The following is a 123952-nucleotide window of genomic DNA, read 5'->3' on the forward strand; positions in this document are numbered from 1 at the left end:
CCCCAAGGAGGTGTACCCCAAGGGGGGTTTCTGTCCCCCAAGGTGGAGGTTCTGTCCCGCAGGGATTTTGCCGCCCCCCCAAGGAGGTTTCTGTACCCCAAGGGGGGTTTCTGTCCCCCAAGGTGGGGGTTCTGTCCCCAAGGGATTTTCGTGCCCCCCCAAGAGGCTTCTGCCCCCTAAGGGGGGATTCCTGTCCCCCCGGGGGGATTCTGCCCCCCTAGGACGGCGTTGCTCCCCCACGGAGTTGTCTGCCCCCCAGCCCCTGTCCTGCCCCCCCCCGACCCCACCCCACCCAGCGGGGCGTGGCCGTGGGCGTGGCCAGGCGTGGCCCGTGACGCAGTGGGCGGGGCGGGGCGGGCAGCGGGAGGCGGCGGCGGCGGCGGCGGCAGCGGCAGCGGCGGCTTCCAGCGACTTCGGCGGTCGGTGAGTGCGGGCGGGGCCGGGCGGCCCCACGCTGCCCACGGGGGATGCTTCGCCCCCCGCGGGGCCGAGAGGAGGATGCTCTGCCCCCCTGGGCCCCCGGTGGGGCCGGGCAGGGGGTGCTCAGCCCATCTTCTGCCCCCCCGGTGGGGCTGGGCTCGAGGGGGCTTTACGGCTTTTGCCCCCGCCGGGATGCTCTCCACCCCCCGGGGATGCTCTGCTGCCCCTGTGGGGCTGGGCCGGTGGGGCTTTGCTCCCCGTTGCCCCCCGGGTGGTGCTGGGCTGGGGATGCTCTGCCCTGCCGTGCCCCGCGGGGATGCTCTGTCCCCCGGGAGGGGGTGCCTCAGGCCGGGGGTGCTTTGTCTCCCACCCCGTTACCCTTTGGAGGGGGTGTCTGAGCCAGGGGGTGTGCTGAGCTCCCCCGTTTCCCTTGGGTTGAGTCTGGGCTGGGGAGATGCCATCCTCACCCCGGAGCTGTGTTGTGGGGGGGGCTTGCTGTCCCCCAGCATTAGCCCCAGGCCGGGCCTCTGAGCCAAGGGGTTGCTGTGCCCCCCACACCACTGGCCCCAGACCAGGGGGCTGAGCCAGGCAGATGTGTTGCCCCATCCCCGCTGGGGTGCAGGCAGGAGGGGTGAAGGGGTGGACGTATCCACCCTGCTGGAGGCTGCACGGTGTGGGGGGGCAGTGATTCCTGTCACCCAGGAGTGGGGAGGGGGGTTCATTGATGTTCACCTGCTCTCCCCCTGGCAGCCCCCCAGTATGGTTCCAAGCTGTCCCTTTGCACCCCCTACCCCCATGCTTCCACCTTACGCTGCGGGGGGGGGAGGGCAGGCATCCTGGTGAGACTGGTCTTACCCTGGCCTTCTCCTGCTCCTCTGATTTCCCAGTGCTGAATCCTCCCGCCTCCCTCAGTACTGTCTCCAGCCCACGAGCATCTGCCCTGCGAGCATCCACCCAGTACCAAGCTCGGGGCTGGATCAGCCCCATGAGCATCCGCCCTGCGAGTGTCCCCCCAGCACTGAGCTCTGGGCTGTATCAGCCCCAGTGAGCGTCTGCCTGTCACCGAGTTCTGGGCTGGACCAGCTCCTGGAGATGCTCGCCAGACAGATGCTCGTGGGGCTGATTCGGCCTGGAGCTTGGTACCAGGTAGTTGCCCACCAAGCTGGGCCAGCTCAGAACTGGGCAGGTGCTCACCAAGCTGGTCCAGCCTGGATGTTGGCACTGGCTGGATGCCCATTGTGCTCGGGGCTGGACCAACCCAGTGAGCATCCAGCCAGCCTGGCTAGCTCCAGCTGTGCTCACACTGGTTTCCATCCTCTGTCGGCTGGTGCCGTCTCGTCACGGCTGTGGCAAGCTGCCTCCAGACACCATGATTTTCTCCTGAATAATACCAGTCTTAAAGGGCTTGTTTATCCCCTAAATTGCATCATTATTACAGCAATTGGCTTAGGAAGCTGGGTTTTGTTAAAGCTGTGCAAAACCTTCTGGGGACGCCCTGGTTTTGGCCAAGTCAGGGTTGGCAAAGTATTCATTTAAGCTTGTTTGCCACCATCTGCTCATACACTGGAATGAGGTTCTGCTGGTGGGTTTGACACCACCATGCCACTTTGCGAGCACGAGCTGGTGCAGAGGAAAGGTGTGAGCTGGAGTTTGGTATCTGGGTGAACGTGCCTATGCGGTTCCGGAGTTTCTTGGTTACAGTGCTGCCCAGGCTTTAGAGGAGATGGAAAGTTGATGTCTTTGTAGCTCTGATAGTCCGGGAGTCTCCCGTATCTCTGCTCTTGGGGATGCCACGATGTGCTGCTCCCTGTGTCTGTGGATGGTGCTGGCTGGGGAACAGGACTGATTTCTGGGGACTTCCCTGGAGATTTGTCAGGGAGCCGCCAGCACAGGTCGCTGGTGCTGTCACCCCGGCACTTGGAGGTGCTCAGGTGCATGGTTGACTTCCCAACTTTGGTGCTCCTCCTGCATCTCTTTCCCAGGAGGCAGACGAGAGGTAGTTTGGGTCCTATATCACTGGCTGGAGGGTCAGGGGGACCCCCTCAAACTGGCGTGTTCCTGAGACACCAGTGGTGGGACTGAGGGACAAATCTGGCTTCCCGGGGTGGCCAGCTCAGCTGTGGCTTGGCAGATGTGGGATTAAATGACTCATCCATCTCCGTGCAGCTTTCTGGCTTCATGGTGAGGGTGAGTGAGTCTTGCTGTGCACCGGTGGCTCGGTCCAGCTGTGCCTCGGCACTCGCCAGCAGTTGAAGTGCAGATGCTGGGGGATTGAACTGGCTGAAGATTTGGGTTCCTGCCTGTCTCAATTGTCTCAGAAAGTGATGGGAGTAAAAACCACCGTGAAAAACTCCTGGTCTGTGTCTTTTGAGGGCCCTTTTTGCAAGCCTTGCCCTTTCAGACAGCTCCCGCTGGGGTGTGGGGGATAGGGACAGGGACGAGGGTGCTGGTGTGAGGAGGAGGGGGCTGAGTGGGTGTGAGCTGGGCGGGTGATGGGGTTGTGGTGTGCTGGCTGTGATGTGATGGTGGCTGTGAGTCAGTGCTGGGTAAGAGCCTGACACTGAAGCTGTGGGAGGCAGCCCTGGAGCCTCAGAAGGTGCTGAACCCAAACTGGGACCCAACTGGAAATGCTTCTGGAGGTCTCCACTCTCTGGGGACAGGGAGTGACTTTGGCATGGGTGTCTGTCCACTGCCTGGGCAGTGCCATTTCATGTTTTCCAGCAACGCAGAAAGATACGGGATTCTTTAGCAAACCTTGAAACCTTATTTTACAATTCATTTCCTCCTCGAGAATGGTTTAGTGAGTCTGAGGTTTCCCAGACAGCTCCCAAAAGTGAGCTGGGAGGTCTCCGGGCTATTAACTGGAGGGGAAGGAGATGTTGGATCCATTGCCCGTCTCTCTTCCCAGACAGGTGTTAAATGCAATAACAAAGCCCCACTTTACAGATGCTTCCTGTGGAATGCCAAGCGCCAAGGCCAAGTGTGGAGGTGACGGTCCTGAGGGAGGGTGAGGGCTCTGGCGTGGGCTCCGCAGGTGGGTCCAAGCCCTGGCCAGGCTCCTGAGGGACGCAGTTGGGAATTATCAGTGCTGAAAGGGCTCCTCTGTGAGCAAACGATGCCAAAAAGCTTGGAGGTGGGTGCACGTGTGGGTGTGCTCACACGAGTTGGCATTTGGGAGGGAGGAAGGGAAAATATCACATGAAACAACTGCAGCGTTGGGGGACAGGTCTGCATTTGGGCCCATCTGGAGCAGAAGTAGTGAAAAATGATTCAAGACTCTTTGCTAAAAAAGGTTCCGCTGATATGATTGGATTTTGCTTCTCTTTGTGCTGTGGTCAAGCAGGTTAAAATCCTTGTGGGGACATCATGAAGTGCTCTGTTTAATTTGCACACAGAATCACAGCATGGCAGGGGTTGGCAGGGACCTCTGGAGATCACCCAGTCCCAACCCCTGCCAAAGCAGGGTCACCCAGAGCAGGTGGCACAGGAACGCGTCCAGGCGGGCTTGGGATGTCTCCAGAGACGGAGACTGCTCCACCTCTCTGGGCAGCCACCCTCACAGCAAAGAAGTTCCTCCTCATGTTGAGAAGGAACTTCCTATGGTCAAGTTTGTGCCCGTTGCCCCTTGTCCTGTCCCCGGGCACCACTGAGAAGAGCCTGGCCCCATCCTCCTGACACCCCCCCTTTCAGTATTTATAAGCGTTGATAAGATCCCCCCTCAGCTGTCTTTTTCCAGACTGAAGAGACCCAAATCCTCCAACCTTTCTTCATCAGAGAGATGTTCCAGTCCCCTCAGCATCTTGGTAGCCCTTTGCTGTCCCCTCTCCAGCAGTTCCCTGTCCCTCTTGAACCGGGGAGCCCAGAACTGGCCCCAGTGCTCCAGCTGTGGCCTCCCCAGGGCAGAGCAGAGGGGGAGGATGAACCTCCCTCCACCTTCTGGCCACGCTCCTCTTGATGCGCCCAGGATGCCATTGGCCTTCTTGGCCACCAGGGCACATTGCTGGCTCATGGGCACCCTGTTGTCCCCCAGGACTCCCAGGTCTCTCTCCACCAAGCTGCTCTCCAGCAGGTCACCCCCAACCTGTCCTGGTGCAGGGGGTTATTCCTCCCCAGGTGCAGCACCCAACACTTGCCCTTAATGAATTTCATAAGGCTTCTCTCCGCCCAACTCTCCAGCCTGTCTGGAGGTGAGGATCCCCTAAGGAATGAAGTGGGTGTTCATCTCTCATTTTTGTGCAGATCCGTGTGTGGAGCCACCCCCCTGCCCCTCAGCCCCTGTGCAGAGCTGGTGGTGCAGCGAGGGGGTGGAGGGATCCTGGAGCTGGGTGCCAAACCTTTGCCAAAAGACAGGGCCAAAAGTCACTGGCCAGGAGGGGACTCACCCTGTGTCCTCCAAGTTGCCCTTCCTTTCCTCAGTCTCCACCCTGGTGTTTTAAATCAACTCATGGGTCTCTTGCTCCAACGCTGTAATCCTGCAGGACTGACAAGGCTGGAATTTATCTGAAATGCAGATATATTTTTTTGCAGCTCCCGGTTTCCAGTTTCTGCCACGCTTCTCTTAGCAAGTGCGAGGAGGCACCGGCTGGGTGGCTGCCTTTAATTGCATTGGGGAAAAAAAAAAAAAGGAAGAAAACAAGTGGCAGATGAGAGCTCATTTCCCCCATCCTCATGTCCGTTGCGGCCGATTTCCAGGAGAGGGCAGTTCCCAGGGTTTTTTGCTGCGTGATGCCTCTCTCTCCCGCAGCCTCCGAGCCGCCGTGCCGAGCCCCTGCCGCTGTGTGCCTGCGGGTCGCGGAGGCAGTGCCATGCCAGGGAACGCCGGGGCACGGGCCCAGCTCCTCCGCGGGGAGGTGAGATGTTGACAGTGTGCGGCCGATTTCTTTAAATAGCGAGCACTGTGCTGCGAGGATGTGCGGCAGGGAGGGATGCTCTTCCTGCTTGGACTCTACATCCATCCTCTCAGAGGGGAGAGGATCCATCGCCAGGGAGGGATGGCACAGCAGGGGAAGGGACCTCCTCCCAAAATCACTGCCCATCCACCAGGCACATTGATTTAAAGCTCTCGTTTACACCCTTTCCTGGTAGAAATGAATTTTCTCCATGATTACAGATGGGTTTTACCTCCCTGGCTAGCATCGTTGGCGGTGCGGCTAATGTGCCGGGACAGAAGAAACGCGCTGCTGTGGGGCTGGCGGCCGCGTGGTGGCCTGGGGGGTTTGATAGCCAGGAGGTAGGAGCTGGGCTGCACATCGGATGGCCGGAGCCTGGGGAAAGGGGGATGTTCGGCCGCGCTGCCAGCCCGGTGCTCACCTCTCAGGGAGTCTCGTTAGTGCAGTGCATCCTCAAACGGATCCTCTCCTGCCAAAGGCTGGCCTTTCCGGCTTCCAAAATCTGGAAGGGTGTTTATAGCCTCGCCGTGGCATTAACACAGGTGTCATAAACATGATCTCAAGTTCTTAATCGTGAATAAAATATTCACGATTTTATTGGCTGGTGGTGGTGCCTACTACTATTCTCCATCCAGAAATTCGTGGTTCCAGGGGCTGCAGACAGTGAGGGGAAAGATGGGCTTGTACAAAGTTTACAGCCTCAATAATCCAGTTAATCTGCCCAGTAATTCCGTGCCCGGCAGCTATACTAACTAAATCTTGGCCTCTTTCGAGCATCCCCCCCAGACTGTTTTGCAGGAAGGAGTCAAAAAAGGTCCAGAGATTATTTTTGGCTGTGGCTGATTTATTCGCACGCTGATCAGCCAGGAGAGGAAGTTATTCTGGTCCCAAACTGTCCCACATAACGCGCAAGTACCTTGTGCGAGTGCGATTTCTCTGGGCGAGGTTGCGAGATGACGTTCTCCTTTGAGGGACTGAGCTCTCATAAAGCACCTCGTTGGCTCGCTGTCCTGCGAGCCCACTCGGGGAGCTCAAATCAGGCCAGAGCCCCACAGCCAGGGGATACGGGCTCTGCGCCCTCCTGTCCTTGGGGACAGAGCTGAGCCCTGTGTCCCTGGGGTGACGGAAAGCACTGTGCCTTGACATTCCTGCTCCATCCAAGGGAGCACCCAGCTAGATTGTGGGTCTCCCTGGGTGAGACCTGGGTTTGGAGGGTGCAGGGCAGCGTGTCGAGGCTCGTTTGGGCACAGCATTGTTTCGAGGCTCGTTTGGGCACAGCATCGTTTCGAGGCTCAGGAAGCACCGCGGTGTCTTGGCCAGTTTCTCTGCAGGGTGGGGTAGCCGTGGTGCTCTGAGTATCTTCTCCCTGTGTTTGCTTTCCCTGGCGTGCTGCGAAGCTGAGCTCCCCGCTTTTGGGAAGGGGTGGTGGGAATGAAGTGTTGAGGGTGGGCACGGCCAGATCCTGCTTTTCTCCTGTGTCTGCACAAGCAATTGTTTCCATGGGGCTTCCCAGTGTCACCAGAGCTGGTTTCTGGACAGGGCTAGTGGGGGTCAGGCAGGGTGGGCATCACTGGGATGTGTTGCTGCTGGTGCCTTTGCCATCCTGTTGTGCCAGTAACGTGTTTACCTTCCAGCTGAGGATGCGTCCCCCTGCAGAGGTGCTGGTTGCAGTGGAGATCCTGTCCCCATGCCACCCCTCATAGTTGCTGTGGGGCTGGGGGCATCAGTGGTGGCGACGTCCGACGGATGCACTGCTGGCATGGGCGAAGGGGGACCGGATCCCCACATCTGCAGTGCGGAGGCAGGCAGGGCCGAAAGTGAGCCCGACATTTGGGCGAAGGCAGACCGGGGAGGATTGCAGGAGGCTTTGTGGGTAGAGAGGAGCTGCAAACCCAAGCCCCTAAAGGACCCAAGCCCCTAAAGGACCCATGGAGGTGTTGAGCGAACCAAATGCTGGCTGCTGCTTTGCTGCTTGGAAAACCTGGCTGTGCTAGAGAGCAGATGAGTGGAATTCCTGGAGATTCCCATCTGCCTGCTGAGAGTTGCTGTCCTCACTCCTCGCCAGCATCAAAGCACCTGGAGGCAGGTGCTCGCGAGTTTCTTTGGGACACCGGGGATGGAGTGAGGTCTCTAAGGTCACTGCCAGCATCCCTCGGAGAGACCCCTCCCTGAACCTTTCTGGGGGCTTGGGCTCTCCAGTCACCATGTGCAGAATAACATGGCTTAACTCATTTTAACCCATTAAGTGTTTAATTGGAACCAGAAGGCTCATCTCTCCTCATCTGAGCTGTTTTTCCTTTGAGCCCAGATCCAGAAAGGGTTTGCTTTGCTGCTTTTACCTGTCTGATATCCAGCTGTGCCACCCAGAGAGCAGCTGGTGTTTGAGGGAGAGAGAACACTTCCCTTTGCCCCTCCCCAGCGTCAAAACCTGGATGATAACCACTCGATTATTAACAACACTTTGGGGCTGCCATATAAAAAAAAGAGCATTTCCCCCCCCTTTTTATCATCTGCTTCTAGTTAATTTAGTTACAAGACTTTTGCAGTGGCCATTTTTGGAGATGGCGATCAGAGCATCTCTGCAAGCAGAAATGGCTTTCATTCTGCGTGTCCTTTGTGTTTACACATATATAAAGAAATTTTGTCCCTTAAAATGAAGCTGAAATAAGCCCCAGCATTGCTGATCACTGCATGGCTCTTCATGAGCGCTGGTGTCGCTTTCAAATCACACGTCGTCAATAAATCTAATTCTAACTGCCCTGCAGCAAATGGCATCAGCCTGCACTTTGAGATCTCTCCCACACGCACTCCCGCTGCCTAAAAATACCAGTGCTTTAATTCTCAAATGACTTGGCTATTGTACAGCCACCATTTTTTTATTTAAATATTGCTGCATGGCTCAGTGCAGGACATCTGTTACACTACAAGGGGTGAAATTGTGCTCTTGAGATCTGGTCCTTAAGTAAGGCAGTGGCTGTGTCGATCTTTGGGGCAAATGAACGTTTATTACTTTTACTCTCTGTGGTGTGAGGTGTGTAAATCAGGGGTGCAGCAATGTTCAGGGAAGCGGGATCCAGGAGGGGAAACTCATCCCTGATACGGCATCAAGCGAAATACCCCACAAAACTCATCCTTTCCCCAAAGAGATGGAGCCTCAAGTGGCTGCCAAAGAAAATGCCATCGTTGCTGGTGACCTTCCCGGGGAAGGACTGGCACGTGTGCTGGCAGTGGCCAGCGAGGGCTGTTCCCATCTCAGTACAGGATGTGGGAAAGCCACTTCCAAAATCCCTTCCGGAGCATCACCAGAGCCCTCCAAGCCCTTCAGCTGTCCACGCGGCGAGGAGAGCGGAGATGAACGGGCCCGTCTGGCCAGCGTTACCCACAGGATGCTCTTGTGTCCAAATAGCTGCGTGCTTTAGGAGCTGCCGAAAATGCAGCCTACTGCGCTTCGTCCCTGTTAACCCTCCGTGTGTGTGTCCCAGGTGTCTATTCCATCCTCTTTGCAGTAAATATATAATTTACATTTACGTGTCTGGTTTTGAGATGTGCAATACAGGGAAGGGGACTGACTGCTTTGGTTTGAGCAGCTGGGTCGCCCTTTAGTGGGCGAATGCAGAGGACGCGCTGGGGTTTTCAGTTCATACAGGGCACTGGGCAGACTGGTGTGTAACTCACAAGCAAGTACACTTTTTTTCCCTGCGGATTTCAGACTCTTGACCTTCCTGCGCTGCTGGCAGGGCAGGGAGAGCTCATCAGTCGGTCTATGAATGAAGCCAAGGGCTAATGTCACGTTCTGTGACCTTGGGGTGAAGTGGCAAACTGGCTTTGAGGCATCGACTGGGGGATTTTGGAGCAGTGCTGGATGCGACGGATGTGGAAATTTGAGTTCAGCATTGCTGGGAGGTGCTGAGGCTATAAAACATGAGCGGTGCTCTAAACGGATGTGTTTCTTTAGGAGACTTTGGATTGAAGGTATTTGGATTTTCCTCTCTCGATCTCCATGCGATAAACCCTCACGCTGCTGGAGGAGTTGGTTTCTGAGCTGTAAACGCAGCCTGGAGCAGTGGGTGAGCACAGGCTGGAGGCACACACAGCTGACGGGGCTGGCTGGTAGCTGGGAGTCCTACACCCTGCTGCAATATCGTTATCATTATCAGACACAAGCGTTGATAATTCCCCCTGTCTTGCAAAAACCAAAAAGTATATTTTGGAGGCTGAAAAGGTGAGGATACGGAGGATGTCTGCCCCACGGAGCTGGCAGACACTGGCTGCTTGGTTTCCTCCTCTCTCCACTGCAAGTAGGAGGAAATCCAACCGCTGGAGATGCCAAGGAGGTGCTGCCATTGCCCTAGGGTGGGGACAAGGGTAGTGACCCATCAGGAAGAGCCACCCTGTCTGTCAGACCAAGATGTGGCAGGTCCTCCATCACTCAGTGCCTGGACTTTCTCCTTCCAAGGATTCTTGCCTCCACACGGGTTGACCTGCTGTGCCTCGAAATGCCAAAAACCTGCTGCATAGAAGGAAGCAGAAGGACCTTCCCATGCTGCTGCCTTCACCCTGAGCTTTTTTCCCCCTCTTTCCTTCAGTGCAGGTGTGTACACAAGGAGAGCAATCATGGGTCAGCTCCCGCGTAGTCACTGGTGAGCTGGAGGCCTGTTCTCCCAAAAGCATGAGATTTTGCAGGATTTATCCCCAAATGATCAGGAACTGCTTACAAACACCCAAGTTAACCAGTCTCTGGGACAGCTGTGACCTTCGTGGTCTCCTTTTGCCCCTCTCCGTCCCCATTGGCTTGGATTGAGGCTGATCTGCTTTGAGGCAGCTGCCAAGTTCACTTGGTGGCACCTAAAGTTTTTGTAAATCTGTGAGGACTCATGGGCACAGGCTGGGTGCTAATAACACCAGTAACCGGGGCAGGCTGGCCGTGGAGAGCTGGTCTGGACTGGTGGTGGTAGGAGGAGGATGCTAAGGAGAAGGCAATGGTGGCCACTGTGGTGGCTTTATTGCCTCCAAGTCTTCCTCCGAAGATGATGGTCTGGTTTGAAAGAGTCCGGTCTCTGCACAGCCACAGCTCCCGGCTCCCCGCTGGCCTCGACCTTGCTCCGGCAGGGAGATGTGTGCAGTTTGGCTTTCCCTTCTTGTTGTTTTCCAAAAAGCAAATATTGTCAGCTTCAGAGCAACTCTGGCCATATTGTGTGCATATTAATGCGGAGCCAGAGCAAGGCTCGGCACGCGTGTGTCTGCCTCCGCCGATAGCTGGGGTGGGAGCTGGGTATGTCACATCGGGGTCTCTGCTGGGGGGGCGTCGGAGGGATGTTATCTGCAAATGCAGCTCACGGACGGCTGGGGAAGCGGTGGAGAGAGATGCCAAGAGGGGGAGGCTGCTGCAGGGAATCTGAGTCCCTCCTGCCTGCAAAACCCTTCGCGCTTGTGAGATGCCGGAGAGGGAGATCGGCTGGGGACGGCCAGCTTGTCTCCGTGCTGGGAGCAGGAAAGGGCCTTTGTGTCAGCATTGGAAGAGCAAGAGCAGCGTGGCTTCAGCTCAACATCTCGGGCTGGGCTGGAGCTGCCTTTGCTCCGGAGAGGGAGGCAGAGAGCCCGCAATGCTGCGTGACACTGAGACAGCCCAGACACTCCTCTCCCCGCTGTCACCGCAGCAGCCTGGAGAAGCCGGGGCCGTGCGAGGCCGCGCCGCCTAACGTGGGCATCGGCTGCTGCCGGCTGCGGATGCCCCGGCTCAGCTCCTCTGAAGGTGGGATGGTCCCTGGGGGGTCGGAGGTGTGGGTGTCCCCTCGTGGGGACGCTGGAGGGACTGCTTGGTTTACTTTTCCACTGGGGATGCTGGCAGCTGGCTTCCCACCGCGCTGATGGTGCTGCAAGTACCCTGAGGAAGCAAGGTAGCATCCACGCTCCTCCCCTCAAGCAGAGCAAGGACCTGTGACGTGGTGCAGCGGCAGCATGGCCCAGGGCTGTCAGGAGAGCAGGATGAGGCCCTCTGTAAAGGATGCTTCAAAATATGGAGGCAGTTAACTGCCGCTCCTAGGGTGGTCGGCGGTGGGGTAGCCTGGGGCTGCTGTCTCCTGCAGCTGCTGTCACCCTCCTGGCCGGCACGGGCTCTCAGCACCCCAAATTTCTCACAGGTCACCCCAGGTACACCTCCAAAAGTCAGCCCACCACTGTAGTCTCCCGGATGGCTTTCAGGGGTGAGCAGAGCCATTCTCAGGTGCTTGCTCTCCATCCCGCTTGTTCTCCAGCTGTTCAGCTTCCCCCATCATATCTGTGTTCTCATCAGTCATTATTTCTCTCTAAGGGTGAAGGCTTTTTAATAACGGCTGACATTTCAGCCATTTTTGAGTCATTTCCTTTCTTCCACTCCAATTTTCATCCTCTTCTTCATAACTAGGAAGCCTTTCTTTGTCCTCGGCCAGAGGGCAGGTGTCTGTTATTGCCTCTGTTATCATATTCCAGGAGGTTTGATCGGGTTAATGAAAATCCTTCTCTCTTTCTCTTGCGTGTCGCTTCCAATCCTATCTTCTTTAGCCTGGTTTCTTAAGGAAATTAAACTAAAGGGCTTTTGTCGTCACGGCCTTTTCTCTCCCTCCGTTTCTCTTGAGCGTGTTGATCTCTCTTAGCAAATCCGATGGGGTGGAGAGCTCGGAACGCTCGGGGGCTTGCGATGGCTGGCGGGGACGACAGAGCGAGGCGATACCCCAGAGGGGCACGGTGCAAGGGGCCGGTGGTGGTCCAGTGGGCTGGGGCTCATCGCCCAGAAAACAGGGCTGCAGATCCCACCGGCAACACGAGGGGTGCTGGGGCTGTATCCCCAAGCCCGTTAGCTGGGATAACGGGCTGCATCACCTGGGTTTTTTTGCTGCCCAGCTGCTTTTTTCTTGTGTTCAGGAAGGGAATCAGAGGAGGAGAGTCGCTCTGGCCTCGCAAATGGGGTGTTAGTCTGGGTTTCGAGAGACCTGGGCTGTGTTTTCAGCCGCAGACTCGCGCGTGGCTGCGCTCGAGGGCTCTTCCTGCAGCAGTAGGAGCTGCAGCTGCTTTGAGCTAATCTGTTGGAGTGTGAACTGCAGTGACAGAGGAGCCGGCGGAGATTTTCCGCTGCTGTCCATGCTACAGCAGGGAGAGGCGGTAGAGGTTTTCCAGCGGTTGCTGCAAAATCTCATTCCCTGGTAGTGACGTGGGGATTTCTGGCGAGGGAAATCTTGGGGGTCCTGGGAGAAGCACAACGTGCAGTCGGTAGTTCAGGTGCATCAGTGGAAAGGGACCAAAGTGCTTCTTGGTGTGTCCTTGGAGCTCATTGCCCTTTGCAACAAGGGATGGACTACCTCATGGTGTGTCCCCTCCTTTCCCAGCCTAGCGTGGGGACAGGGATCGTGTCAGGATGGGGAGGGGTGTTTGCTGAAGCCCTGCAGTATGGAGATGCTCTGCCCAGGTCTCGCAGTGGGGAAGCAACCTGTCTGCTTGGCAATTTGGCTGGAGACTTGGCTTTTCTGTGGATAAGTTACTGCTCATTGGCACTGAGTCGTGTTGTAGATCTGCACTCTGAAGGTTTCACCCTTGCTGTGCTGTGTCCTTCACTTTGCATGTACATCTGGTGTTTCTTTTGGGCAACCTGTTCTGCTGTTCTCACTTCAGCATTCATCCCTCAGGCATGGACCCTTGCTGGACCTCAGCATGGCCCACTGTTGGAGGAGGAGATCAGGCTTGCCAGCAGGAGCTGTGCCTCGTCCTCTGCCTGGTCCCACCAGGCACCTTCCTCTTCCTCTCCCTTGAGGTCCTTCCCAACGTGGGGGGCTTGCTGGGTGGCACCAACCCTTGGCACTTGTAGCCTAGCAGTGAGCAGTGTCCTCACCAGATCCCCATGTGCTCCCTTCTCCTCAGAGATCCCCAAATATGCAATCCCATTAAGGGGGACGCACAGCAGCGGCTCTGCATCCCAGCATATAGTGCATCCCTTTCACCTTGCTCAGCTCCTCCACATACTTATGGTCTGCTGGGTGAGAAGGCTTGATGGTAGGAAGACAGGACTAGCCCTGATGCCACCATGGTCATGCATGATGTGCATGTTTGGGGTGTGTTTCAGAGCTAGGTTTCTTAACCAAGTGTGAGATGTGGATAAAGGTAGAAGAAGGGCTTGGCAGTGGCCCCTGCTCAGGAGCTGGGTGCTTGCACGGTTTCTCTTTCCAGGGAGGGTTTTGGTTTTCCTTTGCTCTCTCCAGCCTCTCTTTTGATGGTGGTGAGATGGGCTCTGTAATTGAGGAGATCCCAGCTGAATAATCCACTGAGGAAGCTGCTAATTTGAAGACATGTCTGTAATAATTAAATCATTATCTGAAGGGAAGTAGAGAACAGATACCAAAACGGGGCTAATTAAAATCCAAACCCAGGATGACTTGGGCCCTGGGCCAGAGCACAGCATAGTCTGTTGGGGATGTCTTCATGTGTAATTGCTTTTCAGAACATCAGTCCCACCAGAAAACCCATCTGTTCCCCCTCACGAGACCAAGACTGACCCAGAAACTGTCTTGTCTTGTCCTGTCCTGTGTTACCCAGACCAGACACAGACAGAGGATGGCCATATGCTTCACAAAGGGCAGAAAGGGTGGTGAGACCCAATTTGGGAGAGCATTTGGTTCTTAGGCCTCAGGAACTAGATTCTTCTGTATCTCTGGAAGATTTGGTCCTTATCTTTCAACCCTCAGGCTTGGCTGATGCTCCTTGGAAATACCTTGAGATCTAGAAGCAGGGTAGGCTCGTTATCTATGCCTACTCCATGCATGGAAGGATTTGGACCTGGGAAGAAGGTGGCTTTGACTGTAGTGGGAGATGAGTCTTGTTCAGGTTGACTCCATGTCAGGGGTGGGAGCACGTTGGGAGAGGTTTTTATGTGCTGCATCACCTGTAAGGATGCAGTGCATTGGCCTGGCCCTTGAGTTATCCTCGGGTGTCAGCTCTGAATAGGTCCAAGGAGGTGGAGGTGTCTCTGCCAAGCTGAAACATAGTGGCCGGCAGGTGTGGTTGTTGATGTAGGAGGTGAGAAGGGGTCCTCGGACAGCACTTCATGTTATGCCATGGCGATGGCAGATCTACAGGGTGAGTGTTAATGTGCGTACCCAGAGGTGCCATGAATGCTTTGCCTGAGACTAGTCAAGCTTGAAGTCCACCATGTCCTTCAGTAGGGCCAAGCCCTTTGCAAAGGAGAGTGCTTAAAAATCTCACCTCCCATTTTCAAGATTCGGGGTCTGGGGTAAGTTCAATCCTCTTAATTTCCTGCACTGGATGGATTTCTGCATCAGGGAGATGGTACTGCACTGTCTGCCTAGGCTGAAGGTCCTCCTGTGGGTGGTAGCAAGGTGAAACCCAGCAACAAGCATCGCTTCAGACGAGCTGGCCTTGAATCACTGTATTTTGGCAGGGAAGGGCTTGCAGCTGTCCGAACCAGGCCCCTTCCAAAACTGGTTGAGATAAATTGGTGCATTTGCCTAGTGGAGACAAGGTCAGGGAGCTCTGTCTATCAGGTGTGCGCATCCTGAGCATCGCTCAGCAGATGCCACTGTGTCGGCACGGCAGATAAAGGTCATCTCAGGTAGCCTGGTGGAGAGGAGGGCATGGCACAGGGCGCCAGGCAGGGAGCCACTTCTGCTTGGGTGAGCATCCCACCAACCCCTGACACATGTTCTTTTATTTCCCCTACGTTGCCCTGGAGGGACTGCAGCATTGCAGCAGCGCAGCGCTGGCACTGCGACGGTGACGTGGTGGGTCTCGGGGATGGGCTGCCTTGGGCTGAACCATCCCTAAGCCAGCGCTGGTGGAGCTGGGTTCTGCTTGGTCTAACGTCTGCAGGAACAGGGCACTGTAGGATGCTCAGGGTCCAAAATTGCGTCAAAAAGAAGCCAGAAATTTAAAGCTGTCCGCAAAAATGGTCACTAAACCTAGAAAATGTTGGCTCAGCTTCTGTGTTTGAGTTGTGTGTGGAGAGGGGCTCCCAGTCCCGTGTGCATCCTGTCGGCTTGTGAGCTTTAATATGCTGCTTGCTTTTAATAGAGAGGGCGCACGACATTGTCGTCTCAGGCAGCAGATGTGTTGCCAATGCATTGGGTTCATCCCCTTCCCTTTGTCCCCCTTCCAGGGATTTTAAGGTTTCCTGGCCACCACGGTTTTGAGTGCCCACACAGGAGAGCTGCTCAAACAGAGGGACCAGGACGGAAACTACCGCGCCTGCGTCTCTTCCAGCCAGTAGTGCACCAATGTAATTACCTACATTTAATTTCTTTAAAAGCCTGCTGAGCTGCAAACATGGTTCCCCCTTTCCCTGGTGATGTCTTACAGAGGTCGGCCAAATCCTGCTCTCGCCTCCTGCTGGGGTGGTTTGGGGGATCGTCCCTGCTGCCAGTGCTTGGCCGTGGGGCCACTCGCTGCAACCCCATGTGTGCAGGAGCTCCTCGAAGTGCTGGGGGGGGACGACTGCAAAGTGCTGTGACGAGGGGCTTTGTGCTGTTGGGGAGTGGATGCTTCTTGGAGCCCCTTTGGGACGGACGGAAACACAAGCCAGGCTCGATGATGGCATGGTCGGGGCCACAACCTTTGAAGTCTTCTTCGGTGAGCTGGACTTGGCCGTGGGACCTCGCAGGAAGCTCGGTGGGGACAAGGGCACGAGCTCCTGGGGCTCTTGGTGCCGGGTGCGGGATCTGCCCGAGGTGCACTGGGTGCTGCCGGCAAGGACGCAGAGCTCACCGCATTAGCGTAGCTCCATGGAGCTGACATTTTAAGAGGGAAGGAGTTGGAAATTGAGCTGAACTAATGCCCAGCGCTGCTTTTTGTGACAATAAATGCTCGGATGAGAGCTCTGCCGACACAGGGGAAAGCTGCCACCCTGCCGCAAACCACGCCACTCCCCACGCTTTCTGGAGCAATTTCCTGTTAGTTCCCTCAATTTGAAGCTTGCGCTGCTTTTTCAAATCCCCCGAACCAGAGGAACAGTGCTGGGTCACTGCGTTTCTTCTGGCCAGTCTCTGCTCATCCAGCCCGGCGCTGAGCATCCCTACACCAGGTGCTGGTGCAGTGAAACAAGGACGAAGGCAGCACTGGCTATGCACTGTTGGGACCGTGGCAAGCAGGATGGGTGCTGGGATCTCTGAATTGGGACCGTGGCAAGCAGGATGGGTGCCGGGATCTCTGAATTGGGACCGTGGCAAGCAGGATGGGTGCCGGGATCTCTGAACTGGGACCGTGGCAAGCAGGATGGGTGCCGGGATCTCTGAACTGGGACCGTGGCAAGCAGGATGGGTGCCAGGATCGCGGAACAGGCATGGCAATAGCGTGGGCTGGAGCATGCTCGCTTATCCCCAGATGCCCTGTAGTGCCGGCACCTTCTTGGCCTCTTTGGGGACATCTCAAGGGGCTGTTTGCCCTGTGACAGCCCCATCCCTCCCCACTGATATACCCAGACTCCCAACTGGGATGGGAACCGGACACGGACCTGTTGGAACGGGTCCAGCAGAGGGCCACGAAGATGATCAGAGGGCTGAAGCCCCTCTGCTGTGGGGACAGGCTGAGAGAGCTGGGGGGGTTCAGCCTGGAGAAGAGAAGGCTCCAGGGAGACCTTCCAGCCCCTTCCAGTCCCTGAAGGGGGCCTACAGGAAGGATGGGGAGGAACTCTGGATCAGGGAATGTAACGATAGGACACGGGGTAACAGCCTCAAATTGAAAGAGGAGAGATTTAGATTGGATATCAGGAAGAAATTCTTTCCTGTGAGGGTGGTGAGGCACTGGAAGAGGTTGCCCAGGGAGGTTGTCAATGCCCCATCCCTGGAGGGGTTCAAGGCCCGGCTGGATGAGGCTTTGAGCAGCCTGGGCTGGTGGGAGGTGTCCCTGCCTGGGGCAGGGGGTTTGGAACTACATGATCTTTAAGGTCCCTTCCAACCCGAACCAGTCTGTGATTCTGTGAACCCTGTCCCCACTGGGACCATGCCGGGTAAGGAGCTGGCTGGTGTCTGTGGCTGCTCTGCCCTCCCGGCCACCTGATTCTGCTCTGCCTGCCTGAGCTGCAGGAGGTGGCCTTTCTGCCCCATAAGCCATGGGGGTCGTTAGCTGGGGTAGGGGGCTGCCAGTTAATGAAGAGATAGGTGGAGGGGACTGGTGGACCTGTGTGAAGCCTGTGGGGGCTCTGCTCAAAGCTCCCTGCTGAGTCTAACACCGCTCGTGACATTCACAAAAAGCTTGATTTATTCTTCCTGGTCTTCTCCAGCACTTGAGTTCTCCAGAGGGAACTGAACTTACAAATCCCTTATATCTTCCTTGTGGACTATATCTAGGACAAATGAGCTCCAGGTGGAGTTTTTTCCATGGCAGGGTATTTTTGAGATGCTCTCTGTGGTTTCTCTGATGGCTAACAAGGGTTGAGCTAATTCCACCATTCTCCTAAAGAGGAATGACTTGGATTTTCCTCCTCAACTCAGTTCTCAAAGCATAGCATCTTCAGGACCTCCACCTCGCTGGCGCAGTGAGCTGGGAACACAGTCCTCTCCTTCATGGTGTTTTGGGGACGTGCAAGGGCAGAGTGACTACCAAAAACTCCTTCTTGCAAGAAACGAGGCTTAAAACGCAAGGCAAATTCAGGAGAAGGCTTCCTGAAGAGCTGTCTGGCCAAGGCCGGCGCTTGGTGCTTTCCTGCTGCTATGGCTGGAGGCTCTGTGCCGGGCGAGCTTCAGCTGGAGGCTAATTTTGTATAACGAAGAGGGGGGGTTGAAGATGTGGACTTGCTCGATGGCGGGTTAGACAGAAGCAGACAGAGCTCTAGTGTCTGCGCCTTGCCCCCGGCTGCCTTTTAAATGTCACTCTCCTCGGATGTCCCCGCGCGGCTGCTTCTGCCATGCCGTGCCATGTCCTGGAGCTTGCCATGAACCGCAGGGGTGAGACGCCAGGAGATGACATGGGAACACGTGGCACAGGGTTAGTCCAGCCTGGGCTGGGGGCGGACGGGGGCCGTTCTGCAGTTTGTCTCCATCTCTGCCTGCTCCTTGCAGGGACCAGTCCTGCCTTCTGTCCCCCTCTGCCGGCTTCATCCTCCCCTTCCAAACCACACGGGGACAGCCAAGATGCCAAAGGACCACGACTCAGCCAGGGAAGGCTGTGGTTATCCCTGGCATGAGGATGCTTGGGAGGAAGAGCAGGTTTCAGCCAGGTGGGGATTTAACCCCACAATCCTGCCTTGCCCTACGCGGAGCTGAGCAGCCACGGCTCTGAGATCCCATCCACCCACGAGTCCCAGGAGGGGTGGAGATACATGGGGTACGTCTGGGTTTTTTTCCCCGTGGGTGTTGCAGAGCTGTCCTGGCACTGGATCTGGTCTGATCACCCTCGGAGCCTGACTGCAGAGAGCTGAGAATCGCACTGGTGTCCCGCTCCCCACCAAGGCACCTCTGCTGCTGGGCGAAAGCTGTTTAGTAATTAGCTGTGCCATCAGCAAAGGGATTAAATAAGTTGCTTAAGTTACTTAGCACAAGGAAGGGAAAGCAGAAGGAATACCCCCCCCCATCTCTTGAGTTACCAAAACCATCCAAGTTGCCTGTGGTTGGGGGTCATCCACTGCCCAATCAAGATGTTGCCGCTCTTCTTGAATAGGAAGGGCTAAAACCTCCCGTGTTTTGGTAGGGAGGAGGAAGGCGATGTCCTCATGCATCTGGGGAGTCCCTGGATTGTCTGCAAGCGGGACGGGGAGGGCTTGGGGCGCCGGTCTCACCGCCGTTGTCTCTGCTTGTGTGCTGAAGTGGTCAGTGGTGAATTGCTGAGCTCTGGAGGCCTCCCCATGGCATGGGTCCTGCCCCAGACCATTGCTTTTCCCTCTCAGGTTGTGTTGGCCACAAAACCTCCCTGAGCGTGATGCAGGGACGTGTTCCCGAGTCTGCCCTGGTCCACGCTGGAGCCAGCAGCACTAGGCATTTCCGCGGTCTATGCTCAATGGCTCTGAACACCCTCTAATACTTCCCAAATTTCACATTGAAAGCCCAGTCTGCCTCTTCTCTGGCTCCTTCCTGGGCTCCTCCTCAACACCACTCAAAATTTGGTGAAGGAGAGTGACAAAATGCTTCAGACCTGCCCCGGCAGGGCAGGGAGCGGGGTGCTGCTCTGGACCCTGCAGAGCTCACTGAGCCACGTTCCCTTTCCACCGTTCGTGGAGCTGGCGGCCAAATTTTGTGATGGAAAATGGACAAATTGGCAAATTATTGCTGGGGCTGGTTGCACGGAGGGCTGTGCCCAGGGTGCGGGTGATGCTGCTGGCTGTGGAAGAGATGCCAGCGAGCTGGGCAACGCGGTGGAAACGCGGGATCTTGGGCAGACGAGGCACGCAAGCTGCTCAGGGCGAGCGTCGGGATGCCCACGGTGTTTGCCGTGGGGTTTCTTTACCACCAGCAGCCTCCTGTGTCCCCTGGGCTGGGCACCGAAGCCCGAGCTGCCCCGGGGGGCCGGGGTGGGTGAAGAGGCGCCTCTGCATCTTTTCACAGGGCTCGGGTGCACCCGCGGCGCAGATTTCAACAGCCCCCCTTCGTGCTGGTGACTCTTCCCCTATCGCTGAATAAATTAGCACCAGCAAGTGCTCACGGTGTGTGACTAAAGCAGGGCAGGGGCTGGTTTGGCAGCGAGGAGGAGAGGGCCCCCGGCTCCGGGGCGTCAGGCTCCCAGATGAAATAACTCCTCGTCAAAAGTGTCACGGGGGTGGGAGGGATGTACCCGTGGCAAAACCTCAAGTGAAATCATGGAAAATCACCAGCCGTCCCTCCCTCCGAGTCTCAGCGACGGCTGAAGTTATGCCCTGCTAGTGGGGAAACTGAGGCACAAAGCCCCACTTTCCCAAAGCTGAGGGGACTTTTGCAGTGATGCCGCCTCTGTGACAAGCGCACGATTTTCTCCCCATGGTTTTAGACTGCTCCCCTCTGTCCTGTTGCCTCTCAAAGGAGTCTGCATCCACCTTGGGCTGGAAACCAGCCTGATTGCTGGGATCCCGGTGCTCACCTTCGCTTGCAGATTCATCTAGGGGCTGGTTCACCCTGACGTGCTGCTTCTAGAAGAGCCGTGGCGATTGCATTTCCCTCTGCTGCTTGTTTAAACTCACCTTGAATGAAGCCGAAGTCAAAGGCTTTGTCCTAACAGGGGAAAGGACGTAGGGTTTGGTTGCAAAGTTATGGAGAAAAAAGATGAAACAGCCGCATGCACGCACAGGGATGGCGAGCAGACCAGCTATTGAGAAAGGAAATGATTGTAACCAGCGTTGTGGCTTTTTTGCGTCGGGTCGGTTGCTGTTAATACCCGTCCTTGTCTCCGTGGATGGGTCTGAGGGCAGCCCACATCCCGGAAGAGGGATGAGTTCGGTGTTGTGCATCAGGCGCATCCTTCTCCTCCCTTCCAGGGAGTCGGGCTCGCGGCACAAAGTGGTTTCCCAACCACTCGCCCATGGAAGGAATCGGCATTTCTCGGGTGTTGCCAGCAGTCCCGTCGTCTCAGTGATGCGGCCGGGTTTTTGTGGAAATCTACTACAAAACATAATGAGTGCAGGTGACTGGAGTGGAACTGTGGTGACCGGACCTGGGGGGTTTGGTTTGCGTTTTAATGGTTTGGGGTGACCCCTTTTGTCTGCTGGGGCAGGTCTGCAGCTGGCTGAAGTTCAGCTCAGGGGCGTGTTATGGTGACCACGTGCCCTGGTTTCACCAGCCACGCTTGCTGGGCTCCCGCCTGAGCTGGGATCCTCACTGGGATCCTCATGGCTTTACCAGCAACTTCAGGCCTGTGGTCCTCTCTCCCCTCGGTTGTGTTTTTGGCTCTTGACAACCCAGAGATGAAGTCTGAAGGTGAGCCTGGGCTTGCTGAGTCTCTTGGCCAGGTGTTGGGATCCCACTTGTCAGAGGGATCATCCAGTTTGGAGCCCCTCCAAGGCTCATTCCCGTCTGCCATCTCACCCCAAAGTGCAAAGGCAGGAGGTTTGCGGGTTGGTGTGTCTTTACCCCAGCAGTCCCTTCCTGTGCCAGATTCCTCCTTGCAATAAACTGAGATTACACCTTCCTCTGGGGTCGGTTGAGGACGCGTAGCCCATTTTGGAAACAGGGAAACTGAGTCAGGAACCATAACATGACCAATACAACACTCCAAGGGGTGACACGGTCCGGTAAATTGGTGTACGTGACCGAGTTCAGGTGCCAACCCCTGCTAGGGGTGTTCACCGTCCTCTGCACTGTGCACCCCGTGTCTGCGCCGGAGGACCCGGCAGAGATTTCGGCTCATCGTCTGACGAGCTTTTTGTTGCAGAACAATCGTGTTTCTGCACAATGGCGAGGAGCAGGTGGCTTTCTGAAAATACCCACTGGAAGTTGTGTGTAATGCCTCCCCTCCCACTGGGAACTATAAATATCAGTTGAATACTAACACTTACTTCTCCCTGCAAAGAAACAGCCAGATCTGGACATTTTTTCTCCCGGTTTCTCCTCTGGCTTAGCGGCTTGGAGCGAGCAAGGGCTCAGGATGGGACCTGCTCTTTGGTTTTGGAGCAAGCCTGTGGGGCAGAAGCGTGCCCCTTAAGGTAAGATATTGGGAGCAGCTGTCTTTTGTTGCTTGCAATCTCCTCTGTCCGCATACTTTAGGGGCACCCATTGCTTCCCTGAGACCTCTGAGACAGGTCCAAAACCTGGAGATGCTGCCCAAACGTCCTGTCTTGCCAGGGTTCCATCTCCAGCAAGGGACAAGTTGGGCATTGTCCCCTGGAGAGCGAAGGACACACTGATGAAGGTGTGGGGACGCCGGGTGACTTCCTGGGCCTGGACGGGAGAGGAGGCACCGCTACATCTTTTTTCAGGTCTCGATCACATCCATAATGCAGATCTCCGCAGCGGTGACTCTCCCTCTGCGAATCCATCTCACCCTTGGGTATGTGGATCTAACCCTTTGCCGCTAAAAATTGGCACCTTCTTTCTAGCCAGAATGCCTCATTTCCCTTATTATCCCTGGGTGTCCTGGCCACGGGCTGTCCCTGGCATCAGCCGGGTACCATCTGCGCGGTACCCTGCCGTCGGCGGGGCTGCGTTAGGGAATGTGGAGGCACCGTCACCATATGGGCCCCATAGTAAATTGGATCTTCCTTGTCCTTCTCAGGGGACTGGAGGTCTCCAGAGGCCACAGTGCATCCCGGAGTAAATGGAAGGACTCAGGAGAGATGCTGGGATGAGGCTGTATCTGCTGATAGGTTTTCTTATTGAAATGCGGCTTTTTCCCTGTGGATCGCCCCCAGGATGGAGAAGCCAGGGTGCATGAGCTTGCAGACAGGGCTGCTCAGGTCCAGGCTTGTAAAAATAAGAAATCTGTGGATTTAGAATACAGAAAGGGTGTGTCACCGAGCATGGGGATGGGATGAGGAAAGGAAGGGTGAGGAGGGACCCTCGGGGTCTGTGGGGCTGTAGAGAGGGATGTGAGAAGCTCCTGGCGCACGTGGAGCTCAGCTGGCCATCTCCGGTGCAGACAAGCCCCATCCGGACACGGTGACACGAGCAGCAGCTCTGCTGCGGTCTCAGGGCACAGACGCCTTGGGAGGTGAAATCTCAGCCCGTGGCCCACACAAGCGTGTGGCAAAGGCATCTCCGAGACTTGCCGCGGGTGAAGATTTCCATTCCTAGGCTCTGCAGTTTCCACTGTTGGGTCAGGGCGCTTCAGCATCCTCTTTGTCTTGTGCACAGGAATAATCTTTCATTTTCTCAGCCGCTAATTATCATGTCTCCCACCGAGGGTAAAATGGAAAGCGGGCTCTGTGGGTCGGTGGAGACGTTGATGATGTTCCTGCTCTGCCATCCGCATGCCATGCCACGGCTCGGTGGGTCAGGACTGACATTCCCTGGGGCACATCAGGGGGGATCCGTGTTCCTAGATCTCCAGAGTGGTGTCCAGCTTCGATGAGGGTGGGAAGGACTTACACTGGCTCCATCTGCCTGAACGGTGACTGGGACAAGCTTGCTGGAAATGTCGGGATACAGCAGTCGTGCGGCCTGTCCGTGTAATCACATTTAGTGCAGCATCACAAGGAAAAGGTGAAAAAAGAAGTCCTGCAAGGAGAAACCAACAGCAAAAAGGCATCGCCCTCCTCCTTCCTCCCAAGCCTGGCGGGGATGAGGTGGGCGCAGGACGCTGGGACGCCGTCCTCAGCTGGTTCAGCGGAGGGGAAGCCGTCCCGGCGCCGCTGAGCTGCAAGCAACAGCCGCTGGTGTGGGCTCTGCCGGCCTGCCTGCGCCGCTCTTTGGAGGCCAGGTTGGGCAGCTGACGAGGATTTTCGAGGAGCGGAAAAGATCAAACTGACGTTTTTATGGGATGATCAATCTCTGCGAGCTTGTTGCCTCCGAGGTGCGCGTTAAACCCTCTTTGCCAGCTGCCTGCTGGGGTGATGATCTTGCTGACAGAGCCGTGGAGGTTTCTTTCTTTCTCTTGTCAGGGCTGAGATGAGAGTGAAGCTGTTCGGAGAAAAAACACACGCCTGTCTCTGCCTCGGCGCCCAGGCTGGTTTGCGTGTGGATAAATGCTGGGTGTGCTTCTCGGCCTGGTGGAAAAGGGAAAGCCAGGGTGCTCCTTGGGACTGAGCATCCCGCAGGCAGCGTGGCTTGCTACGGAGCCGTGCCGAGCAAATAATCAGCTCAAGGGCAAAAAAAACCCAAAACCCAAAACCCCTCTGCTCCACGTCTGGGCACCGTCATTGCAAAGCGGCCTCTCCAAGCAGGCAGCGCGTGACTCTGCTGTTTTCCATCCCAAATTGTGGGGAAAGCATCGTTTTGAGGGGGGGGCTGGGGCGGGGCGGGGGGAAGGGATAGTAAAGCAGGCACGTTTTCACTGGCAACAAACCTGCTCCCAGCGAGTCTGTGCCTGGCAGCCCCGCGGGACTAAAAATACCCAGCAAAGGGCTAGAGCTGCGCAGTGTCTGTTTTCTCAGCTCGCCAGCTGTCTCCTCGCATCCTCACTCCTCTACCCAATGATTATCCCATCAGTTAAGGCCCTCTAAACCCAGGCAGCAGCATTTACATAGTTTTACCAGATACAGTTGAAAGGTTGAGATTCACGGGCAGCGTTTTGCTGCTAATTGGGAGCAAGCTCAGACCCCGCCGACATCCAGTGCCTTCAATCTGCCCTCGCTGCTGCTAAAGCCGCCAGCAAAGCGTGCGATGCATTCGGGCTGTCATCCACCCTGACATCCCCAAGGTCTTTAAAAGCGACCGCTTGGGCATGTGGGTCTGCGCGAGAAACGCTGAGCTTCGTTATGCGGGGATGGCGTCTTGTGTACGCGACCGCCAGCTGGGCTCCCGGGGGAAGAGCTGCGTGGGAATGGGTGATTTTCTGCTGCTTTTGGAGAAGGGAGAGAATCCCGAGGTTTGAGGTGGTGCAGAAATGAGGGGATGCTGGTGCCGAGGGGAGCTGGACGTAGGCGGGAGCTTCCTGCACGTGTCCCTGCACCCGTGCGCATCCCTACTCGTGTGCACGTCCCTGCATGCATGGACGTCGCTGCATGTGTGCAGGTCCCTGCGTGTCCGCACACCCCTGCACGCTCACCCTGCCCGTTGCTCGCCAAACACACTTCCCGCTCCAAAATGCTGGGTATCAAACCCAGTCCAGTCCTGGCTTCCTCACTTGGCATCACCAATAAAACCTTTGCAGCCGCCCTGATGCCGGGTGATGGTCCTTCCCATTAACTGGGCGACTCCTGGGGGTTGTGCTTTTGCTGTTGCTCTGGTTTCGCAGCACAAGCTGCAGTGTTTGAATCCAGAAATAATTGCTCCCATGTCCACGGGGTAGGAGAGTTACCCAGTGGTTGTTGGCGGGACGGCTCTGCGACGTGGACGCTAGAGGCTGCTCAGTGTCTGTCCGTAGCGATTATGGATGTGGATGGTGCTTCTGCTGTGCAGGGAATGTTTTCCACCCTTGGGGTCCTACGCGGTTTCAGCCAGGAGATGGGGACACGTGGCTGAATTGTCTCCAGAGCCATGCTCAGAGGTGGCAGAGCATCAGCCTGGATTTACCTGCCAGGGACCTGCTGGCAGAGGGACCCTCACGGTGCAGCAGCGTCATGGGGAGTGTGGAAAGCCCTGAAAGCACTGGGCTGGCCGCCCACCAGCTTCCTGGGGGCTTAAGGCCAGGACAAAGCGGGCTTTGGCTGCTCTTTCTGGTGGTTTGGAAGTATCACCCCTGCTTGTGGTGCTTCTCCAGCTGCAGAGCATTGTAGCAGCTCTCCTTGCCTTATGCCACAGCACGTATCCTCCATGCTACCCACGCCTGGTGGCCCGGGGTGCGAGGGGATAACGTGACCACCCTCCAGTGAAGACGTTCCCCAAGCCCTGGTCATGGAGGAGCTTTGGGTCACTGGGAGACAAGCGTTGCCTGTCACGGGAGGACAGTTCTATGCTGTATCACGCCTCTGCTGAGCACGCTCAGGAGGGCAGAGCACAGATGCTTTTGGGGACCAGCAAGATGGGATGAGTCTGTCCTGGACCAGCATCGGTGCCGTGCAAGGTCCCCATAATCCTGTTATCACCCTCCCCAGGCTGAGGTGTCCAGGCTGGGCTTATCACCCCCAGCCTCCCTTCCCAAGGGCGGCGGATGTAACGGGATATAAGTGTGTAACAGGAGCAGGTTGCAGTGAAGCGAAGTAGCTCATGGGCTTACGCAAACCCCCCCAACCACCCGTCCGTGGGGGAAGCAAAAAGAAAAGCAACCCTTGGGTGATGCGTGGACTAAATCTGTGCCGACTCCTGCACCGTGTGGGTCCAGCCCCTTGGATTACCTCCACGTGGTGTGGGGAGACGCCACGGCCCCGCTGGGACCAGCGTCTGCAGCATCTCCTCATGGTAAGCGAGTCTCTCCTTTGCAGCTGGGATAAATTTCCATCCCATCATCGCTCCCGTCAGATTTATGTCTTGGCTATTCCCTGCAGCATTTCCCCTCCCTGAGTGCCTGCAGGGCTCTTCCCTCGGTGCCTTGATTGATATCTCTTAAATCACCCGCTAATTCGTTCAGTTCCTCACCAGCAGTGGAGGTGGGGATGTGGCCACGCAGCTGATTTTGCCATTCACGTCCTGCTCTGCCGGGGGGGGGGGGGGGGGCGTCTGGGTTTGCGCGGCGCGGACGGGCTTTCTCCACGCTTACCCCATGAGCAGGGGCACAGCAGTGAGATGGGGCATGAAAGCCGCTTTGGTCGGGTTTTGCACCCAAATTAACAGGGCTTTGCCGTGGGGTAAGGCTGATTTCTGCTCCTCTTGGCCCCCAGTCTCCCTAGAGCCTGGGTCGTCTGCCCTCCAGGAGGGCTGGCAGCGCGGCCGTGCTCCTGTGTGGATACTGCTGGGGCTGCTAATTAGTGGAAGGAGGATCGGAAAACGTTTCACCTGCTTAATTACAGGGATGGGACTCATGTCTGACTCAACCCAAGGAGAGCAGGGGGCTGGAGTGGTCCATCGCTCTGTGCCTTTTCCTCCACCAGCCTCCTTTTTGCAGGGATGCTGCAGGGACGGGATGTCGGTCACAGTTATCCCTTGTCCATGTCCTAACAGCCAGAAAAGAGCGCGAACAAGCCTCAAAGGTTCAGGATAGCGTTATACGCCCGTAAGAGGTTTTATCCCGCTTGAGGAACGCGACTTAAATCTGTAAAGGGGGAGGAGGTGGGACAGACACCTGCGGGACGCCCCGTCCCATGTCCCCGGCGTGCGGGAGCCGGCTTTCAGCGTAATGCGCTGGATGCACATGGAGGACCTGGTGGTTTTGCCAGAGCTTCTCTATTTTTAGAGGGTTTTTTGTGTCAAACTTCCCATCAGCTGATGAGCCAATGTCATCCCAAGAACGGAGCTACGGTTCCCCCGGCCCCGGCAGCGTGTGTGTCTGCGCATCTGGGTGTGCACAAAAGCGTCTCTTTACGCAGGCCGCCTTTGAACGGGGGAGAAGAGCCCCGCTGTGACGCCGAGCTGTTTGAGACACGAGCTTTTATTCCAGTCTGAAGGGCCAGAACGGGCTGATCTGGCCCATGGCTGCGTGCCGGGTCCTTTTTGTCCGTGTGTCCGTTGGTTTGAAGGGCGGGTGATAGGAGGATGCTCAGACCTAAGCCTCGAGCGTTATCTGTCGTAAAGACTTAAAAACTTACGGGGGACTGCCCCATCACCGGTGTTAGACCAGCAGCCCTTGTCCCAGGTTTGCCGCGTTGTGTTTTGCTGCTTGGCTCCAGAATTGCCCCGGTTTATCCCCTTGCAGACAAAGCCTGGTAAAGGTGGTGATAAGGGGTGGGCAAGTCCCCAGGGTGGCTGGGGTGACAGCAGCACACCAACCCTGGCTGCTGGGGACCCTCGTCCAGCTGTAGCGGGCTGAAGCTCACCCAAAGGGCTGCGTCAGGAGAAATCCTCCTTTGGCACCTTGCTTGCGGCCAGGAGGGGAGACATCCCAGCCTCTCGTCCTGGTGGTTTTGGGCTGTGGAAACGGAGGTGGGGCTGGAGGTACCGGCATCACCTCTGGGGTCAAGTCCCTGGGTCCACCCATGTTTTAATCCAGCCTAAATCCAGGCTGCTGCCCGCATTGGCAGCTCTGCCTCTGCTCTCCTGCCGCTCATCCCTGGCACCGGCAGACAACAGTTCTTGTGCTCGGGGAATAATTCAGGAATGCTGCTGCCTCCATCCCCTGGGTAGAGGTTTCACCGATGGAGGATGCGTTCGGTTAACACTGAACGGACAGTCCCACTGCGACTGTTCCTGTTGACACCACAGGGAGGGGGGGGGTGACCGTTAATCTCATCGTTCAACTCATTTGTTGCTGTGACTTTGGGCCAGGTTTGGGCCAAACTCTGCTTTGAGCCTGAATTTCTGCAAACAGAGAGTTTCTGCAGCTGGAGGACACTTGAGCCATGGGGTCCCTCAGCAGCCAAGGCGCTCCACAGAGGGGACAGGATCCTGACCCGGGATGTGTGACTGCCAAAAACCATTGCAGGGATTTTGGTCCCGGGATGCTATTCGCTGCAGCTTGGTGCCATACTGGGTGCAGTGTAGTGACCGCGTGGGTGCAGGGTGGTACGACTTGACACAGCCCGTTCCTGTGGGTGCTGAGCCTGTTGCAGCCTTCCAGGGTTTTGATGAGGGGCAAAGGGTGCTGGGCAGGTGCCCTGGGCAGTTTGGACGCAGCAGGAGGGATCTGATCTCTCTCCCCTCTCCTGTAGGTCACCACTGTGATGCCAAACGGAGACACGTTCCTGGAGCAGCAGTGACCATCTCATCCAGCCTTGGAGACGACAGCCCACCGCCACCAGACTCCTTCTCGGCATGCCCGGGCAGCCCAAATATCCCCTGGATCCTCCCTCTACTGCTGCCAGCTTGGGCTCCCTGTCAGGACAAGTCCTCAAGGGTCGCTTTGTCCCCCTCTGAACATCCCCATGGCTCGTTGATGCTCCGGCCCCTCTGAAAGGCATCAGAGAGGTGACACAAGGGACCCTGGCAGTGACAAGCAGCCGACTGGGGGGGGTTAAGACTGCAAGGGCCTTGTTAATGCTAAGACATCCCTCCATCCCCACCGGAGCGATGCCAGCTTCTGTTTAGCACCCAAGAAGAAGAGATGGGGATCCCTCCACCTTCACCACCCAATCGCCCCTTCCAGCGCTGGCTCCCCTGACCTGCAGGAGCCCGTAGCAATGTGATCGGGGTCCTGCAGCTCGACAGCACCTACCACCCCACCCACCGGGCGCCTCCAGGACCCTTGCCTGCCTGTCGCACCCCGCCATGATGTGCGAGGTGATGCCCACCATTAGCGAGGGGGACCCTCTGGGTCCCCCGCAGGGCTCCGAGGCGGATGCCGACTTCGAGCAGCTGATGGTGAACATGCTGGATGAGAGGGACAAGCTGCTGGACACCCTGCGGGAGACCCGCGAGACGCTCTCCGTCACCCAGAGCCGCTTGCAAGAGACCCTCCGGGAGCGTGACCAGCTCCAGAGGCAGCTCAACTCGGCCCTCCCACAGGTAAGGATCTGGCCCTGGGATCAGCAGGAGCCTTCGTCGAGACATACAAGGGTGATCAGCCGCTCGGATGTGATTTTTAGCTCATGCCTTTAGGACGACCAGCTTGGTGTGATAGCGGTGATGCTGCGGGGTGTGCTGCACCTCATACTCGTGGTAGAACCTGTAGGTTCTCTGAGGCCAAGCCACAAACAGCTGGAACATCTCCCCTTCTCCTCTCTACCCCTCGTTGATCTGCGAGGGGCTGGAGCATCAACGAGCCATCGGGATGTTCAGAGGTGGTCTGTGAGTGGGGAGGTGTGGGATTGTAATCGCCCCACTTGCACAGGGGAATGGGTGTGAAGAAGGGGCAAAACCTTCCTGAGGACACCCCAGGGCGATGGGGAGGCAGACGCAGGGTCTGTGCTCGCCCGTTGACACCGAAGGGTGCCTAGGGAGCAGACAACACATTTTGGGTAGCAGGTCTGACTTGCTGCCTCCAGCGTGCTCCTTGGGACGACAGGCAGTCCTTGGTTTCATGAGTCCCCACCGGTACTATCCCTGAAGGGGGACATTAACCATGTTCCTTCCCCAGTGCTGGAGGGAAGCCCCTGCTCCCTGCCCCTTCCCTTGCTGGGAGGGATCCTTTCCATCAGCCTCATCACCCGGTGGGGCAGTGGTGGGTGATGGGATTTTCTTTGTCTCGAGCTTCTTCCTGAGAGGGGAGGCTGGAGGCAGAGCTGGGCACAGAGCGGGGATCGGGATGTCGCAATGGGGCCATTTGTTCCCTGAGGCAGAGCAGCCAGACAGCGGGCGGGGGGCTGCCAGGGGTCTGTGCTGAGCAAGCAGCTCAGGGCACGGGGAAACCGGCGCTTGCCATGGCTCCGCTGGGGTTTCTGGCTCCGCTGAGAGCCTGGTGTTGCTCTGCTCCCGGCTCCTCCACCCGCAGGACCCGCTCCAGGTCCTCCAGAGACCTGGACTTGAGCTCGGCCTCTGCAAACAAAGGTGCTCAGGTCAGAAGAGGATGGGGTGGATCAGCGTCGCAGGGCTGCGCAGGGGGGAAATGAGCTGCCCACCTTCCCTGTGGGGTCTTGTGGGGCAGCACACAGTGTCCCAGGGCCCAGACTTGGGGGAAGCAGGATATGGGGGGGCTTTTGCACCACTCCTTTGTGGCCGCGGTGTGGGAAGAGCCAGCGAGGAGCCCAGCAGCCAGGGAAGCAGGAGGCTTCGAACGCTTGTGTCTGTGTTGACAGTGCCTTAGATCCTCCTGCCTTACCTGGGTGACGGGGTTCGGAGCCCCCCAGGGAGATGGGAAATAAGCAATGGAGCAAAAGTGGTGGCACAAGCCAGGACGGAGCTTGGGCTGGTGGCTGGCCGGCTTTTGGCATCCCTTCTCCGCTTCGAGTAGGGGAAAGCTGCGCAGGGGGAAGGCAGCAGCCCACGTCCCCACCCACAGCGCTGAGCACCCAACAGTGCTTCCCCAGGAGCGCCTGGGGTCCCCGTGGATGAGCTGCTCTCTGCCCCTCGAGAGGCGCTGAGATGTGCCCAAGTGTTGGGTGCAGACAGGGCCACCACCACATCCCGTGTGCTGGGGGCTCGTGTCCCGTCTGCTCCCTGTGCCCCAGCCGGCGTGCGCCGGAGAGAGCAAGCCAGGTCACCCTGAGCGCGCGCTGCCCGCCCCGCTGCAGCCGCCTCGGATTAAGGGACTGCGCGGATTTAGTCTCCGCTCCTGCTCCAATAAAGGGTCTTCAGTGCCTGGGCACGGGCGGCGTGCAGACGCAGCAAACTGGGTCAGCGCGAAGGGACGCGGTGGCAGCGCCTGCACCCACGAGCCCGCTCGGCTGCCCCGCTCCAGCCAGGGCTGCCTCCGGCTCCCTGCACCGCGGCGAGGGATGTGATTAGGGTGGGCAGCAGATGGGGAATTTCCCTCAGCTCCCGCCGCCTCCCGCTGCCCTGCCTGTCCCTGTGCGGGCAGGGGGACTCTGTGCCCGGGCACGGCGGCCCCCGGTGCCCGCTCTGCCCCTCGCCCTCGGGGCTGCACCGGCCGCCCTCGTGGGAGATGAGGGCTCAGCATGAACGGGGGGAGCAAACCCAAAGGCGCTCACCTGCCCAATGGGATTAATCCCAGCATGTGCATGTACCAGGTAAGCGGGACGCGGCGGGTCTCTTCCCCGGGGTGCTGCGTGGGGGCTTTCCGTGGGCCTGTCCCATCCTCTTCCTCCTCCTCTCTGAGCCCTTTTGGCCAGGAGCTTATTGCAATGTGTCGGACCCCATTGGGACGGGATTCAAGCTGGATTGCTCGAAGAAACCCTTTTTTTGGGGCAGGCTTGGGCACCCACGAGGCTGACAGCCTGTCTCCAGTGCCAGCGAAGAGCCAAGCCCTGGCTGTGCGGAGGAGGTGCTGCCTGGGAGGATTGGGTGGATGGCGGCTGGGGAATGTGGCACTTCCAGGGCACAGTGGCAGCTGGATGCTGCTGTGTCAGCGCGGGATCCAGAGTGCTGGCAGAGCCATCAATGGGGCAGGCAGGAGATGTGCTTGTCCTGGGGAAACCCCCGAATAGGGCAGGCGGAGATGGTCCGGGGATACTCCTGCCTGTAACCCCCATTCCTCCTTGCCCGTGCGGGGCTTGGTTGCCACGTGGCCAGGCCATCCCTCCCCCTAATCCATGGGGCATCCCTCAGCCCCCAAAAGGCAGAACTCTAGGGCGATTTCCCGGGGAGACTAAGCTGCCTTAATACTTCTTACATGATTTATTTATTCATGTGGGAGCCCTGAACGCAACTTAATCGGACTGAAAGCTCTCGGCTCCAATCCCTCTGCCCTCCCTGCCTGTGCAGGGGCCATGTGGCCGAGGACCAAGCCCTGACCAGGGTCCGGGTGCTCCCGGCACACCCCCAGGGCCCTGGCAGGGGGTCCAGCTCCCTCCTGCCTGGCCACTCAGCCGGGCTCCCCCCTGCTCTCCTGGGTGTAGGTGCCACCCGGGGGTGCAACATGCAGGGCTCCAGCTGTATCCAGATGTGTTCCCGGAGCGGGGTCCTGCGTGGGATGGCACTTCTCCCCGCCCAGGCAGGGTTTGGCAGGTGTCCGTGTCCCCAGCTGTGTCAGGGGGAGAACACGCTCCCAAATTTCTCAGGGGCTGCTGTGTTGAGGGCTACCGATGGCCGTGGAAACCTCCGGCAGTTCTTCCTTCCAGCCCCGGCTCTGCTGCACCTTCGCTGCCTCTTTGGGCTGCTTGGGGCTACCTGGGCAGCTGAGAGCTGGCCTTTTTGGGGTGGGCAGACCCCTAAGACTCCTCGAGCTCCCTGGAGGTCCCCCAGGAGCTGGAGAGGGTCCTGACATCAAACGATCACCCAAATTCCTCCCATTTAACTTAAAAATATATCTAAAGCGTGGATGAAAATAGGGGCCCCAGCAGCTCCAAGCTGGCAGAAAACACCCACTGGATGAGACTTTTAAAATGTCTCAAGATTTTGGGGAGGGATGGAAGGACCTGGTGGCTCAGCATTGAACCCTTGGAACTGGCCACCCTCCCGCAAGACCAGGGTGCTGAGGTGTTGGATTCCTGCTTGCTCAGCTGCATGATGCTCCTCTCTGAGCAATCCTGGGTGGAAATACATGTCGTGACCGTGTTTTGAGAGGGGAGGACACCAGTTGGACACCAGTTCCCCATGGATGGTCCCCGCAGAGTCACGGTGCTGTGGCCGAGAGGTGCAGGACATGCCACCGCAGTGCTCGGTGCTGAGGGTGGGTGACGGTCGAACCTGCCCGGATTTAATCTTCGTAATCCCATGCTACGCACTGCTGGGGTTGTGTTTATCCCCTCGGCTCTGACTTAGGGCTTTCTCGTAATTCTGCTCTGGGGGCAGCAAGGAGAAACTGAGGTGATGGGTCTGCCAACTCCCAGCACGGATGGACAGAGGGAAGGGGCTCCATCCCTCGCGTACCGAGTTGGCAGCGCTGATTTCCCAGCGTGGGCATCCTTCCCACATCCCCCTCTCTCGCACGCCTGGCCCGTCAGGAGCAATCACTCCAATTAGGGGCTTTAAAATGCCATTAATCCCACAGCTGGAGCCAGTTTGTTCCCGAGGCTTGGAGCAGTATCTGTGCTCCTGCCGCAAATGGGGGAATTTTGCTCACTTTGGTGCAGTCTCGTTGCGTCCCTGTCTGTGCTGCGGACGGCACGGGCAAAGGCAGAAGATGGCTTTGGGCTGAGGACTTTTGCATTTCAGCTTTTTCATGCTACGAGCCTTCCCTGCCTTGAGCTTCCTAAACCTCTCCTTGCTTTTCCCAGCCGTCTCCATGTAGCTGGTTTCTGGCCTCCCTCCAGCGCTTCCCTGTGCCTTCCCCGTTGATGCAGCCAAGGGGGAAGACCCCGAACCCCAGACATGCCTGGCACTGACAGAAGACTCGAGCCCTGGGCCACAAGGTGTGGTGCTTCGGGTCTCCCTCCATGCTCTGATGGTGAAAATAGAATCCATCCACTCACCCTGTTCCCTCCTGCCCCGGGGTTTGGGGCTGAGCCCAGCCGGTCGCGCGTTGGGTGGTTTGGTTTTAATCCAAATGAGCCACTTCCCAGGCTGCTGGGCTTCCCGCAGGGCTTCCCAGGGCCGTGCCTCGTCATCCGCCCTTTGATTGAAGATCAGGCACCTCTCCTTCACTTTCTAATCCGTTTATAGGTGTCCCTGCTTAGTTTGAGAGCTTATCGGAGCCGGGGGCAGACGCTCTGCGTCTCTTGGAAGACTCCTGGCCGTGGGCAGGGCAGAGGAAAATCACCCAGATCCTCTTTATCGTCACTTCGCTGGCACTTAGGGCAATGGCGTACCTGTGGATGGGGGTGAAAGCTGTGCTCCACGGTGTGACACTGCAGCCGGGAGCTGGGGACAGCTTGTCCTCACGGTCCCCAAACTCCCCTGGTGCCCGCCAGTGGCCCGAAGCAAGGTGGCAGTGCTCGGGCAGACGTCTGGCACAGCTGGGGCTGATGGAAGTAGCTACAGGCGGGTGTTGGATTGATTTATTCCTATATTTTTATTCCCAAAGCATCAAAATCAGGCTTGCAAGTGCCCCCAGCCTTGTGTACTCAGCTAACCCCTGCTGCTGTCCCGTCTTGCTGCAGGGGTGTTGCTATTTTTGGTGGTAAATGCTCTTTTTTGCAGCCTTTTCCTAAGGAAGGACAGTTGTCGTGGTCTCTTCTGTTTGCCGTGGAATGCTCCAGGCCTGGCAGCCTCGCTGGGGTGCACAGCACAGGATCCCGTCAGCCATTCCCGGCGGGATGGAGGGCTCGGAGAGGAGCACCCCGATGGGATGGGGTCTGGCTGGAGCTTTGTGGTGTGCCCGGGAGCGGAGCCACCGCCGCCACGCTTTGACCCGCTGACCTGCGGATTGCGTCGGGGTGGGGGGGCTGCCTGTCTCCCTGCAGCGGATTTTCTCTCTCTATTAATCTCCTTGCCTTGCGGGATGAAAGCCTGATTGCGGGCGCAATCTGTACAGCTTGGCCAGCCGGGGCGGGCCGCGCAGGCAACGCGGGGTGAGGAGGGCTGAGCCCTGGCATCCCTCTTCCCTTCCTGCCTCCGACGCCTTGTCCCATCCGTCCCACGCCACCCATAGCCCTGTTCACCCCAGCGGGGAGAGCATCCGCGCCCGCAGCCCCAGCTTCCCCTGCCAGCCATGGGGCAGAGCAAGAGGTTTTCACCCTTTGGAGATCTCGGGACTTTGGATCCACTGGGTCCCTGCCCTGGTGCTGGGAGAGTCCACAGCCAGTGTCACACACCGTCATAGCTTGGGCTTGGAAAGATGTTCCTGGGGCCATCACGGCTGTGAGAATGCTTTTGCTCCTTGTGCCTTGCTGCCTGTCTCCTGGCATATTGAGGGACTAGAGGAGTGACATATCCCTAAATCTGAAGCAGCCAGCGGCTCACGGGCCCCTAATCTGGCACCTCTCGCTGCCGCTCTCGCATGCTTTTTCCGCTCACTGGCATTCCCAGCCCTGGTATAATCCGTGGGGATGCTCATGAGCTGCTCGCTCCTGCGCGCAGCGCTTGCATAACCCAGCGGTGCGCACGCACGTGTGTGCGCTGCTGGGCTGTGCCGAGCCGTAATCCCCACAGCCGGGAGAGCACGGCTCCGGGAAAGGCTTGGCTGGCGCAGCCATCTCCCGGGGAAGCCGCTCGGCGGTGGGGTTCACCGCACTCCAGGGGGCTGTGGGATGGGCCGAGAGCAAGCGTGGGATGATGCCTGGGCATGGCAGGGGCTGGTGATGGAGGTGTGGGGGGCTGTGACTGATTTGGGGGACAACTGATGGGGACAGGGGTGACCCTGGGGCTGGAGCGGTCCCCGGGGAAGTGATGGGGACAGGGGTGACCCCGGGGCTGGAGCGGTCCCCGGGGAAGTGATGGGGACAGGGATGATCCCGGGGCTGGAGCGGTCCCTGGGGAAGTGATGGGGACAGGGGTGACCCCGGGGCTGGAGCGGTCCCCGGGGAAGTGATGGGGACAGGGATGATCCCGGGGCTGGAGCGGTCCCCGGGGAAGTGATGGGGACAGGGGTGACCCCGGGGCTGGAGCGGTCCCCGGGGAAGTGATGGGGACAGGGGTGACCCTGGGGCTGGAGCGGTCCCCGGGGAAGTGATGGGGACAGGGGTGACCCCGGGGCTGGAGCGGTCCCCGGGGAAGTGATGGGGACAGGGATGACCCCGGGGCTGGAGCGGTCCCCGGGGAAGTGACGGGGCAGGAATGGGGCTGGAAAGGAGTCCGGGGACTCAGGCCCTGGGGCGAGGATGTCGGGCGGCAGCAGGCCTGAGGCACGGCGATGGGCAGAAAAGCAGCTCTTTACAGGGACGATGACTGACTTTAATTGCTGCGGTGGCTCTTTCTCTTCTTCCACATTGCAGCACACGCAGGTCCTGTCCTGCCGGGGGGTCTCAACACCACCAGCGTCACCACAGCCCCCACCAACCCCAGGCTAAAAACCACACCAGCGTGAGCAGTTTGGGGTGGGAGGGGAGAGGGAAGATCTAGTTGGGACAAACGGAGATTAAAAGGCTCTTGATTTCTTGGAGAAGCTGTTGCGAGAGGTTTCGTTTGAGCTGAGCAGAGCATTTGATTCAACCTAAGTGTCAACGTTTTGCTTCAGTTTGGAGGGTTTTTATTTATCTAACTTGAAAATTAAAGTGAAAGAGAATTTCAAGCTGTAAAACCGCTTTCAGCCCCCAGTTGAAATTGGGTTTGTTAATGCTCATTCAAATCCTTCTCAGCTTCTTCTGAAACCCTTTTCCTTTTTTCAGTTCTTCTTAACAACACTGTGAAACTGGTGTAAATTCATGAAGCGTTTCCGCATTTGCATTTTTCACCCCCCAAAATCCCAGCTGCAAAATGTCACTTAGTCCTGGCACCGCTTGGCGACGGGAAGAGCAACTGGGAGCAACGGGAGGGTGTTCCTGGGCTAATCCAGGTGCTGGGTTTTCATTTTTTAAGGGAAAATGAACTCTCCTGCATCCTGGGAACCTCACAGCAGATTTCCTTTCCCCTTCAACACAGTCACAGCTGTGATTGCTCGGTTTCTGAGGGGCCCATGATATCCCCAAGGACGTGCTGGCGTTGCAGCTCTGCGTTGGCATCGCTGCGTGCACGGCTCTGCCTTGCTGGCCGTCGCCTCCCTGCAGGGACTGGTGACTGGAGCAAGGACTGGCGGCACCTGCCACGTCTGCTGCTGTGCCCCATCGCTCTCAGCTGGGATTCGGGGATTGGGGCTGCCCCATAAGAAGCTCGATGGGGCCCCACATGCTGGACCGGGGCAGATCTTGCTCTTCCCTTTGGAAGGAGATTTTGGATGATGCCAGGTCCTGAGGCCATGGCAGAGGCTGGCTTGGGGCCAGGGGACCCATCCTGGCCGGCTGTGGCTTTGCCGTGAGTTTTAGCCTGATGGGATGCTCCAAGGTGGGTGCTCTGCTGGGTTGCATCAAGGGGACAGTGGGGATGGGAGCATGCTGGTGGCCTTGACTGGGGTGCTCTAAATGCCATCGAGCACCTCTAGAGCTGTAGAACAGTTTCTTGTGTCATTGGACATCAAACCAAATGGATAAATATTGGGATGCTGTGTTCTCCCTTGTCCAAAGCACTTGGGGAATCCAGGAACAGATCACCTCCCAGCCTGGCTGTGCTTCTCAACCCATTTCTCAATGTTGCCCTTGGCGTCCCCGTTTCTCACTGGTGGGGTTTGGATGGAAAATCCTCTGTCTGGAGGTGCCGGCAGTGGGGCCGGGACGCTGGCTCCGTCTCCATCCCGCTCTCCCTGCTCACCACCATGCCCTGATTTCTGCAGGAGTTTGCAACGCTGACGCGGGAGCTCAGCGCGTGCCGGGAGCAGCTCCTGGAGAGGGAAGAGGAGATCTCGGAGCTGAAAGCCGAGCGCAATAACACCCGGGTAAGCATAGAAAACCTGCTGCCTGGCTTTCAGTCCCCAGAAATGTGGGACACCGCAGGCTGCTGGGCCGATACCGGCATCGCCAGCCCCCGGGGTGGTGAGAACCTCATGCTTGCCCTCTTGCAGCTCTTGCTGGAGCACCTGGAGTGCCTAGTGTCGAGGCATGAGCGGTCCCTGAGGATGACCGTGGTCAAGCGTCAGGCCCAGTCACCGTCTGGGGTTTCCAGTGAGGTCGAGGTGCTCAAGGCGCTCAAGTCACTCTTTGAGCATCACAAGGCGCTAGATGAAAAGGTGAGACAGGCTGCTGGGACCTCTCTCCTGGCTCGCTCCATGAGCATCTCCTGCTCAGAGCTGACCTTCTCCCAACCCTCCTCCCTCCCGCTGGATGCCATTTGTTATTGTTAAGATGGGTGGTGACATGGGGTCCCTCAGGAGGAAGTTCTTGGGTATCCAAAAGCTGCAGCTCCCTTACTTTAGGAGCCAGTGGGGCTTCCGAGTGGATGCTGTGGGTTCGAGGCTGTCGGGAATGGGGATCTTTCTTCCTCGGGTCGCTCACGTGGTGGTGGCGAGGGCTGGTATTTGGCACCCTGGTTCAGTCTTTGCATTACAGCTCCTATTGCTCCTCCTGATTCATTTACCTCGAGCAGCACCTTGCTCTGCTAAAAGACATCTTCAAGCTTCCCCAGCCATGGGTCTTCTGCAAGAAGGAGTTTGGTCTGGGCTGTTCCTCTCCAGCATGCTTTTGCTCTCCCAGGGGTGTGCTGGAGCATCCCTGAGCCTGTGCCCTGGATGTGAATCCAGCTGAGCCTGGCTGCCAGCCAGCCAGGAGGGTCTGGAAGCTTGCCTAGATTTAGGGCGCCCTCGTCACGGATAAATAATGGCTTTTCCTGTTATCTTAACGTGACTGCAGGTCAGGGAACGCTTGCGAGCAGCTTTGGAGCGAGTGGCAACCTTGGAGGAGCAGCTCGTGGATGCCCATCGGCAGGTAAGGGGACGTTTGGTGGCCTCTCCCGGGCCCTTGTGGGGGCACCCGCTGGGCTGGGACTGCTCCATGTTAACATTTATGAATTCTTGTTGAATTTGCTGAAGTAAGTGGCATTTGGGCATTTTTAATGTAAGGCTTTTTTTCTAAAATCGCTACTTACACGAAGGCTTGCCTATATTTGAAGAAACACCTATGGAGCCCCTCTGCTGTGGGGACAGGCTGAGAGAGCTGGGGGGGTTCAGCCTGGAGAAGAGAAGGCTCCGGGGAGACCTTCCAGCCCCTTCCAGTCCCTCAAGGGACTTCAGGAAAGCTGGGGAGGGACTCGGGATCAGGGAGGGGAGCCATGGGACGAGGGGGAAGGGTTTTACACTGAAAGAGGGGAGGTTTAGATGAAATATCATAAAGAAATTCTTTGCTGTGAGGGCGGTGAGCCCCTGGCCCAGGTTGCCCAGAGAAGCTGTGGCTGCCCCATCCCTGGAGGGGTTCAAGGCCAGGTTGGACGGGGCTTGGAGCAACCTGGGCTGGTGGGAGGTGTCCCTGCCCAGGGCGGTTGGAACTGGATGATCTTTAAGTTCCGTTCTAACCCAAACCATTCCATGATTCTGTGATTGAACCTTGTAAATGTTCTGAAAACTTTTGTCTCACAGGAGAGGTTTCCTCTGTTGTTTTGCTGTTTGGTGTTGCTTTTATTGACAAAAACAACCTGAACTTGAATCATTTAAGGGGGCTGAGAGTGACTTTGCTTGTTGGCGTTTCCCCTGCCTCAGCAGAGACCCAAACCTCGCTGCTCCGAGCACCCCGTCTTGCGTCCCCCTTTTCTGTCCTTGCTCGTGCCCTGGCGTGGGGACTTCTCCATCCCCAACAATTAGCCCTGTTCATCTTGGAGATGGGGAACCACGCTTTCCTTCCTGAAGTTTGCGCCCAGCCGCCACTGCCAAAAGGAAAGAGCCATCCTTATAGCCTCTGCTTGGCCAAATTTTCCGCCTCTTTCCAGTTCCCAGGATGTATCTCGCGGTACTTCCCCAGGCTCTGCGGGAAGGCGGTGCCTGGCCTTCGGTTCACCTCGCAGGGGGCTTTCCCCGTCCTCCCCTGGCGGAGCAGGGTGCGATGTCAGTGTTTTTTCCCCAAGGGCTCACCTTACTGCTGGGGCTGCGGCTGCTTGTGTGCCTGTAGCAAGCACCACTGTGGCCATGCAAGACGTGGCTTCATCCTCCATCAGTGCTGAGCCTTCCCAGCACCTCTGCCTTCCCCTCTCTTCTTCACCCTGGCCCTCCTGTCCCCCCCAGCCCTAGGCACAGCCTGAATATGATGGTGGAGGAAGCCAGTGGGAAGCCGGTTGCAGACCGGGGTGCACCGGGGCTGGCCTCACCCGTGGCCTGACCAGCTGGTCGCATCTGCTTTCCCTCATTAATTAAGCCCCGTTGTCATGCAGGTGGCGGCTCTGCAGCAAGGCGCCGCGCGGGAGGCCCCGGCAGGTGAGCGGGATGAGAGGGAGCCCAAAGAGCCGGCACAGAAGCTTCCCTGGAAGGTGAGAGCCCCAGAAAGCCCTGCTCTGACCATGCTCACCGAGGCTATCGTTTCTCCAACCCCCTTGTCACTGGCTCCAGGGTGCTGAAAACCTTTTTTCCCTCTCCCCTGGGTCCAGCCCCTGGAAAATGCCCTTCCCGGTGGATACAGGCCATTTTGGAGTGGAGGGGAATTTGTGCTCCTGTTTGGATGCTCCTAGGGGCTCTGCTTCCCACAGATGCTCTGGGAAGACCTCGCCCATCCCTATTCCATCGTGCCTGTGAGAAGCCTCATCCCTGGCTAGCGGACACTGTTGATGGGGCATCCCAGAGCCCCACGTCCCCACTCCCCACCACCTCACTGGGTCCCTGCAGTGCCATGTCCTCGCCGTAGCGTAGCTGTAGGTGATGCCACCCGGTGCTTTGGGGCAGCCTGGCATCCGCCTCCCTCTCTGCTGCCTTGCAGCGTCTCTCCAATGGCTCCGTCCACCCGGACGATGAGGCAGGGCGGGTGGTGGAGCTGCAGGAGCTGCTGGAGAAGCAGAATTTCGAAGTGGTCCAGGCCAAGGAGCGCATCTCTGCGTTGGCTGCCAGCGTCGCCGAGCTGGAGGAGGATCTGGGCACCGCCAGGAAGGATCTGATCAAATCGGAGGAGATGAGCAGCAAGTACCAGAGGGATCTCCGAGAGGTTAGACACTGTCCCCTCGCACTGCCAAGCCTGTTGCAGTTGCAGAGACATTCACAGCAGCTTCCACATGCTCTGGGCTGGGAAGGGATTGTAACCCCTGTTGTATGCAGGGTGAAGGCCAGTGTTCCCCAAAAGAGACCACTGCCTTTGGGAGAGAATCCCCAAGTCCACCAGCAGGACTTCCCTGAGGTTATAAGCACACACTGAGATACCCGGGTGTGCTGCCAGACCTGGGGCCGGGGACTGTGTCCGCGCTAGAAGGTTTTTCTGTGATTGCCTGACTCTCCCTTTATTCCTCTCCCACTCGGCCCTCCCTCATTCCCGTGCAGGGTTTTCATTGCATGCTTGGACTTGGGGAGGGTGTCCCAGGCTTGCAGGAGCTGGGTGGCCCAGTTGTTCCCAAATTGGTGGTCCCAGATCGGGATGTGACAGCCCCATCGCTTCCCCAGGCCCTGGCTCAGAAAGAGGACATGGAGGAAAGGATCACCACATTGGAGAAACGCTACCTGGCAGCCCAGCGAGAAGCCACCTCCATCCATGACCTCAATGACAAGCTGGAAAGCGAGCTGGCCAACAAGGAGTCCCTGCACCGCCAGGTACCAAAGCTTGGACCCAAAAACTCCCCACCACCCCAGGGACCTGGGAAGGAGAAGCGGGTGCTGGGGATGGGACACGCAGGCAAGTCTCGGTGCCGGGCACCCATCCCGCCCTGTCCCGCAGTGCGAGGAGAAAGCCCGGCACCTGCAGGAGCTGCTGGAGCTGGCGGAGCAGAAGTTGCAGCAGACGATGCGGAAGGCGGAGACGCTGCCCGAGGTGGAAGCGGAGCTGGCCCAGCGCATTGCCGCCCTCACCAAGGCAAGTGTGCGGGGCACCTGGGGACAGCCGGGACAGGAGAGAGCCCAGAAACCAGAGGAAGAGGCAGGTCCGGGTGCCCCCCTGCAGCGATGAAGCCCCTGGCAGCCCAAGGCACCCTGCTCTCAATCCCAGCCTCTGAGCTTTGCTGTCCTCTGCCTGCCCGTGGCTGCAGGGACAAATCGCGGGTTTTAAAGCTCCTGATGTGTCCTGCACACGCGGGGTTTTCTCCCTTCGCTCAGCTCCTTTCTCCAAAGCAGAGATGGCCCTGTCGATCTGAGTGCCCTTCAGCTTGTGCTGGGGTCACTCTGGGATTAGAAGGAAGAGGAAGGACCCCAGGATGGATCTGGGAGGGTTCAGGCCTGGAGCGAGGAGTGGATATGGTCAGCCCTGCCCTTCCCGGGTGCTGGAACGGGTGCCAGGTCCCTCACAGAGCACCTCCATCTCCCATCACCTTGGTAGCAGGGCTGTTTTGGGCTCACAGCACGCAGTGAACCGTGGCGGGGATGCAGGTTCAGGGGGAGAGAGCGCTGCATCCCGGGAAAGGATGCAGGGGTGGAGGGAGGAGTGCAGGAGGACCCGCATGGTTTTGGGGAGCATCATCCGAGAGGGCTGCTCTGCTTTTCCCAGGCAGAAGAGAGGCACGGGAGCATCGAGGAGCACCTCCGGCAGCTGGAGAGCCAGCTAGAGGAGAAGAACCAGGAGCTGGCAAGGGTAAGTTCTGCTCAGCCTGGACCGGGGTGTCCTTGCGGGTCCTGATCCTGCTCTGCCTTGCCATGGTGGCTGGGTACCTGGGCACTCCAGGAAGGGTGGGCTCACTGGTGTCTCTGAAGCAGGATGAAGAGAGAGGCCTGGTTAATCCTTTCCCATCCAGGATCTCTTCATCTAGAGTCACCCAGGAGCCCATGACCCACTCTGCTGTGATTTCCCCATCTCCCAGGCATCCAAGTCTTGCTGTTAGCTGCCACATCCACTCCTCTCCCAGCATCACCTCCTGGGGCAAGCCGGCACCCCAAATGCAGGGCTGAGGAGGAAGCTCTGGCTGCTCTTCCCCCCAGCCTGGATCAGAAGCAGGGAGAGACCGACTGATGGGCACTGGGAGCAAAGGGTCCTGCCCCTCAAAAAGACAGGAATGTGGCCGATGTGTCATGGGACACACAATCCCCGCTGTGCTCCTTAGCCAGTGGCTGGGCTGTCCACGCAGGAGGTTGTGATGCCCATTTCTCAGGTCGCCCAGGTGGCATTACAGCGTGTGCCCCTGGGGAAGCCGCTGGTTGTTTTGGCCTGGGGCAGACATTTGGAGAGACCTTTGCAAATCCAGAGGCTCAGCACCCTTTGGGGTCTGCAATGTGCCCCCGGTGTGGCTGTCCCTGGCAGACGCACAGGTGAAGCTTTCTTGAGGGTGGGATCCTGTCCTCTCTCCTGTTCATCCCTGGCTGGGAAATGGCGGAGACCAGCAGAGCCCCACCAGAGGGTCCGATCTGTGGTGTAAGGGGTGGATTTGTCCCCAAAAGCTGGGCCTGGTGGATCAGCTCTGACACCACCAGCAGGCACAGGATGGCAGGAGGGCACTGAGCCCCTCGTGGCAGGAGGAGCAGATCCACTGGATCTCACGTGGGTGGCCACTGTTCGCCGTTGCAGGCCCGTCAGCGGGAGAAGATGAACGAGGAGCACAACAAGCGGCTCTCGGACACCGTGGACCGTCTGCTGAGCGAGTCCAATGAGCGGCTGCAGCTGCACCTCAAGGAGAGGATGGCGGCCTTGGAGGAGAAGGTAGTGGCTGAGGGGCAGGGGGTCCCCTGGGGGGCTGGTGGGGGGGTTGAGGGGTCGGCAGCCTCTCCGGCGCAGAGCCTCAGCCAGCCGCAGCACAGGAGTTTGGAAGTCCCTGTGCAGGGATGGAGAAATGATGACATGCAAGATGCCAGCCGGGCGCCGGGGCTGGTGGGAGCGCAGGGCAGCGTGCTCCGCATCGCACCCTCGCCTCCAGCCAGCCCTCGCCTGGTGAGACCCCCCTGCCCACCACCTTTCACCTCCGACAGCAGCAGGATTTGTCCTGCTCCGTTTCCCTCCCTTCCCCATGTCTCTTCTGGCGTAGCCTCCACTGCAGCCCGCGCCCGGCTGTCGGAGAAAACCCTACTGCATTTTGCAGGAGAAAATGCAGCGTTCATCCTCTCCCACCTGCCCATCCCCTCCACGTGCTGCCCCGAAACCTTCCCGTCCCCCAAGCCTGGACTTGATCTGCCTTCTCCAACCAGGGCCGAGTTCGTGAGCAGCCTCCCAGCTCCCACCTGGCTCCTCCGGCGGAGCTGGGCTTTCCTTTGAGGAGCCGGCTGGAGCCACTGCTGGCCCAGCGTGAATGCAATTAGCTGGGAGAGGAGGTGGCTCAGAGCAAAGATGAACCTCGCAATGCCACTGGGAGGTCAGGCCTTGATAATTCACCTTTATTTGGGTTCCTGCAGGGACCAGGCTCCCCTCAGCAAGTCACGGAGGGGTTGCATCCCCCAGCTGATGCCTCCAGCTGGGTCTGTCTCCCTTTCTGCTCCGCACCTCCTGTCCCCAGCCAGACCCGGCTGTGCCAGCGCATCCAGTCAGTCAGCAGATAGGTCTGAGTGGCTCTGGGTGAAGACCCAACCCATGGGGCTGAGTCCAAATACCCACCCCAGTAAGCAACAGGGACCAGAGCGGTGGCACCATGCGAACAGGCAATGTCTGCTCCCCAGCCTGCTGCCGGCATCGGCTCACCCAGAGAGTTTCTTCAGGTCTTACGCAGGCAAAAATGATCCTGTTTGGCTGCCAGCACCTCCCAAAAAAGAGCACTAGGTTAAGCAGTTCCAAACACATCTTCTTTTCCCCCTGCCTATTCCCTAGCTTAGATGTAGGGGACATTTTTGCCCTTGATCCAGCTGCTGGAGGGGTTGATCTCCTCTCAGACGCGTTTCCTAATCTTCAAGCCCTGCCCATCAACTCTCTAATCGCCGCTTGCCCTCCATGGCCATGCCCTGGCCCTGGCCCTGGTGTGGGGCAGGATTTGAGCTACGGCAGCCCTGCTTGAGGAGCGGGAGGTTTGCAGAGAAGACCGATCCGCAAGCAGGTAGGTGAGGAATAGATCAGGGACCCATTGCCATCCCTCCTGCCAGGCGTCCGTCACACCATCCACGCAGCGATTCCACGCTGGCCATTCCTGGGCCGTTGTCTAAACGGTCTCTCTTTTTCTTTCCTGTTTTTGTTCCCTTTTCTTTTGTTTCGTTTTGCAAAGAACACATTGTTACAAGAGCTGGAAAATACCCAAAAGCAGATAGAGGAACACCAGCACGACAAGGTAAATGCCGCTGCAGGGAGCCTGCCCTAGTGACTGCGCTTCCTCACTCCTAATCCCCGGCTAGTGGCGGTCGCGCCTCCTAAAATACCCTAGTTTGGAGGAGCTGGGATCCCAAAGCGCCCAGCAGCAGGAGGCCACAAACTAACCCACGCGGTGGCTGGACGGAAGCTGCCACCCACCTCCCCGGAGACCCCCGGTTCGGTTCCCTAACAGGCACGTTCAGTCCCGTCTCCATATTTCTATCACGTTCATCCATCCCCGACCCCCCGACCGAGGACAGCAGCGAGGCCGGGGTGGCTTCGCCCACGTGTCTATAGAGGAGGGTTTACCCCAGCACTCTCTGGTGCAGCCATGTCCCCTTCCCCCCCGAGGCTTTCTCGCCCCCCTCACTCTGTCTGGGGGGAGGATCTGCTCCATGCCCAGCTCACAGAAGGCCCCGTAGGTCTTTGCACCCCCCTCCTGCTCTCAGATAAAGCATCTAAGTAGGGTCTGCAAGAGGAGTCCACCTTGACCTGCGCCGGAAAGCTGGAGGGTTGCAGCTTTTTGAAGCAACGGGAGCTTTTGGGATGTGTCCCATGTCTCATGCATGGTTGGGGCGACCGGGGGGCTGCTTTCCCCCCTGCCCAAGGCTTTGCTCTCCCAGATGCTCCCTGCCCCTGGCGAGGATGCTCCCAGCCATGGCTGCAGGCAGAGGCAGAGCTGGGAGCCTCGCGTGCCGCCCGCCTGCATGTTGCCCGCCCTGGTTCGGCCCGTTTGCCCGTAGGACTGGATCCTGCTGTGCCCGGAGGATCCCGTCTCCCCTGCCTCCCTGCCCGCCCGCAGCCTCCCCCCTCGCATCCCCCGCGGGACACCATGGCCACACAGTGCAGGCACAGGCTCCCGATGAGGTGGGTGGGAGGCTGGCAGCGGGAGGGATACGGCCAGCATCAAATTCGGCTAGCAGGTCCCTCACTGCCGGCAAGGCGAACGCGCACGTGCGGGCTGGTGCAAAACCAGAGCATCCTAGCGGGACCGATTTTCCTTCGTTTCTCAAAGCAGCGTCACTTCGAGTGCACGCGTGCCTGTCTGTCTGGCCTGTGGTCACTCGCTCCCCTCGCGGCATCGCCCCAGCATCGTCATTCACTGTCGCCTGCATGAGCTGTTTCTTTACCGATGTGTCAAAGGTGCTTTAAACCTGGGACGGGGATTTTTAAAGGGAATATAAACCTGGAAATAGCTAAGGATGTGGATTGCCCCAAACCTGGCTGCTCTTCAGAGCAAAACCAACCCCTGCCTGTCTCTTGTCTCACCCCGAACAGCGGCGCTTGTCCGATGAGATCGACAAACTGAGGCTGGAGGTCGATCAGCTCAAGACCAGAAGTGGGACGTTCGTGGAGAGCGTGCACGCAAGGTAAGGGCCGCCCTGCTCGCGTTCCGCACCCCCGGCTCCGGGGGCGTTTTGCTTTTAGGGCCCCAAAATGCTGTTGGCGTCAGGCATTTCTGGTTTCGCCGAGCCTCGGTGCGGGGCTGCGGGGTGGTTCGTCGCGGCAGGGTGAGCTCCGGCTGTGCTGTCCCCGCCGTGGATTTGTCCTGGCGTGGGAGCCGGGCTGTTAAGAACAGCCCAGCCCAACTGAATGGCCCAAAATTCGCTCTTCTAAGGGCAGAAAACCACTGCGCATCGTTTCTTTTTCTGCACAGAGGGCTTAGGGCTTAATTTTCCGGGAAAGCTGGATGTTCAGCAAACGCCTTTCCCCCTGTGGTGTGCTGGGGGTGGGCTGGTGGAAAAGGAGGAATCGCTTCTGAGCTGTTGCAGGCAAAGGAGAATTAAACCCACCCCCCCACCCCCAATTTTTTCCCCTCCTTTCTACAATGGTCCTCCCACACCCTTTCGTTTAAAGTCAGCTGGGAGATGGGGAGGTCCCAGCCCAGAGCACCAGGAGGAGAGGTGAGTCCATTGGGTCTCAGCCTCCAGCAGTGACCGGGGTACCCAGCACCGCTGCAAGGAACCAGGGGGTTCGAAAAGGAGGGTGCCGGCACGACGTGGCCCCCACTGACTTGCCGCAGCTGCCTGGGAGACCACGTCCTCTCCTGAGCACTTTCAAGGTGGGTTGGAGGCGGCAAGGGATCAATGAGAGCAACCACCGGTGGGGAAAATTCCCCTCTGAGGAAGGCTGGAAAAGGTGGAAGGAGCCAGTGTGTAACCAGCTGTAAGTCTGTCAGCAGCTGTGGCAGAGAGGAGAAGGCCTGGAGGCCCCATATCTGCAGTGGAGAGAAGAAACGGGGGGAGCGAGGAAGAACTTGTGAGGACGGAGGGTGGCTGAGTGCCAGAGGAGTGTCTGGAGCATGCGTGGGACTTCTTTGTACAGGTCTCTAACAACAGGATGGACAATTGTTTATTTTTTTTTAATGTCTCGGAGGAAAAATCAGCAGAAAGCTTGAGTTACGGAGGCCAGAATAATCCCCCAGCTGAAATGTCAGCTTTTGTCTAAGGTGCTTTTATCTGTTTTTAGCTGGGGAGCAGCTTGTCAACGGCTCCAGGGCTTAAATCCCCTGGAAACCTGGGCTGTGCCTTCGTCTGCAAACGCCAAGCTGATGCCGAGCCAGGCTGCTCCTGTTGGCAGTTTTGTCTGGGCTCGGTAGGATGCCGGGGTGGGGAGCCCCGGTCTGTATCTGCGCTGCAAACCTGACCCACCCTGGTGGAAAAACTCTGATCTGCCTTGGACAACTGCTTTTGTCACCTTAAATGAAAAAACCTCACGCCTCCTATGGCATCGCGTACAGGGGGTAATAACCCCCCGCTCCGGGAAGGCACTTTGCTCAGCTGCGTGGTTGGGTCTTCAAGGTGAGGAGGAGCAACCAACGCGGAGATATGCAACGAGTACCACGAGTGGCAAAAAGTGGCCTCGTGCCCAAGAGCAGGCGCTGCGTGGCTCTGCCTGGCGTGGGGACCCGCTGCCGAACACCAGCCGTGGAGGAGGAGGATGAAGAAGTCCCAGCCAGTTTCTGCTGGAAGAAGAACCCAACCAAGGCTCGTGTCCTCACACATGGAATCATAGAATCATAGAGTCTTCATGGTTGGAAAGGACCTTTGAGATCATCAAGTCCAACCAAACACACACAAAAAAACCCCAAACCCCTATAGTCTCTGCCACTAGAGCATGCCCTGAAGATGCCACATCTAGAGGTGTTTCTTAAACACCTCTAGGGATGGTGACTCAACCCCCTCCCTGGGCAGCTGTTCCAGTGCCTGACCACTCTTGCAGTAAAGTAATTCTTCCTAATATCTAACCTAAACCTCCCCTGCCACAGCTTCAGACCATTTCCTCTGGTCCTGTCATTATTCCCCTGGGAGAAGAGGCCAACACCCACCTCTCTGCACCCTCCTTTCAGGGAGCTGTAGAGGGCAATGAGGTCTCCCCTCAGCCTCCTCTTCTCCAAGCTGAACATGCCCAGCTCCCTCAGCCTCTCCTCATACGACCTGGTCTCCAGAGCCCTCACCAGCCTGGTCGCTCTCCTCTGGACACGCTCCAGCACCTCAATGTCCCTCTTGTACAGCGGGGCCCAGAACAGAACACAGCACTCGAGGTGAGGCCTCACCAGTGCCGAGTACAGAGGCACCATCACTTCCCTGCTCCTGCTGGCCACGCTGTTCCTGATACAAGCCAGAATGCTGTTGGCCTTCTTGGGGTTGTTGTGACCAAAATGCAGGACCCGGCACTTGGCCTTATTAAACCTCACACAGTTGGCCTTGGCCCATCGATCCAGCCTGTCCAGGTCCCTCTGTAGAGCCTTCCTACCCTCAAGCAGATCAACACTCCCACCTAGCTTGGTGTCATCTGCAAACTTACTGAGGGTGCACTCAATCCCCTCATCCAGATCATCGATAAAGATATTAAACAAAACCGACCCCAAAACTGAGCCCTGAGGGACACCACTGGTGACCGGCCGCCAAGAGGATTTCACCCCATTGATCACAACTCTCTGGGCACGGCCATCCAGCCAGTTTTGAACCCAGCGAAGAGTACACTTGTCTACGCCACGATTCGACAGCTTCTCCAGGAGAATGCTGTGGGGGACGGTGTCAAAAGCCTTACCAAAGTCCAGATAAGAAGATCTGTTTCAAATGGGATTTTATTCATCAGGTGTTTTTTTTTCATGAAAGCGTTGAAGAAAACATAAAAAGAAGGGGAAAAGCTCCTTGGCTGGCCCCTCTTTCCTACCATGGGGATGGAGAAGAAAGGCAGGAGGGTTTTGGCCAGAACTGGCAGGCTGCCCCAGTGGGTCCTGCAGCGAAGGGGGAGGCAGCAGCAGAGCAGGGCCCAGGGCTGAGCTTCTTGCGGTCTGTGAGCCCATCTCCAGCACCAGCGTGGGGCAAATGGGGCATCTCTGTCCGATGCCTGGTTTTTGCATCGTTTCACGCAGAGCAGGCAGGCGTCGCTGGCGTGGGCATCCTGGAGTGGCCTCCTCCTCCTCCTCTGTCCTGAGCTAGCCTGGGCTGCAAGGGGAGTAGCCCGGGGCCAGGGGCATCCTTGGATGAAGCAATGTCCACAGCAGGGCTCTTTTCTCCCCAGGTCCCATATGGGCAGCGCCACGGACCTGCGCTTCCCACTGAGCGCCGTGGTCCATGCCCCCGCCGAGCCCTTCGGGGCAGCCCCGGGCCTGCCTCGGGCACAGAAGGGCCGATTTGCCGCCCGGCGAGAGGAGGCAGCCAAGGTAATCCATCTCCTTGCCAGCATGGGATGAGAGTTGGGGTTGGGGTCTCCTCCTGCCTTGCGTGCTGGTCTCACATGTCCCTAATTTGGGACCATGGGGCAATTTCATTAACCTGGTGCGTGGATGGGGGTAGCGTGGTAGGAAGGGTTTCCCCACTGGGATTGTGTTGAGGTGTGACTGTTGTGCGGAGGTCCCCAGTTTGGTCTTTGGAGACATGGGAGTACCATGGGGGACCAGTGGACCTTGTTCCCCCAGGACTGGGAGCAGGCCCAGGCAGGCAGCGTCCTGGCCACGGGGCCTCACGCCTTCGACAGCGACCCCGAGATCTCAGATGTGGATGAGGATGACCGCGAGACGCTCTTCAGCTCCATGGATGTGCTCTCCCCTGGTGGGCACTCGGATGCCCAAACGTTGGCCATGATGCTCCAGGAGCAGCTGGATGCCATCAACGAGGAGATCAGGTAGTCACCATGGCCAAAACCCACCACTGCCTTGCTCTGAAATGGCTCTGGGGGAAAAACAAACTGCCAGGTGGTGGGAGGAGGCTCTCATGCCCTAAAATTGAGGTCTTGGTCCAGCTTCAGCCAAGGAAATGTCTCCAGGACATCCAGCCACAGGGCTTGGTCCTTGCACATGGCTCCCTGTCCCTCAGCTGCGCCAGTGCTGGCTCACAGAAAGGGTCATTATTTTAAAATAAGGTCCCCCATGAATATTAAGAGAAGTTGTGGTGTGTCTCAGCTCTGCTTTATGTGGGTGCCGATGGGTCTGCTGCCATTCCTGGAAATCGGGGGCGCGAGTCACAGCGCCCAAGGTGCATTTCTCCAGGGTAGACTGGGAGGTGTGAGATGACTCCCCAGAAAGTTGGGGAGCCAGGAGCCCTGAGCCCCGCTGCTTCCCCAGGATGATCCAAGAGGAGAAGGAGTCCACCGAGCTCCGCGCAGAGGAGCTGGAGACCCGCGTCACAAGCGGTAGCATGGAGGGTCTCAACCTCACCCAGCTCTGCAAAAGGGCTTCCATCCCCACCTCGCTGACGGCCCTGTCCCTGGCCAGCTCGTCCCCACCGCTCAGCGGCCGCTCCACCCCCAAGCTCACCTCCCGCAGTGCGGCTCAGGACCTCGACCGCATGGGGATCATGACGTTGGTGAGGCGGCGCGCGGGGCGGATGGGGGGCTGGACAGGGGGTGCACGTGGCTGCCTGGGGTGGGAGCGATGCCCCGGCATCTGCACGGGTGTGCGGGAGGGTGGTGTGGAACGGCGGTGCCCGTGTTTGCTGTCTCCCAGCCTGACACGCCTGGCCCCGGGGCTGCTCTGCGCGGGCGTTCTCCATTAACTGCCCCCCTTTCTGTGTCTCTCTCGCTTTCCCCCTTGCAATCAGCCCAGCGACTTGAGGAAGCACCGGAGGAAACTGCTAGTGAGTGGCTCCCATCCCGTTGGGTTTTGTCCAAGCCCCTTTTCCAGCCTGCTCCTGGCTTTGTCCACACCAGGTCAGGGTGCAGCAGGCGTGGGATGGAGCTGGAGACCCCAGGGATTCAGCAGGAGGATCATGGGGATCCCGTAAGGTCCTTGGAGACGTGTCCGCTGGCAGCCTGGGGGGTCTGGCAGGACATGGGGAGGTTCAGAAAGCCACTAGGTCCTCAAACATTGTGTGTCCCCTCTGGCGACAGGGTGTCTTTAGGACATTCCCATCTACGCTCCTCAGAGCCCTCTGCTGAGGGCCAGCAGCTTCTGTCCCCACACCCTGCATCCTCTCTCCTCCCTGTTCCCAGGATCTTGGCCATCCGGCCACATCCTCCCCATCTGCTTGGGCATCTCGAGCCATTGCCAGAGCTCTAGTTCAGGCCAATCCTGGAGCGTGGCAAAGCCTCAGGGCCCTGGTGGCTCTTTTGGCCATGCCTCCATGGAGCAAGAGAGAGGCAGGCAGCAGGGCAAGGATGGAGCTGGGCTTTGGCCGCCCAGCCTCATGGCTTCTCTGCTTGTTCAGTCGCCCGCAGCTCGGGATGAAAGCCGAGAGGATAAAACCACCATCAAATGTGAGACGTCCCCCCCATCCTCACCCAGGGCATTGCGGCTGGAGAAGCTGGGCCACCCTGCGCTGAGTCAGGAGGACGGGAAGAGGTATGTGGGGCACCCTTTGGATCTCGCACCAGTGCCTGCTCTGTTGGTTTGAGGATTTACATGGGGCAAGCGTGGGATTGTGGGATGGGCTGGGGTTTGCCATGGCTTGTGCGCTGCTCGGGAATAACCTAAAGGCTTTGCTGTTCCTCTCCCTCCTCCATCCCCAGCTCGCTGGAGGAGCAGGCCAGCAACCCCAGCAGCAACAGCAGCCAGGACTCCTTGCACAAGGGCTCCAAGAGGAAGGGGATCAAATCCTCCATCGGGCGCTTGTTCGGGAAAAAAGAGAAGGGTCGCTTGATTCAGCTGAGCAGAGAAGGGGCCACGGGGCAGGGTCCGTGAGCAGCCCTATTCCCATCCGTGCCGGGCGGGCGTCCTCTCAGGCCAGGCTCTCTGCACGCCTCCTGGCACAGTCTGGATTTGGGGTGCTGTCGGGGTGACAGGCGGAGGAGCAGGGACACCCCTGCTGGTTTGGGGATGTTGGGGCCATCGGCTCTGGGCTCCCAGCAGCTTCAGGGCAGTTGGGTGCTGGTGCTTTCTGCCCCGCGGTCCTTTCTGGCCTGAGCGTGGTGTCAGTCTTACTGCTCTGCAAGAGCTGCAGTGAGGAGAGTGACCCCCCCCATCACCGTATCTTACCTTTAATGTCCCCAAATCTGTTTCCCTCCCCATGGGACCTTCTTGATTTTGCAGAGCCCTTTGGTAGGAGCTGCTTTTCCACTCCTAAATCCTTTACCGCTTTGATGTTGAGCATTTTGAAATGGGAGGGATGGCAGGCGGGGACCCCCTCGGGCTTCCCAGGGATGCAGGGGGGCTGGGGGGAGTGGGTTGGAAACGGAGACTGTCACCTCCTGTGCCGCTGCTGTGCATCCCCAACACCCTGGCGTGGCGACTGCGGCAGTGCCCGCACTGAACCCGTGGGACATCACACCGACGTGAGGATGTCTTGCTTGCCCAACAGTGCTGCTGACCGACATGGAAGTGGGCATGCAGGACCCCCTGGGACTTGGCAAGCTGGGGGCTCAGGCCGAGAAGGATCGGCGCCTGCGGAAGAAGTGAGTGAACCTCCTTCCCTGCCCCAGCAAGAAAATGTCCTGCCTGGGGGCTGAGAAGCCACGGCACGGGGATGGGAATTGCTGGAAAGGCTTCTCATCTTCACCCTCTCTTGAGCCCTTTCAGCTCCTGTATTGCTTTGCTGCCAGCTGGTTCTTACTGCCCGTGGTCTCTTCCCTTTCAAGACTTGCTCCCTTTCCCGCAAGCCCGCAGTAAATCGCTCTTCTGCTTCTGTTCCCTCCAGGCACGAACTCCTGGAAGAGGCTCGGAGGAAAGGATTGCCCTTTGCTCACTGGGATGGCCCCACGGTGGTCTCCTGGCTGGAGGTGAGGCAGAAGCGTGCCCGTGCATTGTCCCCAGGCACCAGCAGCTCTGCGGATGCCCTTGGTCTGTAGGGTGCTCCCCAGCAGCGGTGCAGCACCCTCCAGTCCCACCACGCTTGGTCCACGGACATGGTTGGTGGTTGCAAAACCTGGGGGAGCAGAGCAGATCCCTCACGTGGTCTTTAGAGCTGTGGTTTGGGGTTTCCACAAGCCCACGCCTCAGCTTTGAGTTGAAAGGCTCAGGGGGTGCTCTTTCCTTGCGCCGTGTCCATCAGATATAGGGGCGCTGGGCTGCCCACAGACCACCTGTGCAAGGTACAAACAAAAAAGTAGCCCCACATGGGTATCCAGCTTCGATACTGAGCTTCAAACAGGGTGGCCTTGATCCTACCAGAGGAAGTTTGAGTAGGTCAACAGGCCAGTCACTGGCTTTGCCCTGTTTTGGCAGCTCTGGGTGGGAATGCCGGCCTGGTATGTTGCCGCTTGCCGAGCCAACGTGAAGAGCGGAGCCATCATGTCGGCCCTGTCCGACACTGAGATCCAGAGGGAGATCGGCATCAGCAATGCACTGCATCGCCTCAAGCTGCGTCTGGCCATCCAGGAGATGGTCTCGCTCACGAGCCCCTCGGCACCACCCACCTCACGGACGGTAAGTGCTCCATGCCACGGGCCCGCTCTTTCCCCAGACAGACCCTCCGTGGGGCAGGACGACGCGCTTGTTTCCCCCCTTTGCCTGACTCCTTGGGGCCACGGCGGTCCATCAGTCCCCAAGGAGTCCCGGTGTCACAGGCAAGAGGGGGCAACATTCCCTCAGGGACCAGTCAAGCCACCAGACCCGTGTCCTTAGGCACAAAGATCATTTACAGCCATTGAGTGTGAAGACCTTTCCTGCCTTGAGGCACCAGCAGATGCTCTTGTCCTCACACTCGGAGGTTGTCAGCAAGAGGCTGAGCCTGCTGAGCTGCCTGCAAAGAGCGAAACTCGGGGACTGTCTGCCCTGGAGAGGATAAAATCCCACCCTAGCAGCGCACGCGTGATTTACAAGGGCCAACTCTGTTATGCACAGCCATTTTCTCAGTCAGTTCAATACAAGCCTTCTCCTGGGACCATGTGAAATTCCTGGGGCGAGTCAAAGCAACCGCAGACCCCAGCCTTGCCCTGGGTAGGACATGGAACAGATGGAGGGATCGTGTCTTGTTGCTGGTCCTCAAAACCCGAGGGATTAACGGTGCCCCAGTAATGCCAAGACACATCTGTAGAAACGCAGTTAGGAGAAGGGCCCCAAGCGTGCTGTGTCCCCTCAGATGGCCATGGCTGGGGTCACAGCTGTCCGAGACAAGCCTGCAGGCTCCATGGGCGTAACACCAAAGTGTAAAGGCATCCAAAGGGCCAGTGGTCCTTGCTGTGCTCTCTGTGGCTGCACGAACAGCCCAGGGTCCTCACAGCCAGTGGGGTGCCACCAGCCCAAGCTGCAAGGACACTGCAAGATCTCCCCAGCATACAGCTCCAAGCACAAGGGTGGCCTGATCCTCCATAAGCCTGAGCTGAGCTTGTTTCCAGCGTGGTTGTGAACCGAGACCATGGCTCTGTGGTGGTTTACCCTGACGACTCTGCTCTTTTCCCTGCAGTCCTCCGGAAATGTCTGGGTCACGCACGAGGAGATGGAGAACATGGCGACTTCCACCAAGACGGTGAGGCTGGCTGGCCCCACTGTCGCCACACGGCGTATCGATTACCGAGCTGAGCTCCAGGCGTGCATTAACATGCTAAATCCCAGGAGGGAAGGGGATCTTTGCTGCATCTCATGTGTCAGCTCTTGGCCAGCACCATGCACCTGTTTAGAAACCATCTTTCAACCTTTAATATCCCAAAAATTTCTAAAACTGGCTTAAAAAACATCAGATGCATTTTCCTTTTTTGGGTTTTGCTGTGTCTAGAGTAGCTTGTCTGTCGGTTGTGAATTACAGGAAAGAAAGGAAAGACAAAAACCAAGAGGGATCTCAGATAGATGCATGAGATGAGTCCCACATTGGTTATCCTCCACCCAAAGAAGTCACTGTCTAATCTCCCCTTGACCTTAGCACACCCAAATATTATCTCCACTGTCTTGTCCCTGCCACTCTGGCTGATAGCCTGGGGGCCCTTGGAGGGATGCGACCATGCTCCCAAAAGCTCTGGCTCGTAGCCATGTGCCCCTCTCTGCAACTGGACCCCATGTCCGTGTCTCAGAGTAGGAGCAGAATTTTGGCTTTGTTGTCCGAGTTAGGCATTTTATTGAAGCTTGTGCCTGCTGGTTGTGTAGTGCAGTCTCGTAACTGGCACCTCTGTCTGGTGGGTGCCTTTTGGGGATGGAGAGCTCAGAGTTATGTCAGGGACGTGACACCTTTCCTGGGCAGGTTTTGTGAGGTTGAGCAAAACCAGCACAGGTTGAAAGGGGAAGAAATGGCTACAAAATCGGCAAATTGTTTTGGGCAGCCCCTCTGGGGGTTGTGACCCATGAACTGAAGCTGAGGTTTCTCTCTGCATCCATCCGTCTTTGAGAGACCCAAGAACTACCCTTATTTCCCAGGAAAGATGTATGAGCCCCAGTGTCTGTGCCATCTCCAGCCCAAGGCCCATGAGAAAAGCCTCATCCTGTATCCTCCTTGCTTGACTGAGAGATGGGGTGAAACCCAGGCCCAGCGGGGTCGGGGTGTCCCCAGCACCCTGTGGACAAGGCTGAGCTCCCCGAGCCATGAGACCGACCCCCGTCCCCTCTGGGTCATGCCATGCCGAGGGGTCCCACGCTCAGCGCGTGTGGCACACGTTTTCATAGTGCAGATCCGCCGGGCACTGACTTTATCTGTCCTTTCTATTGACATGCTGCATGTGTCACGCTTAGGACACAGAGGAAGGCAGCTGGGCACAGGTGAGGTCCCCGTGTCACCCTTTTCCGCGGGCGGGACCTGGGGTGGTTATGGGAGGGAGAGCTGGACATCACGGGGCACCCAAGGGATGAGCCTGGGGCATTGATATTCGCCAAGTCTTGCTTGGAGTCTGAGCCTGCACCCTGTGGTTGCTCCTCTGAGCTATCTCTCAAGCACGGGATGGTCCTCCTGGGGTTTTGCATCACGCAGCATCCTTCTCTGCTTCAGGCAGAGTGACTTTTTCCGTGTAAGACACAGATCCTGGGTTAAAACCGCAACATAAGAGTGACCAGTCACCTTGCATGGGAGGCAGGTTTCTAGCTGCACAGACATTTAGTTTTCACCTTTTTTTAGCCCCACGTGCAGAATATAGACCATTTTCACGAACTGAAAAGGTGGGAGGAAAGAGTCCTTCTTGGATGCATCTCTTCTGGTTTTATCACTCTCAAATGTTTTACTTTTATTCTGGTGGATTTTATTTTGGTTTTAGACCCAGAATCAGCTTACAGTGAAAGTGAATGGTTGTTTTGCTGCCCAAAACTGACCTTTTTTTTTTCCTTCTGATGTCATGAAGTAGATCTTTTGGTGATTTCTAAGCTTCTGAAAAATCAGTTGGGAGTGCCCTGAAACCTGCTTCTTAGTTGTTTCAGCTTTCATGAATGTGCTTTGTCCAGAAGAAGCTGGTCATAAAGTCCAACTATCCCTTATGCTTGCTTTTTGGCTACTGCCTTGTCTCCTTAGGGGACATCAGTAGGACACAGACCATGGCCAACAGGACTGTTCCCTCCAGCTCCTTCAGTACAAACTTGGGTTAAATTCCTCTGGCCCAGGTTTGATCCTCAGGACAGGGACCCCCAGGCTGCAGCATTGAATGTCACTGGTCTCCTGGGAGTCTGCAGCTTCACCAAGTCCTGATTTCTCCCTAGCTTCTCCATTTGCTTCTCCACAGACACTGGCCTATGGGGACATGAACCATGAGTGGATTGGGAATGAGTGGCTGCCCAGCTTGGGTCTCCCACAGTATCGCAGCTACTTCATGGAGTGTCTTGTTGATGCACGGATGCTGGACCACCTCACCAAGAAAGATCTCAGAGTGCACTTGAAGATGGTGGACAGCTTCCATCGGTGAGTCCCTTCCTTCGGGAGGTCCCTGGGGTGCAGTGTCTGCATATGGCGTAGAGAGAGGATGGGGCAATTTGAGGGATTCTCCCCTGTCTTGGCCAGCCCTGGTGCCGGAGGATGGCTCTTGGCTAAACTCAACCACCTGGTCTGTGGCAGCTCATATGGGCAAATGTTCACCCTCAGCACACTCCTTCCAGCAAAACCGCGGAGGACCAAGCCTTCTCCAGGCTGTGGAGCAAACCACAGGCAAAAAAAAAAAGGGGCTTGTCCCACACAGAGCAGTCATCTGCCAGCAGCCCAGCTTGGAGAAGGCTTATGCCATCCCAACCACCTTGCCCAAGCACCAGCATCCTTGTCTGTTCAGCATCCAGTGCTCAGCTCAGACCAGGAATGGTTGTGGTGGGAACCATGGGCATCGTCTCATTCCTCTCTCTGGCACGCAGAGAGGAAGGGATGCATGGAGAGCACATCCTGGCGTGAGTGCACAGATCAACACCCCAGCCCACGAGGTACCACGGTCTACCCCGACCCATGGGGCTGTGTCCATGGACCTGCCAGGGCCCTCCCTGCTCTGGGGATGAACCCTTCAGCCTGGAGCAGCTCCCATGGGCTGGTTCTCCCCAGCCACTGAGCTCAGAGTATCATTGCTGGAGAGGGTGCAGCAAAGGGCTACCAAGATGCTGAGGGGACTGGAACACCTCTCTTATGAAGAAAGGCTGAGGGATTTGGGTCTCTTCAGTCTGGAAAAAAGACGGCTGAGGGGGGATCTTATCAACACTGATAAATACTGAAAGGGGCGGTGTCAGGAGGATGGGGCCAGGCTCTTCTCAGTGGTGCCCAGGGATAGGACAAGGGGCAATGAGCACAAACTTGACCATGGGAAGTTCCATCTCAACATGAGGAGGAACTTCTTTCCTGTGAGGGTGGCAGAGCCCTGGCACAGGCTGCCCAGAGAGGTGGGGGAGTCTCCGTCTCTGGAGACATCCCAAACCCGCCTGGACGCGTTCCTGTGCCACCTGCCCTGGGTGACCCTGCTCTGGCAGGGGGTGGGACTGGGTGGCCTCCAGAGGTCACTTCCAACCCTACGATTCTGTGATTCTGTGATTGCTCAGATCCCTGCACTCTCCAGCAGGTTGAACAGAGTAAAACTGATGGAGTGGGGAATTACCATGGAAGGGAGGGACGTTCCCTGTTTTCTGGCCAAGATCTTCCCTTTGGGTTGTGTCGGTGCTGACCCAACACTGAACCGAAGCATCCTTTGGGCACATGGAGAGCAAGCAGGGAAGTGGGTCCCTCTGCAGGTCCCTCCGAGCCACTTGCCCTGCGATGCTGAGCCCTCCTGAGCGTTGGGTGACATCTCGTGTCCTTGCAGCACCAGTCTGCAGTACGGCATCATGTGCCTGAAGAGGCTCAACTACGACCGCAAAGAGCTCGAGAGGAGGCGAGAAGAGACCCAACATGAAATCAAAGGTCAGCAGCTACGTACGCAATCCAGCTCTGGAAAAGGAGACGGAAAACTTCCCAAGTGATGCCCAGCGGTGGTCTCTCCCTTATCCCTCGTTTTTAACAGTAGGGAAAAATCATTATTTCTGAGCAGCCGTGCTCCGAGGGCTGTTCTCCATGGGGAACAGTATTTCCCCAACAGATTGCTCCAAGTGGCTTTATGCAGCTTCCCCCAGTCAGGCATGAGGAGGGAGGAAGGGGCAAGACAGGAAAGGTCCGGTCCAAGCATCAGATCAGCTTCTCCTGCCCATTTCAGATGCTCAGGACACCCCCCCGGCTTGCTGAGCCTTCCCTTCCTCGCCTGCTGTCCTGAGATTCCCTGCGCATCTGGCTGCTGCTTAGATTACATCTCATTATTGATAATGCCCCTAATTACACCAGCAGCCGTGGGTTCTTAGGATTAATTTTCACAGTTGTTTTCTGCCTGTTATTTCAGCATTTAGTTTGGTAAATTGAAGTGAGCTCTTCCGGGCACTTGAGCACCCAGAATTGCTGCTGGCTCAGGAAGGAGAGTGCCAGGATCAGCCTGGGGCAGTGCCAAAGGCCGTCGGGACACCATCAGGTCCCCGCACGACCAAGAGCGTGGTCTGAGCTGGCTCTGAGACATGCCCTTGCTCTTTTGCAGACGTGTTGGTGTGGACCAACGACCAGGTCATTCACTGGATCCAGTCCATCGGGCTTCGCGAGTACGCGAACAACCTCGCCGAGAGCGGGGTGCACGGGGCGCTCCTGGCCCTCGACGAAAACTTCGACCACAACAGTCTGGCGCTCGTCTTGCAAATCCCCACGCAGAACACGCAGGTAAGAGCAGCATCCGGGGGGATTTTGGAGGGACCAGCGTGGGACGCGGCTGCAGTGTGACTCCACCAGTCCCGCCGACTGAACTCTGCCTTTCGAAGCAGAGCACTCGGGTGGCGCGGGGGCTTTTTCGCTGCCATTCTCAGGGTTTCCTGGGACGGGGGTTTGTGCTGGGAACTGTTCCCACCAACAGGGAACACTCATTTGATGTTATTTTCAGGCTCGACAAGTGCTGGAGAGGGAGTTTAACAACCTGCTGGCCTTGGGCACGGATCGGAGGCTGGATGATGTGAGTACGAAACCTCTCCCATGTCCGGATCATGCTGAGCCCCTGTTCTTGTGCAAGAAACAGGAGAGACGGGACCTCTGCTCTATCCTTCCTTGCCCAGGGGTGTCAAATAGTTCATCGCAAACTCTTGAGAGCAGTTGCATGAGCAATATCAGCGGAATAAACTAAAAGTATTAGACAAGGCCATGAGGAATGTGCTGCCAGGCTGTGGAGGCAGGTGAGGTGGAGTCTTGTAGCACCATTTCTAGCCTCGTGCTTGGTGGGCTGAATTTCAAGCAGACCTGCCCGGCTTTCCTCGCCAGCTGCTGTAATATTGCCTTTCAGAGTCACAGCTGTTCCGGGCATGACACATCTGCGGCGGGTAAAGCTGGTGGGTTGGAGATGCCCCGTTAGGCAGCCAGAAAGCTGTTCAGGTGGAAGGTGGGAATTCATCCAGGTCTCTCCTACGTATAGCTTTCCTCCGTGAGATATAATCACACAGCTGGCCAGGGCTCTTCTCAGAGCACAGAGAGAAGCAGGCACTTCCAGCTGCACGCACCTGGCTGAGGGTAGCTGTGTCCCTTGAGGTCTTTACTGGGGCTTCTGCGTTGATGTCTCCAAGGCATCTTTGCAGGCCGGAGAGAAGCTGGAAAGGAGGAAGCCTATGTGGTGGGATCCTGGAGAGGTCTCCCGTGTCTTTGGCCCAATTTGATCACACACTTCTGTACTGTTTGAGTTGGTCTCCATGTACGGGCACACCCTCAGCTAGGTGGAAGCGGTGCTGGTGTCTCGCCGAGGCAGAAGGTCCTGTCCTGCTGCCAGGCCCGTGACCTGCTCTTCCCTGTCAGGGCGACGACAAGACCTTCCGTCGAACCCCGTCCTGGCGAAAGCGCTTCCGCCCGCGAGACGTTCACAGCATCAACATGCTCAGTGGCTCGGCCGAGACGCTGCCCGCCGGCTTCCGTGTCACCAGCCTGGTGCCCTTGCCCCCTCCTGCTGCCCCTGCCAAGAAAATGCCCCCAGAAGGTAGGTCCCCCCCTTCTCCCTGGGGTCCTCTCCCACCCCGGCTTGGACCCTGCGGTGTGTTTGGGGAACGATGTGCTGAGGGGAGAGGAGAGGGAGAGGAGAGGAGAGGAGAGGAGAGGAGAGGAGAGGAGAGGAGAGGAGAGAAGAGGAGAGGAGAGGAGAGGAGAGGAGAGGAGAGGAGAGGAGAGGAGAGGAGAGGAGAGGAGAGGAGAGGAAGAGGGGAGGAGAGGAAGAGGGGAGGGGAGGAGAGGAGAGGAGAGGGAGAGGGGGAGGAGAGGAGAGGAGAGGAGAGGAGAGGAGAGGAGAGGAGAGGAGAGGAAGAGGGGAGGAGAGGAAGAGGGGAGGGGAGGAGAGGAGAGGAGAGGGAGAGGGGGAGGAGAGGAGAGGAGAGGAGAGGAGAGGAGAGGAGAGGAGAGGAGAGGAGAGGAGAGGAGAGGAGAGGAGAGGAGAGGAGAGGAGAGGAGAGGAGAGGAGAGGAGAGGAGAGGAGAGGGAGAGAGTCTTACTGATCACCTGTGATGCCAAATCCTTCAATCCTTGAGCCATTGTCTGCTGTAAACGGGTTTTTTTTCAGGCGGGATATTTCAGACTCTGGTCTGTGTGTGATTTCTTTGTTTCAAACCAGCAGGACAAGGGAGAGGGCTGGCTCGGGGTGTGAGCTGGGGATACGTGTCACCCACCCTGGGGTTGGCATCCAGGTCAGAGCCTGCTGGGATAGTGTTGGGGGCTGTCGGGAAGCAGCAGCCCAGTCTGGGCCATCCTGCCTTTTGGAAACCATCCCCAAAGGGCCTGAATTAACCAACTCAATTCAGTCCGAGCGCTGCTGAGGAGCTGCTCACCCAGGGCTGGCAGGGACCAGCTTCGACACGCGTGCTGCCCGTGCTGCTGGCTGTCACGTGTGTTTTAGCCGAGCACGCGTGTCCCAGGCTCTGCCCCACCACCACGCGACTCCCTTCTACAAGTTTTCTCCGTCCCTTCCAATGCTGTAGGGAGGCACAAGCTCCAGGCAGGTCACCCCGGTTTGTTCCCTGCGCCAGGTACGCTGGTGCCACTGTCCCAAGCCACCTGCCACATCCCCAGTGCTCAGACCTGGCTTCAGCAGGTTCAGAAATGACTGAATGTGAATTAAAAATTTGTGCTTTCGCCCTCTGGCTCCAAGCCCTGGGCTCAGCTCTCCTTCTGGCTCCAGATTTGCTCAGATTTCACAGCTTTCCATCCAGCGGTTTGGGCCAAACCTCTGCTCGAACTTTTCCACCCCCTCCCTGGAAGCTGCAATTCCCACCTGTCTGAGGACAGTGAAAGCTGGGACAAAACCCCCAGGTCTGACAGCACCCGGACACGGGTACCAGGGACCTCGCGGCCCAAGAGCAGGGATGGCAAGAGGCAACTTTCCCAAAACCCTGGAGCCTTGGGAGCATCCGAGCTGGCCAAATGTCCCTCTTTGACCTCTTTGACGCTCATCTTCATGTGGCTTCAGTGCACGGATGCTGCCTAATAGATGTTTTGGTGGGAAGCTGAGGGCTAATTGGAGCAATTGCTAATTGCACGCTCTGATTTGTGACTCCCTTCCAGTTGGTGCCTCTGGGTCACCAAGGCTGGAGACCTCCACGGTCCGGACGTATTCCTGCTGAGGGTCAGCGTGACGGGAACCAGCCCGGCCCTGGGTAAGTGCGAGGAGAACCGAGGCCTCGGAGCTGGATGGGGACCGAGAGGAGAGCACGAGGCTCAGCCTCCTCTGCCCGGCATCACCCAGGCAGGGTGTCTGCCGTCACCAAGGTTTGCCTTGCCATGGTGGACCATGGAGACCTCAGTGGTGGGGGACCAGCCTGCTGCTGCCTGAGGCTCACAGGACCCTGAGATGGTGCAGGAGGGATGCTCAGCATCCCAACCACGTACCGTTTGTCCAGTCCCTGGACACACAGCTCCACTGGGGACCCCAGGATGCCATCCTAGATGGCGGGGGGGAGGCCCACTGGGGTGAGGGAAGGATAGTCAAGCACTTCAGAGAGTCTCCTGGGACCCTGGTGTACCCCGGGGCATGTCTCCTCTCTGCCAGGAGGATCCATTACCGACTCGATCTGGGTTTGGTGGCCTGCGGGTGCACGGGTGGAGCTGAGCCGCATCCTCACGAGACCTTTCCCGCTTCGTTTCTCAGCACGTCCCCGCTATCCGGACAGCCACGTGCTGGCTGCCTTTCAGGACGAGAGCCCAGCCTGCGCCTCGGCCCAAACCAACAGACGCTGCAGTCTCGCTGCTGTGGACCGAAAAGGATGCTGTCCCTCCCTTCTGCTTGTGCACCCACCGCTTCCCCCGGCTCCCCGTGGCTCCCACCTGTGGCTTCTCCACCCACCTCTCCCCGCGCTGGCCGGGCTACGGTTGCGCTCGCTGGGTGCCGGCTCCGGCGCTGGCAGAAGCGTGGTACAACCCAGCGGAGTGGCGGAGGCACCCGAAAAGTGGGCTGCCGTGTTTGGAAACATTTCTTCCGCCTGGTTCGTGTTGCCAATAGGCTGAGGGCTGCTGCACTGACTCAGCCAAGCCCCGGGCATCAGGGACGCCGCTGCCCGCAGGACTCGAAGCCAAGGAAGATTCAGGCTCATGAAAATCCTCACGCCGGGGCGGCCGGGCGAGGAGCTGCTCCCAGGGGAAACCGGGGCCAGTGCCGGGGTCGGCGCTGCACAGGACGGAGCAGGGACCGGCCGTCGTGGGGGCAAGGAGAGTGGCTGTCTGCCAAGGGGCGGGCGGTCGGGGTGCTGCGCTTTGGGTGCTGCCGGACGCCAGGCGGGGGGAGGCTGCGCCTGCACGGCGGGTCCACGAAGGGCTGCGTGGGGAAGGGCTGGAACCGCCCCATACGGCTTCGCTGCCGGCCGGGACGGTACCTGGCACCCACGGGACGGGGGACGCTCCTTGGGCGCCCTGGGGAGACACGGCGGGGGCACCCATCGCCCCGGGACATACCCGTCCCTTCCCCTCCGGGTGCAGAGGAGATGCTCTCCCCTCCTGCCTCCGAGCTACGGGCAGGGATCAATCCAGGAGGCTCTTAACTCTTCCCATTTCTTCCCCGTAGGGTAGGATCTCTTCGTCTCCTCATGCCACGTTTGCCTTGTGTGGCCCCTATTTCTGATGTGATATTTATTGATGGCTGGAATGACCTTATACTTATCATGTGCTGTCTGGAAGTGCAATATCTGAGAGGCTATACAGTCACGATGTCTTTTCGGTGTATTATTTGCCTAATACAGTATTAAATATTTTTTTAATTTGAAGAGTCGGTGAGCCCTTTATATCGATGCCCTGTTTCTTTCGTCATATTATTGGTACTGCATGGACTCCAAACCCTGGATCGGGTCAGGAAAGGATGTATGTGTGTTCCAATAAACAGGATTTTAAAACAGTGCCGGCTTGAGCCTTCTTTCTGGAGCCCAAATTAAAAATATAATTCATCTTTAGCTCCCCTGAGAGTTTCTGGGGCACGGGGCTGAGCCCCAGTTGCAAACCAGTGAAATCACTGGTCTCTGCAGGGCTGATGGAAGTGTGGGACATCCAGTTCCCACGGCTGGATTTTCTGGTATCCCCAACCTGGGAATTAGGGGAGACCTGGGCAGGGGGAGGGGGCAGCGGTAAAGGAAGCCCGGAGCCATTCAAACAAGAATGCCTTTATTTAAAAAAAAAAAACAAACAAAAACAAATAAGTTAGCAAAAATAATAATAATTAGAAAAGAAAAAAAAAAACCCAAATGGCAATTCCACACAGCGGTCAGTAAAAAAGACGGCGCGGGGAGCCTCCGCGGGGCTCAGCGCCCGTGAGACACCAGCCGGAGAGTGACGTTGGTCGAAGAGCATCTTGCAAAAACAGTATCAGCAAGCGAACCCAGCACACACATTGGCCCCCAAAAACCGACGGCCCCCACGCAGGGAGCGGAGCGGAGCAGAGCCCGGCGCCGGGCAGCTGCCCCCAGGGGAACCGGGGCCACCACCGGCGCGGGGCCGCGGCGCTGCCGAAATCCCACCTCTCCCCGTCATTTATTTTCGGCTGGCCGAGCGGGGGCCTTTAGCCAGGAGTGGGAAAGGAGGCGAGTGGTTTCAGCGGTGCAGTCCATGACGCCGAAGGGGTAAATACGATTTCCAGCGGCTGGACCCTTCCGGCATCTTATTCCCACCCCGTTACCAGCTCGAAGAGCCGCTGGGGTTTGCGCCGGCTCAGTTTTGGACCCGCTCCTCCTGGAACGTCACGGCCACGTCCTCCACGGCGATGCTCTCCACGATGGAGGAGAGCGAGTGGAGGTTGCGGTCCTCCGCCGCGTCGTCAGCCAGGAGGTGATCTGCAGAGAGGAAGGGGATGGTGACTCGGCTGGGGACGGGGACCATGTGCTGGGGACGGCAGGGGGGACCCCACGATCCCCCGCGTGGCTGGAGTGACCTGGGGACCCCCTCCCAGCTCCCACCGTGACGGGGGGATGAAACCTTCCCCTGGGGAGGGCAAGAGGGAGTGAAACTTTCGGATGTTTTTAAGGTTTTATTCTCCGTTGGAAAATGAGATTTAAGTTTCTACCTTCTGGGGGAAAAAAACAGGTGGATTTTGGGGGGGGGGTGGGGGGAGGGACTGCAATAATGGAAAAAAAAATGAGCAGCTGCAGGGGGGTGTGGGGAGGGAAAGGAGCCCGGGGCAGCGGTGCTCAGCCACGCTCAGCCATGCTCAGCACCGCAGCGGGCAAAGCCAAGCCAAGGGACAGGGATGGACGAACCCTCGATGGGGACCAAGCCGCCGGGGTCCCGGGGTGCTGCACTTCGATTCCTCGGCTTAGGAAGAGCGGGTGTCTCGGGGAAGTCAGGCAGCGGGAGAAGCCTGAACTCACCGAGCACCGAGCCAAGGAAGCGCTGGAGGATTTATGAGCTCATTTCTCCGGAACAGCGGGGTGGGGAGAGGAGGACAAGGCTCCTTTTGTCCTCTGCTCGGAGGATCCCCTGCTTGGCTCAGCGATGCTCTGCCCCAGGGCGGCGGTGTCCCCCGCTGCTGTCCCCCCACCCCAGAGCCCGGCGCGGCTGCGGGACGCCGGGGGGACCTTACCCGCGGGGTTGGTGCCGAACTCCAGCTGGCTGCTCCACTCGGGGCTGCAGGACGAGCTGCCGGACCCGCACTCGCCGGTTGCCTGCAGGGAGCCCAGATGCCCACCGTGGGTCTCGCCTCCTCCAGCCCGGCCAAACCCCACTCAGCCCCCCCCAAAAAACTCCCCGGGCTGCCCCATCACCGCAGCACAACGCCCCTGCAGAGATGGGCACATCCCTTCCCACCTGGAAAGTGGCTGGAGGAGCCGACACCATTCCGAGTCCCCAGAACCCGTGGGGGTCAGATGCTTCATTAACCATAAAGGCTGAAAAAACACTTTTTTGGGCTCTGGACAGAGGAGAAATGGGGCCATCTGCTCACTGCAGGTAAAAAAAAGTCTCACTCTGCCCAGTGACTATGAGAAAGGGTTAGAGACGGACAAACACCCTTGGGCAGAACAGCTTTTTGCTGAAAAAACACCTAATCAGGCTCATAAAAAATGACAGGCGGGCTAGACACCCTCCGGCCATCCCACGGGGATTTCTGGGGAAGAACTTTTAGCAGGTTGATTTGTGGATTTGGGGCTGAAGGGCCATTTCAGAGAAAAGAGCTGACAGCCTGAAAAATGAGAACGTTACTCAGCAAAGCTCTGAATTAACTTTTTTTTTTTTTTTTTGGTGCGCGTCTTTTTCTGGAAGCGGATGCCAGCCCATGTTAAACCCAAAATATGATTTATAGGAGCAAACCCAAGGATCCAACTGTTTGTAGCAGGCTAGAAATGGCCCTTTGGGTCTACGAGCTCATGGCAGCACAAGCTAATTAATTAACGCTTGGATTTATTTCTCACTAAAGTAGGAAATTCTTACAGACGTGGTTTGTTTTTTTTTTTTCCCAAAAATATTGGCTTTCATACTCAATACGTGAACCCCTGGGAGAAGGGACGGCTCGGAGCACCAGTGACACAAGAACCGCTCAGTGTGGGTTGTGGGCTTGAGAGGGATAATTTGTGCCCATTTGCCGGAGCAGCTGACAAAGCCACCCCAATCCAACCCGAGTGGATACACCGGGAAGTCCCAGGAATGTATAGGATGGAGCCTAAAAGCTTTTTTGGTCCTTTATTCAGCTCTAAAAGATTGGGCTACCTGCGTACCTGTTGGTTTGGTCCTTAAATCCCTTAACCTGAAAGGAGATGAGTCTTCATGAATCCCACTTTTCTGTGCCTCTTATGAAGTCCTTCTATATCCATATCCATATCCATATCCATATCCATATCCATATCCATATCCGTATCATCTATATCTATTTCTACATCTCCATCTCCATCTCCATCTCCATCTCCATCTCCATTTCCAACTCCATCTCCATCCCCATCCCCATCTCCATCTCCATCTCCATCTCCATCTCCACCTATCTACATCACCTACCTCTAGATCATCCCTATCAATATCACCTCTATCAATATTGATCTCTATATTTCAATACAGGAAGCCTTAGAGCAGTGCGTGCCCAGACACCTCCCCTGAAATCTGAGGGCAAATACAAATATCTCTCAAAAACTTGGTTAAACCCCCAAAATCTTGCGGTGCAACAGGGCCTGGCTTGTAGAATCTCTGCTCGGGGCTGCGGCAACACACACCCGCTGCGAGGAGCATCCTCTGGCTCTTTGAATCGGCGCCTTCGGTCTGAGAAACCGGCACCGACCCCCCTCGTCCCCTGTCCCCTGCCTGTCGCTGTGCCACACGACCATCCGAAAAGGTCCCCGTCCCCGGCACGTTGCGTCACCGGCAATCGCGTGGTGGTGGGGAGAAAGGAAGGAGGCTGCGGGTTCTGCGCCCAGGAGCTTTGATACGTTGGAGGATGTGACGGGGGACAGCGGGTGGTGACACCCCGGTGATGTTTAGTCGGTGGCTTTGTGGGCTGTGTCACTTTGTAGGGTCAAATCAGGAGCGTGTGCCTGTATCTGTGAGCAGGGGGATTTTATTTCATATTTTATTCATTTCATTTCATCATCATTTCATTTCATTTCATTTCATTTCATTTCATTTCATTTCATTTCATTTCATTTCATTTCATTTCATCTTATTTTTTTAAATTTGATTTTATTTAATTTTGTTTTGTGGGGGTTTTTTTTTGCCTTTTTCATCCCTCTCAAGCCCAGGCACGTGTGCTGTGCTCAAAGCAGTGTCCAGCACTGGACCGTGCAGCCCCCGCTACCTCCACCCGTAAATATAGGGATGTGGACATGGGGGCAGACGGCTGTCGGCCCCTTTGGGTGGGATGTGAGAGGGCCTGGGTCATCTCTGCCCCGAGCCTTTGTGCAGGACACGTTTACCAGCCCGTGACAGCAGCGTCTGCCTTGTCCCCAGGGCTGGGGATCCCGCTCCCACCAGCAGGTCCCAGTGCCCCGGAGCTGCCCGAGATGCCTCTGCCTGGGATCACCCCCACAGAGCATCACCCCCATAGAACATCAACTCCATAGAGCGTCACCCCCATAGGGCGTCACCCCCGTAGGGCGTCACCCCCACAGAGTATCACCCCCACAGGTCACCACCCCCATAGGGCGTCACCCCCATAGGGCATCACTCCCATAGAGTGTCACCCCCATAGAGTGTCACCCCCACAGATCACCACCCCCATAGGGCATCACCCCCATAGAGTGTCACCCCCATACGGTACTACCCCCATGGAGTGCCACCCCAGTAGGGTATTACCCCCATAGAGCGCCAACCCCATAGGCATCACCCCCACGGGGCATCACCCCCATAGAGTGTCACCCCCACAGACCACCACCCCCATAGGGCATCACCCCCATAGAGTGTCACCCCCATAGGGTACTACCCCCATAGAGTGCCACCCCAGTAGGGTATTACCCCCATAGAGTGCCAACCCCATAGGCATCGCCCCCACTGGGCATCACCCCCATAGAGTGTCACACCCACAGATCACCACCCCCATAGAGTGACACCCCCATAGGGTATTACCCCATAGAGCATCAACCCCATAGGCATCACCCCCATAGGATGTTACCCCCATAGATTGTCACTGCCACAGAGTGTAACCCCCGTAGGGCATCACCCCCATAGGGCATCACCCCCATAGAGTGTCACCCCCATAGAGCAGCAAGCACATCTATAGAGCATCACCCCCCTAGAGCAACACCCCCCTAGAGCAACACCCCCAAAGGGCATCACCCCCGCCCTGGTCCCCAGCCCAGGTTTGGGGGCCCCAGGGGAGGTGCAGAAGCACTTACCCCGGGCTGGGGGGCAGCGGGGCGGAAGCGCAGGTCCCTCTGCTCCCGCTCCTGCTGGTTGAGGGTGCTGAGCAGGCTCTGCAGGCGCTCGATGTACTGGATGGCGCTGCGCAGGATCTCCACCTTGGGCAGCCGCTGGTTGGGGTTGAGCAGGGTGCTGCGCTTCAGCGCCTCGAAGGCTTCGTTCACCTTCTTCAACCTGCGCTTCTCCCGCAGGGTGGCTGCCCGCCGCCGGTCGATGGAGACCGTCTTCCGCTTGCAAACCTTGCAGGCCCAGGGCAGGCACTGCCCGGGACAATGCTCGGGCAGGGCTGAGTCCTTCTCCTCCAAAGCCACCCTGCCGTCGGGACACAGGGCCACCTCGGGCCGCTCGGGGAAAGCCGCCGGCTCGTAGCCCTGCAAGCGGGAGCCCAGGAAATTTTCCCCATCGTAAAACCGCTGGTCCGGGAAAAAATAAGGGTTGGTCTCGAAGAGCTCCATGGGCGCGCGGGCGGCTCGGGGACGTGTGCGCGGGTCAGGGACGGCTGCTCCCTCTCCCCACGCCAACTGCTTGGTGCCATTTAAACCCCGGCGCTGGCATTAAATCACGGAGATAAATATAGAAAACCTAAAGGAAACCTGAGCCCGCCCTAAGCTGCTGCCTCACATCAAAACTTGTCCATCTGATTTCACGTGCTCTCCCCGCGGGGATTACACCGCCCGGACCGCGCCGGGGGGGGGTCTGGGGGAGCTGGCACGGCAAGGGGGGCAGCTCGGCCGCCCCGCGAACAAGGGCTTTGTTTGAGCCCAGGGGTGCCACCGGGGACGGCGGGTGGCTGCCAGCTCCCCTCCCCCCCTCGGCATTCCTCCATCATCTGGTCCCTTCAGTTACGGGAGGGCTTTGGGGAGACCATGGTGGCCTCGTGGCCAGCCTGCCCGGCCACGGCAACCTCATGGCTGGCCCCCTGGATCCCAGGGCACCCCGGATCCGTGCCTTCTCTGTGGTGGGACCCGACACTTTGGCCTTTCCCACCTCCCCACCCTCCTCTGCCCCACGCCGCTCCCGCATGCCCCCCCATATTTCCCATGGCCCCATCCCGCCCGTGCATGTCCCAGAGGAAGGGTCTGATCCTGGGGAGGAATCCAGCCCCTGGAGGGATGTCCCGATGCCAGGAGCAGCCCCGGGTCCGGCCCTTTCCCCATGGGCACCCCTGGCCGTGCAGCAGCACCCACCCCGGTGCCAGCCCCGTCACTCTGCTGCCCGTCCCCCCTGCCTGGCCCACAGGAACGGAGCAGGCAGGAGCAGGCAGGAGCGGGCAGGACCACACCGGGCTCAGCCTTTCCTCCACCCTGGACTTCCTGAAGGTCCCTAGCCAAGTCCCTCATCCCAGAGCAGCATTTTTGGCACAAAGTCCATGTTCATGGCTTCTCCCATGCACCAGACCCAAAGGACACCTTCTCCCGGCGTCTCCACGCCCCGGCAGAGGAGCCGAGAGGGAATGGATCATCTCCCACCCTGGTTCCAGCTCATCCGAGCTCATCTCTGGCCTCTGTAGTGTGGATAAAGCAGAGCTCCAGCGCCATCCCGCCGCACCCCTCTCCCAGCACAGACACATGGCCCCCACCTTCCCAATGGGGAAACTGAGGCACAATCACGAGCTGCAGTGTGGGTGGGATTTTAAGCCACCCCCGGCCCTTCCCTGCTGACTCCAACCACTTGACCGCATCTCTCCAGCTTTGTCCTTAACTCAAAAGGGATTATTTTTTTTTTTCCATCGGGAACGTCAGAAACCATCTCCCATCTCCTCCTATTCCTGCTCCGGGCCAGATTCCAGCCGAGGGATCGGTCAGTGGAAAGAATGTCAGCAAAGAGCAGGGCCAACCCTGCCGGGATTTTCCTTCCCCAAATCCCCCCTCCCCGGAGAGGCTTTGCCGTGGCGCATTCCCCGCGCCCGCTACGGCACCCTTGCTCACTTTGGGTTGATTTCTAGCCTTTGGGGATGCTCTTCTCTCTTTGCAGTGATTTCTTCGGGGCCAAGAGCTTTATAACCCGTCCTCATCCTGATTTCGGCTCTCCCGGGGTCTCAGCCCTGGGGATTTGCTGTCCCCATGGTTTTAGCATCTATAAAATCTGTAATAAAGAAAGCAGGACCCGCCGCCTTGAGCTTCACCCTCGGCACAACCTCTGTGCTCCCCAGGGTCAGTCACACCCCCAAAACACTTAAGGAAGAAAGAAATCGGAGCACCAGCTTGCGTCAGGCGAAAGCACTAAAGCAGTTGGGAAGAGGCAGGATTCGTCCCGGAGGGTGTGCAGAGGAGCCAGCAGCAGGCACGGAGCCATTAGGGAGGGATAACCTGCGCCTGAGGGCTTCACATCAGCCTCACGTCATCACGTCAAGCCGTTTGACTCACTCCTGGGGACCTTTATCGGTGGCACTTGCTGGTGGGCATGACCCCTGGTGAGCCCCTCGCGCATCGGCCAGGTCCCTGGGTGAGGGTTGCCTGCGGGACCACCCTGGCTCTACCACATAAATGGGCTTTTTTTAATTGCCAGAGCGTGTTTGGAGGATGAGGAACCCGGCGGTGACATAACCGGCTCTGCGGGGCACGTGGCGGATCCGTAGAAGAGAGCGGTGAAGCATTTAGCACTTCATAAAACAGGGGCAGCATCGGCGGGGCAGGCGCCGGCCGCCGCGCTGGCTTTTCCATGGCCAAGAGAAGAGCAGGGAGGGACATGGGTCGAGCCAGCCCCAATGGGCCACCGAGGCCACCATGTCCCGTGGCTGAGTGGGCAGTGGAGGCAGGAGGCAGCCCGTGGAGGAGGAACGGGCACCGAGTGCCAAGCGCGGGACGGGGACTGGGGAAGAAGGAGGGTGGGGCGTCACCATCACGCTGGGGAGTCCTTTTGGGGGGGTCTCACCCAGGCTGCCCACGCTGCCACCAGTACCTGGAGCCGGAATAACGCTCTGCCCACCTGGCCCCGGCTCCGCTCCTCCATCAGACCCTCTTGGCCAAGGATGACCCTAAGCCCAGACGCAGTGGGGGAACACAGCAGGGTCCGGGGTCCGTGGGGCCCATGGGCTCTTCCCAGCACACGTCAAATCAGGGGTAACGGTAACCACCGTAGTAGCCATCACCGAGGGACGCCAGTGTCTGGGCTACCATGGGGCTCCTGTCATAGCCCACATCCCCCGAGCACCCCGCAAAGATGACTACTGGGGGACTGACGAGCGGGGCGGCTTTTCCTGGGTCCCATGGGTGCCCGTGGCGGCTGCAGGCTGCGCCCCGGGTAATTCGGAGCCGGCGGGGGATTATGGCTCTGCTGCCGGCTGTCAGGTTAGCTGGTGATGGATGGTGGCGGCTGGGAGGCACACAAAGGCGACGCTGTGCGAGCCCTGGGCAGAACGTGCTGCGATCCGTCATGGGGTGACCTTCCCCTGGCTGGCGGAGGCCTCGCGGGGACGGCTCACCCCGTCACTGCCGGCGGGGACGGGCAGCCACGAGGCCCCAGCTAAAAATACCCGTCCATTGAGAAAATCCCAGCGAGGAGGGTTTGTCCTTGCTCCTCCGGGGCAGCTTCCCAAGCCGGTGGCCAGATCCACGGTGCGGGGGCACGCAGAGACGCCCGGGGGCTGCCCCAACTGTTTTGCTTTCCCACCGCGGCCGATGGGCTTGATTTGCGGAGTTTTGGGGAAGCACAGGAGCACGTCAAGGGAGGTGATTCTACCCTTCTGCTCCACTCTGGGGAGACCCCACCTGGAGCCCTGTGTCCAGCTCTGGAGCCCTCAGCGCAGGAAGGACACGGAGCTGTTGGAGCAGGGCCAGAGGAGGCCACGAAGATGCTCCAAGGGCTGGAGCCCCTCTGCTGTGGGGACAGGCTGAGAGAGCTGGGGGCGTTCAGCCTGGAGAAGAGAAGGCTCCGCGGAGACCTTCCAGCCCCTTCCAGTCCCTAAAGGGGGCCTACAAGAAAGCTGGGGAGGGACTTGGGATCAGGAAGGGGAGCCATGGGACGAGGGGGAATGGTTTTACACTGAAAGAGGGGAGATTTAGATGGGATGTGAGGAAGAAATTCTTGGCTGTGAGGGCGGTGAGCCCCTGGCCCAGGGTGCCCAGAGAAGCTGTGGCTGCCCCATCCCTGGAGGGGTTCAAGGCCGGGTTGGACGGGGCTTGGAGCAACCTGGGCTGGTGGGAGGTGTCCCTGCCCAGGGCAGGGGGTTGGAACTGGATGATATTTAAGGTCTCTTCCCACCCAAACCATTCTATGATTCTATGTCACAGCCCAGCACACGTCCCTCCTTGGTGCGTGGAGCTGCACACACTGGTTGCCTGTCCCTGCCTGGTGCACGGAGCTGCACGGCCCCCGCACTGGAGCAGCGACGGTGGGGATGGTGCCAGCTGGCTCCTTCCATCGGAAAGGGCAGGAAAAAAGCAGGCTGAGTGCCGGAGGCAGCATCTCCACCCTTAGGGTGAGGGCACCATCCCTCTGATGGGGAAAGAGAGGCTGGGGGTGGCCAGTAAAAAGACCATCCCAATGGGATTTGAACACAGGTCCCACCAAAATGCCACTTCCAATGGGACCCACCTTCCCATCCCCCCTGGGCACCCCACTGCCCCATGTCCCCTCTCTCTTTCCAGGCTCGCCGACATCCCTTCCTGCCGCGGTGACAAGTCATAACATATTTGGGAGCAGCTGCAGGCGGCGGGGAGATGCTTCGCCCTCTCCCCGCTCCCGGCCGAGGAATGCAGAGCAGACCTCTCCTCCGACACCCGGGATTTCCGACGTGCCTGCTCGTGGAGATTTGGGACGGTGACAGCTGCTCGGCCAAGATGGGGCCGCGGCCCTTCAACCCCATCCCCTCCAGCCGGCAGCTTTGCACAGCCACCTCTCAGCCTGCCCGGGGGGTCAGGATAGGGTTTAGGTGCAGCCCGTGGGGACAATGGGGGACAACGTCCTGCTGTCCGTCACCAACTGGGATGGGAGCAGTGGTGGAAGGACCATCCAAGACCCCCTTCCTCACCCATACATGCCAGCTCGACCAGTTTGGGTTCACTGGTGGGTTGGGAGCGGGGTGGGATAGAGCTGCTCGTGCACCTGCAGCACCATGTCCCCATGGGGCTCAACGTCCTCGGTTCCCACCTCGCCCCTCATCCTCACAGCTCCAGGCAGCAGCTTCCGTGCCTCAGTTTCCCCATCATGAAATCAGGGATAACGATGGAGGTATAAAGTCTGCCCAGAGAGCGGTTGTATTTTCATTATTAATTATTGTTCCAGGTTTGATCTGGGATGGGTGGTGGGGGCGAGGGGGTACCAACAGAGAGGTGCTGGTGGTTGAGCAGCCCCCAGTCCACTGGATCCCAGCGTGGGGACAATACTGGATGCCCCAACGTACCAATCCACCGGATGGATCCCAGTCTGGGGATGTTTGTGGGTGCCCTCACCCACAGCCTGTTGCCACCCCCCTGTGTGCCCAGACCCGCCAGCTGCCGGGATCCCAGTGCGGGAACCAAACCAGGTGCCCCAACATACCTGGAGTCTGCCGGAGCCCAGCCCAGGGACCCTTCTGGGTGCCCCGACCCCTGTTTGCCTACACTCATCGGATGACGCTCTGCCCCACTGCCAGCACTAAACCTCCTGCATTTCTGCCCCGCCATGGCCTCCCTTCCTCCGTCACCCCACGGCCCTTCCCTTTCCCAGCCCCCAGCCCCAGATTGCAGCCGGAGGAGGGAGTCGGGGTGGGGGTGGGGCAGGACCCCCACTAATGAACCCCACCAATGAACCCCACCCGTCCGGAGTCCCCCCATGCCTGGGGGCATCCCCAGCACGTGAGAGGCTGCTCCTCCGTCCCCTGCATGGTGGCACTGGCCGGGCTGTCCCCACAGGTGTCACTGAGGGACCCGGGGGGAGACTCGGGTTGTCAACAAGGGGCTGTTTTCCCTGGGGCTCGGGCGAGCTGGAGGACAGGTGGGCGTTTGGAGGAAGACCCATGAATCCGAGGGATTCGGCAGCGACATATGGTGGCTATTCGACCCCCCGAGAGGGACAGCTGTCTGGGACAGGGGGATGGCGCAAGGCCCGGGGACAGGACCTGGGGACAGCAGTGTCCCTCGGCAGGGGACAGCCCTGAGATGGGACGCCTGGAGCCACGCAGGGACCACGGGAGGGTCTGGGAGGGAGAAGGAAGGCTGCAAACCAGGTCTCCTGGGTGGGTGGGTGACCATCATCTTGTCCCCATGGTGGCACATTCCCGCTGGGGCTCATCCAGCCCCTGCGGCCCAACCCGGGGCTGGTGCTGTGGGATCGGGGTCTGGTGAAGAGGGGGAAAACGGAGTCAGTGATGCTGATGTGGGGCTTTTGGGACATAAACTGGTGACTCCTGCCGTTTTCTGCCCCCATCCCATGGGACAGCAAAAGTCAGCAGAAGGAAGGGTAAACACCCCCCCCCCCAAGTAGGGCACCCTGTGGTAATTCGGAGGGCTGTGGGGATTTTGTGGCTTCAGGGTGGGATGCCCAAAAGGAGAAGGGATGGCAGACCCTCCCCATGACATGCCAGCGGTGATGCCGGACAAGCCGGTCCCCAGGGAGGGGCACCCAGCCCTTCCGGAGGGGCCTCACCCTGCAAATTCCCGTCATGGGGGAAGAAGCTGCTGGCTCAGCCCACCCCATGAGCGCCCAGGCTCGGTCCCCCCCTGCCCCCCCAGGCTGGTTTTCCCCCTCTCCGGGGTGTCCGGCCCCATGGAGGGGGGCTGTGCCTCAGCAACACCCCGACTCCCGCTCGCATGCTCAGCTGTCGTCTGCTCCGGCATGTGCTGTCGGGACCGGTCAAGCGGCTGGAGGATAATCCCGACCCCGCAGCGGTGGGACCCGGGGTCGGGCAGGCAGCGCCGCACCCCATGGGGCTCCCCGGGCCACCCGCCGTGGGGTGCCCCACACCCCACAAACTGATGGGTTTGGACCACAGCGGGAGGAGATGAGAGCCGGGAGGATGAGGAAGGGCTGGGAGGGGTGAGGAAGGCTGGTGGGTTTTGGTGTAGAGAACAGAAACGGGGGTAGATGTTTTTGGGGTGCTCCCTGCACCCCATCACAGAGGGTCCGGCTCCTTCCAGCCCGTCTCAACCACGGAGTGAACGCAACCCCTGGCCGCCTGCGAGGAAAAAAAATGCCTTGAAATGCAAATTTTTGCAGCCTTGAGGTTGTGACCGAGGATACCCCCCCCCCACGCCTTCCTTGGCCGGGTCACCCGGGGGTCCCAGGGGCCGGGGTCGCGCCCGCTCCCCGCCGGGAGGGACGCAGGACCCAGCGCTCCCCGCAGCCGCGGCCGTGCGGGGCGGCCGACGGGAGGGGGCAGCAGCAGCCCGGGTTATCCGCACGCCGAGACCGGGTTCAGGGCTGCACACCCCAAACCAGAGGCCAAAAAAGCATCTCAGACCCCTTTGAACCCCTCATTTATGTTTTTTTTCTTGGGGAGGGTGGCGGGGGGGAGAAAACCCCACCACCTCCCTCCGCAGGATCCGGGGCGCGGACCCAACCCTTTGCCTGGGGGTTGAGAGGGGGGGATCGGGGCCTGGAGACCCTCGGGGTGACCCCCCCCATCGTATCGGGCACCAATTCCTCGTCAGGGATGAGCCCAGCTATTCATATCCCATTCCCCCCGGGGAGAAAATCTCGAGGTTTGTTTTTTCCCGCGGCGTAATGACCCCAGCAGGTGCTTTTCCTGCCTGAAGGCTGAAAATAGCTCCCAGGGTTTGGCTTCCTCCGGTTTCTGACCCCCCCACCCCCCCCACCCCCCGCCTCCCAGTCCCCTCGTTCATCTTTCGAGCCAAAACATCCCAGTCCGGGGAGGGAAGGCTCAGGGGAAGTGGGGGGACTTCCCGGAAACCTTTTCCTTTGCATTTTTGCGCTCGGCTAGAGGTAAAATCGTCCTGGAGAAGGAATTTTTGACCTCAGCTCTAGCAGCTACACTTGCCCTCGAGTCTCTCTTGGGGAGCAGCTCAGCTTTCATCCCATCAGGAGGGCCAGGAATGTGCTTTGAGGGTTTTCTTCCCCCCCCCCACCGCCGCATATTTCTCCTGCAGGAGCTGTGTCCTCTGTTTCTCAGAGGATGCTCTTGCCCAGTGCCCACGTCACATCTAGTCCCTTTGGCCCCATGGATTTCATCGCTTTTGGGGAGTGAAATAGCTGGGGGGGAGGGGAGACAACCCCCCCGCCCCCCGACACCATTTGTATTGGTCTTTGCCATATTGAGAGTGTTTATCTGGAGAAAATGAAGTTGAAACTGGGAGCCCCAGTGCCCCTGGACGAGTCCCTTGTCCCCAGGGGGTGGGGTGCGCCTGGGGCAGTATCTGCATTTTTCTTTCCCAGTGTCTCTTGGGTGGCTGTGCTGGGTCCCAGTCCTCTCTAAAGCCAGGGGACACGTGGAGGTGCAGCATCCCCACTCCTGTCCCCATGAAATATTTTGGGAAGGCCGAGCAGACGTGAGACGGGTTTTCACCCTTTTTCATCCCCACAGGAAAACACAAGGGATGGGGACATGGGGGGGACCTTCCTTCCCCTGCGCCATCCCCACGTCTCCACCTTGGATGGAGGAGACGAGCACAGACAGCAAACACCGCTTCAGCCATGGCTTTCCGTGGGAAAGGGCTGCTCCCAGGGGGGAGAGGAGAGGAATTTTGGGGTTACGCACCCAGCTGCCTTCACAACGCCTATCTGAGGTCCCTGCCCTTCAGCCCGGGGTTCTCCGGCCTCATCCCTCCTCTCACCTTTCCCAGCAAGGAGATGTCTCCATCCCCCCTCACCCCTTCTCTGCCCCCCCCGGAGCTAGGAGAGTATCTGTGAGCCCTCAGCACCCCAAAAGCTGCAGGAACCCAGCTGACACCCCTTGGCCTCTGCAGCACTCAGTCTCCACCGATGGGTCCCCATTTCTCCATCGCTTCCAAGCCCCGGAACCACACAGCATCCCGCTGCGGCAGCGGGTCCCTGGGGCACGGCTGTGGCAAGTCACCTCCTGCCAGGGCACAAATTCATCCGGGGGCTTCCCACCGTGAGGGTGGGTGAGCCCCAAGCTGGGTCCTGCACCCCAAATCCTCCCCACCCATGGGAGCAAGGGGAGGAAAGGCAGGAGGAACAGCCAGGCTCTGTGTCCATCGAGGCTGATGCGCTCCAAGCTCATGGCAGGGGACTTCTGGTCACGCGTCCCCGAGGAAGGCAGCCAGCTGTGGGAACGTCGCCGCCGACCCATCCCGGGGGTTGCTCTGTGCAATGCAAAATGTCACATGTCCCACTGCAGCGTCACCGTCCTGGAGAAGCCATCCCCCAGGGAGCGGGGCTGGGAGGCTGTTTTCGCCGGCGCTCGGACAGTCCCTCGGAGGATAATGTTTGTGCTGCTCCGCGGCCGCGGGGAAAGGATCCCAGCTGGGAGAGGAGAAGGGGAACAGGGCAGGAGGTGGATCCCCTCTGCTGATAAGGAATTTTCCACGTCTTCAATAGGAATCTGTAGGTTTAGGCACGTGGGAAAGGTGTAAGCAGCTTTTCTTACGATATAGGGGATGTGCCCTGTGAATTTCTGTCCCGAATTAATTTCCGGAAAGAAAATATTCTTCGATTGGTTGGAAGAAAAGAATTTAGGCAGCGGCAGAGCGCGGGGCTCGGAGGCTGCAGGAGTTGGAAGTAAGAGCTTTCGTGTTGGCGGGTGGCGATGTGGTTACGGTCTGTAAGTGTCTGAGTGGGGAAAAAAAACCACGTTACCGAAACCGAGAGCTGCCCAGCCAGCAGAGAACGATGCAGTGAGTGACAGCTGGAAGCTAAAAGCCGAGAATTTTAAAATAGAAATACAGGAGCTGTTTCCAAAGCCAGAAATACAAACTTTGGGAGCAGCAGCCGTGGGGACGTGGCTTTCTTTTACGCCCTACGCGACGGGGCACCTCTCCATCCCCAGCCCGGGGGCACCGAACCAGCCCAGCCCCGTCCTCCTCGGCCGCTTCCCCCCGTCGCTGTCACTCCTTCATCCCCTGCTTGCTCCTTCACCCCGGGTCCTCACCTTCCACTCTATGGAGTATGGCGGGGTAAGACCCCTGTCCCCAGGCCACCGCGGCCCCCGGTCTGGGGTTGGCCCTGGGGTCTTCCACGCGCAGCACCCACGCGGCTCTTCATCCCCTGCCCCATATTTCCCCAAAAATCAATTAGAAAATGATTATACCAGCTTGTGGATCCATCAAGGGAAGAGGTTCCCCTCGTTCATGTCTCGTAGCAAAACAGGACTCGCAGAAGCCACATTTTTTCTTTTACCTTTTCCACCTTGGTTTTTTTTTTTTTTTCTTTTCCTGGGAAGTCGCTGTTCCAAAGGAGTCTTTGCCCCAGAAAGATCTGTCATCGCCGCTGCGTGCTTCAGAGCACTGACACCGCCAGCCTCCCTCCTCCCTCCCCACGGGCAGGCTCCGTGCCCACGGGGCTGGAGGTGGCAAGCACCGTCCTGCCTTTCCTTGGGTGACTTCGAATAAAAAAGAGAGGCCAAACAAGCACCGGGCTTGTTCAAGGGGTGGCCACGGAGTCGAGGGGGGCAAAGGGTTTTAAAACTGATTTGCAGGGATGGAAAGGTTTAACCCCCGCCTGCGCCGCTGGGCCCGCTGGACGCGGTGGGCAGGAATAGCGCTTGGCCGGCAGCCTGGCTCGATAACACTCCCGGGGCTCCCACGGGATTAAAATAAACCCAGTGGGTGGTGAGGAAGATGAAGCAACGAAGAGGCAAAGGGCCTGGATTGGGGCGTGGGGGCGGCCACTGTCACCCCCCTGCGGTCCCAGATGTGCCGCAAAGCCGGCGAGCGGGGCAGACCTCTGCTCTACCCCGCTGCTGTGCCAAGGACGGCGCTGGCGGGGTTTGGACGTGTTTTCTCTTCCAGCGAGTGATGCCTCAGCAGTTCTTCCCCGCCAGGGAAGCGCCGAAGCCCGTTAGCATCCTGCCGTGCCAAGGCACCCGGCTTGGCCGCCACCCAGCTGCCTGCAGGCAACATCTGGCTGGCATCTGGCAGGGCACCCAGCGGGGTCTGGACCCTTTGGCCGCTGCGCCGGAGCCCGTAACCTCATGAACGTGGCACCTCCCGGGGGCGGAGGGGGGGCCAGGGCACGTCCTCGCACCCGCGTCCGCTCGCTGGGTGACCACAACCACCTTCCCCGTGACTCAGTGTCTCCCTGGGCTCCGGGCAGCGCTGCCTCGAAACGTGCCGTAAAGCCTGCCCTGGGCTGCGGGGCTGGAACGTGCCTGGTGGGAAGGGTCAGCCCACAGGGAAGCAGCCCTTCCTCCCTCCGCCCTCCGGGATTTGCTGGTTTAAATTGTCTCCCGGGAATTTTTTTCTACGCCGTGGCATTGCTGCGGAGTATCCGCTGCAAAACCCAGGCGGGGATGCATCAGCCTTGCAAAGAGCGGTGCTCCTTGCTCCGCAAGCGCCTTCCCAAGGGCCATGGATCCCGTTAAACGAGAGAGAAAACGGACACAGATCGTGGAGCAGCCCTTTATCCCGAGTGAAGTCCCGTCGGGGCTCTGCGTCACACGGCGCGCACGGACCAGTGCCCCAGTGGTGTTACGGGCCGAGCGTCGCTCCGCAGCACCTCCGCATCCTTGGAAAAGCGCCAGGTTTTCCCTTTGTTTGCTCCTTCTCCCTTTTCTTTTTTCACCTTATGCCATCTTGTCTGAACCCACTGGACCGTGGCATTCGGGGCGGGGGGGTCACTCATCCTAATTAATATCTCGTGGAGACGTCAGCCCTCCAAGCGCACAGCCCTGTGCTCCTGGCACCAGCCACGCTCCTAATTAACTTTCCTAATTAAGAGGCCCCTTTCTGTGACCAGAAGGACTGTGGGATGGTTCCCATGATTGGAAGAGGTGGAGAAACTCTCAACTTCTCCTGCCCTGAGCAGCCGGGATGGCAGCGTGGAGCTGCTCTTCACGCAGGTAAACTGAGGCAGGAGGGGGAAAGCTCAAACCCTCAAGGAAGGCTGAGGACGGGATGGGTGGAAATGAGCTTCCCGTGCCCCGACTTGCCTCCTTGGAAAAGCATTTCTCAGCTGCTGCCGAGCCCTGGGGGTGTTCAACCGGGGTTTGGTCTCGTCAGCCGGGCAGGCTGGCTCGGCCGCCCCGACACGCCAAAATCCTCCGCTGCATCACGCTGGCACCCAGCCAGTCACCAACCCGGCCCTCCTGCCCGCGCCAAGGTTCGGTCCTGCCCCATCTCATGGGAGGCGGCGAGGTGGAAAAGCCGGTGTTGGAATATCGAAGCCACGCCGTGTCCTCTCTCTGCCCTCCTCCATCCCACCTCTCCCGCTGCGCCGGGTATTCGCCCGTAAGCAGCATCGTCCGACGCTTCTTTGGGATCATCACGACCAGTTGCAGCTCTCGGCCCATTTTCTCCTTCCAAACCCCAGGAAGAGCCTGGAAGACCCGAATAACCTGCTGGGTGCCTGATGTTCATGGGAAAATTACCTTTCATGGGTTTTTAAGGAATTGCTGACACTCACCCGAGCCTGGTGTGCGGGAGGACGAGCGGGTGACGCCACGGCCGTCAGGAACAGGCTCTGCGCGGCCACCAGCACTGACCAGTTCAACCTTTGCCGCCTTCGCCACAGCGCTGGGACGGTTTGCTCGGGCTGGTGGGAGAGCTCCCACCTGGCTTTGGCAGGCTCCCAGCCGGGCAGCTCAGTTTTGGCGTAACACGGGGGTTTTTTTTAGGGGTGCTGCTAAAATTAAGTATGTCGGGGCACGAGTCCAGGGAGGGGGAACAAACTGCAAAGCCACTAAGGAAAAGGAGTGGCTTTTTAATCACCCGGTTTGGGAGATTTGCATACAATTAGGCCAGGACCTGCCCGCGTTTTGCTTCCGCATTGCGCTCCCGTGATGAACCTGCCGGTTTTCCGTCTCTGCTCCCAGCCGGAGGTTGACTGCAAGGACATTCGCCCTGGGAAGCCGGTGGGCGAGGGGTTTCAGGGTGGCCTGGGGATGCCCGTTCCGCTCCCGGTGACCTCTCCTGAGCACATCCACCCGATGCCTTGCCTCTGGCTTTAGGGCTCCAGCCCTACAGCGGGGTAGCGGCTTCCTCCCGGCGGTGGAGGATGCGTGAGGAGATGCGCTGTGAGATGCTCCAGCAAACGCCTCCCATAAATAGCACGGTGTTTACGTGAGCCCGCCAGCCTCGCTTCGTTTTTTTTCTCTGCAGAGCAAATAGATCGTTAAAATCTAAATAAGTTCTCGCCCTGCTGTGGCACAGCCCAACAGCCAGAGGAGGCACATTGCCACTGGCCCCCACCGGTCCTCGGATGCTCGACCACCCCAGCCCTATGGTGGCCACTTGGCCAAGGAGGTGAAGGGGAAGCCTCCGGGCCGCCAGCCGATGGAGGAGCCCAGCACTGGGTTTGTGACGGTCCCACAGCTCTTTCCATCCCTGTCTTGGGATGTGCAGGCTCAGATGGAGGAGAGGGTTGAGGGTCAGCCCCAAGGGACAGATTCAGGTGTTGGGACATCTGTCCCTGAGGCAGAGCAGAGCAGGAGGGGACAAGCCCGGCCCCACTCTCACCAGAGGAGGGAGAAAAGATGGGGAGAGGTGCAGATGGGGTTTAGGAGAGTTCCCTTGCCCCAGATCTGAGGTCGCAGTGGTCCCTGCTCCCTGCTCCTGGGGAGACACGTCGGATGAGCCTTGCAGGTGCCTGGTCCACTCCTGGGGGTGGGTATCTAGGCTTGGATGGTTCAGCTCCATCGAGCAGATTGAGCCCCCAGACCCATTGCCTCTGCACTACTCAGACCAGGGGGGAAATTTTAGGGGTGGCTATTTTTCCCCCAAACTTCTCTCAGGACATTAAATAGCATCCGGTCCAGCCTCAGCACCAGTTTGGGGCCACCATTGCTCCACAACCCTTATCTGGACAGACCCTCCGCCTCCCCCAGCAGCTCTGGCTCCCACCAACACAGCCCCCTGTGCCTTCCTCCCTCCCCACCATGGGTTGCAGCCCCCCCCCGCAGCACCCAGGGGTGCCGTTCAGAGGCTGAAGGGTGCTTCGGGGCTCACCCCCCACCCACCCCAGCGGCGATTTTGGGTGAGACGTTGTCAGCCAGAGCCCGGGCGAGCACCCCAGCTCTTTGGGCCGGTTCTCGTCTGACCTGGGGGGCCGGCCCCATGCCGGGGCTGGACCCGGAGCAGCGGCCGCTCCGTGCCCGGGTGATGCGCTGGGTCCTCCCTCACCCCCGGCTCCGGCTCTGCCTCCGTCCTCCCCCCTCCAGCTCCCCGCACCCTCTGCTCACACCCGACCTCAAAAACCGGTTGGGTCGCTAAAACCGGGACCCGACCTGTGTCGGGAGCTTGGGGCTGGGGCTGGCTCCGGCTCCGGCTCCGCTGCTGCCCCCCCCGTCGGCCCCCCCCCGCCGCCGCTCACCCTGCCCCCCCCCACCCCCGCCCGGCTCTGCCCCCCCTCGCTTCTCCCTTCCCCGGTTCTTCCCGGGCCCGGCGAGCCCCAAATCGGGTGAGTCGCTCTTTAAACGGCTGGAAGCTGCACCATGTGATGCTCCAGCTCCGGCTGGGAGCTGGCAGAGCCCGCAAGAGCCGAACGGTGCCGGGCACCGGGGGACGCAGCGGAGCCCCGCTCGCCGCGGCGAGCCCGGTCCCCGCCGCCCCGAGCATCCCTCCGGCCGCCCGCCCCCCCCCACCCCACCCCCCCAGCATGCCCCCCGCCTTACCCTGCGGGTGAAGACTTCTTGCTATTTTTGGGGTGAGGGCAGCCCAAAACAAGCCCTCGGCTTTGCAGGACAAGGTGAGCTGGGTCGGGGCCGGGCGGCTGCTGCCGGGCGAGGTCGGCGGGAGGAAGCAGCCGGGACCGGGGCGGGGGGGGGGGGGGGGGGGGAAGCGGGGGCTCCGCTCCGGCTGCATCGGCCCCGTGGGGCTCTGGAGGACGGTCCCGGGGCGGCCCCGAGGGGCGGGAGGCGGGGGGGTCCGGGGCTGGCCGGCGGCTCCCGCTCGCCCCGCAGCTCCGGGAGCGGTTGGGAAGCAGGATGGAGGTGGGTGCAGGATGAGCCCCCGGAGGGGAGGGGGCGGCGCAGCCCCAGGGGACGACACAGACGGGAGAGGGTTATTTTTCCCACCCCCCCCACTCCCCCACCCCCCGCCCCCCGCCGCACCGGCTGCATCCCGGCTCGCAGCCCGGTTAACGATGCCAGTCGCTAACCGCCTCCCCGTGCCTTTGCAGGTGACCGAGGGACCCCAGCGTGAGGGGGGGGGGGACCGGAGCATCATGGCACACCCCGTCTCAGCCTTCCAGGCTGCTTACATCTCCATCGAAGTCCTCATCGCTTTGGTGTCCGTGCCGGGGAATATCCTGGTCATTTGGGCTGTGAAGATGAACCAGGCGCTGCGGGATGCCACTTTCTGCTTCATCGTCTCGCTGGCGGTGGCCGACGTGGCCGTGGGGGCTCTGGTCATCCCCCTGGCCATCATCATCAACATCGGACCACAGACGGAGTTTTACAGCTGCCTCATGGTGGCCTGTCCTGTCCTCATCCTCACCGAGAGCTCCATCCTGGCGCTCCTGGCCATCGCCGTGGATCGATATCTGCGGGTGAAGATCCCCGTCAGGTAGGAAAACCCATCGGGACGGGCTCTGCGGTGGCTGCTGTGGGGGTTAAAAGGGAGCGAGGATGCCCCAAACTCTGGGGGAGGCACTGGGAGAAAGGTTCTTCTTCCACATTGCTGACCCGGGCACATGTGGCTGCAGCAGCAATCGGGGCTGGCTGGGCCGGGGGCGTCCCGGAGCCTCCGGCAGCGATGTTTGGGGGTTCAGGGGGGTGCAGGCAGAGATTGCATTGTGCAGCCGGCGGGCAGGGGAGGGCAGCCTTTCATGGCGTACCCATGGCAGGGACAAAGTGCCCCCCCCTGCACATGGGAAGGCACGGTCAGGGTGCTTCGGGGAGTGGAAAGGGGATGATAGATTTGCCTTCAGCCCAGGTTTTTCTCTGCTGTGGGGAGCCCAGGAGCCCCGGGGTGATAACCTGCTTGCTCATGGACACATGGGACATGGCTTTAGGGTTTTGAGGGACCGGAGGTGACAGCCCAGCACACCTCATGGGACAGGCTCACCCAGGAGAAACCGCTGGCTATGGGGCTGCCCCACAAATGACTCCTCTCCCTGTTTTTCCCCTTCTCATCATCTGTATCTGTGGTCAAAGCCAAGCCCATAGCAAACACTGTGGGGCATAAACAGTGGGGACGCACTTTATTTGAACTCTGCTGCTCCTGGAGGAGATATTTAACCACTTTGTGCCTGGCTCCCTCCCCGACGGTGCTGCAGCCCCTGGGGCTGGGGGGAGGCAGCCGCGGGGCCGGGATGCTGCGGTGGGAGCCGGGGGGGGTATCAGTGGGGCTGGAAGGGGATGGGACACCAGGTGTCGGCACCACTCGAGTGCAGCCCACACATCCCGGCGCAGCCCTTCAATGCGCGGTTGCTGTCGCTGGTCTCCCTTGCTCCGTTCGAGGACATGCCCAGGCTGCAGGGACACCTTTGCCAGGCTTGTCGGCTCCGGAAAGGTTCCCGCTGCTGAGACCATTGCTGGAAAACTCAGCCTAACCAGGATGGCTGAGCACACGCACAGCTCGTGTCACCCCACTGACGCCCTTGTAATTCAGACACGGGCTCCAGCCTGTTTGCTGGAGGGGTCCACGACCCTTGATCAGCGCAAAGGCTCCCCAAAAGGTACCAAACCCTCTTGTGTTAGGTGCTGCTCGAGGGGCGTAGGACCCTTCCCAGGGCAGGAATCACCTTCCTGTACAGGGAGACAGGGACAGGAGGCACCTGCATCGGGATCAGCTGGCTGCTCAGGGGTGCTCGGTGTCCCCAGATCCACTGGATCAGGCCAGAGATCTGTTGCTTTGGGGATTTTTCCCCCAGCCGTGGCCGGCACAGGCTGCTCGGTGAAGGAGCGTAAGGCAGAGTCGGGGTGGGGGGGGCACAGGATAAAACCACAGTCCGTTGCCCACACGATTTCGCAGGCTGTTCCCAACTTCCTCCCTAAAAGTGTGATTTTTTTTTTCCCAGTCTGAAAAAATCCTCGTCTTCCAACCCATCGGTGTAAACCGCAGCGATTCTCACCCTGCCGCCGCTCTCGCTGCTTTTTTTGGTCCTCCTGCATCCCCTGCGCGGTGGGGATGGGTTCAGGTGTGGGAGGACTCAGGCTTTATACATAGCAACGCTGCCTGGCTCACGTCTGTCATTTTTCTAACAAACCCAGTCTTTTTTCCTCCCTTGCTGCCTCTGAGCATCAAATGGGCCTTTCTGGGGGGGAGATTTCTGCCCCGAATCCAGGAGTTTTGCTGGGAGAAATATTAAGTTAGAGCCCTCCCCTGGTACATAATTTGGGTGCGTTTTTCTTAGGCAATATCAACCCTGAATTTGATCGTCCTGTTTCGTGCCCGAACATTGGGCATTGTAGGATTTTTCCTCTGAATTTTTGTAGCCTACTTTAATACTGAAAGGCTTCATAGCCTCAACAAAAAGGGTTCAGCTTCGCTAGCTCCCCTGTTTGCTTATCCCTGGATGTTCCCTTCTTTCCCTGGCGCGAATTCCCAGCATTTGGCAAATGCGGTGTTCTTAGGTGATTTTTGGGCCCTGGGCACAGCAGCGGCAAAAAAAAAAAACAACATTGGATCTCGCAAATAGGACTGAAAATGCCGCTAGAGAATATTCCCTGAATCTGAAATGCCTCAAGTTTCTCCCAGCCTGTTGCCGGCCGCTAAGAGATGATGCTGGAAGCGTTCGTACAGCACTGACAGCTGGAATCGTGGCTTCCTGGTGTCGTTCCTCACCGTGACACCGAACCCACCGGTGTGCAAAGCGCTGCTGGGTGCGGAGAGCCTGCGGCACTGCGGCAGCACTCGGGTCCCCAGCAAGACACCCGCCGTGGGGCCGTGTCCATCATAGGGGCCCTGGAAGAAGCCAGCTCCCTCTCTGGCAAAGCTGCCCCTAAGCCCGTCACCCTTCGCCTTTATATTTGGGCTCTGTGGCCAGGTCTCCCTGGATTTGGGATGTCCAAGGGGGATACAGCGCAGGAGGAGGAGACGACCCATGCCCACGCGTGGCTGCTGGTGCATGGTAGAACTGCTAATTTCCCGGAGGTCCACGGGCAGAAGCAGTCGCCGGCAGCGATGGCATCCCACAGAGATTTGCAGGCAGGTAGGGAGCGATGTGGGGGGATCCCTGCCTCCGCCACATCCCTGGGGTGGCCAGGACACGCAGCAGGGGCATCCCCTCCGGCACGGGGCCAGCCAGCGTCAGGCACGGAGGGGACAGGGTCAGCAGACAGTGCCGCAGCCCGCTCCTCTGCCAAAGAAAGTCCCCAGATAAGCCTGGCACAGGGTGGCTGCTCGCCAGCGTGACCCACACGTGGCCAAGGGGGTCTCGTGGGCTGTTGTGTGCAGGATTCCCCCACCCCCATCCCCGACACCACTCTCCGCTCGCAGGCGGTCCTGGCTCTGCCAAGGCTCGGGGAGGGGGTACAGTGGGAAAGGGAAATGAATGCGTTTCAAAGAGGCAGCCGGCAGGGACGGGGAGCAGCAGAGAGGTTCCGTGCATCCCTGCTCCGTCCTCCTGCCGACGACCCTGCAAATGCCATCTCCGCTCCGGGCGTCTCCAGCGAGTCACGACTTTTCATTTCGGGTTCCATGAAGGGGTGTGCAAGGGTTTCCACATCCCTGTCACGTACTGGGGCCAACCAGGGGGGAGATGCCAACAGGACCGTTGGCTGGGGAGAGTTGTCTGAAGGAGAAGCAAAGTCACCACTGGACTTTCCAGGCTTTCTATTTAATTAGGGGGAGCAAGGACTGGAAGCGCCGTTTGGCAGGGAGGGGGGAACATGGTGCATCGCAGCCTGGCTCCGGCTCCGGGCTGCCCACCCCTGGCCCCAGGGGCTGAGAGCTTGGGGGAACAGCCTACAGGTTTGCTCCTTCTTCCAGCAAAGCCACGGACCCGTCCCCTGCCCACGCACCCGCCGGAGAGCGAGCCCCGGGGTGGGGAGGTCGGGAGCTTTGCAGTCCCGGGGGTGGGTATTTGCTGGAGGCGCGTCTTCAGCAACCGGTACCCTGAGACTTTTGTAGTGTGTCTCGGGATGGCAGCGGGAGGTGCCCAAGCGGCATCCGATGCTTCGTCTGGGGCATCTTCCTCACTCCCGTGGCTGTGTTGCCCAGGGACACAGAAACACAGAGGAACGTGGGCCACTCGTGCAAGGTGGAGGCCGATTTTGCGGGATGGAGAGGGGTCTTGCGTGGCTCTGAGTTGGCACCTCCTTCCTCCTGCTCTCGGAGGTAAACCCAGTGCACACCCAGCATGGTCGGGGGACGGGGATATCCCACCGAAACCTCTCCCTCTGCCCCAAACCCCTGGCTAGCATCCCTCCCGGCTGCGGGGGTCTGAAGGATGCTGCCTCCCCCCGAGGGGCCTTTTCTCCACTGTGGAAGGATGCAAGAGCATCGCTTGGGATGAGCAGGCTGGAGCAGAGGGTACCACGCTCCCCAGCCTCCACAGGAACCGCTCTAAACAGCTGGAAACCACCTAAAATAGGTTTGCTGCCTTCATGCTGGTGGAAAAGCTCCCATTTCCCCTCTTGCGTCCTTCCTCCCCAGCCGGTGGCAAGGCAGGACCCCCGTCCTGTCGTCCCCCACTAGCCGGGCACAGCGGGGTCCCCCAGCCCAGCCCAAACTTCCCTCTCGCATCTCCGGGAAGATGAAACGAGTTCAAAGGGAGGGGAAGCAGCCGACCGGGGGCGTCCGACAGGAACCGGCCCCTCGGCATCCCCGCGGCGGCTGCTGGCGGCAGGATGCTGGAGGGGACGGTGCCGGAGGGATGTTTATGGGGGGATGTAGCTCCTTCGGCGTCAGCCTCCGCTGGCCCAGGGGCCCCCGTCCCTGCTCTGAGATGCTGCGTTGGGCTTTTTGGAGAGGGACACGGCAGAAGGAGCTGGTGTCCTTGGCACACGCTGAACCACAGCCCCTTGGCCGGGGATGCTGGATGCACGGACACAGCCTGGTCCTGTCTTGATGTGTCCTTGGGGGTCCTCGCCTTGTCCGCTTCACTTGGACCACCAGCTCTTTCCTCAAATGCTTTGAAACACGCCAGGAAGATAAAAACTGGAGAAATCTGCTGGTAGCAAGGGCCCTTGTACGTGGGGGTCTCTCACTCCACAGCAGGGACCACCACCCTCGGTGCCTGGGCCCCGACATGGGGGTGCCCCCAGCAGCCCTGCCCCTTCTCACCCTGCGGCATCCCAGGGAGCATCCCGCCAGGGCAAGCTACATTGTGTGTTGCTGAAGGTTTCAAACGCACACGTGAGGCTGCAGAGCCACGGAAAGGAGACCAAACGGGGCTGGAAATTGCTAGGAAGCGGGGGGGGCAGGAGCCTGGTGCGCAGCAGGGGGAGAGCCCAGGGTAAAGCAGGGTCTGCGGGTGGCTCTGCGGACAGCACAGCCATTCTCCGATGGTTCAGAAGTGTCCTGTGCTGAGCCTTATGAGATAGAACAGCTCAGGGGGGGCAGGAGCATCCCTCGGTCCTGGACTGCAGCGCTTGCAAGCCAGGAGACGAGGAGGACTGGCAGGAAGGACTTGCAGGTGACCTGCGAGCTCTTGGATGGAGCTGCTGGTGGAAGGGGGAAGCTTTCCCCGCTCAATTCCGCTGTTTTTCAGGCTTCTGCCTGAGCTCAGGCTCTTGCCGGGATTGCAACGCTCTTTCCCCTTCTCTCTGAGCCTGCCAAGGGCTGCAGGTGTGGGGCCAGCTGGGGCTGGGTCACAGGGAACCTAGGAAGTCTCGTCGCCCTCGGCCAGCTGGGTCGTGGAGCAGGACACGCGTCTGAGATGGTTTTCCCGTCTTTTTTTCACTGAGAGTTCATGGAGGGTCTTGGCAGGAGCGCAATGGGCACCCTGCTGCCATGGGAGGGGGGATGAGAAGGACGTCGGGATGAAACTCTGCTTTGGCCCAAATTCCCAGGCATCAAAGCACGTAAGGGCCCATGGGAAATATTTCCAGCACTCCCAATACTAAGTGCCAGGAAACTTGCCCGGACACCTGGGCTCTGAGACCCAGCAGATGTGTCCGGGATGGAGACAGGGGAGTTTCGGACCAGGCTGGGATGTGTGGTGGCCCCAGTCCCTGTGGGAGCTGGTCCCCTGGGGATGGTACCCAGCGAAAAGGGGAGGTATCCAACCTCAGAAGCAATTTTTCAGGCTGGCACGAGGGTTTCAACCCAGAGCAATGGGATGGAATTAAGAAAATTAAATGTACGCTCCATCTGAGGGCAATTTACTGGCCAGGCGATGGGTTTCACGTGTGCCCAGGGAGGCAAGGGTGACTGGAGATGCCTCTAGCCAGCCTGGCCAGAACAGCAGACAATAAGTGACGGCAGCGGCGAGCAATCCTGCCCAGCCAGGCAAGTGGATAAACCACACTGTGGCTCTTCCGAGGCTTATTTTTAAATTCGGAGAAAACATTTCAAAAGCGTCCAGGTGACTCAGAGCAGGGAAGGAGCGTGAGCTGCAGGGGGGGCTCTTACACCCGGGAGCTCATGGAGGTTTCTTTCAACCTCCGTTAGTCAACGAAAAGAGGCCGTCCATCCTTACAGGCCCTTGCCCCTGCAAAAGAAATGTGCATTTCCAGGGAAAGCATTCCCATTTTACCCGAACCAGAGAAATTCTGGGGACTGGCAGGTCTTTGCAGCCTCAGAGTGATTTTCTCTCTGCCCTTGCTGCCCTCCACCAGGTATATTTTTAGCAAACGAGGGTGACCTATGGAGACCTTCGTTCCCAAGGAAGGGGCAGATCCGAACAGAGGATGGAGAATAAAAGGCAGAAACTCGAGTGCGGAGAGGTTTGCTGGAGACTTCGGGTAGTTTCTGAGCTGTGGTTTCCAGCCCCCTGCACCAGTTCAGTGTGTGGGTGCTAAACCGGAGCAAGCATTTCACAGCGAGCTCTGCTGGAACCAGATCCAGGGTGCACGGACAAGCTGTGGCCGCTCCGGGACCAGGAGCTCAATTCTGGTGTCACCAAAATATTCGGAGCCTTGGAAACGGGAAGGGATTTACCAGCAGGTTATATTGGTCTCGAGATGCTAGTAAATACCCAGGCGAGCCGGTTTCCAGCACGACTCTGTGATCCGCAGAGTAATTTTCAGCCAAGAGCGCGCTCAGTCGGAGATCAAAGCCACCAGGGCTCTTCCCTCGGCGAGGGGACGGCTGGATGAGGCTGGGCGGGAGCGCGCACAGCTGCTGCAGCGGCGACGCCAGGCCTTTGCCGTCAGACGCAAAATCAGGTCACCCGAAAAAGCTGCAGCCGCTGCCGTGCCAGCCAGAGGGAAGCGGCTTGGGCTGTAAGCGGTGTCCCCGGCTCCGGGGCTCCTAGGGAAAACCCCGGGGTTTGCGGGTGTCCCCCTCCTCGGGGCGCAGCGAGGGTCTGACCGTGGGATGCTCCGTTCTCGGTATCACGGAGGGAAGGGGAGAAGAGCGGTGAATCCTCTGCACGTTGCGCTGGACTTGCTGATATTTGGGATCATTTCCAAATGTTCTGGGAAAAATGCGTGGCCTCCAGAGACCCTGGGCTGGCTTCCAGGGCAGCAGCACCCTGGCTCATCCCAGCCCTTCTCCCGTGGGGCAAGACGAGGTTCCCGTGCTGGGTAATCTGCCCGGGGTATCACCTCGCCCTGACCCCGTTAGCTGCGAGTCAACATCTGTCCCTTCAGCGCGGCTTATGTCCGTCTGCGTTGCGCTGCAGGGCGATGGGTGAAAACCAGCTCCTTCTTGCTGGTATTTGCTCGCTACACCCCAAAATCACGCTCTGGGAATATTTTCATTGGTTTTTTTTCCAATTTCTACTGATTTTCAGGTTAAAGCATTGACCCTTGACAATGCATCACCCGTAAATTTGAAGGCGTGTTCCCAGCCAGGGCAATAGCACATTTGCAGAGAGGGAAACTGAGGCACAGAGCAGCACCATGGCTCACGCAGGGTGACCCCACCGGGCAGGGACAGAGGCTGGGGCACAGCAGGTATGGAAGCTGAGATACGCCAGGACAGCCTGGCCTTTCTCTTCATGCCCTGTGCAGTGATCAGTTGTCACGACTGTGGCGGGGGCATCCAGCCGCCAGGCTCTTCCATGATCCCAGCCCATGCCATGGTGGTCCGTGCAGGAGTAACTCAATGAAATGGGGTTACCCAGGAGGCCAAATGGTCCTCCCGGGCTGCAGGTCCCTGATCTGCAGAGTCCGGACCCAAGAATGCCAAAAGTCACTCTTGTCGGCAATTGGTGCTGATTAAAAGTGACACCATCTCCATCCGCTGAGAGCGTCAAAAGGGGCTGAGACACATTTATAGGGACGATGCCTTCAACAAGGGGAGTCCTGCCCATGAATTCATCCCGCAGGGAGCACAGACATCAAACCAGATGGAGATGGGTGGATGGAACCCAGCAAGGCTCTGCCACCTCCACAGCAGCAATTCGGGTGTGTTGGGCACCATCAACCCGAGAGGAACTTCTCTACAAAGCGGACAGAAGGGACACTAGCCAGCTTGCATTTCTTCATCCCACAGCAATATAAACTGACCATGAGGTCCCCATTGAGCAAAAGGTGAGGAGCACCAACAGCCAGGGCCACCCTGACATGGTGGGATGGACAGCGAGGTGTCTGCAGTAAGATGGTCCTGTGTCCACGGTATGGATAGTCTGTCAGACAGGTTGAGCAGCAGAGCCCCCAAAACACCTGGGGACATCCAGACAGACCGTCACACTCCCAACAGCACCACTGAGCACTTCAGAGATGGTTTTCCCTTTTCTGGAGTGACTGGAGTGTTTCCAAGGGCTCTGGGTTGGTGGAGGCCATGGTGTCCAGTTGGGGTTTGGTGTCCAGTGCTTTCCAACCATGATGCGCAGCTGCTGGCACTAAGACAAGTGAAACACCCTACAGAAGGAGGCTCTGCCAAAGCAAAAGCTGCTGATTCAGCCTGCCCAGTCCCGCCAGCCCAGCCTGGCCCTGCAGGCAGCGTGTCAGGAGTGAGTCAGGACCAGCTCACCATAGTGTGTGCCGTCACCCCGGCTGGAGCTGTGCTCAGGGCGTGCAGGAGCCCTTTGATGGGGAGTCCTGGGTCTTCTCCCACACCATAGATGGAAGAATGTGACTCCATCGGCAGGAGGTGTCATCATCACCTGGTTCCTGCCTCTGCTCCACGCTGGCTGGAGCAGGCGATAGAGCAGCAATAAGTGACCCAGGGGGCTGGGGCTGGGTGCGCAGATGGGCTCAGGCACTCCTCTGCCACGGAGCCAGCACCAACCCCTTCCCCAGCCACCGTCTCTGGAGCCACAGGCTGGTGTCCCTGTCATTGCCCAGCCCTTGGCACGTGCATGTGGCGTCTGTCTTGCTTTGGTCGGACATGTGCCATGTGGCCACCAACAGCTGAGCCACCCTCAGCTCCTTTTACACCCCAGGATGCATCACAGCAGGGCTTGTCTAGCCCATTCCCCATGTTAGGAGGAGCTTGACTGTGTCTTAAAAGTGCCAGGTTGACTTTGTTGACCAGAAACGGGAGTCTGGCCGTGGGCTTGGATGGAGACAGTTGGGACAAAGCCCCACCAGACTCCATTTTCAAAGTCGGATCTGGAGGGACTCCCAGAGCCACAGCTGCAGTTTGCAGTCAGTGAGGCCAGACCCAACGAGATCTCCAGTCCAGGACATCTCAAAGCGGCTTTGTACCCAAACACAAGGGACTATTGGACAGGAGGCCAGGCTCTGAGGGGACACGGCAGCCACTTGTCTGGGTGGCCTGGGACCTGCAATTTCCTGAGACTTCAAGGCAGAGCAGGCAGGGCTGGGTAAAGGCTCAGGGACAGGGGCCACGGAGCCACTGCATCCAAATGGCTGTGCTTGAAATCAGCCTGACAGCAGGGAGGAATGACTCATCCCAAGGAGCCACAGAGCGAGCCTCGGCAAGGAGCAGGGTTTGGGTGGGACCTGTCGGAGCAGACGAGAAGGAGTCAAGAGGGGTCCGAAATTCAGAAAGTCGGCATATTGGCAGGTCTATATTCGGGTGCGGAGGCAGGGGGGACAGAAAGGTCGCTGCAACACAGAGAAGGAGGAAAACGTGGAGGAGGCACAGTGGTGAAATGACCTGGGAGATGAGTTTCTTCATGACACACACGGGAGTCATTTCAGCGTGGAAAGGAACTGATGGGCTGGAAGAAAACCTCTGGCTGGAGGAAGGGCAGGGGAAAACCCTGCAGGGTCTTGCCTCCAGGGGTGTGAGGGAAGCCCAGGTGTGGACCAGGGGGGCTGCGGTCCCTGCAGACAGCGGGACATGGAGCACGGAGGAGACCACACGCATAAGGACAGGTTGAGAGTTTGTCCCCTTGAGGACAACAGCGCTATCTCAGAGCCTGGGGAAATGACAGCCAGCTAATACAGACAGTATTGGTTTATCCTGGAGGTAAATTAATGATTTTTCAAAACGTATACAGCAGGGATGGATGCAGGAGCTGGGAGCTGGAGAGAGCCCAATGTGCAGGTTGCCAACGGGCTGGGACGAGCGGTCCCAGGGAGCCGGTCCTTTTGGGACACATCTCATCCAAGGTGCCCTGAACTTTCAAGCCCCATGGAATGGGAAACCAGCCGTCCCAGAGGCTGTCCGGGCTCCTGGCAGGGACTTGCCTTCTCTGGCAGCACGGCTGCCCAGCTGCTGGGGCAGGCGCGCGGCTCTTGCGCGGGATGCCCAGTTGCAAGAAAGAGCGATTGATGCTCTCCAAGGCGGCCACAAAAAAGCCCCACAGCCAGCGGGGTGTCCTGCAGAATAGCAATGAGCTGAGCACCCCCTGCTCCGCAGCACCCAGCCCCACTGCAGCCTGCCGCCGGGCACGTAGCCGCCTTTCTGACAGGAGGGCGGCTGAACGGGTAGGTCTAGGTACGAAGGAGACATCATTGGTGATGCCATCGTGAAGACAGTGTAAAATAACCCTGAGGTGTTGGGACCCTCCTTCCTATAGAGCACAGGTAGCAATTGCCTATGGGCTAAGGGCCAGATGGGTGACGGGGGGCAAACAGGGGAGGAAGGACCATTTTTGGCGATGTAGGGCAGCACAGGGCAGGATCAGCCACTGGAAAGTTTGCAGCATCTGGGTTTGGCCTTCACTGCACTGAGCCCGGTGGGACCCAGCGGCTCCCCCTCACACCCTTGCCCCATCTCTTGCTGCCTTTTCCATCCTCCCCCCCATCCCTTCCTTGCCTGGGCTTTCCCCCCCGGCACTGAGCAGGGGCCGCTTTCAGCAGCTGCCACAGTCTTGGGTGATTTGCTTGGATTTTTGTTAAGAACATAAGTCTCTGTTCACAAAAAGGAGCTGGAGGAGGACAGTGAATTTATTCCCTTGTTTTCCTGGCCAGCCTCCGTCCATGCTGTCCCTGAGACCATGCGATGCTCCTGCGCCCAGACCCCCGGGTACCAGCAATGCCCGAGCAACACCACAGGGACACAGAGGCAGAAAGGTGACATCCCTCAGTCCCGGACACTGCCTGGGGTGACAATAATACGTTTCCATTGCTCCTCAAAGGAGGGCCAGAGGGCAGAAAACCGGGACATCACTGGCATGGTCTATCCGCCTTTTCTGGGCCATTTCTCTCCCTGCATCCAGAGACCAGGATGATTTTTCTTGGCCTCCTTCAAATAAGGGAAGCGCCAGCTCCTGGCACCAGGAAGGCTTTCTCATCCAACTCCGTTCATTTTGCTTCACTTGGCATGTCACAGCCCCCCTCTGCGACTCAGTTTCCCCATCTGTTCACAGGGGGAATGATGCTACAAACTCTCCGAAAGCACCGAGAGGCTGATGCTCAGAAATGCTGTCTCAGACATAGCCATAATTAGCACAGTCTTACAGACTAAATTATTCCTTTCTTTTCTGCGCCGGTAAAAACAATCAGCGACTTAAAGCTTGTGACATGCAAACATGAGACGCTCGTTTTCCTCAGTGCAAACGGCTCTGCTCACCCGCCGCAGCGAGCGGCCGAGACAGGGAGAGAGCTCAGAGCGTGTCCAGATGGAGGTGGCAAAGCCGGCACAGAGCCAGACGGACGCCGCGTGGGTGCAGGCGAGCGGGGTCTATTTTTAGGGAGATCATTCCCCCCGTTCATCACTGCCGGGACACACGTGCTTTATGGACGTGCTTTATGGAAGGGTGATGGCCGGGTCCCTCTCAGGCTTTACGGGGACCATCACCGTCCTCGTGCTTGGGGAGGACTTGGTCGTGCCTGGCCCGTGCATCCTTCATCTCCATGCCCTGCGCCAGCCAGGCTGCCTGGGCAGTCCCAGGCTATGTCTGCCCATTGCTCCTTGCCTGGATTTAATTGACAGAGTAATTAGGAAGATGCAGAGGGTGTAATTTATGCCTCGCTGATGCATTTGGCTTCAACTGGTCTTGGGTCTGAGCTCTTTCTCTCTGCCATCCTGATGGAAACACTGAGCTGCTTCATTCCGGGCAACAAGGTTCAATCAGTTTTCCTCCAAGGGAATAAATAATCTTTTAAATCTGAAAGAGGAAATAGAGTTTAAATAATAAACTTCAGGTTTGCTTTGCACTTGCACTTTTTATTTGTTTTCTTGGAGAAAGATTGATTCTCTGCGGTGAGGGAACATTTGATTGCAGTGTTAACTGGAGCCTTCACTTTCAATTTGGCATTTCATTTGGATGATCAAGATATATAGATCTGGACAGATTCTTCCCAACATAAATAACTTGGTGGCTTGACACGTATGTACTCCGATCCTCACTTCTCCTGTTTCTATGGTGTTGTGGAGGGGCGAATAACACAGTTTTTACTCATACTTTGGTGGCAAGTTATGTTGAGTGGAAGTTGGAAGTCAACTATAGCACGAAATGGCACCTCCAAAATGATTTTCACTAATTGAAAGTACATATAGCCAACTCATTAGCGTAAAAAAAAAATAATAAATTAATCCAACTGCTTTTTGCATTTGAAATTGATCTTTTAATCAGGGGAAGTATGCGTTGGACAGAAGATGCTGAACTGGTTGTTTTGGGTTATGGTGTCCTCTGAGGTTTAGAAACAGTAGATCTCGTCGGCACTCCTGATTCTCATTTGGATGTTAGGCAGAGAAAACAACCTCCCTCGTTTTGCAGCTTCCAGCCAATTTTTCAGTCTTGAATGTACTAATCTCCTGAATCGGGCTAAGTGCAAGAAGGGAAATGTTCCCTTTGCAGCGACAAATTGTGCTGTGAGGATCCTGGACAGCAATAACAAGTTGTAGCCTAAGAAACTGAGGAGTTCAGTTGTTGATTGCAAACTCAGGAGGCGGGTTAGTAAGCAGAAGTGTAAAAACCAAGAAATTAAAAACCAGCCGATACTAATCTCTTGCTCCAGATGTAATTATCTCTTTTTCTGAAGAGTCCTTCTGCATCGGAGAGATAAAGATCCACCTCAGCCCTGCCTCATGGCTGGGTTAATGCCTCTTCACAGGAGATGCTATCTCCAGTCTCCTGCCTCCCATTTACCCAGGGAGCGGAGCTCGATGTCCTGTCGGATGCAGATGAAATGCCAACGGCAGGTCTCAAGACCCTTCCTATTTCCTTTCCAGTTGGGATCTCTGATCTGCTCCTGCCTTTTAATGGCTCTCGGTGTTTTTCAGACTCACCTGGTTGGAGGTGTCCTCTGGGTACTGGCTTGTCCTTTGATGTAGCGGCATTCTCAGAGCGTGATGGTGACATGCAGGGAAGGACGGTGGCACCGGGCAACCTGCCCTGGTGCTGTACAGATGGCACCAGGCGCCTCCTTAGCTGGCATCTTCCTCCTAGTGCGGCCGGCTTTCTGCAAGCCACAGCGTTTTGTGGGACGGAGCGTGAGCCATAGAGGCTCTCGGAGCCCCATCACACCAGGCATTTTATTTCTGCCGCCTCATTTCAATTTCTCGTAGAGCCCACATTTGTCAGATTTGTTGTTTTAAGTGGTTTTTAGAGCTGCTTGCTTTCTTCGTCCTCCCCTCTCCCTGCTCCCTTTTCCATTTTTGGCGCTGACTTTCGGAGTCCTCCTTTCAAAGAGGCTCTTTTGCATGAAGAACAAAAAATATGCAAAGCATAGAAAAATTCAAATACAATACAAATAGTGTTTGAAAAAACACTGCTTTTATCCAGCAAAGTCCTGGATTTACACTGAAGATAGCCAAAGCTGCGTTTTATCCCTTCTCCTTTGTACTACACAAGTACGTCGCCCTGACTTCTCTAGTCACACAGAGACACGCAGAGACACGCAGAGACACGCAGAGACACGGAGAGACACGGAGAGACACGCAGGATCAGCTGCTGAGCCCGGCCTGGGCAATCAGCTCCCACCGCGACAGGGGCAGGGCTGATGTGTGAGAACCTTTGAGGTGGCCACATCCACAGGGTGATGGTCTGGCGTGGCGAGAGCAGATGACCTGAGACCAAGCGCATTGATCTTCCCACCACGATGCTGGGCAAGAAACACCTCCAGCGCACTGTCCAGAGGGGGATGCACGTGGGTTTTGAGCGACTCCTCCTGAAAGCTTCTCGCCCTGCAGAAATTGCCTCCTGCCGGAGGTCGGGTTGCTCCCAGCATAGCAGGGGCTCAGACGTGTGATGGGGGCGTGCGGGACCTGGACTGAGACTCAGACCCGTACTCCTCTCCAAGGAGATGGTGCCACACCACATTTCTATTTTTGACAGCCAAACTGTATAAACACTAAAAAAGTCCAGGAAATTTATTGCGCAGGGGTAACATTGAAGCCAAGTCCGCCATGCCCATCATGCTGTCCACCAGCGATGTAGCCAGCTCTCATCATTTCACCCCCGTCGCTTCGGGACTGGGCTGTTCCCCTCTATGTGCCCTAATTTCCAAAGTCCTGGTGCTGTAGAAGAATCTCGACTTCTGTTTCTTTTCTCTTTTAGAGCAGCACTTCTCGTGCTTTGCATTGCAGAGAAATGCTCAAAAATGCTGCTGCCTGAAACCAGGAGCCAAAAGACAAGAACATCACATTTTTTTCCCCCTAGTTCTGAGATTCTGCAGCTCATTTCATGATTTTGCAGCTGTGGCCAACGGCGTTAAATCATTTCCCTCACACCTACGTCGGCGTCCTGGAGGGAGAAGCCAGTGATCCAGGAAAATCCTGGAGGGCTGTGACCACACATAGTGGAGCTGGGAGGGAGCCCTGGAGCCGCCTGGGTGTGGGAGACGGAAACCTGCCTCTTACCCCATAAGGAAGAAGGGAGCGAATCTGTGGCTCGGTGCGACTTGTACCCCATTGAGCAGGGACACCCTCAGGACTGTCACACAGCATCATGAGGGTGGCACATCCAGAGCACAGACGCCCCAGCATGGGTACTCAGCACCCTTGGGTGCACTCAGTGCTGCCCACGGCATCGGGCAGTCCCATCCCCTTTGGGGCACAGAGGGGCTGCGTGGGGTTAGAGGGCAGCACTCCCTGGCAGACAGAAATCAAATCATCATTTCCATCGGGCATCGGATGTCCTGGGTGTCCCCAAGCCCCTGCTTAACCCCCACCCCACCACGTCTTGGATGAGGGGGCTGAGCACCGGGTGAGTGGTCCTTGCTGAGCATTGCTGCTTACGCAGCGACAGAGCGCTTGAACCGGTCAGGATCCAGCTTGGAAACAAGATTAACTTTATGTGCAGAAAGGATTTATATCTGCTGCTGGGGTGAAGGATGCTGCTTGAAGGATGTGAGAAAAATCGCCTTTCTCATTAAGCAGCACCAGACAACACACGCTCCTTTGCCTTCTTTGGACAACAGCAGCGTCTCCCCCACAGCCGCGGCAGATCCTGAAGGGCAGGGACATCTGCGAGGTCCCTGTGCTTTCCATCCCTCCTCTCTGCAATCTCCAGCCCTCCTCTGCTCCTCCTTCCCCTTGCAGCACCCTGTCGCGGTGGGAGCCGCTGGGATGCCCAAAGGGAAGCCGTTGGCTCCGACCCACGGCGGACCCACCATGGAGGTTACTCACATCGCACTTCTGAGAGGAGGACAACTGGGCAAATGATCTGAAAGAAGCTCTGCAGTTACTGGAAGCCTGTGGTTTGTTCCCAAAGATGGGTTGTGATTCATCGCCAGAGCCCAGAGATTCCAGCGGCACAGATATCCCGAGCGAAGCAAGCTGCAGAGATCCAGCCAGCAGCTATTTCTCCATGGAGGCCAGGAGCAGCTCCAGGAGGGGGGTGCAACTGCTCGGCAATGAACTCATCCAGGCTGGTGTGATGTTGTGGCTGCTCCTAACATCCCAGAGACCAGAGATGGGATAAGACTCTTCGGCTCAGCAGGCAAAGATTTAACTCAATCCTCTAGCTGGAACCCGAAACACGGGCAGATTTAGACTCAAAAACCAAGTGTGGGTGTGTGGATGGGTATTGGGGAGCAGGCAAACAAGTCCTTAAGCAGCCTCATGAGGCTGTGGGTGATGCTGCCCCATGGCAGATGCCAAGCTCGAGGTGGGCTGAGCTGTGGTGTGTGCTTTGAGGCTTGGTCCCACCGGGGCTGATGGCACCCAGAGAGCGGCAGAGGTGGGGGGATGTGTCTGGCCTCTGGGTCCCCGCCGTGGACCGCTGGAGCCGGGGGAGGACACCTCTTCCCACATTTGTAGCCATCCGCTGGATGGACGTCCCTGATGGGCTCTCATGTTCTCTATGGCCAGCCTGGGGTGAAGATACCCTGGCACAGCCTGGCTGCCCTGTAGAAGCGTCATTCCCCATTTTCAGGCATTTTAGACCATAAAGCTCTTTTCTACCTTATGTCTCCTGCTTCTTGTGGGGATACTCGTGTCCCTAGTGCTGCTTTTGGATGTGCCCACAGCCCTCAGGGATCCCAGGTGCCTCCAAGACCCCAGGAGATGTGTCAGGCTAGGTTGAACCCACACCAAGGCAGCGGTTATCTCCCCAGACCCTGTCTGGAGTCCAGGAGGGCTGCAAATGGTCCGGGTCCCTGCACAACCTGCTCTGCCATAGCTCAAAGCACAAAACCTCCTTTTTTCTGTCGCTTTCTTGCTGTTTGTTGGAGCTGTGGCCAGCTCCAGCTTCACCCACCGCTAAACAAAGCACTCACCAAAGCCCTGGGGACGCCATGTCTCAGTGTGTGAGGACCAGTCAATTTTGGCAGGATGGATTTGTTCTCATAAGCCTCATAATCATCCTCGCCTTTATCCATTAAAGAATTACTGGCTAATAAAAGCAGTTAGAGACATTTGGTGGACTTGCCAGCTGCTTCACCCAGCCATAGCTGCTTGTGCTTTGCAGTCACTTGTTGCAGAATAATTCCTGCTCAGAGAGCTACCGTTTTAGGATGGTAAAGCCAAACCCTGGACACAGACTGGGCCAGGAGGAACTTCAGTGGCGTGCACACAACCCAGCGCACTTATGGACCTGTACACCCCCACGCACATGCTTTCAGCCTCTCTCCTGGTGGCTTTGGACCAGGTTTGCGTTAAGCAGGCTCGTGGTGTGGTGCCGTCTCCCTCTTGCTGCAGTGGAGGAGACCCAAAGTGTTCTGGGAGCAGAGGTCCTCAAAGAAGAGGGTTGGTCATGCCCAGCTCCTCTCTCTGCTGAGCCTGGGGTGCTGAGCTGCTGTAACTCCAGGTCACCCCATGTGGGCTGAGCTGTAGGGCTTAGAAAGGTGCCAGCTGCTCGTAAGGCTGATGCCAAGCAGAAAGGACACCATATGGGGAGAAAATCCTTCTATGAGTCTCAACGGGGTGGTCCCAGCCTCCTCCACAGGGTGCTGTTCCAGCTGCGGTGGCAGCCGTGACCTCTGAAATCATGGCTCGTTGTACACAGGGGGACTGGCAGCAGCATGGCAGGGAGGACCTGGCACCCGTCGGGGACATCCATCCCTGGAGTCCCTCGCAGACTCACAGCTTTGGACCTCCTGCCCCCACCTCTTCTTGCAGCAGTCGACTCAGGGAGCAACGAGCACCCTTCTCCCGTGGTCCCCTGGGCTGTCCCAGCGTGTGCTCCAGACTGGGGCAGCTGGTGATGATGGGAGCAGGGCAGCCCTGACCTGGGCTCTGTCCCGATGGGTGCCAGAGAGGTTTTAGGTGGAGATTCGGGATGCAGACCCATCTGCATGGGTGATGGATAAAAGGTGTCGGTTTCCCATTGCTGCCTCTCCTGCTGTGGGAACCTGCTGCAGCCCCACCAAAAGTGTGACCTGTAGAAAACCCAACGTTGTCCTCACCCAAGTGTCCCCTCCAGCTGAGCTCTCACTCACTCTGAGCAAACAGATGGCACCAGGCAGGGATTTTCCTCCTCAGCTCCTTTTAAATCAGTTCCTCAAGGTCACGCGAGGAATCTGAGGCCAGGACAGTCGAAACTGCCTTGCTGCAGTCACCTGGCCTGTCCTCTCCCACCATGTCCCCCTGTCCCCTCTTGTCCCAGGGGCCTGCTGGCACTTCTCAGGTTTCTCCCACATCTCAAATTTCTTGCAGACCAACCAACCAGAGGTGCTGGGAGGGGACAGTGCACAGGGTACCTTGGGTCCTTCTGGTCCCTTTGGAACACTAGGAAGTGTCTCTGTGGTAGGACATTGGTGTCAGGCTGGAAATACTGTGCTCATGGAGGCTGCTGGGCTATTTTGATACAGGACAGGGGTTCCATCACCAACCAACACCAATGTCCTTGCCGCAGAAGGACACACTATTCTGGCTCACCTGAAAGACTCGCCAGGGGTTTTGGATCAGTTTTTTACATCTTTCCTTGCCAGCTGGCATCTGACAAGCAACAAGCCTGGGATTTTGGGATCAGGACTATCCCCCTTGCATCCTAGAGGAGATGCTGATAGGGCCAGTCTCCTCCCTTCCAAGCATTTGTAGGAACAGGCTGTAATGGAGGGCTCCATCCAGCTACGAGCTTTGGCTGATGTTGGTTGACGTCAGTCCCTCCCAAGGCCACCGCTCACGTGGTGACACACGCACCAGCAGTCACAAACCCACATTTCTTCTGAGGTAGAAAACCAGAAGTGATGTGACCATGATAGCAACGTGCTGAAACGGTGTCGGCATCCTCCTGCCCAGGAGATGTTTTCTCACATCACCTCCACGGTTGTGTCGTTGCCACCTGTCAATCCCATCCTGGCTGCGAGAGATGCCGGGAGGACGCAGGAGGGTGTGAAACGCCTTCATGGTGGGAGCCATCCAACAGCTCCAGTCGTCTTTGCAGACAACGTGGGCCCGTCACTAGTGTTGACTCGCTGCAGTTGCTCGATGGATGCTGTCAGGAGTGTGAAGGTCTGGGAGGCTGGTGTTTGACCCCAAAGAGTCTCAAAGCTCCCAACTGTCACATAGGAGGGATGTGAACAAATAGGAGGTGCAGTCAAATGATGCAAGGGGGACGCTGGTGCTAGGAGGCATTTATGCCAATTCTAGCAGACCTTTTTAGAAATTTCTAAATCCTTGATAACCTTCAAGATTTTGAACTTTGGGTTTTTACCTAAACGAAGCGCAAAAGAGATCTGAAGGGAAGGAGGGAAATAGCCAAAGCAAGAGACTGAAGAAGGAATAAACTTTTCATGTCCAGGGTTAGACATGACAAAGGAGCCATGATCAGGATCCTTCTGTCACACAGTGTCCCTTCTGCAGCACTTCCCACCTTGTGCGGGTGCCCAGGGACCTCCTCGTCCCAGCCCTGAGACGCGGCTGAGATGCTGGTGAAGATGAAGATGAAGATGAAGATCCCATCCCTCGCAGCTGCCGGATGACACTTCGCATTTCTCAGCTTCACATTTCTGAGCAGCTTTGAACACCAACATCCGAATTTTCCCACCCAGTGGCCTCCAGGACACTGAAAGATCTGAAGCAAAGTTGCAGCCAGGAAAAAGGAGCAGAACCCAAAATGCTCTGGGATCAAAGCGCTTTTGTCTAGAGATTTCCAATTAGATCAGGACATGCTCTGGCTGCTTCTCCTTGCTGCGTTCATAGCGCAGATGAGCTTCATGTCAGCTTGGCCTCCTTTCCTCCTACCATGTTGGCTCCAGCTTCATTTCATTAGCGATGGCCTGCCTTCATTAGTGAATTAATTCCCCAGGAATTGCACTGCAATAAGGCCTACCAGAGCAAGGACCAGCGAAGCTGCATTTTGGGGCTGGCTGGACAACTGCAAGTATTTTATGGACAAAAAGGATATTCACAGAAATACTAAAAAAACCACCAAATTTTGTTCAAACCTGACCTGAAATCTTTGAAGCTCTTTCAACCCCAACAAGAGGAGATGTTTTGTGAGTTAGATTTGGATTGACCTGTGGGGTTTAGGAAACGAGCTCTTGTCTCTCTCTTGAGGGTCAGACCCCAAGATAAAAGTCAAATCAATAGAAATGCAATGGATGTGCCACTCTCCATTTGTTTTCGGATGTGTCCTAATATGTTATATGGCCATGGGGGCTTTGCCCACCCCGTGCCAGACACCTGAAGAGCAGGTCCTGGGCTGAGCTGGGCTCCCTTGGCTGCAGCAGAGAGAGATGCAGAGGTCTGGCCACTTCAAGATGTGGCAGAAGTTGAATCTAGTCTGGAAATGATGAGCAAAGGGAAAGGAGGGTGGGTAGCATCCTCGAGGTGAGGGCCTGGGGAGCATTTCATGATCTCCTGGAGAAAAGGGGCCTTAGCATCTCCCCCAGTGACTCCATCCTCAGCCCAAGAAACTTTGTTTGACTGCAAAGTCCCCCGGCGCATCCCACCACGAGGCAGCATCTCTCCCTGGAGGACCCTGCTCCATGTCTCCCCGTCAGCTCTGCACAGCCCTTGGGGACCATTTGTCTGCCTCCACCTCCACCCATCACTTCTTGCACTTCCTCTGGGGATACAAACAGCACTCTATTGATAATTGATATTTTGCCTCTTTGCATTATTTTCCAAACCCTCAAAGACATTTTTGTTCCACACCAAACCAAAGCTCTTGCTCATCCCAATTCACCAGGGTATCAGTGAGGCTGAACAGTGGCTGTGCTCCCGCCAGGCTCCTTTCTCCTGGCCTTGGCAGGGCGTCCTGGAGGACTTGGGGCGATGCCCATCTCTGTGGGGAAGGGATGGCGCAAAAACCACCAGTGAGGGAGGGCGGGAGGAAAATCTAGCAATTATGGTCAGGCTCAAAACCCCACAGACAAAGGAAACAAACCCAGATTGCATGATGATGGTGGTGACTGTGATCATGGATGTTTTAGTCACAGCTGTTAATAAAAATAATAGTAGTAATAAAATTGTAATGATGCTAGCAATTGTTCCAATGCTGATGATAATAATAAGATTATTTATTAATTGTGAGCCATTATCAGCATTATCTAGTGCTTCTGCCTCCCAGACCCATCTCAAACTCCAGCCCTATCGTATTAATGCAAAATGAGGTAAACGAGGAAGACTTTTTCTTCATGGCATAACCAAGGCAGAAACACGGGAACAGCAAAGTCTGTCCCTGACCCCTCGGCTAATTGTCCCCTGCCAAACCCCGTGTGCGATGGGGCTGAGCATTAGGTGGGATCTTGCATTTCCCTCCTTTGGGTAGGATTGTCAGCCTCCAGAGCAGCTGAGCCCCGTGAGAGCTGCATGGTCAGACCTGTGGGGCGGACGGAGGAGGAACTCAAGGTCATTTTATGGCTTTTGTAGGGCTCCATGTAGGGGTGACGGGGGGCAGTGGGCACCCATCAGCCCCCGGGGAGCACGTGTCCCTGCAGGTGCTGCAGCTGCCTCTGCCCTTGGCTTGTTGCTTGAAGGAGCAAAGGGAACAAAAGCCCCGGTTCCAAATGTTGTTGATTTCTATACGTTTTTTGGGTTCAGCTGTGGTTCCTGTGACTGTGATGCACTCATGCAGGGGGATGCACAGACAGGTTTTGCTCTCATCTGCCCGCTCCTTCTGCAGTGCCACGCTTAAGCTTCGTAGGGCGAAGTGAAGCGAGGAGGAGGGAGAGCCGGGTCCTTACACTCCAACCATTGTGGGTGTCGGGCCAGGGATGTGCAGCCAGGTGGCAGGGATGGATGTGCAGCAAGGAGGGATGGACGTGAACCGTGGCAGAGAGATGGATGTGCGGCGGGGAGAAGGGATGGAGGCGCAGCGAGGTGGGAGCATCCGTGTGCGGCAGGGAAGAGGAGAGATGGATGTGTATTAACAAGGGATGGATGTGTATTAAGAAGGGATGGATGTGAATTGAGAAGGGATGGATGTGCAGCCAGGAGGTGGGAGGGACGTGCACTGAGGTGGATGAGCAGCCAGCAGCACGTGGGGTGGTTACTCTGCTATGTGTGTGTTACACCCTGTGGACCATGTGGGCCTGCGTGCACCCGGGGACCTGAGGTCTGCACGACCTCCACAGCTGTCCTGATAGCCATCTTCAACAACACACGGTGTTCTGGAGCTGCGGGGGGCCGGGACCGTCCGGGCTGGGCCCCCCGCAGCCGTTCCCCATCCCCTCTGCCTTGGCTGCAAGAGTGAACACTGCGTTCCTCTCATCCAGCCCTGTCTCGGTCTCAGTGCTCCTTCTGTCCCCTGCGCTCCCCAAACCCAGGCGTGAGGGCAGGGGGAGAAGGGGTGGGTGCCCTGGGAGCAGCTCGATCCCTGGCTGCTGGCTGCAAGCCCTGGGAGGGTGTTTGGGGATGGTGGTGGCACGGCTGCTGCTCAGCAGCCTCATCTCTCCGGCGGTCGCTGTCGCACAGGTCTGCGGGACGGGGAGCACCCAGGACCACGGCGCATTCAGCAAAATCAGGAGAAGACCCTAGAAACCCCTGGGAGTGGGAAGACGGGACACAGCCTTGGATGCAGGGATTGCAGAGAGGGAAGGACTAAATGGGGCTGTGTGTGTGCGGTTACTTCTAGTGTCCCCCCACCCTGAGCTGCTCGAACCTGGGAAGGTGGGAGTGGGGCGTCATGGCTGGAAGGGCACATCATCCCTCCCTAAGGGCCTGTTGTTGGTGACATGGGGTGCACGGTCCAGCACACAGCCCTGCGGCAGCCTCTGGTATCCCTCTGCCATCCGCTGCTCCCATGCCCCCCCCACCCCGCTTTCCTTCTCTCGTCCCACAGCGCTGGTGCTCTCCCACCATCCCTCATCCTCCCCGTGCCCCGGCTCTCCCTGCCCCGCGTCTTTCTCAGGGTCTCCTGCCCTCTCTCCTCCCCACAAGGAATAAATCACCCTCCGGCTCCAGCCTCGGCTCTCAGAGGAAACAGCAGCCCACGTTGCCACCTCCTTCCCATGGGACCTGGCTGCCTCCGGGATGCTGGGAATCTGTTCCCAGACCAGAGGGTGTTCATTCGGGAAAGTTCTTGGGCACTGGTGGCTGGACCCTCTGGACCCGTGGGGGCTGATGTCCCCCACCCCACCCCATGGCCCTCCATGCTCCCACCCTGACACCTTGTCCATGAGGTGGGTCTTGAGAAGGGACCTTCAAAGGGGAGGGAGAGTGGGTTTGGGTGCTTGGCTGTATTAAAAAGCCCAGAAAAGCACCATTTTTCCAGCGTGAGTAAAGGCTGCAGACATGCAGCAGGGAGTGCTGAGCATCACGATGGAGATCCAGGTTTGCCAGCCACCTCCACGTGGTTCTGTGGCCAGGTTAACACCGGCATCACTGAAAAACCCAGCAAACAGTCAGTAAAATGTGCTTTGTTCAATCCCCTCCAGTGGAAAGCAATAACACTTGGGCTGCAAATATTCTCGGCCTCCAAGGAGAAGCTTTCTCCTATGAGGGACAGGGGGAAAAAATCAATCTAACAGGCTCCACTTCCCGCTTGGAGAGCTCTGTAGGGACGAGCCCAGCCCTGGCGTGCTCCCTGGTGGCATCAGGGAGGGAGCAGAGCCCAGCCAGAGCAGCGCTCTCCTCCTCCTCCTCCATCCCTTGGCACCAGCCCATTCGGAAAGAGGGTTTTGTCGATGGGCCCAGCACATTAGGAGATGAAACAGGCTGTGCCCAGAAGCTTCCGCAGGGCTCCATTAGCCCCAGCGGATCCTTCCTCCAGCCTGGTGCATCCCAGAGGACGCTTTTGCTGGCGATTTCCTCCCCTGGCACAGGGGCAATTGTCTGGGACAGGGTGCCGGCAGGGCTGGTGTGCGTGGGGAGGAGAGGGTGACCTGCTGCTCTGGGTGTAGGGTGCTCAGACATAAGGTGGGCTGCCAGAGAGACATCAAAGCCCCCCTAGATATGAGGGTTGAACACTCTGTCACGCTGCAGGTTGCTAATGCATTTCCTGGCTTGGCATCAACCCCCAGAGCTCCAGGATCATGTCTGAGGTCTCTGCTCATCCCTGGGGCCAAGGGTGGTGGTGGTGGGAGACAGGGTGAGGTTCCCCAGGGCACATGCAGAGAAACTAGGCCGTTAACACATCTATCAGGACAAGCTGTTACTGATTGCCAAGGAAGGGAGTGAGGAGCATCGTGCCACTGCAGCATGGGCACTGCCACCTCACGTGGGGCAGCCTTAACCCCAAGGCAGACCATCCCGCTTGTGTTTAATTCTTTCTTGCGGTTGTTGTCTCTTCCACAGGTATAAGAGCGTGGTGACACCCCGGCGGGCAGCAGTGGCCATCGCTTGCTGTTGGATCGTCTCCTTTCTGGTGGGACTCACTCCTATGTTTGGCTGGAACAACCTGAACAAGATGCGGAGGACTCAGGAGCTGAACGCCAGCCACACAGAGTTTGTCATCAAGTGCCAGTTCGAGACAGTCATCAGCATGGAGTACATGGTGTACTTCAACTTCTTCGTTTGGGTCCTGCCTCCCCTGTTGCTGATGCTTCTCATCTACCTGGAAGTCTTCAACCTCATCCGCAAGCAACTCAACAAGAAGGTCTCCTCCAGCTCCAACGACCCCCAGAAGTATTATGGGAAGGAGCTGAAGATCGCCAAGTCGTTAGCACTGGTCCTCTTCCTCTTCGCGCTCAGCTGGCTCCCTCTGCACGTCCTCAACTGCATCACCTTGTTCTGCCCATCCTGTGAGACGCCGCACATCCTCACCTACATCGCCATCTTCCTCACCCACGGCAACTCGGCCATGAACCCCATCGTCTACGCCTTCAGGATCAAGAAGTTCCGGACAGCCTTCCTGCAGATCTGGAACCAGTACTTCTGCTGCAAAACCAACAAAAACGCCAGCACCACCACGGCCGAGACAGGCAACTAGGAGCTGGGAGAGAGCGGAGAGGGGTCCCCTGTGCCCAGCCTGGTCCCCGTCTGGCCGCTGCTCCTGCTGCCAGGGGACAGGGCAGTGAGGACACGGGAGGGCTGGGTTCACCAGCCCTGTGCAATCCGAACCGCCGTGTCCCCCAGCTGCGCCAGGGGGTTATTTATTCACAAGCATTGTACTGTTTTGATATTGTAGCCTGCACTGTCCCTTTCTTTTTTTTTTCCTGTTTGTTTTTGGTTTTGTTTTGTTTTGTTTTTTAAAGCATTGCCAAGTATTTAAGGAGAAATTGTACAGACAAAGGCACGGTTTATCTTCATGCAAATAAAGTAAAATGATAAAAACCGCCCAGGAGGTCCTCTGCCGTTGATGGAGACCTCTGGCTCCTTGGAGCAATGCTGGGGACACCGCGGGTTCTGGCCCCCGCATCCATGGACCCACGGGGGTACCGGGGCAAAGGGTGGGAGTGAAGCTGCTGAGAACCAGGGCAGCCCAGGGCAATGTGATTTCTGCAGCTCTGAAGCTGGGAGCTTTCAAGCCCTTTCTTTCCCCTCGGTAACCCGGGAGAGGTGAGCTGGGCAGAGACATGGGAAGAGGTGGGAAAAAGCATCCCATGGCCATGCCAGCGCCCACAGGGTGATGAACCCACCACCCCCACAGAGCAAAGGGTCAGTCTCCAACTCTCAGCGCTACCAGAGAGGTAGGTAGAGGGGAGAGGAAACCCTGAAGCGTAACCCCAGAGCACTCTGCAAGAAGTACCCTTTGCTGCCCCAATGTCTCCCCACGCACCCCAGCAGCACCCGCCACCCCTGCGAGCTGCACCCAGGGAGCTGTGTGCCTTCCACGTGTCTTCTGTCTCCTTTTACTTTGGCTTTGAGTCATTTCCCCCCTCTTTTCTCCTGCCTCTCTTCTGTGCAAAGCAGTAGCAAGTCTCTCCCAGCCCCTGTTTGTCTCATCTGCCCCATGTCGCTCCCTACCACCCTCCCTGTGCAGCCAAACCCTTTTGACCCAAACTTTGTGGGTTAGTTACTGCAGCCACCCCCACGGCCTGGGGGGGCGCAGAGGGGCACCTGCACCCATTTGGGGGTGAGTGGGGGACGTCTGCAGGCCACCGTGTTGGTGTTGATGTTGCCACAGGGGCATTTGCCCACTCCCATACGTCTCCCCTGGGTTTAGCCACGAGCAGGGTGTATCGTCGGTCACATTTGAGGAAGGGGTGGCTGGAGATGGACCATCACCCCCACCCAGCTCTGTGGTCCCTATAGATGCTGGCTCTGCAGCAGGATCTTTTTCGGGGTTGAAGTGGTGGTGGGAAGAGTTAATTCAAGTTAATTGGGATTCTTTTCTTATCAGCATCCCTTGTTCACCAGTCTCCCATTGGAAACACACTTCCTATGACCCTTCCCCTGCCCCGGCAGGGTTGTGCCCCTTGGACGTCACTGACGGGCAAAGCCACTGCAGCAAGTTCCCGCAGGGGCCGGGAGGGGTGAGTGGTGGGTGGGTGAGATTTATGGGTGGCTCGTTAGCCAGCCATGGAGAGCAATGCCACGCACATGTAGCACAGGCAACGGGGCTGCTGGGTGTCCCCATAGCCCACCGCTGCAGCCAGCTCTGTTTAGCCTGGAGGGCTCTCTCTTTGGAGGAAGAGGAGGGCAGCAAAGAGGGGTGGGAGGAAGGACGAGGGGCTCAGCTTCCCACATTTTGCAAGGGCCTCAATATATCCCATCCCGTTCCTGGTTCAGCTCACACTGGGCAAAACGAGAGCAGAGCAATGGCAAGGACGGGAGCAAATCCTTCCCGTTGGGCCTCATTGCAACGGAGGGGCCCTAAACACCCTCCCAGCCCCCTTGAGGTAAAGAACCCCAAATCCTTTATCAGTAGTGCCTGAGGATGCTGCAACCCCAGGCTGGTGCAGAGAGGACCCTCCTACCCCGTGCCCATGGTCCCTTTGCACAGCAGTAGCTTGGCCTTGGTTTAGGGCCGGTGTTTACCAAGCACAGGTCTGATTCCCACTTGCATCTTATTTCTGCAAGAGGCTGCTTTTCCTGGAACTGATGCCTTTGCCTGATCCTTGCTAAGGTGCCCAGAAACCTGACGACTGGGATGCTCATAAATTAAAAGGCATGTGAGCGATCGCTTTAGAAAAAAACAACTAGTGGAGTTTTCCACTCCATGCTCTCTCTCTCCAGACCTTTCCCGGGGACAGCTCACTAAAAGTGGATGCTGATACCCTCACCGGTCCCCTGTGGGGTTACACAGTCTTTGCCCTGTAGGACTGCGTTAAGAGTCTGGAAAGGGCACAGTGTGCAGCAGGAGACAGTCCTGGAGATGCTGCTGCTCCCCTCTGTTAGCAAACCCCCAGCTAATGCAGCCCGCTCCCCGCCCCTGTCACCCAAGGCTCACACTGGCCAAAGTGACATGCCGAGATGGCAGGGACATCAAGGGGGCCAGGACATCCCCATCAGAGACCAAGGCCAGGTGTGAGCATGCCAAGGGAAGACCTGCTCTTGACCTGGCAGTTGGACTGCAACCTCCCACCCGGGTGGCACCATCGCTAACCCCAACCACCTCAATAAGCCAGCCTGACCATCAGCTGGGAGAAAAATTAATCCAACAATGCCCTCTGATGGTGGAAACGATGCCTGGTGTGGGCAGCGCTGCGCTGGTGCTGAGCCCCTGGGAACAGCGTTATCCCCATGGACTTCAGCTTGGGCGTGGAGAGCAGGTGACTGTGAGCAGACGGGGACAAAGCGGAGGGGCTGCAGGGAGGGATGAGCTACTTTAGCCGTGGGTACTGCCTGGCTTTGCCCTGCGGTGGCACCAAGGGTAGGCTGGGCTCAAATCTGTGGATGCCCGGGCTGGATTTGCACCCGCGTTTGCAGTGGGCTGCTGGGATATGCCTTTCTCGGGGCAGGATCTGGGTCTGACCCCACGACCGAGCTGGCACGGGGCTGGGAGAGCTCCTGCCTCGGCCCGAGGGAGGTTGTGCTGGCGGAGGAGGCACACCGCGCCGCTGACCTCTGGCTAACGATGCGCTTAGTCAACTTGATGGATCTGTCTGGGCTCTCCGTTAATAAACAGCATCTGACCCCAGCTGTCTCAGAGCTGTAAGTAACAAGTCATCTTTCTGCACATGAGCTATCAGTAGCTAACGGGGCCAATTCCTCCTCCTCCGGATAATGCATCGGCATGTCCTGCCCCCGCCGTCTCGTGCCATGGGGAGGGGATGCTGGTGGCAGCGCGTGGCTGGATCATAGATAAAGAAATTGTGTTTGGATGAAGAAGCATCAACATCCCACAGTTTTGATGTTGCTATTTTTGTTTTTTTTTTTTCATTCCCCAGCTCCAGAAGGAAACTTTTCCCCATCTTCCTCCTTGTTGGGCGGCTTCTGGTTTAGTCATCTTCATATATGTTTTATAAAGCTGGTCCTTTCTTCCCAAGCTCAAAACCCATTTCCTCCACCCACGGTTTGGTGGAGAGGGCAGCTCTCTCCCCTCTACCTCTACCTCCACCCACCCAAGCTAAACCACGACAAGCAGCACAGAGTGGTTTGGGGTTTTTTATTAGGACCAAAGCCCCTCAGATGGGCTTGTTTTATTGTCACAGCTAAGGACACGTTCAGAGAGGACTATGCCATGGCAGGCTGAGGTGCAGGTCCCTCCAGAGCACTGCTGGGGAGGGGGCCAGCAGGCAGCAGAGGCCATGGCCAGGAGCATCACTATGTGCCACGCTACTGCCTGGCAGCTGCAGCATCCACCTGGGGTTAAGGAATGAGATCCAAGTCCTGTGAGGGCACCGCTGCCGAGAGACGGGTGGTCAGGGATGAGATGGGAAACCACATCCCAGCCCTGGCTCTAATGCAAGACAAACCCAGCCCAGCTCTTCCACCCTCTTCTGCCCCACGAAATTCAGGTGCAACCCTTTAACTCTGCTTTTCCGCCCCGCAGCCTCATTTCACACCCCTTTATACCTGCCCCCAGCCCCAGTACCTGCCCCTCGTGTGCATCCAACCCCTGGTGCCCCAGGTGTCCAAGCCCTGCCTGCAAACCTGGGGCTCAGCCTGCTGCGCTGCCCACGCGTCTGCCGGGCACACCAGCCTCCCCGCTGCAGCTTCTTCCTCCTGGCCACCTTTACAATCCTCCCTCCACCTCGCAGAGGGGCACGTTTGTCTCAGGCTCTGAGCATCCCACCCCACCAGTGCATCTCCTGCCGTGGGACGAGGCAGCCCTGAGCTGGGGCTCCATCAGCAGGTGACAAGGGTTAATCCAGGGCACTCAACCCACTCCATCCCCAGCGATGTGACCCATCCTCTCTCCATGCCGCAGCCCCAACCCAGACCTACCTTGCTCTTCGTCTTGCCCTCCGCTCTCTCCTCACTGGGGCACTGCGGGAGAGCAGGAGAGAGATAAACCCACTGAACTCTCCTCACCTCACGCCCCTTTTGATTTCCAAAAGGGAGCCAGGCCATGACCTGAACACCAATGCGCACCTACGCACACCATCCCTGCGCACACATCCTCCGAGCAATCGTGCCCACCACCATCAATGCCCACTCCCGCCCAGCTTGTCCCCAAGATCCCAGCCTGAGTGAACTCCCAGGTGCTTTGTGTCCCCGGCACAATGATAAGCTCGTCTTCCCGTCTGACTTCACCGCGCTGCCTGCATGGCCGCACTGACAGCCCTGCCTGCAGGGCAGCGTGGCCGGGGCCGGCCAGGTCAGTGCTCGCTGCATCGGCTGGAAGCCCTGGCCCCAGCTGCCGCAGAGCTGAGCACCAACCCCGTGCCACACCGGCAGCGCTTTAGCTTCAGCAGGGACCAAGGGTGCCAGGTGACTACCAGATCAGAGCCCTGCCTGCGCGGGAAGTAGGGCAGAGCATGTCTCGGGGCAAGCATGTGCTGGGAAGTCACGGGAGGAGAAATAATAAAAATGACACGTGTCTAAGGACACGCCGCTCCTTGAGGAACACGCGTATAGTGTGGGTGGGTGGACATACATCCTCCTGCATGCCCAGGCGGGTCTGCAGCACGCAGGACAGGCGCCTGTGGGGGCAACAGAGAGGGGCACCTCCATACAGGGTTGTGCTGGGTGCTCTGCTGAGGCAGGGAAATGTGAGCTGGGAAGTCTGGGCAGGATCCCGAGACATAAATCAGAACAAACCAGGTGCAAGTGGAGAGGGTTCAGCACAGCGCCCCCCCAACACACACACATGGCTTGTGGATGGCTTGGGATGCAAGTGCTGGTGGACGCAGTGAGGAGCAAGTGACTGTCCCATCCTCCACCAGCACCTCTGGTCCTTTGGCTCTGCAGTTTCTGGTTCCCTCCCCATTTTTTGGCCATGAATAAGGGAAGGCTATTTCAAGATGCTTCAAGACCATAAACCCAAGGAGCCTGAAGCTCCAGGAACACGGGGCTGCCCAGCATCCTTAGGCTCCCCCATCACCAAGATCGACACAAAACAGGGACAAACCATAGCGCTGCGAAAGTGAGAACAGGAAGAGGCAGGCAAGGAGAACTGATGCTCTATCATCTCCTCTGCCAATCTTACCTTTCACATCAAGTTTGCAGTCTACCGAGGCTTCCCCCAAAGGGTTCACTGCTTTGCAGGTGTAGATGCCCCCATCAAAAGGGCTGGGCTTGCGGATTTCCAGGGAGCAGACGCCCTGCTCGATCATCGCTATGTATTTGGGGTCTTCCCGTATCTCCATCTGATTTTTCATCCAGATAATTTTGGGCTGGAAGGCAGCAGGATTTATTTATTTGTTTAAAGCAGGGAGAGAAATGAGAAATCTAACTGGCCCCAAAATTCAGCCACCTCCCTCTGCCTTTGCCTTGGCCCTGCCTGAAGCTGCTGGTCATGGCAGGGTTCACAGTCAGCTGCAACTTGAAGAGCTAAAGGGCCCATTTTTGAGCCCTAACCATGGCTCCACACTTCCTCCCCCAGTACAGAAGGAAACAAGACATAGCTTGAATTAAGACCAGTCTCCCATCTTCATGCGGAAACACCCCAAACTTGCCCCAGTTTGACTCAGAGGGCAGCTGCAGACCCAAAACCCGTCCAACCCTAACCCAGCATGACCAGATGTCTCCCAACACATCTAGCCACTTTGCAAAAACCCCACTGGTAGCTGCCCACACGCAGAGGCGATGCTGTCCATGGAGGATCCACTGACCTGGGGGAAGCCCCGGACGGAGCAGAAGAGATGTGTGCTGTAGCCCCGGGTGGTGGTTCGGTCTGTCAGGGGCTGGGTGAACTTTGGAGGTTCCATCATGTCCCGTTGGGGGATCTTCTCTGGCTGGTAAGCAGTTTCTAAGAAAATAATTAATTCTAGGTTGAGGCAGAGTTTGGGCTCCTGGGCTGACCAGCACATGGTCACAGGGATTCAGCCCAACACACCCCAAAATACTTCTGCTCCCTCACATAACAGCCAGACAGCATCTAGCCTGACACAAGGACCTGAGGTGGACCACTGCAGGGGTCTCTTCTTCTGTTGGCCCTGAGCTGCAGGGCCAAAACCAGGTCTGTTCCTCACCCCTCCCAGCTCCTGCTTCGATCTCACCCCAGGGATGTCCATGCCTTAATCCCTCCCAGAGGATAAAGGAGGTGTAGAAGGAGGGCAGGGGACCTCTGGACCTCTGCCTTGGGGATGGACAGCCTCACCACTGCAGGGATCGTCCTGGGGACCAGCGCAGCAGCATCACCACAACACCAAGCAAGCCCCACTAGCCCCAACAGGGACAGGACCCCTCTTGCCCACCACCACCCCCAGCCCCTTAAGGCAGGGCCTTTTCCCCACTTGTCTTCTTGATGTTGGCCACTCCAGAGGTGACGGCTGCTTTCTCGCTCAGCCCGCAGGCGTTTTCCGCGAACACCCGGAAGGAGTAGGTATTGCCAATGATGAGGTCGGAGATGGTGCAGCTGGTGCGGGTGCAGCGCTCCAGCGCCGTAAACCATTTCTGGGAGGAAAAAAAAAAAAATGAAAAAGAAAAAACAGTGGTGAGGATAGGCAGGCTGTCCGAAGGATGAAGTGTCGGGGGAGACAGCAGTGTGCAGCTTCCCCTCTCCCATCATGGCATCCCCAGCACCAGGTCACAGGAGGCCCAGGGGTGCCCTGACTCACCCCACTCTTCTTGTCTGACTTCTGCACCACGTATCCCTTGATCTCAGAGTTCCCGTTGTCCACCGGAGGGGTCCACTCCAGGGCCACATTAAAGCCCCACACATCCACCAGCTTCAGGTTCTGGGGGGGGCCCGGTGGCTCTGCAAAGAAAAAACCCTCACAAGGTTCCATCCCAATTTGCTCCCTCCAAATTTCGTGCTTTGACCATCCTGTGCACCTCACTTCTGATCTCTTCTCACCCTGCTGCAGCACACAAGGGATGAGAAGCTGCGATGGGCATGGGCTGGCAGAAGCCCCGCATCGCCACCCAGAGTTCACCTCCATGATCCTTGAGAAGATCCCACTGGAAGAGGAATCCCAGAGTCCCTTGCCTTATTGCTGGCCCTCTCCCATCCCACCCAGAACAGGAGCTATCCCCAGCCATGGGCAGAAATGAGTCCCAGAGCGACCCTGCAGGGCCTTACCAATCACTCGGATGTCCAGGGTAGCCTTGTCCTCTGCTCCATTTATCCTCACAGCAAGCTCGTACTTTCCCGAATCACTGCGCTGTGCCTCACGGATGTAGAAGATGGTGTCCTTCTGCGTGTTGCGGATGTTGATGCGACTGGTGTCCAGGGGCTGGCCACCCTTGGTCCAGATCACCTCAGGCTGCGGCTTTCCCTGGAGCAATCCACACAGGCAGGTTAGGAGCCACTCCAGCACACAGTCCCAACTGGTCCTGCTGGGAAGGACGGGTGGGCAAAGCCACCTTGCTTTGTCCAGGCAGCAGTGGCCTGGATACAACCTCTTCCATCCAGCAGTCCCCAGGGAAGAAATTACCATGCCAGCCCCACTGATAGGAAGCCATCAGGCTCCAGGATGATGCTGGAACATGCTGGTCCCCCAAAGTCCTCATGGAGCAAGCCCAGCTTTACTTGCCCAGGGCTTTGCAGGCAGAGCTGTGTTCCTGTTGCCCAGGCACTGAGCCCAGGTTAAAGCCTAGCAGCTGGGGTTTGAATGCAGTACCCGGGGCAAATTCATGCCTGGAGCACAGGCTCCCAACCACCTATGAGACATGGTGTGGACATGTCCCTCGTCGCAGGGACAGCTTTCTCCCTCTTGCTCCCCCTTGCTGTGTTTCAGGGATGGTTTTCTCCATCCCTGAAGAATGGTGGTGGAGATGCTTTGGGGATGCCCCAGACAGTATGTGATAGATCAGTTGAGGAGAGGACCTCCAGCTTGACCCACCAGTGCCAGCATCGCTTCCCCCATCACATATCTCCGGGGCTGCCTTGCTCCAGAGGGAGTTGCTCTCCCCAAGGAGATGCCCATTGTTGTGCTGTGGAGTCCTGTGGTACGTGGCTGCTAGGTTCAGCCAGGAGCACGAGCTGAACAGGGCTCATGGGCTGAGACAGTGGCAATGACAGCTCGTGTTTGGGGTTGTTCCACTGCCAACACCAACAATAAAGACAGCAGGAGAAAAATGGGAGCTAGGCAGGAATGGGAGAGGGGTTCCCACCCCGTCTCCCACCCTCAGTCCATGAGACATGGGGATCAGGACAAGTTAGCCCATGGTTGGCCCCAGGCATGTCATGGTGGATAGAAAAGTCAGTGCAGAAGCTAACGTGCAGTGGAAAAGTCTGGAGGAATAAATCCCAAATCATCCACCTACCTGGAAAGGGATCATAATGTTCAAGGCATCCCCAACACGCCTGACATAAGTCTGCCGCAGGTGACGGGGCATGCGGATCCTCGGGAGCTCTGGGGATCAGGAAAACAGGCCGTGGGGCCAAGGAAATCACAGCCCCAACCTGGCTGACCCGCTCTATGCATCCCACCCAGAAACACAGCGTCCTCTTCCCTCTCATCTCCTGAACAGTGATTGCTTCCCTGCAAGGCCATGCTAACCTACCCCATTGCCTGCACCACCCCAAAATTATATCCATCCTTGAGATGCCAGGTCACCAAACCAACGGCACCACCCCAATGGACCATTCACACCCTTCCTTATGGCCAAGCCATGGAGACCAACATGGACTTAACCAGAAGAGCCACAGCACAGCGTACATGGTAGCAAGGCAGAGGACAGCATCTCCCAGTTAGAAATTATTTTTCCCCCAGCTCAGAAAACAGACTTTCCAGAGGCATAAAACCCAACTTCCAGCAAGGACGGACAAGGCTCGCCAGACCTCCTCCTTCGCTGTGTGCTCAAGGCCATTGCAAGACCAAGGTGGTGCACGGTTACTCACAGCAGAGCTGTGAAAGCCCCAGGCTTAAAACGAAGGCTAACGTCCCCAAGGGAACATAACAAAGACAAGCAAAAAACCCACTGGAGAATGCTGATGGAGCGTGTGTCTCCTTCCTGGGGTGAAAATAGCAGCTGTGTAACCCTACCGGCTTGGTGCCACTCGGTGATCCTTCTGGAGAGGCATTGGGTTTACGTGAGCCCCTCACAGAAGAGCTGTGTGTCCCTGCCCGGATTAAACGTGCTGGAGCTTAGCTCTGGGGAGGGGGCACAGCCAGAATTAAACCAGGACTGAGCGATGCCTAAACAGCTGTGAGCGTGAAACGCCGGTGGTGGGCTGGGGAGGGCAGGGAGATGCCCGGCGGTCTCAGATGGCCCCGCCGACAGCTGAGACGGTCTCTGCTCCGCTCGTGCTGCTATTCACGCCGGGGATCCACACACCAATGCTGCCACTTGGGCTCATCAGTCTCAGCGGGGCGGAGAAACGGGACCTCGAGGGAGGAATGTTAATTCGTGGGTGTTTTCCCCAGCTCACGCGTGCCTGGCTCAGCCGGAGAGGGCTGGCTGAGGTCGGTGGCCCAGGTGACACGCTGCCGCGGGTGGGAAGGCATTTTTCCTGCCCTAGCTCCCCTGCAAAATGCGACTCCCACACCAAATCCTCATCTGGTTTCTCCTCGTCTCTCTCCACTTCCCAAACCCACTCGTCCCACCTGTTTTTAAACTCTCTGCCATCTGTATTGCTGCTATTTAAAATCCCTTGTGATGCCACAAATGAACTGGTGAGAGGTATAAAATACGGTCCCAGATAAAAAGTGAACACAAGAAGGTAACAGATGGGGCAGAGAAGAGCAGACTCGTGCGCCCAACAGACACCAATGCCACTGGGGTGGCCACGGGGTAACAAAAGGACATTGAGGGCTAATTTGTTCCTCAGCAAAGCCAGGCAGCGTGCACAGGGCTGTATTTCAAATGAAATGCAAAAGTAAGCATTGCAAAAAACGCAAAAGCGCCGTTTGCTGATGAACAGTTTCAGTCTAGCAAAAAGAAAAGAGAGAAGAAAAAACCCCACCGGCATGGAGCTAGAGCAAGTTGTTGGGTGGTCTTTCATCTCTTTGGGTTTTACACCTCTCAGCCCATGCACGTGGTTGGGACAAAGCTCAGGGACAGGGGGATTGGCCTGGTGGGTGCAGCACGGGACCAGGAGTGGGAAACGTGAGCTGTGTATTTGGTGTCTCCTGACAGCCCCCCATGCCCCAGCTTCCCCAGTCCAACAAGGTATGGTGGAAGCCTTTGAGATCTGGAAGTGAACATGGCAGCAGACACCAACCTCTACGCCGTGTTCACCTCCCCCCAGCAGACTGTGAGGGCAAAGCCTGCAGGACCCTTTCCAGATACTGATAGCCTTCTCCAAGCCTTTTCCTATGAAAAGCTGATGGTTCCCGGAATAACTTTTGTTATTATTCTTACTACTATTTTGAAGCAGCTGAAAAAATCTGGCGTGTTCCTTGAGTAACAGGAAATCTTGTGCATTAATAATTCCTCGTAACGGGAAAACAAGTCCGTATTTGCTGTTTGATAAGTGAAAACCAGCCTTGCGATCATATATCAGCCTCAGCACATTCGCAGCACCCCGGGAGGAATGCGAGTCTTGCTAAGCATGGGAGCAAGCCATTCATTAGCGAGTTCAGCATGATTAAACTTCCCATGCTCCAGCCTACCAGCCCTTGACTTTCCCTGGCTAAATAAACAAAGCTGTCCGATGTGTGTGTGATGGCATATTAGAGACGTAAGCGTGGCCAAGGAGAGGAGATGCGCTGAACGTGAGACTGTTCCTTGAGCTCTTGCAAAGAAACGGGAAAACGCGGCTCTGCATTTTAAGCCCTTCACCCCCAAAGCCTCACCATCTGCAAGATCAGTGGCTCGAGGTCGGGAAGCTGCTCTGTCCCACCCCAAGGGAATTGGATTATTGAGGATAATATCTTGGTCAAAGGCTGGATTGCGAAATGCGAGGGCAGAGGCTGCTTGGGCTGCAGGGATGGACTGTGATTTCTTTCTACTGCTGATAAAGCACACGGGGATTACGCACGTCAGGAGCGGCACTTACGGAGGATCTCTCTGACGAGGACCGGCTGCTCCAAAGTAGCCGGGACGCTGGCACCGCTGGCGCTGACAGCCTTCACCCGTACATGGATCTTGTCACCGGAGCCGAGGTCCTGGATCGTGTACCGGGTGGAAAGAAAAGGCTCCTCGTTCACAGCTGTCCAGTCTGTACCTACAACCAACCCAGCAGAGCACTTCAGGCGTGCGATGGACAGATGGACACACACTCCCCAAAGAGCAGGATCAAGCCACAGGGGGTGAAACCCAGAGGCAGAGCACCCCTTCCCTGCAAAGGCTGAATGATTTGGGGCACCAACAGAAAAAGGCATCTTAGAGGGGAGGTTGTCCACCCCACCCTGCCAAGGAGCATGGGGTACAGAATGCTGGCAGAAGCTCTACTATTGAGCAGGAGGCTGTTTGAAAGTAAGAAAAGGTATAAGGGCAACAAAGACAGTCCCTGCTGACCTCCCAGGTGCATTTCTGGAACTAGTTAAGATCCTGTGGTCACCCTGCCAGTCTCTCTTACTGCCCCAGGACAACTCATTGAGGCTCACCATGTTCTCCAGCCCATCCTCCACGTTGGACAAAGTCTGCTTATCACCTGCCACCAGCCAGCTAGACCTCTCCAACTGCTCTTCCTGTTTGGAAGGGGCATCTCAAACTCACCCCGCAGCCATGATGTAGAAGCCCTCCCACATCAGGCAGCTAACACAGCCTTGCAATGTGCTGAGCCTCTTCAGAGGTTTCTCAGTTAGAAAACAAACTGCCTCAGCCACCAAAGGGCTGGGTGTCCCAGGCGGGCAACAAGAGCAACACACGCAGGCCAGGGTTTGCTAAGCCACCATGCACACCTTCAGACCAAGAAGGTTCTCCTGTCAAATGTCATCAGACCAGCCAAACCCCACCAACTCCTCTTTCCCTTCACTACTGGTATTACTCAAACCGACCCTCACTCAAAACTCACCCTATTTTAGCCAGCCAGCTTCTTGCACCAGCCCAAATACAGCAGTCACGGAGCCCAAGTGGTTATCACTGAATGACTAGAGCTCTTCTGTCACCCAGCCAAGCCCAAAGCAAGCTAGGAAAGCATCCAAAACTATGGCCTTTGGGTGGCTGTCAGCCAGCACCCTCCAGGAATGGCTGCATCTTTCCTTGTCCCACGCAAAGGCCGCCTCAGGCATCGCATCCAATCATGGTTACCTCCCCAGTCCTCAGTCCCCAGCCCAAGAACGAAAGCCTCCCACAGCCAAGCATGTGTTGATTGTGCCTGCCACAAGCAAAACAGCCAAGGGTCAAAGATCAAGTTCCCCAAGGCCCACGGAACACCTCGGTCTCCCAAATCACTCCAAGCTCATGTAGCACCCAGCACACCCGCCCCAGCCTCCCCTTGCAGATCCCCCCCAGCCACACAGGTCGTTTACTCTCACCCCAAAGCCAAGCAGGGCTTCAAGAGAGCGCCCAAAACACAAGCCTTATCCGCCTACCCCATTCCAACAACCAGCAATGCAACTGGAGAACCACAGATCATTGTTGCCGCCCACCAGCCAACCTCCAGCCACTGCAGCCATCCTCCTTACGGGCATCTTGAGCCCCGTCTCACTTGGGCAGGGCTTGCCTGCTGATGCATGCCAGCCCCTCTTGCTCTGCCCAGGACCCTTTGCTCCCTCATCATCCCACCTTATCCCTATTCCTTCTGCACTTCCTTTTGGGCAAACAGGGGAGCTCCTCCTAAGGTCTTGCATCACCATCCCAACCTCAGGTTTCCACAGAGCTGGAGTCCACCAGAGACCATCCTCAGTGAGTACGCTGGTCTCTCCTCCACCCTCTAGCTGAACATGGCAGTGACATTAAATCTGGTCCAGCCCCCCGCTAAAGACATCACTACTATCTGAAGACAATGGTAAGAGTCTCTCCTCCATGGGGAAAAAAAAAAAAAAAGACCATTTAAAATTAACCCCATTGGGCAAAGAAAGAGCAATGGTGCACAAGGAAATGCCCTGCTGGTTTCTGTCCAGCTCCGCCCCACATCTCCACAGCAACACACCAGTTTTCCATGCTTACGAGGCAGGAAAGCCCAAGCCTACTTCCATCTTTGCAGATCTCCACCACGTATCCATCCAGGGCTGACCGGCCTGTCTGTTCCGGGGCTTTCCAGGTCAGCGTAACCGAGTTTTCACTCACTTCTTCCACGGTCAAGGACAAGGGGGCGCTGGGAGGCTCTGTAACAAACCCGCAGTGATGAGGACAGGCTCTCCAGTATCAGAACTGTTGGAGGGCAATCACCCAGCCTCCACGCTAGTCTTCAGCCCTCCCATCCTCCTAATCCCCCAGCCCTATCCCACTCCAAAAATATCCTTGATGACTTCATCCCTCCTTCCCTTCACCCCGGCATCCCCTCGTGCCCCCTCCCAGCCTTGCATATCTCCCCTCCCCACTGCAGTGTCCAGTCCCGTTCTCACCTGCCTTTGGTTTCTCAGGCTTAGGTTCAGGGGCTGGGGCTTGGGGTTCAGCTGGGGGACCTTCTTCAGGGGCTGGAGTCGCTTCTGCCGTGGGGACGGGAGCAGGCTCGTCTGCGGGGGCTGGGGGCTGCTCTGTGGCAGGAGGATGCTCAGGGGCCGGGGCCTCTTCAGCAGCTGGGGCTGGGGCTGGTTCTTCCTTCGGGGTCGGCGCTGGCTCCTTCTCCGGAGCCGGGTCTGTGGCTGAAGGTGCGGTTTTGCCGGTCATTGCTGCAAAGCCAGGGGGCTGGGGAAGAGGATGTTTTGGGATCTGTGCTCTGGTATCTCTGATCTGTTTTGGGGTTCGTGCTCCAGACCAAAGGTCTCTCCTCCAGATACGGGATCTCAACTCCAAAGCTGGGGTCCCTGCTCCGGACCAGGCGTCTCCACACCGGACGGACAGTCTCTGCTCCGGGACGGCTGTGCTGGGGCAGGGGAACCAGGTCACTGAGCCAGAACAGGGGCTGGGAGATTTTTATAGGCTTTGGCTGGCACTTGTCACCTCCCTGCAAACCAATCTGCCTGCGCAGGCGGGGGCTGCCAGGAATAGCCACCCGGGACCTGCACATTCAGCAGCATGCCCCTACCCCCTCCTATGGGACCGCAGCATATGGTCCTGTTCCCCCCCCCGCCATCCCCCCTGGGCTCGCACGGGACTGGGCAGGCTAGGGCCAGGTCACCTTTCTTTGGGGACGTGGCTCCTGTCCCCAGCACCAACACCCCTCTAGCT

At 57.8% G+C, this 123952-nt stretch overlaps 4 protein-coding genes across 11 annotated transcripts; 2 read left to right on the forward strand and 2 right to left on the reverse strand.

Moving 5' to 3' along the window:
• Positions 1-339: 339 nt before the first annotated feature.
• On the forward strand, positions 340-64237 carry PPFIA4 (PTPRF interacting protein alpha 4). Of its 6 annotated transcripts, none has more exons than XM_063356346.1 (32): positions 21767-21888; positions 22028-22232; positions 28522-29314; positions 37608-37709; positions 37836-38000; positions 38620-38694; positions 40127-40222; positions 40666-40887; positions 41337-41483; positions 41608-41746; positions 42374-42453; positions 43381-43512; positions 44996-45058; positions 46357-46448; positions 49609-49750; positions 50006-50211; positions 50651-50891; positions 51126-51161; positions 51732-51865; positions 52033-52196; positions 52821-52914; positions 53157-53238; positions 53684-53884; positions 54864-54926; positions 56117-56143; positions 57091-57266; positions 58636-58733; positions 59392-59567; positions 59785-59853; positions 60681-60858; positions 62430-62521; positions 63013-64237. In XM_063356346.1, exons 3-31 carry the CDS (start codon positions 29078-29080, stop codon positions 62486-62488), a joined length of 3696 nt encoding a protein of 1231 aa, XP_063212416.1. In that variant the 5' UTR covers positions 21767-21888; positions 22028-22232; positions 28522-29077; the 3' UTR covers positions 62489-62521; positions 63013-64237. The 6 variants fall into 6 exon arrangements, with proteins under 6 accessions (XP_063212417.1, XP_063212419.1, XP_063212420.1 ...); XM_063356348.1 differs by having other exon boundaries at positions 21809-21888; positions 22162-22232; XM_063356347.1 differs by lacking the exons at positions 21767-21888; positions 22028-22232 and adding an exon at positions 340-423.
• Positions 64238-65054: 817 nt separating this feature from the next.
• Positions 65055-69631, reverse strand: MYOG (myogenin). Its single transcript, XM_063356691.1, has 3 exons — positions 69152-69631; positions 65923-66004; positions 65055-65176 (listed from the first exon to the last, which is right to left on the reverse strand). The coding sequence occupies exons 1-3, from the start codon at positions 69629-69631 to the stop codon at positions 65055-65057; spliced, it is 684 nt and encodes a 227-aa protein (XP_063212761.1).
• Positions 69632-83781: 14150 nt separating this feature from the next.
• On the forward strand, positions 83782-109611 carry ADORA1 (adenosine A1 receptor). Of its 3 annotated transcripts, none has more exons than XM_063356708.1 (3): positions 83782-83915; positions 84348-84733; positions 108650-109611. In XM_063356708.1, the coding sequence occupies exons 2-3, from the start codon at positions 84393-84395 to the stop codon at positions 109281-109283; spliced, it is 975 nt and encodes a 324-aa protein (XP_063212778.1). In that variant the 5' UTR covers positions 83782-83915; positions 84348-84392; the 3' UTR covers positions 109284-109611. The 3 variants fall into 3 exon arrangements, with proteins under 3 accessions (XP_063212778.1, XP_063212777.1, XP_063212776.1); XM_063356707.1 differs by lacking the exon at positions 83782-83915 and adding an exon at positions 84017-84159; XM_063356706.1 differs by lacking the exon at positions 83782-83915 and having other exon boundaries at positions 84254-84733.
• Positions 109612-112829: 3218 nt separating this feature from the next.
• MYBPH (myosin binding protein H) lies at positions 112830-123680 on the reverse strand. Its single transcript, XM_063356830.1, has 11 exons — positions 123187-123680; positions 122812-122946; positions 120732-120899; positions 118055-118143; positions 116868-117063; positions 116404-116543; positions 116080-116239; positions 115456-115592; positions 114831-115017; positions 113627-113668; positions 112830-113082 (listed from the first exon to the last, which is right to left on the reverse strand). The coding sequence occupies exons 1-10, from the start codon at positions 123449-123451 to the stop codon at positions 113658-113660; spliced, it is 1488 nt and encodes a 495-aa protein (XP_063212900.1). The 5' UTR covers positions 123452-123680; the 3' UTR covers positions 112830-113082; positions 113627-113657.
• Between the last annotated feature and the right edge of the window lie 272 nt (positions 123681-123952).

Source organism: Chroicocephalus ridibundus, chromosome 20, assembly GCF_963924245.1.
Source record: "Chroicocephalus ridibundus chromosome 20, bChrRid1.1, whole genome shotgun sequence".
NCBI classification, from domain to species: Eukaryota; Metazoa; Chordata; class Aves; order Charadriiformes; family Laridae; genus Chroicocephalus; species Chroicocephalus ridibundus.

Coding starts and splice junctions, on each gene's coding strand:
- MYBPH (XM_063356830.1), bottom strand. CDS start 123,451: ATGACCGGCAAAACCGCACCTTCAGCCACAGACCCGGCTCCGGAGAAG. Junction 116,240..116,403: donor AGTCAGACAAGAAGAGTGGG/GTGAGTCAGGGC, acceptor TTTTCCTCCCAG/AAATGGTTTACGGCGCTGGA. Junction 115,593..116,079: donor GGCCAACATCAAGAAGACAA/GTGGGGAAAAGG, acceptor TTATTTTCTTAG/AAACTGCTTACCAGCCAGAG.
- ADORA1 (XM_063356706.1), top strand. CDS start 84,312: ATGCCAGTCGCTAACCGCCTCCCCGTGCCTTTGCAGGTGACCGAGGGA. Junction 84,734..108,649: donor CGGGTGAAGATCCCCGTCAG/GTAGGAAAACCC, acceptor TCTCTTCCACAG/GTATAAGAGCGTGGTGACAC.
- PPFIA4 (XM_063356347.1), top strand. CDS start 29,078: ATGATGTGCGAGGTGATGCCCACCATTAGCGAGGGGGACCCTCTGGGT. Junction 51,162..51,731: donor AGCACCGGAGGAAACTGCTA/GTGAGTGGCTCC, acceptor CTGCTTGTTCAG/TCGCCCGCAGCTCGGGATGA. Junction 56,144..57,090: donor AGGAAGGCAGCTGGGCACAG/GTGAGGTCCCCG, acceptor GCTTCTCCACAG/ACACTGGCCTATGGGGACAT.
- MYOG (XM_063356691.1), bottom strand. CDS start 69,631: ATGGAGCTCTTCGAGACCAACCCTTATTTTTTCCCGGACCAGCGGTTT. Junction 66,005..69,151: donor CCGCTGCCCCCCAGCCCGGG/GTAAGTGCTTCT, acceptor GGCTCCCTGCAG/GCAACCGGCGAGTGCGGGTC. Junction 65,177..65,922: donor GTTCGGCACCAACCCCGCGG/GTAAGGTCCCCC, acceptor TCCTCTCTGCAG/ATCACCTCCTGGCTGACGAC.